Source organism: Euleptes europaea, chromosome 13, assembly GCF_029931775.1.
Source record: "Euleptes europaea isolate rEulEur1 chromosome 13, rEulEur1.hap1, whole genome shotgun sequence".
In the NCBI taxonomy this organism is placed as follows: Eukaryota; Metazoa; Chordata; class Lepidosauria; order Squamata; family Sphaerodactylidae; genus Euleptes; species Euleptes europaea.
The window spans coordinates 37,868,003-38,012,181 of NC_079324.1; positions in this window are offsets into that span (position 1 = coordinate 37,868,003).

Genomic DNA, 144,179 nt, shown 5'->3' on the forward strand with positions numbered 1-144,179 from the left:
GGTATATTAATGAATCCAGAATCAACCATCCCCAGGTTTTATGCTCAAAATCAGGAACACAGAGCCAAATCGCCAACATGTATGTGTGTGTAAAGTGCCTTCAATTTGCAGCCAATTTATGGCAACCGAGTAGGGTTTTCAAGGCAAGAGACTTACAGAGGTGGTTTGCCATTTCTGGTCTTTGCATAACAACTCCAGACTTCCTTGGTGGTCTCCCATCCAAATACTAGCCAGGGCCAGCCCTACTTAGCTTCTGAAATCTGACAAGATCAGGCTAGCACGTCAGGGCAAATCTCCAATATATATATTGATAAAAGAATCCAGAAGTAACAGCGCACCAAGGTGAACACAGAAAAGGAAAAGAGAAGAGGGGAGATGGAAAGAAAAGAGTGGTGAGGAAGATGGATGGTGACTGACACTACAGACCAAGACTGCTTCCACCCAGACGTTTAGCTCTGCCTTCCTCCCAAACTGCAGTGGAAGAGGCTTTTGCACAACATTGCCATATAATCATCCACCTTTTAGGTTTTCCCCTGCCTCATTTGGAGTTTGTGTGTGTGTGTGCCCCCCCCCCAACTTGCTTCAATAAGATCCTCCTAGAAAGATCATACTCAGAGCAGGTTTGGTCACTGGGTGAATGGGACGGTGAAGATTTTCAGACCTCCCCACCCACCTCAGAGTTAGCACCATTTCCCCCTTCCTACCCCCTTTCTCACCATTTCCCCAGCACCACTGCTGAGCTTTTGCTAGCTTTTTTCCTTTCTAAATCAGTAGTTGCTCAATCACTATAGCTGTATAGCTACTGCCAGGATTTTTTTTTGTAAAAAGCTGGCAAAGAGCCTGCAGGTGGCAAATGGCAGGCTCAAAGAGACGGAGGGAAAACGGGAGAATCCCCACTGTGTGGATACTCACATTTGCCACTGCAAATGCCTCTGCAGCAGCAATGAGGGCACAGCAGGAAATAGTTCCCCTGTGGAAGCAGCCAAAGTCACATTTTATACTCCAGATTAAAGTACTGCTAATAAACGCCATTCCCTTTTTCTGTACTCTCAATCGCAAACGAAGATGTTGCTTCCAAAAATCTCATGAGCAAGATGGAGGAGGTCATGGTATTCCAGCAATCAGCACTGACTACTAGAGCACCCACTCTATCCAGTTTTGGTCCCCCATAGCTCAGGGACAGTGATGGAAACATACTGGGTGGAATTTAAAGGAGAGCAGCAAAGTTTATAAAGATGACGTTGGAGGAAAGGATAAAGGGAGTTTAGCTTATATGCTAAGCCTTGTAGGAAAGAGAATTAAGAATGGATATAACGTCAGTTTTTAATATCTGAAAGGCTACATTACAGAAGGAGAACATCTATTTATACTCAGGCTGCTGCTGAAAGATTAGAACTGACAACATTGGAAAGATTTTCAGAGGTTACATTCTCCAAAGCAAAGGAACAGTGTTCTGTCTAACTCTATGAGAGTGTGGTGATGTCCCCCATATGGCTTCTAAAGTCATAGCATATATCCAGTCAATTCAATTCAAGACCTTTATTGGCATACAATACAATAAGTGATCCATACAAATGATGAATAGCTATAGGAAAACAAGAAATATTGGACACCATCAATCATTAACCTTATCCAATCTGTTTTTGATTACTGAACTTAAAAAAAACAGCTACTTTTTCAGTTATGTCGGTTGACAAGTCATTGAGAAGACAATGAACTTTCAGGGCCTCTGAGTGTCCTGACATAGTAGTTAAAATAGGATCGAGTAGATTGTGACGAATAACATCAAACTGAGGACACTAAAGAAGGATATGGGAAACCAACTCAATTGAATTTGAGTTGCAGGGACATAGCCTCGCCGAATGTCTGGTTTGATTATATCGTCCAAAAGTAACAGCTGAAGGGAGAGCATTGCACCTAGCAAGTGCAAATGCTCTACGCATTTGCGGGGCATGTAGGGCAGACAAATAAGGAGCCAGTCGACCGGTAGGGGGATTTCAAAACTCAAAGGGGAGCAAAAATTTTTGGCAAGGCTATCAAGGCTATCTGTACATTCTATCAAGGAAGAATGTACAGATACAACTAAGAAACAGCTAATACCTAAAAGCCCCAGGTATCACCTGATATTGCAACCCAAAGAGGTGTGTCTATCTGTGTGCAGATACAGAGGACATATGCCAATTTGGAATAACAAACGTCAGGTAATCGACCACCTATGTAACCTACTTAAGAGGAGCAGCGCTACAATTGACCTGTTATCGATTGAACCCATGACAAGTCCAAAACAAACACAAAGAGTGATGCTAACCTTTAAGTGCTCAAGAATCCCCTCCTTGATTTTGTCTCAGAAGGCCAACCTGAGAAGTAGAGGGATTTTTCCAGGATGGGTTTTTACAAACACAGTAATTAACAATCTCTTTATAAACCAACTGTCAGCTGTGCGCTATGAGAAATCTGAAGGAGAGACTGCACAAAATCATGCAACTACACGACATGGAATTGAGATGACACATCATGAATTAACTTCTATACCCGGTTCTACGAAAATGCCTCCTAGGGAAAAAGACTTAATACCATTTCACACAAACTCTAGTTGCAATCCAACTGCAAATTCCCGGGAGAAGGAGCCAACTAATATCCTCCCAACTCCCTCAAGCCAGAAGCAAGAGGCAACTATTAACAATAATGATGAAGCGACATCTAGCAGCTACTTAGATGACCTGCATATAGCCAGACCCCCAGCACAGACCTTAATAGAGCATCCCCTAGATACCCAAGATATTCTCAATGCTGTTCCACAGAATTTGCCACCGTCCCCTGGAACTTACACAATGGACACTGATTTAATTGAGCTTGATGCCCCTGTCTTTGAAAAAGTGGCAACTACGGACAGACTGGAAGCAGTGACTACATGCCTCCAAGAGAACATTGTGGTTGTACCCAACCATGTACTTACTCCAATGAACATAATTAAGACCCTTCAACAGATTCCTGGAGGTAAGCCACACCTTACAGTTCAAGCTGAGGTTCACATTCCTACTCTGAAGCCAAGTAATATGTCCTTAAACGTGACACCTGAAACATCCCAGCAAAAATCTAGCCATTCTCCCTCAGGTCTTCATTGGTGTCGTAGTACAGTTAATGGCTGCATACTCCAGGATACCAGTAATAGCCCAGACCTTCTTTCCCTAGCAGATTGACACATCTGCTGCTATAAAAATAATTTCTTGGAACATCGCAGGTTGGAGGAGTAAATCCAGAGCGGAAGACTTCCAACGTTATCTGAAAACCTTTGATATCGTGCTCCTCCAGGAAACGTGGTCCCAAACGGCGATTCACCTGGAAGGTTTTAATTCTTTTCTATCCCAGCCTTTCGAACCAACCCCAAAGGTCTCCCACATGTTGGACTATCTATTTTCGTGTCTTCGCTTTTAAATTGTAATATTAACGTGTTACCAGTTGATAGTCATGCTAAACAGGCTGTCAAACTTGTTTTTGGTAATTATACCATGATAATTATGAATTTGTATTTACCTTCCTCTCTTGACAGACACACTCTTTCTCAGCATTGGGATCACTTACCGTATATACCCGCGTATAAGCCAACCCGCGTATAAGCCGAGGTGCCTAATTTCTACCCCAAAATGGGGGAAAATTAGGCACCCGCGTATAAGCTGAGGGTCGGCTTATAACCCCCCCCCCCCCGCAGGCTTACCTGGGCTCCCGGCAGCAAGCGGCGGTGGCCTGGCGGCTGCGGCGGCACAGCCCGGCAGGGGCCGGGGCAGCCTCCCTGCAGCCGCAGGAGGCCGCCCCAGGCCGCTCTCGGCGGGGAGAAGCGGCGGCGCGGCCAGGCAGGGGCTGGGGCAGCCTCCCTGGAGCTGCAGGAGGCCGCCCCAGGCTGCTCTCGGCGGGGAGAAGCGGCGGCGTGGCCGGGCGGGGGCCGGGGCAGCCTCCCTGCAGCCGCAGGAAGCCGCCCCAGGCCGCTCTCGGCGGGGAGAAGCGGCGGCGCGGCCAGGCGGGGGCTGGGGCAGCCTCCCTGCAGCCGCAGGAGGCCGCCCCAGGCCGCTCTCGGCGGGGAGAAGCGGCGGCGCGGCCGGGCGGGGGCCGGGGCAGCCTCCTTGCAGCTGCAGGAGGCCGCCCCAGGCTGCTCTCGGCGGGGAGAAGCGGCGGCGTGGCCGGGCGGGGGCCGGGGCAGCCTCCCTGCAGCCTCAGGAGGCCGCCCCAGGCCGCTCTCGGCAGCAGGAAGCGGCGCGGGCCCAGCGGCGGCGGCAGTAAGTTCCCCCTCCCTCCTCCCCCTCCCCTCCCCTACCGTATTGACCCGCGTATAAGCCGAGTTCGGCTTTTTCAGCCCTTTTTGGGGGCTGAAAAACTCGGCTTATACGCGAGTATATACGGTAGCTACTCTCATGAAAGATATGGAAAGGAAATACCCCACTGCCGAAATTATTATTGCGGGGGATTTTAATGCATATGTCCAGTATTGTCGTTGGGGCATACCAGGGCCTCAGGCACTTGGGATGGCCTAGTGCAGCCTGGTATAACGACTGCAGATGAAACCTACAGGATAATTTGAAAGGGCTTTCCCAGATTTCTCAGGCGGTTCTGTCGGGCTAGAACTCTAAATCTACCACTGGACTGTGGATGTTCCTGAAATTTGGTAACAATCCTTAGGTCAAAATAAGTAGCTACAGTCTTTAACCACACCGCACCTTTTTTCCACCCTGTGTAACTAGCCAATGGGATAGTGCATTCTTCATAGCCTCCTTTTCTGGAAGTTCTGCCCCTGAACAAATTACTGGCAGTTGCATGCCTTTAAGCAACAACAGTTCTATAACATCCTTATGTTTTTCCTGCAAATGTGCCAGTCTAACGTAATATAGCATATATGCTTTAGACAGCACATGACAGAGGCCTAAATCCATTACACATTACCATGGCATTCTCTCAAGTGTTTTGGCTGAGCTGGCCTGAGAAAGTGACAATGCATTCCTATGGGGGGAAGGGGGTGACCCCTTCCAGACCCCATAACCCCAGACCCTCTGACCCAATATTTACCACAGTTGGGGGTTCTTGGGGGTTCTTGCAAGGAGAGTCCCTTCCTGCTACCCTGAAAATTTGGGATCTCGGCCTGCAAAAATGCCCCCCAGGAGCCACGAAAAGCAGTAAATTGTATTTAATGGGTTTAAATGGCTGAATTATTCGGCAATCCCGAATTTAAAGCCGAATTCCCACCTATACCAGTATAGGGGAATTCGGCATTTGGGTTTTCCAAAATATAAAAGGCCATTTAAACCCGAACCCGAATTTTCCTGAATTTTTTACCCCAACATACCTAAAGCAAAACACAGGTTGCATCGCGCACATTCTCGAATGGTTTTTGTACTTTCTGTCAGGGATGAACTGATAGAGCCATTGTTGATTGTTTTTGATTGTCCTTGATTTTGAAACGCCTCATCACTGATTATGCTTTTGTTTCTTTGATGCCATTTGAGATGCAATTGAGGCAAAAACAACAACAACTTACCATAGAAAAATACTAATTTTAACAGGGAAAATCCGGCATGAAGAAAGAGAAACGATGCAAAAATAAAGACTCCCAGATTAATTACTCACAGGGAGAAACACAACTGAAATGGGGGGGGGGAAGGACTCAAATCGAAGCAGCCAACTTGCAAAATGAGGTCTCGTCCCTACTTCCTGCCTTCTGGAGCTCCTTTCTACACTGCCAGCATGTAGAAACACCGGGGGCATGCTCAGGGGTGCACAGAGGGTTCACCCTGGTGGCCAGGCTTTTGGGGCCCTATTGTTGCTTCACATGAACAAGGGAAGTATCCGGCCCTCTCCTACAGCAGAGCCCAGAAGGCCAAACAGTCTTTCAAGAAAACTGGGCTACTATTAGGGTTGCTAACCTCCAGGTACTAGCTGGAGATCTCCTGCTATTACAACTGAACTCCAGCCAATACAGATCAGTTCCCCTGCAGAAAATGGCTGCTTTGGCAATTGGACTCTATGGCATTGAAATGGCTGCTTTGGCAATTGGACTCTATGGCATTGAAGTCCCTTCCCTCCCCAAACCCCACCCTCCTCAGGCTCCGCCCCAAAAACCAGTAGCGAAGAGGGACCTGGCAACCCTAGCTACTATTAGTTATATTTGTTTTCAGGAACTGAGTCAGGGCCCTCCCCAAAATGCAGCTTGAAGGATGCAAAAATGAGAGATCCCACGACTGAGAAAGGAAAGTGATCTGACCGGGGGCTTTGTGCAAAGTGCTGGATCTAAAAGGAGTCTTGCCCCGAAGGCGTTAAGAAAAAAAAAACCCGCATGGAGTTAGTGCCAGGTGGCTGCTGCCCAAAAGGGCTTCTCATCCAAAGACCTCGTTTCTGCACTAAACCCATCCCCATCTGCTGTTATACACTTTAATGCATCTAATTAATGCAGTTGATTAATTTGCTGGTAGCAACTTGCCGTGAGGAGGGAGGAATACCCCAATTCAATTGAGTTTACTCACCCTTGCCTGGGGGTAGCAATTAGATTAAATTATGTGTTTAATTTCCAGGACTTTTGAAATGAAATGAAATTTAAAGAAAATGCACCATAAAATTAGATTTTTGTAAGCCTCTTATCCCCTGCTCCCAAGACACCAGTTCTCCAGCTGCACAAGTCACAATGCTGGGTGTGTGTTTACGCATGTAGGCTGTCTAATTTGATTGCAACATTATAAGTATTATATCTGTTTCTAGTATTCTTTCATTATCCCTATAACAAGCTTTGTGGGTGCAGAGCCAGAAAACCTACAGGCAAGCACAGGGTATTTTTATCAAAGCAAAAATAATTATTAAAAAAAAAAAACTTCACATGGATGAAAACCAAGTCAATTGAAAATCATAAGAGTTGGGAAAGACAGTGGGGTTAATTAAAAGTTGTAAAGAGTCAAAGGCAATAAAAGCTAATGAAGTCTTTAATCAGGCAAACATTTTAGCAATCACTACTTAGCAGAAATCTATTTCAGGAAATTGGCTCTAATAGATATGAAGAAATGTGGGACAATCACCCTTCCCCAGGCAGGCCAAGAAAGCCACATAGCCAGAGCTGCTCAATTTTGTTGCACGCCACAGGTTTCGAAAGCGCCTGTTGGCTCTTACCTTGGCAATATTCTATTGTTGTTCTTCAAGTGACGCAAGCAGAGATCAATGGCGTTCTGAGAAGTAGGAGAGGCTAGCAATTTTGCTTTGTGAGCCCACTGGGATGTAGTGTTGAAAGCCTCAGAAACAAGGTTCCCGCAGGCGCAAGTTCCCCTGTCTTGTGTGACCCAACTTCAGCCACTTTTCTCCATTGGATTCTGGCATACAGATGATGGGAATCAAAACACCTTCAGAAGACCTCTGGGGCAGAAAACACACAGAAAAAGAGAAGCAAAAAAGCATTGTTTGTAAGGGATATTAATTTGTGTTTTTTCTTCTGCTTTGTAGCCAAAAATTGGCTTCCACTTCTAGAAATTTAAAATACAGATAAAAATAAAATATAATTAATACTGAACACATGAAGCTGCCTTAAACTGAACCAGGCCATTGGTCCATCAAGGTCCGTATTGTCTACTTTCTCCAGGATCAGAGGAGCATGCCTATTATGGTAGGTGCTGTGGAACACAGGCAAGATGCTGCTGCGGTCGTCATGTTTGTGGGCTTCCTAGAAGCACCTGGTTGGCCACTGTGTGAGCAGACTGCTGGACTTGATGGGCCTTGGTCTGATCCAGCATGGCTTTTCTTATGTTCTTATGTTCTTATTCAGATGGGCAGTTGCTTTCCAGGGTCTTTCACATCACTTACTAACTGATCCTTTTAACTGTAGAAGCCAAGGATTGAACCTGGGACCTTCTGCATGTCAAGCAGATGCTCTACAACTGAGCCACTGCCCCTCCCCCTCCCTAACTGGTTGCGCCCAGCTACAGATAGGCTTGCCATTGGCTGCAGATACTCATCCTTTGCTGCATTCTCTCACCCTCACTGATTGAGGAGCAGGAGAAAAAATGGGAGAGGTGGGAAATAAGGCTGATGGTGATGTTCTAGGAATTTCCCCAAATCTTATGGTAAAGACCATAGAGATTGCCAGGATTCCTGGAACATCTCCTGGAAGTGACATCATATTCTCTAAATCTATGCCCAAAAGTGATGCCGCATCCTCTGTGCCACTGTAGGAATTTCTGCAGTCTCAGGTTGCTAAGCCGAGAAAGGCAATGGCAAACCACTTCTGCCCATCTCTTGCCTGGAATGCCCTGTAGAAGGAGGTCACTGTGAGTCACTTGCGACTTGATGCATCCTCTTCTTTTATGGTCTTTGCCACAAAAATTGGAAAAATTCTGAGAGCATGACAGAGGATGTGACATCACATTTCCTGAAACTTCAGCATCCATAGGAAACCCCCCCTCCAAATCTCCCAACACTCTCCAGTGCAGGGGTAACAACCTTAGCCACAGCGGAGGGTTCCTGGCTGCTGTTTCACCTCCCCTCTGGGGCTTCAGTAGTGCCAGCTGAAACCTGGGAGAAGGGAACTCACCACTGAAGCCAAATCCAGGCACAATGGAGGGGTGCCTGGATGTTTCTTCTTTTCCCTCCTGTCTCAGAACATGCTTCTGAGTTTTCTAGCTACCAGGCCTTCAGGTAGACAGCAAAATCTAATTCTAATGCCCCAACTCAATTCTGGAAACTCCAAAATCACATCATACTACAAATCAATCACTTACTTTCTGCAAGACCTATCAAGAGGGGTGACTAGGATAGAGGGGACAAAATTCTAGAGTCCCTGGCCACCCGGGGGCCCATGAAGCTGGGAAAGTGAGGTGATTCATAAAAGCAAATTCCTACTGTGCTCATGTTATTATTATTATTTTAGACCAAAGTTAAAGGTTCTTCTGCCCTGCATGTGAGTGTGCTGATGATAAGGGTTGCCAGGTCCCTCTTTGCCAACGGCGGGAGGTTTTGGGGGTGGAGCCTGAGGAGGGCGGGGTTTGGGGAGGGGAGGGACTTCAATGCCATAGAGTCCAATTGCCAAAATGGCCATTTTCTCCAGGTGAACTGATCTCTATCGGCTGGGGGTTAGTTGTGATAGCAGGAGATCTCCAGCTAGTACCTGGAGGTTGGCATCCCTACTGATGATGCATGTATAACTTTACCACCACTCTACTGACATTCTTGCTTTTCGGCAGTGAGGCCTTGGTTTTGGATCACTGGTTTTTTAATGTTTCCTCACATTACTGCTTAGCATATTTTATTAACTGTCTGGTGCTGAACTGTTATTAATTTATTTCTTGATGGTTGTAAGTTTGTACTCTTGTTTACAAAGGGTTTTAGTTTTGTTGCTGAAGGACAACTTTAGAGGAAGCTTTGCCCTGTGTGGCCTGCCTGTAGTGTCATCAGGTGGCTCTGCGAGAAGCAAGATGGAATAATAAAAAATAATATAAGGCACTCTGTGTGTACCATCTGAATATCCCTTAACAATAATCCAGCAAGGTAGTCAAGTATTATAACACTCATATTGTTGATGGGTTGCAGAGATTGAGAGAATGCCTTGTATAAAGCTACTTGAGTTCACAGCAGAAGCAGGATTTGAACTGAGGGCCACACAGCTGAGCTGCTTCCTTGTCCACACTAGTCTCTTAGCCACGAGGCTGCATTAACTCTGATGTGACTGTGAATGAAGGGCTTTGGGGACAGATAAAGGATGACTTGTTTATGGAAATACACAGCTGATATTATTTCCTCTCCCCAAAACACTGCACACAATTCAAAATGGGCTTCCGAAGTAACCCTTTGACGAATTCCTGACAGGTCTCTTAATTGGACTCCACAGCAGAAGCGATAAGCCAAGTGATACTGGCCTCCTCATCTGAGCTTTAACTCATTTTGAAAAGCTTAAGCAAATGGCATGAATATTTAAATTAAATATAAGCGGCATCTGCTCAGTGATCTTAATTAAGAATTAAGATGATGTTCTAAGGGGAAATGTGTGGACTTTCAAAGCATGCTGTATATGAGGGTAAAGCCAGAGCCTCTACGACGAGGGGCAATTGATTACTACACAAGATTTAATCTACTGTCACTGGCAAAGTTGAGCTTTCTGTTTGATTTTCAGACCCCAAGAGAACTCCAATTCAGAGGTCTATGAACACGCTACCGGAGGTGGAGGGGAGAGACTGTGGGAGGGGTGGGGGAGGAACTTTGTTCACATTGCAAATCAGAGTTAAGAAAAGTCTTAAGCTTTGTCTAACTGCATTGTTCTTATGTTTTGTAATCCACCTCGAGTCTCAGTGAAAAAGGTGGGCAATAAATGAAATTATTATTATTATTATTATTATTATTATTAATAATAATAATAATAATAACAATAATAATAATAATAATAATGGTTGGTTTTTATATGCCGACTTTCTCTACCACTTAAGGAAGAATCAAACCAGCTTACAATCTCCTTCCCGTCCCCTCCTCACAACAGGTAGGTGGGACCGAGAGAGTGTGACTAGCCCAAGGTCACCCAACTGGCTTCATGTGTAGGAGTGGAGAAACAAATCCAGTTCACCAGATTAGCCTCCGCTGCTCATGTAGAGGAGTGGGGAATCAAACCCGGTTCTCCAGGGACTATGGAATCATGAAATCAACACTGCCTAGATTATTTTTTATGTTTTATTCTAAAATATTCTTTTTAATTAGAGGGAAATAGGTATTATTTAAAAAAAAACTGCCAGGGATCATCAAAGATGGCAGTCATGGTATTCAGTAGCCCTGTTCACATGTTACAGTGAATGCATGTTCACCCCGCATGTACCCATACACCAGTTTGTAAGAAAGAGCCACTACGGTTCATTTTACAAATGAAACTAGGATCTAGTACCTCCATCAGTGTGATAGTTAAGTCATACATTCAGCTGTATGTGAGCTGAATGTAACATCAGAATTACTCATATGAATTTAGTCCATGAGTCACAGCTCTAATGTACAAAGAGCTGCCATCACAAAACATCATGCTTGGGGTGATGCAGAAGTTCTGGCTGCGCAGCTTCTTCCAGGGTAGCTCATTCAGACGGCATCACAGGATGCTGCAGCCCCCTGAGGGGTGAAAATACAGGTAAGGCACAGCCATTGTCTTCAGCCTTAACATGAAACTACAGCTAAGGCAGATGGTTTCATTTCATGTACGCATGACAAATGTGTAAAATCATGCTGTAAAAAACAGGAACGCCCTCGAAAGAGACAAATTGGGTAACCCGAGCCTGTGAATGAGCACTGAAACTAGGAGAGAAACTTCAATTAAGGCAGACTGCAGTTATTTAATGCAACACACTATAGCTATTAGTATAGTGACTGTTATTAATTACTGAAAGGATAGTATACAATAGCTATAATTTGTAGAGAAGCAAACTGGATTGGGGGGGCAATCAATCATGAAATCAATCACTAATTAAAAAGTACTGCTTGCTATGCTGGCCCCAAGAGACACAATACTAAGAAATGACCCAGGGGTGAGCAAGAGAGATGCAGATGGTTGCTTTCATGTAAATGAATTCTTGCCCACATCCCCTTTAGATTAGACTACGAAATCTAGTGTATACAACGATACCACGAAACTTCTCAGAAACAACTGCTGCAGAATATGGTGTCTGGTTTTCTAACAGGGAGGGGTAAATGGAAGTATACTAAACTTTTTATAGGGGGAAGGATAAATTATTATTTTTACTGATAGAGAAGGAGAACAGAGAGTTGGCGTAGCACCTAACAGCAGCAATATTAAAAAATGGTGTTTCAAATATGGCAGAGCACTGCTGCAGAGCAAGAATGTCAGTAGAGTGGTGGTAGAGTTATGCATGCATCATCAGTAGGGATGCCAACCTCCAGGTATTAGCTGGAGATCTCCTGCTATCACAACTGATCTTCAGCTGATAGAGATCAGTTCAACTGGAGAAAATGGTCATTTCGGCAATTGGACTCTATGGCATTGAAGTCCCTCCCCTCCCCAAACCCCGCCCTCCTCAGGCTCCACCCCAAAATCCTCCCGCCATTGGCAAAGAGGGACCTGGCAAGCCTTATCATCAGCACACTCACATGCAGGGCAAGAGAAAGCTGAGAAGAATAATCAGAAGAACCTTTAACTTTGGTCTAAAAAAATAATAATAACATGAGCACAGTGGGGTGGGATTTGCACCATACATCACTGCCAAGATCACAGCACTGCCCAGCGAGCGCCTTTAACATTTATGCAATTATGTTCCATGCTGTGTAACTGCGACATTATTGGGGATGGAGGAGACATTTTTTTGTGGATTGTTTGCTAATTATCTCTGTGTCAGAAGTGTGGCCTACAGGAAAGGTATCTGGAACTTGCATAACAACCTGAGCAGCGATGCGTAACTATTGCAATAAAAAGCATTCTCTGGAAAGATCTATAGATCCATGGTAGCTCCATATATAAACGGAGACTCTCTCTGAGATAAACCCAAGGATGTGGCTCTACACTTGCCCTCCTACCCAAAACATATGTTTCGTGCCATTTTTTCACCACTGCCCATGTCGTCCAAGTAGTCTCCATGTAGTCCAAGGGCAAAGGAGGCTGACCATGTGGCCCTGAATACTGTCAAATAAATTCAGCATTATTCGGGATCCGGTTTTCAGCTCCCTTTAATTGCCCCCATATTTTAAACCAGTTATTGGCACATATCTGCTCCCAGAAAGAAAGTAAATGCATTTGATAAGCCCCCACAACAACAACAGTGCGACCCTAAACATGTTTATTAGTCCCAACAGCTCAACCACAAGGGAAAAGGAAGTGGAACTGGGCAGACCTAGGCTTGCCAATTCTGGCTTGGGAAATTCTTTGAGATCTGGGGTTGGCGCCGGAAAAGGGGCTACTGCCTCCTGGATCCAAGGCAGGCTGCAGAGGAAACATTGCCTGAGGTTCCTCTGGACCCTGCCAGGGCAGCATAGGAAGGTGCTAGTTGGGCCAGCACAATATCTTGAGCTGGCCCCACAAGGCAGCTTGCAGCAATAAGAATTCTACAAAGAGGTAAAGCAATAAAAGATGAGCGAAGGGATAAAAACAGCAACAAAACCAGAGGGGGAAATACAAACAAATATTAAATGGCATCATATGAGGAGCTTCTTAAAAGCCAATAGTAAGCCGGGAAAAACCTATTAAAAGAACCAAGGATAAAAGCAGGATACTTGGACAAATTAAGTAAAAAAGTGCTACAGGGGCAGAGGTTTGAAAAAAATAACTTTTCCTGGTACCTAAAACTTTGTTCGCCCATTGAACCTGTGGATTGGGCGGGGGGGTCACCCACAGCAAGGCCTCAGTAGAGTTGCTTTCTAAATTTTAAAAATGGAGGATAGTATTCTGGTACGTAACTCACACCAGTTACTTTGATACATGCAAACTCCTCTGCAGGAATTTTGATGATCTCACTGACGTTTGGCTTTGCTTCCTTCAGTCTCATGTGGTTCTATCTCCAGGCACTACTGGAGCCATGCAGGCAACCAACCACAGCAAAGTGGCTGCTACTTTGCAACATCAACATCTGGGAGAGGAGCTGTTGCTAAGAGCATCTGCTTTGCATTCAGAATGTCCAGCATCTCCTTCTAAAAGGATCAGGTAATAAGTCATGTGAAAAAGTCTACTTGGGTCCATGGAGTCCCGCTGTCTACTAACCTTGATAGATCAATAATCTGACTCATTCCAAGACAGCTTCATGGGTTTGATAACATCTGCAATGCACTGAAAAGGCTACTTTTCTGGAATAAGTATGCATAATTTCTGACTTCTTAAATCAGGAATTGGGACAAGAGAAGAAACGGGAATGCCCAGCATGGAAGGAGTTACTATCATGGTGGGGGGGGGCGGATTTCTGGGTTTTTAGTTTTCACCCATATGGCATTGTTGAAGGACATTAACTCACAAAAGTGGTAGCGCCAGTAACATCCTGCCAAGTTTTTATGTAGAGCTTTTCTTTACATTGTCAGTTAATGCTTATAAAGTGGTTCGGGAATTGGAAAAACTCTCACACAAAAATATAAAACTAGCCTCCCAGCAACTGGGCAAATCTATTTTAATTTTTCATTTAAGAACCCCCTAGATCCAAAACGTCTTTAAATTAAGGATTATTCTAGGAAAGCCAAAAACTATTTTACTAATTTAGAATTAAAAACGGGGAGGGGGGAGGGGGCTCCAGCCCCAAGGCATTTCTTGCCCTGCAGGATATTTACACAGGTCAAAGCCAGGCTGAGGATCTTCCTGTGGGGAAGCTCAACAGAGAAGAAAAGGAAAGGGAACTTGGAAAGTAAGGCCAGAGGTAGGTGCTAAAATGTTAAGGCAGTCATGATAAGGCAGATTGGCATGCTGGGAAATTTCATCTGCCAATTTTCTGCCTGTCATACAGTTGTGAAAGGTCTTTCCATTTAAATGGTGATTTGGGGGAGGGACAAGAAAGGCCAAGAGGAGGAGGAGGAGGAGTTGTTATTGGTTTTTATATGCAGACTTCTCTACCACTTAAGGGAGAATTAAACCAGCTTACAATCACCTCCCCTTCCCTGTAAGATAGGTGGGGCTGAGAGAGTGTTACTAGCCCAAGGTCACCCAGCTGGCTACATGTGGAGGAGTGGAGAAACCAACCCGGTTCACCAGATTAGAGTCCCCTGCTCATGTGGAGGAGTGGGGGATCAAGCCCGGTTCTCCAGATTAATGGCCACCACTCCAAACCACGACTTTTAACCACTACACCATGCTGGCTCCATAATTCTCTCTGTGTGTGTGTTTAATTCTGCCTGTCTTTAAAACTCTTGAGTGCTTTTCGGTTTGTAAATTTGTGCATTTCTTATCTTTGTTTTAATTGGACTGGTACATTTGTATCGTTGCACCCTAGTTGTTGCATTATTAGCCGCCTTGAGTCTCAGGAGAAAAGGCAGGGCAGAAAATGTTTTAAACAGATAAATGACAAACACATGATTGCAATGCAAATACAGGACTAATTTAAGTTCATCCATCAGTCAGGGCTAGCATCAGCATACCCTGAGGTGGAACAGCTGCCAAAATCCAGGGCTTCTGGCAAGACCCACTGCTGCCAACCCCCAACTCACTATCTAGTGCTCCCGTGGTCCCAACTGCATGCACTGCTCAGTGGCACCAGAGAAAGGTGTGATGGTGAGAGGGCTCATGAGCAGTGGGGAAGGACACTAGGGTTGCCAACTTTCAGGTAGTAGCTGAAGATCTCCTTCTATTACCACTGATCTCCAGGCAATAGAGATCAGTTCACCTGGAGAAAATGGCCACTTTGGCAATTGGACTCTATGGCATTGAAGTCCCTCCCTTCCCAAACCCCGCCTTCCTCAGGCTCCACCCAAAAAAACTCCCGCCAGTTGCGAAAAGAGACATGGCAACCCTAAAGGACAAACAGGCAGGTGTGAAGCTTGTGATTTGTGAGAGGAAAGGTGGGCACAAGGAGGGGGCCCAGTGGTGGATAAAGCAGGGGAGGGGCCCTGGGGGCCCCTTCAAAATCTGGAACTGGCCCTGATTCCCAGGCCCAGGATTCACTACAGCTCCCTGATGAAGGGCTGCACACACACATATGTCTCCACTGGTCTTAACAGAGTAAACGGCTAGAAATGTGATCTTGGAAGCCCTCCAGTTGAGATCTTGTCACAGTCACAAACCTGTGGTCTGAAAGAAGCGGCCCAGCCTGCCTTCACCCCCCCAAAAAACAATGCTTGTGACCTTGACAGGGTTGCTGGTCCTTTTCACTCCCCCCCCCCAAAAAAACCCTGCTTTTGTGAATTACTACCAAGGAGATGCCTTCATTGTGAGACACAAAAAAAAAATCAAATCAAATCACACCTTTATTGGCATAAAAGTAAATACATATTGAGGTTAAAAGGAGATTTATAAACTTTGAACAGACATCTCTTCCTTACAACATTAAAAATTAAAAATTTAATATAAGTCCCAGAAAGCTAGTAACCCCTGCAGTAACCTGGGGATAAATATCACTTAAAAGAAATCAAACTAACTCCTTATTGCCACCGGGGCAATCTGTCAGAAGGGGTTCAATAATCTGTTCCCGTAAAGGTGAGCCATGCTTGCAGTGTAGCAGAACATGGGCCATGGTTTCAACCTGTCCAGAGGCACAAGAACACAGCTTTTTCTCATAGGGGACTCTGGCATATCTGCCCGTGGTCCAGGCCATGGGGAGAAAATTTAGACAGGCTTGCATAAAAAGACATCTCAAAAAAGGGGAGGTCAGGGTGCAGAAGTAGCTAGGTAGTGAGCCCAGAGCTGGATAGATACCAAGGGCTAAGGGTGAGCAAGAGTTTGTAGCTCTAGCAAGGAGCATTTGTTTTTCAATGTCAGTAATCCTTAGTTCTAGAGTTCTAAAGCCTTGCACCTCATTTAGGGGGAGTAGCGCCTCGAAGGATACCCCCATGGATTTGATTTTCTCACTGATATTCTTGCTCCAGGGTGAAACAGAGTGATCCGATAGCATATGCCACGTCAGACTCAGAAGGGTGGCTCTTTAGTGAAGCCTCAACCAGAACTTAAAAATAAGTAACCAGGCCCTAGTTTCTAATAGGCCTAGCCCTGTCTCTAGCCAAAGAGCGGGGTACGGGACACAGTTGGGAATTCCCAATATTCGTCGCAGAAAGGAAGACTGGGCTGACTCCGGCTTCTGGTTGTGGGTTACCCCCCAAATGGGAATTCTGTAAAGTAACAAGGGGAGCAGTTTCGCTTTATAGATTCTAAGAGCGGCTGGCACATATTGACCACCCCTGGAATAAAAAAAAATTGCGACAGCACCGGATCGATGTCTCATTACATTAATTGCCTGGTTCACCTGGCTATTCCATTTTAAATTGCTCTGGAAGTTGACACCAAGGTACTTGAACACTTTAACCTGCTCAATATTATTTCCGTTCAGCACCCAAGACCAGGTTTTACGGGACTTAGAGAACACTAGAAGTTTTGATTTGTCAAAATTAATAATTAAGGAGTTTTCATCACAAAAAACTGCAAAAGCCTGCAAAAGGCGATTTAGGCCTACTCTAGTGCGGGATAAAAGTACTGCATCATCTGCGTAGAGAAGCATGGGGATAGCCTGGGCATTTACAATAGGGAAATGACCATCAACTTTCTCCAAATAAGAGGCAAGTTCAGCTAGATACAAATTAAAAAGATGGAGAGCCAAAACGCAGCCCTGCTTGACTCCCTTGTTAGAATTTATATGAGGAGTAAGCTGGTCGGACCTATTATACGGAATTTGGCAGCTGGTAGAGAAGTACAGGTTTCGAATAAGAAGAAGTAGGCGTGGATCAATTCCCATACCAGCCAATTTGCGCCAAAGGCGCTCTCTGGGGACTGAGTCAAACGCACTTCTCAAATGAAGAAAGGCCGCAATTTGGCAGTGTGGTCGGGATGCTTTGGTAGCTGCGTTTTTGCTCGGGAGCAGAAGCCGTTTCTTCGCTCGGACCTCTTGATCACACAAAGCAACGGAAGCGTCCGTAGCTCCACATCTCGCAACGCTTTTAGGGGGTTGAGGGGAAAAAACCCGAGTCTCCCAAAAAAAAGGGGGAGACAACGGCGGCAACCATAACCACGGCCCTGATTAATGCGCATGTGCAAACTGAGACAAGTAGCTTAAACACCCCGTTTCACGCATGCGCAGTATCTCCCGGCGTCCATTTTAGAATTCCTTCAAGGAGGCGGAGAGGCTCCCTTTGTCTGAGGATGGAACTTTTGATGACGTTTTTCTTTTACTGACCAAAATGAGAGACGAATATATTACACACGCACGCACACTGAGAGAGCTTGTACCTCAATATTGTGAGACTCCACAGGTTTTAAGCACTACCCAAAGCAATTCCCTTTGGATGATTTAGTACCTGTGCTCCAAGTGCTAGAACCAAAAACAAAATCAAACCCCAAGCGGTCACTTTTCTAAAATTGCATACAGTTCATGTGTAAGGTTATTCTGCTCCTGATGCTAGCCTGAAGGGCTGTGCATATCGCTGGGGCCCCAAAGGTCAGCACAGAAGAGTTCAGTCTGATCGAGGCCCTCAGCCAATTGGAAGTACCCGCACTGAAGTGGTCCAGGAATTAGCGTGGGCTGGAATATCTATTGGTGGGATTCATGGAGAATCTCTTGGGGGAAGGGTGCACTTCCAAACTCCTCTCCGCTCAGATGATCATATAATGAGACAGAAAACTTTTAAGAAAACTTAAAAGTAAGTTTAATTCAGCAGTTTACATCCTGACAAGATTTCCCCTAAAGCTGCTCTTTGCAAAAAAAAAAAAAAAAATCGCTGATGCGTCTTTTCTGAAAGGCCTAATTTGAGTTTGATTTTTTTTTTGGTAGCTTAAGGTTAGAAAAGTAAGTGCTTGAAAATCAGCATCAAGTTTACAGCATTATCTTTGTCAGAATGGGGAGAGGAAGGGGAAGCCATAGAAATAGAATGCCTTTGAAAAAACAGCAGAAAATTACTTCAGATATTATCTGAAAATGCTTGCAGCGGACGGTCTTACCTCTACAACTGCAGCCACGTGGAAACATAGGAGTGTCTCCAGCAGGACTTTTTAAGCTTCCTTTTTGTCTCTAGATGATGCAAATTTCCCTTTGTACAGGAGTCAGTGGCAAAAAGCGAACCAGTAGGATGTATATGAAGAAAGTGCTGAGTGGGGAGGTTTAGGGTTCAAACCCCTACTCAGCAGTGTGTCTGGCTACCACATTTTTATCTTACCCTTCCCCCAAGTAGCTCAGGCTCTCATCTGTTCCATTTTATGGGTAAACCCATCAGTGACCCGCCTCACGGACTGTCAGAGTTTATGAGTAGAATAATTAACATCATAAGGAAGACATTGCTTTTAACTAGACTAGAATTTCCCAACCTGTGGGTCGGGACCCAAAGGCTTTGAAAGTGGGGTGCAGGCCAGCCCTCCCCAGAGAGGGGCCCCCACTCTCATGTATTTGACCTCAGGGAGAGTCTTGTGAATTCTCCACTCAGGAGTAGAGAAAGCTCTGCTCCTCCCTCATGAGTGACATGTAATATGGATGGACTTGGTTGGCCACCGTAATGGAGACCTCTTCATTTCCGTACTCAGTCAGTAATGTGTGGGTTCAGTCTTTCCTCTTATCACAATGCAGGAACTAATTAAAGTGATTAAAGTAGATATAATGTTCAGTGCTAAGCAGTTTTGAGGAACAGCTGTTGAGTAGTATCTACCCTCCTATGCATGGTGGATTTTACACAGTGGTAATAGAACCAAGTTGAGATGGAAGCTAGGGGTGCTGATTGATTAATAAAGACTTAAATAAAATATGTCCTGATGGTTATTAGAGTTTCTCAGAACCTTAGACAGGGTTAGAGGGAATAATGGAGAAGAAGAGGGATGGAATGTAATTTCCATATAAAAAGGCTGTGTACTTTGGAAAGCCATTTGCTTGGGAGTAGCTATGCCCTTTGTACAGTGTTTGTTGGTTTCTCAAAAACATCTGGTTGGCCATTGTAGAAAATGGAGAGCTGGACTAGATGGTCATCGTTCCTCTAAGGGTGCCAAACAGTTCCTCTAAAGGTGCCAAAAACCTTGGGCTAGACCTGGATGGATCACTATACCAAGTAAATTTGGACTTGCGGGTCACCATACCAAAAAGGTTGGGAACCACTGAACTAGACAAACTGTTGCCTAGATTCTAAGCAAGTGGACAGAAGCAATGCAGACATCACTAAGCCTGTTCTCAGACCTTGAGAAAACGTTCCACCTCAGTAGAACCCCACATTCCAGCATTTTGGGTACTGGAACCCCACCTAGAAAGCTTGGAATAAAACTTTTTGATAAATGCACAGACTCATTTTCACTGCTTTAGGACACAGGGCAACATGAGTGAAGTGGGATAATCCAAACAGCCAATGAATTAATAGCAATATTGGTAAAATGCAAATTAACTCCAAGTCCCAAACCTATCAGCACAGCAGCTCCATGGTTACAAAGATGGTCCATAGGAACAATCTGCCTATAAACAAACAGCAAATACATTTGAAAAGTACACATGAGCACATGAAGCTGCCTTCTACTGAATCAGACCCTTGGTCCATCAAAGTCAGTATTGTCTACTCAGACTGGCAGTGGCTTTCCGGGGTCTCAGGTAGAGGTCTTTCACATCACCTACTTGCCTAGTCTCTTTAACTGGAGATGCCAGGGATTGAACTTGGGACCTTCTGCTTGCAAAGCAGATGCTCTATCACTGAGCCACAGCCCCTTCCAAGTAAGAAAGGAAGAGGGGGCTATGGGTCCAGCCCACTAGGAATGGCAGCAGTGCCGAGTTCCTTCATTTCAATGGAGTTTGCATGGGAATTCACATATTTCTACAATTTACCACCAAGACAAAAAAACAGTCTGACAGATCACACGTACACACGCCCCCTTGACAGGCCCATAAAGTATGACGGATACAAGCTCTCTGCACAATATATAATGTTCCCTAAAGTTTTCAGCACAATGTTGTTTTTGGACCCATCACTTTCGATAATTAATCTTCTTTTCTGTCCAGGGCAATGCATGCCAGGTTGGTGGTCTGCATACTAATTCTTCCCAAGCAATGAGGTCTAAGCCCCTCGGGAAAACCCGCTACGGCTGCTGAAAAATGTAAGGCTTAATCTCTTTAATTCACAAAGGTCTCATCTGGGCTCTGTCTTATGAAAAGCATGGTTGCTGCTCCAGGCTCCATCGTGTGTCTTCCTTAAAGATGTTGTTTTAATTGTTAGGTCTGTTATGCCAAGTGCTTAGTCTTGTGGAGGCTGGTGAGAAGATTTCCTGATGAATGTGGAAAATAGAAGGAAAAGCCTGTTTTTACTGGCAACTTACAGGAGTTGGCAATAGAGGAAGGAGGTAGCTCAGTCAGACCCATGCAAGACTGTGGCTGCTGATTGGCTAGCAGCCCCCAGAATGGGTGTGAAGTGGACCAGTGATTGTCTAAAGAGGCTGTTAGCCAATCAGCAGCCACAGTCTTGCATGGTTTTGAAGGAACTACTCTTGGCCTTCACTGCCATCTTCTGAAGTTACCACTAAAGGGCTGGCTATCGCATCCACTAATGGCAGGTCCCTCCATTAATGAACCACCTCACAAACAACCACTGCTCATGAGTGCAACAATATACACATCCACATTTCCTAAAACATTAGCATAATTAGCAACACAAGGGAAATGTTGAATTTATAACTAGAATCTGCCTTGCCTTACAATTGGGGTGGGGGAGTCTTCTTATTCCACAAGGCTCCTGAGAAAGTCATGCTGGCCTTTTTGTCACTGGCCAAACCAGCTGGTGGGAATTCATTCACAATTCAAGATGCTAATTTAGCCTCAGCCCATTTTAACCATGGAGAGTACTTCCATTGAAGGGCCGTAGCTCAGTGGTAGAGCATCTGCTTGGTATGCAGAAGGTCCCAGGTTCAATCCCCGGCAACTCCAGTTAAAGGGACTAGGCAAGTAGTTGATGTAAAAGACCTCTGCCTGAGACCCTAGAGAGCTGCTGCTGGTCTGAGTAGACAATACTGACTTTGATGGAACAAGGATCTGATTCAGTATAAGGCAGCTTCATGTGTTCAAAGTTCACTTAATACACTAAAGAGGTTCTTCAGCTGTAGTCCCTTATATGATTAGAGTCTAGACTTGCAAAGGTCATTAAGATAACAAAAGCACAAATGTTTGGCCACAGTGGGTCATTTTGCAATTGGCTAGCATCTCAAGTATGTCATTTCCATTCCCAAGGACAAATGGTAATGACTTTGATATACATATCTATCACTGCATGTGTGACTCTCTAAGCTTCTCCTTCAGGCCTCCTGAGATGCTAGTGATGGGATATTAAGTGAAATGTGGTATTTAAACAAACAGACCGAGAAAACATCTTCCCATCACAGGAGTCTCAGGCAGCTGAGCTAACCAGACAGTTGGAAGACAAGAATGTTAATTTTCACACCACGCAAAGAGGCTTCACGTCCCTGTTCCATTCTGCACTTGAAGAGGGTTATAGGATCTATGATCTGTCCTGAAAGAATCTGGGAAGGTTAAGTGGAACACACCTTGAAAGGAACCTAGGATGACTGGCAAGAGAAGCCTGGGAAACCATCTTGACCAACAGCATAAGTGAAGGTCTGATTATATAGGAAGGAAAAAGAGTAGTCAGAGGCAGGTATTTCAGCACTCAAGACAGATCACAGGTTTTCAAGGGTTTTCAAGGCAAGAGACGTTCAGAGGTGGTTTGCCATTGCCTGCCTCTACATCACAACCCTGGTATTCCTTGGAGGTCTCCCATCCAAATACTAGCCAGGGTCAGGGCTGAGAGTGTATGACTGGCCCAAGGTTACCCAAGCAAGCTTCCATGGAGTGAGTGGAGATTTGAACCTGTGTTTCCCAGGTCCTAGTCCGACACCTTAACCACTACATCACAGAGCAAAACACATGTGGAACAGACAGGACCCCCCTGAACAATACCAACATAGAAGAGAAGAAAATGAGAATGTGTAAAAGCCTCAGCTCCCAGGTCCAACTGAATCCTGATATTCTTCCCTGGTCTGCAGAAAAGCCCCCACATTCCAAGGAGTAAGCTCCATGCAGGTAACTGTAATGTAACGTAATGTAATGAAATGGCCTTTTGCAATAGCCTGAAGGGAATCAATACATAGCCTGGAAATTCATTATGATCTTCTTTTCAGATCTCCCCAGTTCCATTTGAATCAAGCCCACCTCATTTAATTTGAGAAATGCTGTTATGAAAACCCAGTCAACTTTTGCTGTGGGAAAGTGAAATAGAAGGTGAAAATTTAGTAACTGATGCTAAATATATAGTGCAGGCATGTGATGTGTTCTCAATCAGCCTTGCTTGCCTGCAAATACAAATATTCTTGTGCAACACCCACTCATTTCAGTGCTGATGTGCACAGGAAAACTTCCTGGTATATCGTGATCAAACTGTCTCATGCAGATGGCTTTTTCTTGGCTCAAAGAAAGCAGCCCCAGGCTAAAAGGAACAGAGCAGGTGAAGCAGCCACATCTGTAAGGTGGCTATGATGCTTTCTTTTATTCTGAGATTCAGACACAACATGCAGGCTGGCTAGAGAATGAAACACTTCTAAGTATTACAGGGTTCTTTTCCCCAGCTCACTGAGCCTTCACAGCCAGGGCCGGCCTCCTGCACAGACAGCCTGCTTTCTAGCTTGGTTCCTTTAACTATCCATGAATTAAATGGCTGCCTGCAGTGTCTCTCTCAGCGGCTGCCATTGTCTTGCCAAAGGGGATGCTTTCCTCCTCCTCTGGATTTTTTCTGCCCAGTCTCCGAGCATTTACAAGCTGCCCTCAGAGAACTCACTGGCTTGCCCCATCTACTCACTTAATATTTCTCCTAAGATCATTCTGCTGCTAAAAATCAATCTCTTGACCCTCAAATGAAAGAGTTTTGGAATGAATCTAGTTCAAGAGTTTTTGTGTATGACTAAAAATTATCTACTCTCAGGAATTAATTAGATATTTAAAGATCCACAGGAACCACTTGGAATAAACAAGGGGCAAAGTTTGTCAGTGTCTTATACAGTTGGGCCACTGGCCCATCTAGCCCAATTATGTCCACCACTGTGCTTGGCCCAAATCTCAAACAGATTGAGATTGCCCCACACCTGTTCCCCAAAGCTGGCCAAGCAGGGTCTGTAACAGAACCTTTGCTTGCAAAACATGTGTTCTACCAGTGAACTATGGCCACATCCTCACATCTGCCTTACAGCTCTGTTCCATTTGGCTTTCCCTTCTCTCCAACCATGAGGTCTAGGGCTGTTGAATTAAAAAAAAATCGGTATAGTTCGGATTCGGCTGAATTCGGCCCATTTAGATTCGGGATATGCCGAAGTCCAAACTCCCCCGCTTCGGGTCCGTGCAATTCGGCGGGAATTCAAAGTTCGGGAAAAGAATTCGGCCGAATAAAGCCATTAAAAACACAACCGCGCCTTTCCGTGGCTCGGGGGGGCATTTTTGGGGGTAGAGGTCCCAAACTTTCAGCGGAGCTTCAAAGGACGTTTCTTGAAAGACCCCCCAAGTTTTGTAAAGATTGGGTCAGGGGGGGCTGAGATATGGGCCCCGAAAGGGGTCCCCCCACCCTTAATGTGCATGTCTGAGCAGAGCTTGCCGCCCACGCACAAAGCTCCCAGACCCAACAAACAGCTGAGAAGTTTGCAAAGCATTGCAACACAACTGCAAAACAACACGACTGCAGAGCAACACAACCTTGTAAGCAACACCTTTGCAACTGTGCAAAGCAACACCTGACACCTGGGAGTTTGCAAACCATGGAAAGGGACAGAGGCAGTTAGCTATGCATAATGAGCAGGAGGGGTGGAATTTCCCCTTTTACATGAGACTCCAAATGCATTCTTTAAGTCACCATTTGAAAACCAGTTTTGAGCAAGCATCCTAATAGACCTAACCGCTCCTATGAATGAGGGAAAACCTGAAGACACACAACTGAAACCCCCCCTCAAACCAGGGAGAGAGAGATTCCAGGGGGAACACACACCCCAGGCAGAACTGGCAAAAGCCCCCTTTGGCTTCCCCCCCCACCCACAGAAACTGCTCCCTCCCCACACACACACAGACTCTGCTTTCCCCCCCCACACACACACACAGGAGAAAAAATATAGATTAAAGCCCCCAAAGGGGTCTTACTGTGGCTGTCTTCTGTTCCATCAGGAGGGACTGGGGAGAACTGGGTAATCCAAGACGGTTCCATTTAGGCACGGAACGTTTTGCTCTGGAGATGCAGCTGATCCATTCATCCCAATAGGGAAAAGGGGAAAGGGGCAAGCCCATATCTCGGGACCCCCTGACCCAATGTTTACAAAACTTGGGTGGTCTCTTAAGAAGGCTTGTCTGAATCTCTGCTGAAAGTTTGGGGTCTGTACCCCAAAAAAATACACCCCCTGCAGCCACAGAAAGGAGCGAATGTGCACAAGCACCCCCCCACACACACGAGGATTTCCCTCTCTCGCTCTCTCCCCGGCTGGGCCGCACATCAGCTGATTCCTCCAGTACTCAATCCTGACTGATTGGCCAGAAGAAGACCCAGCTTGGCCACCGATTGGCCGGGGAAGGAGAATGCTGCTTACTGACGGTTATGCTGCTTACTGCCGCCCCGAATTGGCCAGATTTATTCATGAACTCCCGAACTCGCTGAATTCGGCTCCCCAGTTGCCCGCCATTTTTGAGTTCGGTTCGTCCCGAACTAAAAACCACTGAATCAGGGGAAATTCGGCTGTTTTTCAGTTCGGGCTGAACCGAATCAACAGCCCTAATGAGGTCATTGACATTTGCTTTTCTAGAAATGGGCCAGAAACTAAGAGAACCAGGCCATTTTCTTCCAGGAGTGGTTGGGAACTGAAAATGAGCCCCTCTTGAGGGCAAATATCTAATGAAAAATGAGTTGGGAATGGGGGATTTGATTTCATTCATACCTGATTTATTCCACTAAGTTTTGGCTTACTGCCTACCTCTGTGCCCACCATAACTCCAGCTGCCTTTCTTGTGTGGCCAAATGCAAGTCCCTATGCCTGCTCTGCCACATTATCTTTTATTTGGCCTCTTAAGGGGACTATCTTTGTCTGCCTATGAGAATTCCAATTGCCCTTTCTGATCTCTGTCTGAAATTTGACTGTAATGACCCCTTGGCTGTAGGGTACAATCTCCCAAAATTTCGTCCAAGTTGGGAAGGGGCAGTTCCATCTGGACATGTGCTTTGTCTTTAATTGCTTTCTCCTATCTGCATTAAATCTGGCATTAAATTTGGCACAGGAGATCTATCAGGTAAGGGGATTCAGCCTCTGAAAATGTCCTCCACCCTGGATGGAAATACAAAAGTTATAGCCAGAGAAGTGCTTCCCACCGAAACAAAGAGGAATGTGTGTTACAATAAAGACAATAAAGTTGTCTGAAACAAAAACCAATTTGAAAATGGGGGGAAACATTGGACGATTCCATCTTAGCAAAGCCATTTCCAGGCCTTTCCATTTCAAACAATAAAGAAATAAAGAACTCCGCAGACAAGGCTTGGGCAAATATGAAAAAGCCAGGAGACGCCAACACCTAGGGTTGCCAACCTCTAGGTGGAGATCTCCCAGTATTACGACTGATCTCCAGATGACAAAGATCAGTTCCCCTGGAGAAAATGGTTGCTTTGGAGAGTGGACTCTATGCCACTGTGCTGTGCTGAGGTCCCTCCCAGTCCCCTCCCTCTCCAGGCTTCTCCTCCAAAATCTCCAGGTATTTCTCAACCCAGAACTGGCAACCTTACCAATACCCCACCTCACCCTTGAGTTCCTTATCAAGCTCAGGAGTCACAGTACAATCCAGCCATGGCTGTGGTATGCAGTGGCTTGCCTTAAACGGGTTCTTTGCAGTTGCTTCCTCTACCCCCATGCATCTAGCACCAGCTCCAAGCAAATTTAGACTTCAAACAGCCTGGCTTGACAATTGAGCCATGCCTGGACAATGCAAGACAGCTCACCTGGGTGCAACCACAGTGTCTCAGTTCTGTTGGCAAGTGACTCATCAGGCAGCTTGAAAGATGAGGCAGAACATCCCCAAAGCATAGGTTGAAAAAAGATTCACTTTGCTTTGAGTAACAAGAAGCTGACCTATAATCCAACATTCCCACCCACCCCTTGCATAACGCAAGTTATGCTATATAGGACATCGAGATAAAGTCATTGCTTAAGTAATGTAATACCTTTTTGGTAGGAACAAACAGGGAAGCTATTCACCATACTGTTTTGGTGGGGTCTCCAAACCACCCGCTGGAGCATCAGAAGAAACTCCTGGCATCAGCACACAATTTGGCTGCTCAGGAAGCTGCTCAAAGGGAACTCGCAGCTCAGCTCTTCCTGGACAAAGCGGGAGCAGGAAGCCATGCAATTGCTGATAACGGTGGCCCGAGGCCCCGTGTGACAGGCAGGACTTCTATGTGCAGCTTGGATGTGCACTAAAAGAGCGTTTCACATAGTCACTTGACCTTGTGAATGTCAAGCTATGCGATATTAAGTATAGGCTTAACATCATACATATATACAGCTATCTCTGCTCAAGATATCTTAGGAAGCTGCCTTGTGCAGTACGTCTTGGATAATCTTGGGATCTAGGGAAGGGATAGTAGCAAAAACCTGCCAGTAGCTGCCTCCACCTACACACACAGATAGTTTCAGAGAGAAGCCATGTTGGTCTGCTGTAGAACAGCTAGATGAAGTTATCATTGATTCTTGAAATCTTATAGCCTAAAAACCTTGTTGGTCTCTAAGGGGCTACTGGACTAGAATCTAGCTGTTTTGCCCCGTTCCCCCACCCCCCAACATTTATTTCTTATTACTGTGAGGTACTGGCCCAATGTAACCTATCAAGCTTGCCTGGCATGGGTGGAGATTTGCACCTGGGTCTTCTAGATATTCATCTAACCACTACACCAAGGTGGTTCCAATATGACCATATTCTGTCACATGGGCAGAGCAAGACTCCCAACCACGTCTGCCAGATTTTCAAATGATCCTAAAGACTTTGCAGCCACCGCCATGTGTGTATCGTCTGTGAATCTGATCCGGGAATTCTCCATTATTTCATCCACTGAGATATGTCAGACAATACCAGGAAAGTGTGCTGCTTAGTTTCAGGGATCGGCAGCTGAAAAGACTTGCTACAGCTCCTTAATGTCATTTGTCCTCCAAAAACAGGATATCCAGAAGAGAACCCCCAAACAGATCAGCAAAGATCCTCGATGGAAATCACAATGTTGAGTCGTGTTGCATGCAAGTGCCAACCACAGCCTCTTCGATGGCTCATTTGAGAGCAATTATAATGACTGAATTAGAACTGTGCTAGTTCGCCACATAGTAAAATACAAAGTCATAATGGAGAGGTCATTTGGAAGCTTGGTTTCCTCCTCGAAAAATAACCTGGATGATTTTGGGATTGCCAAAACAATGCCCAACATTGGGAAGGGGAGATATGTATGAAACACTGAACGACTGTGTGCTGGAAAACAACCAGTTATGATCTACAGAATGCTTTGAAGTCACGAGGACTCCTTAATTCCCCATTTTCAACCCAGGCCGGTCCCCCAGAGAAGGCAACAAACCCGGTTGGCCTTGACTGTCCGAACGCTTCCTGCGTATACAGGATGACGGCTGCCATTTGCATCAGAAATGACCAGGAATTCCATCATGCTATTCCAGGCTGGTTTCTACAGCACAATATCGGGACGGACCACATTGTGAGTGCAATCATCAAAAAGGCGGTGATGTGGGTCTTGCCACTGCTTTTGAGCTCCATGTGCTTGAGGACAGGCTTCCAATAGCAAGCAGCCAACATAGTCTCTTGATCAATATCTGCCTCAAAGAAATGCACACATGATGATCAACCTGGCTGAGAAAGACCAGGCTTTTCATTCTAAGGTAGCAACATTCAGCCCTGGGGAGGACAAGGGACAACTTTACACATACCAAGTGGCTAAGGCACTGGAGAGGAATGGTCCCAGTGTTTAGGTAGCCATGAACTTACAGTGCACCCATCCAATAACACACCTCCATTTGGCTTATGTTTTATGATGGCAATAAAACTGTGGGCCAGTAGGAGCTGCATGGGAAAATAAATCACTTCGTACAGGAAAAGGGGATGAGGTGGGAAACCCTCTGCATTAAGGTAAAGCTGGGCACTATTGGCAGGAAGCCAGAGAAATATCTTTTGCTGGTCTTGTGATGCAGTCCCAGGGGAGGCTACTGAGGCCGGGGAGATTTATGCTCAACACATCTCTCCCCCCTGCAATTCTGCCAATTTGTAGCACAGCCTCAAAGAAGCAAAACACAACACAGCTACAGAATCTACAGATTGGGCCCTGCAAAACACCTTTTGCAACACTTGGGTACACGCTCCTCTGTCAGCTCAGAAAGTTCATCCAGGTGTCCTGATGGAGCACATTTTAACTGATCTCAACATCCTCCCTCTGTATTAAGAAAAGCATGCAAACCATCCTGAGCTGGGCACAATATGCTTTAAGGGAAAGGTGGGAAAACCTCTCTCACCTCCCCCAATTTATTCTCAGGAAGAGCTTATTTTCACTCAAAAGCTCCCATGCAACATTTTAAATATGGCCTGTGCCAACTAGATCCAGTCCTGTCAAACAGAGGAAGGGCTGGGAAAGTGGATGAAGTTCTTCTACATCCTAACACAGCTTCTAAAGGCTTGGGGGGTGGTAGAGATGCCAGCCTCCAGGTGGGACCTGGGGATACCCCGGAATTACAGCTCATCTCCAGACTACAGAGATCAGTTCCCCTGGAGAAAATGGATGCTTTGGAAGGTGGACTCTATGGCATTGTACCCCACTGAGGTCCTCCCCAGGCCCAACCCCCAAATCTCCAGGAGTTTCCCAACCTGGAGCTGGCAACCATCCCCACCCCACCGAAATGGCCAGGGAGGGCCTGACAATCCTAGAGGGAGGTGAAAGAAGTTGGAGACTTAATGACACAGTGAAGCCCCCACCCCCAGCAAAAGGGAAAGGAGCACAGTAATGTATGCTATAAACGGCCACTTAATAAATTAAAAAATAAATCAAAAAGAACTAAAGGCTTTTTGCAAGATGCAGCAGAGGCCTGATGAGAGCGGGAGAAGGCAGCAGCCCAGGTCTGCCTCCTTCCCTTGTCTTGCTGCATCCCTCCCCTCAGTTATTCGTTCTCCTTCAGTCTCCAGCCCTTAAAAATCACAATGAATTATTCAGATCCATGAGGCATCACACAGCAGCCTGTGGCTACCAGGCACAAAGCAACCTGGGGCTGGCAGAGACATCACGTGCCACCCTTTGGCAGGTAATGTAATGCCTGTGAGGAATTTATAGTATCATGGTACCTATGGTTTGTGGTTTCCAAACTTGGGGGGGGGGGAGAGAAGAGAGAGGATGGGGGACAAGGCAGCCAATGTCAATGCCCAGATGGCATGGGGGGGGAGGGGATGAGTCAGTGCTGTCATGAGGTTGACAAGCAAGCTGCAGACAACAGCTTCTAGAAAGCAGAGGCTGCATGTGAATGTAGCGTTCATCATGAATCTAACCCAAAGCTAGAGGCCCTTCCCTAGTGCAGGCATGTTATATGCTGCCCAGGAAACCCAGGAAGCCCCATAAGGAGACAGAAGCTAGATACGGCCACACATTGTTTGAGATCAGTTGGAATATGAAGCATGTCAGCTTCCAAGTTATACAATACTCTTGTATCAGGGAGACTTCAGAAAAAAACAAAAGCAAAGTTTGACAAAATTTGCAAGGCTGAGTGTTTCTCCACAGGCAAGTCTTGTGTGATCTGATCCGGCAAAATAATTCTCAAATACTACAAACTCTATCCACCCAGCTTTGTTTCCAGCTCTTGAAATTGCATAAGCAGTGGATTACTCTGGAAGTTCATAAGCAAGGTCACAAGACTTGCCCTTATCATTTGTCTCCAGCACCTGGTTTACTGCTTCTGTGCATGGAGGTTCCATCTTGCCGCTATGGCTAGTACCCATTGCTGGAACTATACTTCATGAATGTGTTTAAAATTCTTCCTAAAACTCAGCGAAGCTAGTGGCCATCTTCATCACCCCTTCCTGCAGCTATATCACACACACACCCCAACATACTTTGCTCCCCAGAACTAACACAGTCATTGGAGAAGCAGAGAGAATTCGTTGTCCCCAAGCCCGCAGGTGAATGGATCTGAATTCGTCCTGGGTTACTGGGAAGATGCTAGAAGTCTGAAAATCAGTTTGCACTGTTAAAAAATGAAGCTTAGCGGATGTTCACTATAATACAATGAAATCTGGGGCACAGAAAGCATCACAATACAGTCATTTATTTCTTTAGACCATTTGTTTGCTGCCTCACAGATGTGATACATAGGGCTGCCAACCTCCAGGTACTAGCTGGAAATCTCCTGCTATCCAGCCGATAGAGATCGGTTCCCCTGGAGAAAATGGCTGCTTTGGAGATTGGAGTCTATGGCATTGAAGTCCCTCCCCTCCCCAAACCCCGCCCTCCTCAGGCTCCACCCCAAAAACCTCTCCGAGAGTGAATTACGGGTGGATACAAGAGGTACACAAACCCTTGTTCAACCATGACACTCACCATTCCTACTCTATAGAAAGCATCCTGGACACACTCAGTTGCACCTCTCTGGGACCTCATTTCTGAACTGTAGCTCTGACATAAGCTTCCTACATCTGTGGACATTCAGCTTATAACCAGGAGACGCAACACCACTGCTTGAAGGCAACGTTTGTCCGATTCATTATAGTCAGCATCCCTCTTAGGTTTCCCAACTCCAGGTTGGGAAATTCCTGGAGATTTGGGGGTGGAACCGAGGGAGGGTGGAGTTTAGGGAGAGGAGTATAATGCCATAGTGGGGTATAATGCCATAGACTCTACCCTCCAAAGCAGCCATTTTCTCCAGGGAAATTGATCTCTGTAGTCTGGTGATCAGTTGTAATTCTGGGACATCTCTCGGGCCCACATAGAGGCTGGAAACCCTTCCCTCTGGTTGCATGTAATCAAAATATGCGAGATATCCCTAATAATCATCTAATGAAATTATACTCACACTGCAGTAAGAAAGTCAATTCGTTTGATGCTGCAACAACAAAAAAATGGATAGCCCTGACAAAAAGGCAGGATTGGAAATTAACTTCTCTCTGCTATCCAAATAAGCATATTACTTTGATGTCAAGCTTCATCAATAATGACTTTTTTTTTTTTTTTTTTGGGCCGGGTGTTTTGCACAGTCCAAGCTGCTTTGGTTTTTTTGCACTTACAGCTGATAGCAAACAATTAATCAACCAGCCCGCTTTCTGTGCTAATTGATCGCAAGCTGCCATTCCGGTTACTCCTTCCTCTCCATTTGCTTAGTTAATCCCTATCAGAAACTCTCCCCGAGTATTTCAATCCTGCTAACAAAAGACTGCCAGCTACACAACGGCTGGGGTTTTTCAACGTTTCTGTTTCATTCTATGTATCTACAGATCTACAAAAGGAATAAGAAGTACTTTGATGGAACGAAGGGCAACAGGAATGAAATATCCTCCCATTCTATGAAATTCTTTGACTGCATTTTATATGGCAGAAATTAAGGGGGTGGATTAAAAAAAACTCATTGATTCAGTAAGATTAAGGGATGGGAGATTATCAAAACCTAAAATTCCTGGAGGATGGAAACCCTTGCTTGATCTTGAGACTCAAAACTTACAAAAATCTGTATCAAATTGCAAGTGTGCAATTTTGTGTGCGTGTGTAATTACATAGGACAGGGACCCCCAACCTTGTCGAGCCTGTGGGCACCTTTGGAATTTTGACACTGTGTGGTGGGTGCAGCCACAAAACAGCTGCCACAGCTTACCTTCAATCACAAAATGAAGATCTTTGTGCAGTGATGGCAGCTGTGGTCAAAGCAACTTTTTAAAAAACCTGCACAACCAAACAAATCTGCAACTGCCAAGCAAAGCTTCTGATTGGTCAAAGCTCCACCTGGCCCCACCCACATTCTTAAAACACTCGGCAGACACCAGGAAGGGTGTTGGCGGGTGCCATGGTACCCAGACACCACATTGGTGGGGTTGCCAACCTCCAGGTACTAGCTGGAGATCTCCTGCTATTACAACTGATTGCCAGCCAATAGAGATCAGTTCACCTGGAGAAAATGGCCGCTTTGTAGGGTTGCCAACTGCCAGGTAGTAGCAGGAAATCTCCTGCTAATTCAACTGATCTCCAGCCGATAGAGATCAGATCACTTGGAGAAAAATGGCCGCTTTGGCAATTGAACTCTATGGCATTGAAGTCCCTCTCCTCCCCAAACCCCGCCCTCTTCAGGCTCAGCCCCCAAAATCTCCCACTGGTTGCAAAGAGGGACCTGGCAACCCTACCGCTTTGGCAGTTGGACTCTCTTTATCACCAGCGGGAGGTTTCTGGGGTGGAGCCTGAGGAGGGTGGGGTTTGGGGAGGGACCTCAATGCCATTGAGTCCAATGGCCAAAGCTGCCATTTTCTCCAGGTGAACTGATCTCTATCAGCTGGAGATCAGTTTTAATAGCAGGAGATCTCCAGCTAGTACCTGGAGGTTGGCAACCCTGTCTATGGCACTGAAGTCCTTCCCCTCCCCAAACTCTGTCCTCATCAGACTCCGCCCCACAAACCTCCCACCGGTGGCAAAGAAGGACCTGGCAATCCTGTACATTGGGGACCCCTGACATAGGATATTTTCCTTGTAAAATTCTGTTCTCGTGAGCCCTTAGGCAGGTAGAACTTGATATAAAGTATTTTTGCTTTTTATACATGTTTATGTGTGTGCATGTACACACACACACACACACACACACACACAAATATATATATATATATATATATATATATATATATATATATATATATATATATATATATATATATTGGGCCAGTCACAGTTGGCTCAGTACTCACTCAGCCCATGCGGAGGCAGGCAAAGGCAAACCACCTCCCAATGTCTTTCGGCTGGCTGCCTTAAAAACCCTATGGGGTAGCCATAAGTCAGCTGTGACTTGATGGCGCGCGCACACACACACACGTGCCTGTGTGCATGTACATATACACAAACATATTTTTTTAATGCTGAAAAGTTGAGTAGTGACTTGATTTACTTCATTACATTTAAAAAAATGAATAAAAAATGCTTGGCATACAAGGGGGTGCAAAAAAGGCAGCTTGGCAAGAGAATGGGGACCAGCGTTGGCCTTAATACAAACTGAGAATATTTCTTTTTGGTGTTTGTGGCAATGGCTAGTTTTACCAGAACTTTGGCTTTCTGTCCCTAAGTGCTGCACCAATATTTTAAATAAATAAACACCCAGGGAGTATTTAAGTACCCTATCGCCCTACCTGTCATCTGATATGGTTCAGTCTAGCAGAAATTCTTCCGTGCAATTCCCTTGGTTCTCTGCTTCCAAGGAGAAAGTGTCACCTCTCCCACTCAACCCCCATTCTCAAGTGTCATGTTCAGTGATGTCCTAAGAAGATATTGGCAGGCATTCACATGTGCGGTTCAAAAAAAGAAAGCAAAAACGGGAGCTGCAAATGAAGCAGTCCAATTAATGAATTCCAAGGCTGAGGCTGCCAATATGGCAGCCTGCAAAATTAAAATGCACACAACAAAAGAAAAGTGCCAGAAAATTAATTTTCATTTCTGCTGCCTGGCTGTTTCTTGGAAATGTTAACTATGGCTTTCAGATGATAGCTAATGTTTCTGCCCTTTGTGCTTGTCCTTTAGCACCTGGATTTGCATTTTAGCTTAAATTAAGGAAATCATTTGAACGTGAATTTCATTTGACTTCAGAAGAAGAAACCCAAATGAGCACCACCTCGTTTACCCAGGCCTTTATTGCAATAAAGTTATCACGGGTGCCCAATGATGGGCAATAAATTCAGGATGGACAAAAGGAAGTACTTCTTCACTGAAGGAGTCATTAAACAGTAGTATTCACTGCCAGTGGATGTAGCAATGCCACAAGCACAAATGGCTTTAAATAGAAATTAGACAGATTCATCAAAGAGAAGTCAACCCATGGCTACAAGCCGAGGCAACTAAAGGAACCTCTCTATTCAGGGGCAGGAAACCTCTGGACACCAGTGCTTAGGAGGGAACATCAGGGGAAATCCTTGGCCCCTATGCCCAGTATACTGGTTCTCCAGAACAACTGGTTGGCCACTGTATGCAACAGAAATCTGGACTAGATGGATCACTGAACTGATCCATCAGGGCTCTCCTTATGTCCTTAATATTCTTCCTGCTCCCCATAACCACACTGCTAAGACTAGGAAGCTCACCACTTTTTATATTTGCGCTGGTTGCCGATAGAGATCAGTTCATCTGGAGAAAATGGCCGCTTTGGCAATTGGACTCTATGGCATTGAAGTCCCTCCCCTTCCCACCCTCCTTAGATTCCACCCCCAAAATCTCCAGGTATTTCCCAACCCAGAGCTGGCAACCCTAACTCCCATGCTACTGGGCAAACATAGGAAATGACCTGGTCTGGATCCCAGCTGTACCTGCTTCACTTATCTGGCCTTGTGGCTTACCTTGCTGTGGATCCGATCCTGCAAAGGCCATCGGCATCCCAGTTACTTATGCACATATGTTTCAGTCAGAAAGGCAAATTCTGGTATCAGTGTCCAGTGCCATGATGGGACAAAGGTTCCACCTGGAGGAAGGAAGAGGATAAGATCTCAGAACATTTGGAAACTTCATTGAGGTGCAGGAAGAGCACAATCAAGTTTCATATATTTTGCTGGAAGGCAGCGGTGTGTGTACATGGGGGAGACTTTCGCCTCCATGCTCCCAATTCATTCTCTGGCTGGATGACTGCTCATGCATTATTTTCCCCATCAGAGCCACTTTTACAAATGGTCTCTTCATCTGCCAGAGACAAAAAGCATATAAAACCCATGATGAAGTAACAGCTCATCCCCGTCAACAGCTGCAGAGGGCCACTGATCATTGTATTTATTTATTTTTAATCCAGAAAAGACATCAGCGCTCAGTTATTGAGAACAGAATCACACACACATTTTCTGGTGGAAACAAGAACAGGCCCAGCCTGTCCCATGAGGCCATGGGGCATGTGGACCCAGATGTGGGTTCTAGGGAGGCCAAGTAGCCAGTTAATGGGTCCAACTGCCATTCCTGTTGCCAGAGGGCCAAGTGCTTAGCCCCCACCTTGCAGGATGGCAATAACATAACAGTAGGTAATGAAAAGAAACAGCAGTTGCTGGAGCAGGAAAGAATGAGTGGAAAGGAAAGTGGGGAGGAAGGATGGTGGTTGGCCTAGGTGGTGCATAAGAGTGGAAAGGGGAAGCCACATCCCATAAGACTTTGGGAAATGCAGACTGGTGTAGAAACGGGCCCAGAAGGCACGGGAAGTTACAGGAATAGAACTTTCCTCCCAAGATCGACTCAACACCTTAAGACTGCAGAGGAAAAAAAGATTTGCATGCCTGTTTCATAATCTCATCTGGAGCTGGAGGCAGCTTTGCTTTGATCATTTCACAAGGGCTCAATATCGACATGTTTTGCATTTTCCTGAAGATTTGCCTTTGAGGAATCCAATTACCACCTTTGATCCAACTGAGCCCTATAGTTCAAAACCACCCGCAACCAGAACCTTCACCCGATTAAAATGTCCGTTACGGGAGATTTGCACAAATGCCACATGAGCGGCCTTTGCATAGAACTTGCAGTGTGTGTGTGTGTGGGGGGGGAGGGTTCCAGTTTCTAGGATGGTCCAGCAAGAAACTTGCTCTGTGAAATGCATGCTTGCCAATTCTGGCCTGGGAAATTCCTGTAGATTTGGGGTAGTGCCTGTGGAGGGGGAATTTGGGGAGGTATGTCACTTAGAAATGATGATATACCATACAGTTTGCCCTCTGAAGCTGACATTTTCTCCAGGGACATTGAACTCTATAGGGTGGAGATCAATTGTCATTCTGGGAGCACTTCAAGCCACACCTGGAGATTGGCAACCCTACCAACTGACCAACTGTCTGCACCATTGGTGGTGGGACCTCATCATAACATGATAGCACCATAACCTCTATGCTGCTGCAAACTGAAAAGGGGGAGCTGTATCAAAAACTGAAAATTGTAATGGATTTCCAAAGCACAATTGAAACAAAACTGCTATCCAACTAGAAAGGAATATTCAGACTGAGGAAAACATAGAGAGCATCACATATGCCCATTGTATTAAGGGCCTTTACAGAATCACATCCAGGGCAAGGGATCTGCCAGAACAGCTCTGGAACAAAAACAAGAAAAATCACAGCAACAAACAGCAGAACCAAGATGAAGAAGAAGAAGAAGAAGAGTTGGTTTTTATATGCCGACTTTCTCTGCCACTGAAGGGAGAATCAAACCGGCTTAAAATCACCTTCCCCTCCCCACAACAGACACCCTAAGAGGTAGGTGGGGCTGAGACAGCTGTGACTGGCCCAAGGTCACCCAGCTGGCTTCATGTGGAGGAGTGGGGACACAAATCCAGTTCACCAGATTAGCCTCCGCAGCTCATGTGGAGGAGTGGGGAATCAAACCAGGTTCTCCAGATCAGACTCCACCGCTCCAAACCACTGCTCTTAACCACTACACCACGCTGGCTCTTGTGTGGCAGCTTGAAGACTAACAAGATTTTGTTGTTGAATAAACTTTTGTGGACTACAGCCCACTTCTCCAGATGCAGTAGGGTGAATCCTCAGTGGGTAGACGTTTTACTTAGGAGGAATGAAACAAACAAACAAACAGCAGCACAATCAACAGGCCATGAAAGTACAGGATGAAATATAACTACCGGTATGTTAAATTAAAATCTGATACAGAAAACTACAGAGACCATTCACTACTTATGCTAAACTAGTCAATGAGGAGTCTGGGAGTTTGTTAAGATGGTTAACTCCTAACACCTGCCCTGAACTAGATGGCCCAGACTAGCCTGAACTTGTCAGATCTCAGAAGCTAAGCAGGGTCAGTCCTGGTTAGTACTCGGATGGGAAACCACCAAGGAACACCAGGGCTGCTACGCAGAGGAAGGCAATGGCAAACCACCTTTGTTAGTCTCTTTCCTTGAAAACCCTACTGCGACTTGACGGCATTTTACACACGTGCAGTTAACACCTGTTCCCCCTCCACCATTCTTTCTACATAAAATGCCTGTGTAGGGAAGACCCATTTAGTGCATCTGATGAAGCGGGCTGGATATGGGAGGGAAAGAGACCAAATCATTTTTACGACAGTTGACTGTGGTTTGCCAAAGCCTTCACCTACACATATTTTTGTCCCACTATCAGACCATAGGTAACAGGTTTGGGAAACAATACACAACTATGAAAAATCTCTTAAATAGCAGGGGGGAAACGAGACGAGGGCATTGCACAGTACAAGCTGGGTTGTCCCTACTGCAAAGCAACTTTACTGGGAGGAGAGGGATCTACTGCTCTGTTTCCAGGCTGGCAAACTGCAAAACCTGATGGGCTCAAGTGAGAGAAGAAGAGAAATGGTTCTAATGGCAGCAGTGTTCTCTCTGGGTGCTTGTTACAGCAATTTTGCTCAGACTTGACCAAACATCCCCTGGAGATGTAAACCGTCACAGGGTAGATGAAGTTTAACGGGATTAAGAACACATGAGTGATTTTTTTTATTTACTAGAATCTGTTAAGAAACTCACTCCAGTTACGCATAAGCTCTGAAATGGCAAGGAGGGGAAGGACTGGACAACTCTTTAGCAATCCCCACTAGGATGTCAGGAGCTCTGGCCCTATATCAGAGGGCTTTCTGCTTTCCTTGGTGGCAAGGATTTTCCCCACTGCTTTCATTACCACTGCAAATGCAGAAGCATATATATTGGCAAAGAAGCTCTTACATATGGGAGTTTTCTGCACATTTTCCTCCTCTCTTTCTGACTTTTCTCTTCCGCATGTCCTCTGCAGCCACTCCACACTGACTCTCAGGGGTTTGATCATAGGGTAGCCAACCTCCAGGTACTAGCTGGAGATCTCTTGCTATTGCAAATGATCTCCCGCCGATAGAGATAAATTCACCTGGAGAAAATGGCTGCTTTGGCAATTGGACTCTATGGCACTGAAGTCCCTCCCTTCCCCAAACCCCACCTTCTTCAGGCTCCATCCCAAAAACCTTCTGCCAGTGGCGAAGAGGGAACTAGCAACCCTATTTGGTCATCAAGGCTACTGTGGCAACTTGATGCCCCCATTTTGTTATTTGCTTCATGCATGTTGCTTCTTATACCTTGCTTTTATCTATAAAGAGTCTCAAAGCATCTTACAATTACCTTCCCTCCCCCTCCCCACCACAGACATCATATGAGGTGAGTGGGGCTGAGAGAGCTCTGATAGAACTGTGACTAGCACAAGGTCATTCAGCTGTCTGCATGTGGAGGAGTGGGGAAACAACTCTGGTTCTCCAGATTGGAGTCTGCCGCTCTAAACCACTACACCATAATTCCTTAATACTATTTTCATCAGACATTCTATCTCTATAGCTCTAGGCTTCCTCTTAGAAAATCTTGTATTCATTTACCTCTCTAACACATATTTACACAATTACAAAACAAATACCTCCATTTGTGGTGTGTGCATAGTGTGCGCGAAAAAGATCTTAGTAGACCAAACACTGATGAGTCAGCAGTGTAATGCGGTAGCTAAAAAGGCAAATGCGATCTTGGGCTGCATCAACAGCTGTATAGTGTCCAGATCATGCAAAGTGATGGTATCGCTTACTCTGCTCTGGTTATACCTCACCTAGAGCAGTGATGGCGAACCTTTTAGAGACCGAGTGCCCAAACTGCAACCCAAAACCCACTTATTTATCGCAAAGTGCCAACACAGCTAGAAGTCCACATGGAGTTGCCAGGTCCCTCTTTGCCACCTGCGGGAGGTTTTTGGGGCGGAGCCTGAGGATGGTGGGGTTTGGCAAGGGACTTCAATGCCATAGAGTCCAATTGCCAAAGCGGCCATTTTCTCCAGGTGAACTGAAATAGCAGATCTCTTGCTACTACCTGGAGGTTGGCAACCCTGAATGGGTGGCCGAGCGGGGGAAGGAAAGCAGCTGGAGCATAGCCCCCACCCCTTCCGTTTGGCTCTTTTTCCAACTGTTCATACGAATTAAAAAAGACTGCTGATGGTGGGGACAGCCCTCTGCATGCGCTCAGAGGCACCTTCGGTTGCATGAACGAGCAGAGTGGAAACCCGAGCTAAGCAAAGGGCTTGGCTCCAGCACAAAAGCGAGGCGGGCCCCTGTTCGGCCCTCACTGCCAACCCCCTGCGCTGCAGTCACCAACCAGCCCACCGCAGAGGGCCGCCCAGGCGTCCCACTCCCGGTCCAGCCCCGTCCCGGCTCCACCTCTTCCAGTTCTTGGCAGAAGGCTCATTGTTGTCTTCACTTCCGGAGCGCGCAGCCGGCGACTGCGGAGAAGGCACTGGGAAGGAGCCCGGCGCTTCCCGGAGGAGCCGGGAAGGCACCGCTGGTCCCCAGCCTCCTCAGCCGGGGGAATGAACTCAGGCAAACTCTGTGCTGGGGCGACGGCTCGCGTGCCCACAGAGAGGGCTCTGAGTGCCACCTCTGGCACCCGTGCCATAGGTTCGCCACCACTGACCTAGAGCATTGTTTTCAGTTTTGGGCACCACAATTTAAGAAGGATGTAGACAAGCTGGAACGTGCCCAGAGGAGGGCAACAAAGATTGGTGAGGGGTCTGGAGACCAAGTCCTATGAGGAAAGGTTGAAGGAGCTGGGTATGTTTAGCCTGAAGAGGAGAAGACTGAGAGGTGATATATGATAACCATCTTCAAGTACTTGAAGGGCTGTCATAGAGAGGATGGTGCTGAGTTGTTTTCTGTTGCCCCAGAAGGTCGGACTAGTGCCAACGGGTTGAAATTAAATAAAAAGAGTTTCCATCTAGACATCAGGAAGACCTTTCTAACAGAGCGGTTCCTCAGTGGAACAGGCTTCCTCAGGAGGTAGTAAGCTCTCCTTCCCTGGAGGTTTTTAAGCAGAGGCTAGATGGCCATCTGTCAGCAATGCTGATTCTATGACCTTAAGCAGATCATGAGAAGGACGGCATCTTGGCCATCTTCTGGGCATGGAGTAGGGGTCACTGGGGGTGAGGGGGGTAGTTGTGAAATTCCTGCATTGTGCAGGGGGTTGGACTAGAAGACCCTGGTGACCCCTTCCCACTCTATGCTTCTCATTTACTCTTAATCTTGCACCTTAATCATTTCAGCCTGTATCCCTCCCCTCAGTCTCAACTATGAAGGCCCTCTGTAAAGGCCTTCAACTTTTACATGGCCCCTTTCACGTGCTGCCCGCAACATACACCACCAGTGCAGCCACTGGCGCACACTGAGATTTTATGGGTGGATTAAGGGCACATGGCTCATCTCAGGCAGTCTGGGTTGCATCCACTGCTCATCACGTTAGTTCCTCTATACTGCAGCAGGGGCTGGTTTGGGTGGCAGGACAAGAATGGCCTCAGATCAGAGAGTCACCAAGCCAGCACAGAAGGTAGCAATTCTTCATTTTGTGCCATTTTCTATTTCCTAACACAACATTTTTTCCCATAGATACAAATTTCCGCCCACTATTTGTGCATGTATAAGCCAGTACGATACACAGAACCAATGTACAAATGACATAGTGTGCATATAAATACCATATAAATTGCATTTGTTTAAAAAAAAAACAACCCATAAAACGTATATAGAAGAATCAAATATCAAATGGTAGCAAATGGAAATAGGCAGACTGAAACCAATCACAATGTCAGTATACAGAAGCAAAAAAGAAATCCAGCCTCTCCCTCCAGGGGTGCTGATCTCTGTAGTCTGGGGATCATTTGTAATTTCGCGGAGAAGTTGGATGTTGGTGACCCTGGATGTTGGTGACCCACGTTTGTTGAGACTTAACTACATGAGCTTCCCTGGTTGCCCCCAGGTAGGCAGTTCATGTGGCAATGTTTGGAACTCTGCTATGTTTGGGGGTGGACTCACTGATTGCATAGTGGCCAAAGCTGGTGGGCTAGGCTGAGGTCACCTTTGATCCTGTGAACCTGAGATAAGGCCTCTATATAACCCTCCTACCATGTATTGTAATCTTCTAGAAACACCCTTGAAGGTGTCCTCACTCAGAAATTCATACAGCAGGAGAGGGTTTCACACACCAATGGTATCTGGGAACAAGTTTTTTTTCCTGGATTAAATTGGAGTCGTACTACTTCTTATATAGATTTTTTTTTTGCCATCAAGTCACAGCTGACCTATAACGACCCCGTGGGGTTTTCAAGGCAAGAGGCATTCAGAGGTGGTTCGTCATTGCCTGCCTCTTTGTCATGACCCTGGTATGCCTTGGACATCTCCCATCCAAATACTAACCAGGGCCGACTCTGTTCAGCTTCTGAGATCTGACGAAATCAGGCTAGCCTGGGGCTATCCAGGTCAGGGTTCTTATATAGATACAACTCTATTTTCTTGATAAGCTCCCAGAATAGTGAGCAAACAGCTCCTGTAGATTCTGAGAGAGCCCAGTTAATATATTCTCCCAGCATCCCACCTCCCATGTTTAGCACAAAGGAAAGGTTCAGTGGTGGAACTGTACTTTGGTAGCAGGAATGGCAGCTTCAGAAGGCAAACTCCATGGCTTCACATCCCTGCTGAGCTTCCTACCTAGGCACCGTCCCCTCATTTCGAGGAATTTCCTAAGCTGGAGTTGGCAATGTTACAGAAGCAATAGATTGGCAGTGCTATATGAAATCTGTAAAAAAAAAAAAAAAAAAAGGTCCCCTGTGCAAGCACTGGGTCATTTCTGACCCATGGGGCGACGTCACATCCCGACGTTTACAAGGCAGACTTTGTTTACGGGGAGGTTTGCCAGTGCCTTCCCCAGTCATCTTTCCCTTTACCCCCAGCAAGCTGGGTCCTCATTTTACAGACCTCGGAAGGATGGAAGGCTGAGTCAACCTTGAGCCGACTACCTGAAACCGACTTCCGTCGGGATTGAACTCAGGTCATGAGCAGAGCTTGGACTGCAGCTTAACACTCTGCGCCACGGTACAAGCTCTGTAATCAACAATACAACATTTAACCAAAGATCCTGAAAAAAAATAAACTTTGTAAATAAAAACACTTTTGTGCCTCCCACTTCATTTGGGGGTCTAGCTCACTTCCAAGTAGGGTTGCCAACTCCGAGTTGGGAAATCCCTGGAGATATAGGGGTGGAGCCCATGGACAGAGTGCCGATTCCTCCAAGGCAACTGATCTCTGTATTCTGGATATCAGCTGTAATTCCGGGAGAACTGCAGCCCCCACCTGGACGTTGGCAACCCTATTTCCAAGGGGTGCACAGGAATTAGCTAAGACTGAAAGCTGTATCTCTGCCGCAAGTGCCAATTCAGTGAGTGACCATAAAGCAGCTGCTGAAAATGCTGAAAAGACAACGACAGGCACTGAAATGGCTGAAAAAGTAAAATAAGGAGATTTGCAAAAATGGCATTTTTTAAAAAGGCGGATCTCTCCCCCAACTCGTTGACCTCACCAAACCCACGAGATGATTTTCAGCTTTTTCAGTGCAGCTGACTTTCAAAAGGCATTCCCCCTCATGTTTGCATGTTCCTTTAAACTGAGGCAGCAGCTAAAAAAGAGCTGGACTCCTAACATACACATGACAAATATAACCATGTCCACTTAAATTAATTTCAAGGGGGCTACAAACTTGCACAGAAATCAACGTCCAAACATAAAGTGCAAAGGGGGAGCCCACCCTTAGCCAGAGGGTATAGACTGGTTTTATTTTGTTGCAAAAAACGAATCTCTGAAACCTTTAATAAAAGGTTTCATTAATTAACGGGAAACCAGGCAGAGATATTTAAGTGGAGATAATTATAAGAGTGGGAGCAATATTGTGGGAGAAAGTATACAAAAGAGAATTTGCTCAGAACTTTTTATTTTTAAAGAAGTATATTAGAAACAAGCATTTAAAGCGCTCCTAGGCAGGCAGTTTAGGAGATTGCATTATCAGTAGCTAAGCCATTTGACAGCGTGGTGTAGTGGTTAAGAGCGGTGGACTCTAATCGGGAGGACCAGGTTCAATTCCCCACTCCACCACATGAGTGGTGGAATCTAATCTGGTGAACCGGGTTGGTTTCCCCACTCCTACATATGAAGCCAGCTGGGTGACCTTGGGCTAGTCACAGTTCTCTTAGAACTCTCTCAGCCCACACAGAAGCAGGCCATGTTAAACCACCTCTGAATGTCTCTTGCCTTGAAAACCCTAGGAGTTGCCATAAGTCAGCTGTGACTTAACAGTGTGCGCGCACACAAACAAGCCATTTGACAAGGCACACAAGCCACCCATAACTCAGGCTCTCAACTTCCAGATGGGGCATGGAGGTCTCCAGACTTCAGAGATCAGTTGCCCTGGAGAAAATGGCTGCTCTGGAGGATGGGCTGTATGGCATTATACCTCATTAAGCTCCCTCTTCTCCCCAAACCCTGCCCTCCGCAGACTCCACCCTAGGGTTGCCAACCTCCAGGTGGTGGCTGGAGATCTCCCGCTATTACAACTGATCTCCAGACGACAGAGATCAGTTCACTTGGAGAAAATGGCCACTTTGGACAGCGGACACTTTGGTTTAATACCCCACTGAAGTCCCTCCCCTCCTCAAATCCTACTTTCCTCAGGCTCCATCCCCAAAATCTCCAGGTATTTCCCAACCCGCAGCTGGCAACCCTACTCCACCCACAAATCTATAGGAATTTCCCAACCCAGAGTTGTTAAGGCAAGTAGTTCTTTCCCTGTTAGGACTAAACATATCCCAGGGGGGGTTCTGCTCTGGAAAATTGTGTGGGGAAGAACAGTTACCCCCCCCTTTCTTCAGTACTGCAGCCTTTCACCATGGCTGCATTTTAAAGGTAAAATGAGTTCCAGCCACAGAAGTCCAGCATCACATGTACCCTAGATTTCTGGATGAAAAGTGGAGTACAAATATTCACACCAAGATTTATATGGGGCATCACAAAGAGGCAGAGATAAAGGGAAATAAAAACTGGAGAAAACTTGATCCTTGGCAAAATGAAAGAGGGTGGAAGAGGAGGGGAGGTTTTTTTATCACAGTAGTTTCAGAAGCCCTTCTGCTGCTAAGGAAAACCCATTGCTCATGTTTGCCCCCCTTAAAAGTAGAGGCATTTAGACAGTAATTGGTGGCAAATATCGGAAACACTGCCTGGATGTTTACGTGAAGACAGTCAACTTGTAGATTAATGCAGACAAACTCCTAAGATTTATGGGAGAGAAACAGCATCAGGAGAAGAATCTCATATAGCAAAAGATTAACTGATAGATTTATTGAGCCTCGTAGCCGATCCTGCAGAATATTTTGGTATCAAAAACTGTCATATTTCATTCTTGCTTCCAATTCAAATACAAAACTTTGATTCCAGAGTAATCCTGCTAAAGGACTACAGAACTGCTTTACACTAAGGAGGCTGAGGATTGTCACCCATGTTTTGTTTTGTTTTGTTTTAAAGTGATTTAGGGCTAGATTGCCAGGCACTATTGCAATGTAACAACAAAGACAGAAGCTGCAAAAGTGAATGACACCCCCCCCCCCGGTCCAGTTTTTCTTGATGCCATTAAAGCCAGATTTAAAAGAGGGCAATGCTTTCCCCCCAAAAGGTTCATCGCCTTAAAAAGCACTTACTTCTTTCAGGTATGGGAGGGGAAAAACTGAAAAGAACAAAAGGAAGCGCAAATCTACTTTGGAAGGGATTTCACGGTATCATGATACAGCTAGATCTGATTATTTCTGCGGCGTTATGATGTCATCCTATTGACTGATTTCCAATGAGCTGGGGTAACTTCCAAGGAAGCTGAGCAGACTTGATTTAAGCAGGGAACTTCTGGCAACAGCAGCACAAAATGCAAACTGAGGACTGGGGTTGAAGAATCCTCAAAAACACTGCTTACATGCCCAAAATGTCTGCATGTGATCATTTGGTTCAACTATATCTACCACAAATTTTCTAAGCAAGTCACTCTATCTCTCAGCAACTCTACCAGATAATACTGACCTATCTTTCAGAGTTGATTTAAGGAAAGCTAATATATATGAACCATGACCTGGATGGCCCAGGCTAGCCCCATCTCCTCCGATCTTGGGAGCTAAGTAGGGTCAGCCCTGGGTAGTACTTGGCTGGGAGACCACCAAGGAAGTCCAGGGTTGCTATGCAGAGGCAGGCAATGGCAAACCACCTCTGTTCATCTCTTGCCTTGAAAACCTCACAGGGTCACCATAAGTCAGCTGCGATGTGGCGGCAGTTTCTACTCACCACTAATATGTATGAAGTGCTTTAAGTACTTCTGTGAATGTACTCGGGGAACTGGTTCTGTGGAACTTCTAACACTCTCCTACAAGGCACTTTTGGGATCCATGGTAATCTTAAGGTCTGCTTGAGAATGATCAAGATCCTTACCATCTAATACTGGACCAAAGGAACCAGCAATGTTGTACAGGCTGGCCCATGATGAGTGTTAAGTTTGCACTTTCATTTAAGTATTTTTTTTCCTTCTTCCTTTGCATGAAGAAAACGTTACTTACAAATATATGGTGATTTCAACAGACACACAAAAAATATTCAGAATTGCCCCTTTCTGACTTCTGATCTGCCAAGTTCTTCCAATTTAGAGGTCTCTCTCTTGAGGCCATTTGTACAATTACCAGTCAGCAAGCAAACTACATTTTGAATGCACTGGATAAATAAATCTGTCTCTAAGCCCAGTCTGTCATGATTACCGAATTCCTCGTGTACATGTTTCCATGTATAAAATCCACTTGGTATAACTCCCACACACACACACACAACACACACGCACACAATTAAGACTGATAAAGTGGATAGCGTCAGACTATTGCCAAAATCAAGAACCCTTTCTTTTCCTGGTTCCTCGTCACAAAGGCTGAGAAGAAAAAAAAGAGTTGGTTTTTATATGCCGACTTTCTCTATCACCTAAGGGAGAATCAAAGTGGCTTACAATCACCTTCCCCTCCCCCCAACAGATACCCTGTGAGGTATGTGGGGCTGAGAGAGCTGTGACTAGCCCAAGGTCACCCAGATGGCTTTATGTGCAGGAGTGGGGAAACCAACCCAGTTCACCAGATTAGCATCTGCTGCTCATGTGGAGGAGTGGGGAATCAAACCCGGTTCTCCAGATTGGAATCCACCGCTCCAACCCACCACTCTTAACCACTATACCAAGCTGGCTCGCCATGCTGAGGTTGAGCGTCTTTTAAATACTGTGCTGAACACATGAAAAAGGCCACGGAGGGGCTACCAGGTGCCAACCCGTACACTCCTTCTAAGTGTATTGGCTCCACTTCTCTATAGCATGCTTATTGCGCTAATATTTCTGTGACCGTACATTCCCATATCTGTATTTGCTGAACACACAAATACGGGCCAGGGATCACACTTACAGAATTGGCGACTGGGAGCAAACCAGACCAGTTTATTATTGTTGCTGGCCTGTTACAGATGGGTGGGGAGATCTAGTATTCACAGACAAAACCATCACAGCCAAGTCCAGCTATTGAGTTTTTGGACCAGCAATCTATGAGTTGGGATCTTCTTGGTTCACAGCTCAGACCCATCAGGCTATTCCATCTTTTGGGATTTGCTGGTGCACAGAAGCTAATTTAGCTCCCTCTGTAGATATTACTATTTCATGTCTGATTTTTTGTCACTAAAGCATATTCCAAGGGACAGCAACTGTGTGTTTGTGGGGGGAATACACAGATGCTCCAGTTTGTGCTGAGCTGAATAGCTGAAGGGATAGATGGGAGATGAGGAGGAGTGACGCTCAGGCATGAAAATCACACACACACACACACCAAGGAAGTCCAATGAGTTGGATTTTGTAGCACTGGCATCAAAGACTTCATCTTATTTTTTTTAATGATAAAATTATGCGCAGCCACCTGGCCTTCACACCAAGCCAGTTTTTGAAAAGAGCATTTGCACCTCTCTAGGGTTATATTTGGAAGTAATAAAAATACAGCCCACAACCCACCAGCCAGCCAACCCTAGTAAAGTTGTAACAGTAAATATGCCAGCTGCCTTAGAGAAAAATAAAGGATGGAGTGGGGTGTGGGGAGCAGCCGAAAAAGAAACACTGCTCAAAATGGATGGTTGTTGTCAACTGGGAAAAGCCCTGCCTGACCCAGCCATCCCCTTCAGTTCTCTTCCTAAATTGGAAATGTGGTTTTGAAATGACTCACGCTCTACTCTTGCTTAACTTACCAGTACCAGAAGACCAACTAGCCATGCACTGTGAACATACCAAGATGGAGAACTTTTCCTTCTTTTATGACTGGTTCAACTCCAATAATCTCTGACTGCCAACCAAGGAGCAACAGCAAAAACAAGAGAAAACTGTTTTGTTCCAAGCTTCCTGAGAGGGGATATGATAACCATCTTCAAGTACTTGAAGGGCTGTCATAGAGAGGATGGTGCTGAGTTGTTTTCTGTTGCCCCAGAAGGTCGGACTAGTGCCAACGGGTTGAAATTAAATAAAAAGAGTTTCCATCTAGACATCAGGAAGACCTTTCTAACAGAGCGGTTCCTCAGTGGAACAGGCTTCCTCAGGAGGTAGTAAGCTCTCCTTCCCTGGAGGTTTTTAAGCAGAGGCTAGATGGCCATCTGTCAGCAATGCTGATTCTATGAACTTGGGCAGAACATGGGAGGAGGGCATCTTGGCCATCTTCTGGGCACTGGGTGTGGGGAGGGGAGGTAGTTGTGAGTTTCCTGCATCGTGCAGGGGGTTGGACTAGATGACCCTGGTGGTCCCTTCCAACTCTATGATTCCTAGGACGCACACCCAGAGCCATACTCATTGTTGTATCTACAGACCCAGCCTGCCCATTACACAGAACAAAGGCAATTGCATAGGGTGCCAGAGGGTGTCAGGGTGCCAAGAGAGGCTTGCAGGGTGACAGAACCTTGCCCCCTTGGGTCTATGCATGCCTAAACCATGGCAGTACACCCAGGCTGCCTTCCCACACCCCACTTTCACAAAGCAGGGTGGGAAGAAAAGCAGGCAACCATCAGCTCTGTAGACACCAGGCTATGCACCCATTTGGCTCACAGGGGAATGGCAGTTCCATGTTTTCCTGGGCTACAGAGCACCTGGTTTGCAGCTGATCTAGGGTGCCAAAAGCCCTTGAACTGGCCTGGAGGAGTTAAGATCTTCCGCACAAGCCTCCATGTCCCACTTTGACTTCCTGATAGTCCTGCGCTACAGACGATAAGGTGCCGTATTCTGAGCGAATGTGTCAGTGTGGTTCTGGTCAAATAGACACCCTTCAACATTCTCTGTTCACATGCGACCTGCTCAATGTGGCAAGAGATAGATGGATAAATCATTTTATCCGGGACCCTAGGTGTGAATTGGATAATTTGAGGTCTCTTTTAGCAGGGGTGGGTTTTAAAATTACATTGGCAGTTGCCAAGTCCCCCGTCCCCAGTTGACTAAGATTAAAAATTATTAATTCTCAATTGTTTATGCAGACATATTAATAAATATAATTTTTACTTTTATTTCAGTCTTACCATGCAATCCTGAAGGGGGGTGGGTGAAGCGCCATAGGAGCCGGCATAAGCTCGCACTGGCGTCCATGTCACTTTGCATCGTGATAAAGTGGCACCAACGCCAGTGTGGGGGCACTTACGCAGGCACCACTGAGTGATGCAGCAGCGCAGGCCTTGGCTGCCGGCACTCCTGGGCTGGCAGCAAAAACCCGGAAGCGGGTGCCTATGCTGGCATTGGGGTGTGAGTGTTCCCAGGGTGTTCCCAGGGGTGGAGCTGACATTAGTCAGCTTCCCCAACCCCTTTTGGCGAGAACACCCCTCTATGCTGCAGCGTTACTATGCCACCAAAATAGCTGGTATTGCCCCATGAAACTCCCTGGAGGAGTTTCACAGGTTGCTTTCAAAAATGCATTTTTCACTTTTATTTTTTGGCTGGGAAACCTCTGTAAAAGCGGCGCAGCCATGCTGTGCCTGGCCGCTGCCTAGCTACCCCCCTCCCTTCAGGAACGGGCTGCCCATCTTAGTGTGACACTGTTTAGAGCCGAATTGGCTGTATGAGGAGTATCATTAAAGTAAAGCAGAGGGGAGGCAGGTGGCAACCAGAGGCAGGGCTTTTTTCAGCAGTCTCACCTGTGCAATGCCCTTTCTTTTAGGGCTCTTCTGTTGCCTACCCTTTACTTTTTAGGTGCCAGGCCAAAACCCTTTTTTTTTCTTTTTTTTTAAGAGGTTGATCTTCCAACATCATTTTTATTATTTACTCTGGCTTGGGGGCTGTCTTCTACATTTAATGTTGAATTTTTATGCTCTGGCTTGTTTTTATAAGTTTGCTTTTAATGGTTCTATGATATTATTATTATCATCATTATCATATAGAGGATGGTGCCAAGTTGTTTTCTGTTGCCCAGAAGGTCGGACCAGAGCCAACGGGTTGAAATTAAATAAAGAGTTTCCGTCTAGACATTAGGAAGAATTTTCTAACAGTTTGAGCGGTTCCTCAGTGGAACAGTCTTCCCCGGGAGGTGGTAAGTTCTCCTTCCCTAGAGGTTTTTAAGAAGAGGCTGGATGGCTATCTGTCAGCAATGCTGATTCTGTGACCTCTTAGGCAGATGATGAGAGGGAGGGTATCTTGGCCATCTTCTGGTCACTGGGTATGTGTTGGGGGGGAGATAGTTGTGAATTTCCTGCATTGTGCAGGGGGTTGGACTTGATGACCCTGGTGGTCCCTTCCAACTCTATGATTCTGTGACTATTATAGCTGATAACTAGCTCAAGCTGGTTTCTGGCACAATTTTTTTTTACATAAATAGCAAGGAGGATGAACAAGCATTCCTGGTGCAAGCTAGTGGTGCAAGAAAAAGCTCTTGATCATTTCTATTTGTTTTGAACATCATCATTATGAGCCTTTTCATTTTGTCCTGTATGTTGCTGGCATTCCCTATTTGTCTTCATTTACAGCAATTAATCCAATTTATACACAAAACCAGGCATCAATTTTATCAGTCATTCTTTAAATAGAATTTCATTAACATGGTCAAGGGGAAAAGATGACTTTGGTCTCATCCCAAGTAGGGAGAACCCAAGCCAAAATCTGGAATGGTGTGTTTACAAAAGCACATGCATATCTCAGAGCTGGGACAGCCACAGTTTAGGGGAGTGCACATGTTTTGTATGGAGGTCCAGTTCCTGCCATCTCTAAGGGGACACAGACCACAGCCTGCTATCTTGGAAAGCAGCTGCCAATTGGGTTAATCAGTGAAACAGATCAATAGTCTCCAAAAATGGGATCCCACTAAAGGTGAGCCATGGACAATTATTTTGTTTGCTTGTTATATTGATGGGGATCTTCAGTTTCGGGCTGCAAAGCATCTCGAACTATTGCTGATCTTAAGACATGAGCTTAATATTACACTCGACAAGAGGTTCCTGTATTTTATGCATATCAGAGTATGGAATGTAAAGCAGCCCTTATTTGCCACATGAATGAATACATGCTTGGTGTCCAAATGAGACAATTCAGAAAACACAAGGAGCAGTCTAGGACACCTAGAAATAGGGTTGCCAGCTCCGGGTTGGGAAATACCTGGAGATTTTGGGGGCGAAGCCTGAGGAAGACGGGGTTTGAAGAGGGGAGGGGCCTCAATGCCATAGAGTCCAATTGCCAAAGCAGCCATTTTCCCCAGGTGAACTGATCTCTATCGGCTGGAGATAGTTCTAATAGCAGGAGATCTCCAGCTAGTACCTGGAGGTTGGCAACCCTACCTAGAAACTCTCTTTCCAAAACGTTCATCTTCAATAGACAGCCTGCAGATCAGACTCTTTAGGATTCATTACAAAGAGGTGTTCATGCTTTCCAAAGTGATTGAGTGAGACCAGTTCAATAAGCCAGCATGGCTTCTGGTCTTTCCCCCTCAATCCTCCTTCTGAAACAGGCACAAAGCTGCCAACACAGCACAAAGGACAGCCTGTCCCATGCCAGCCCCTCAAAACAGGTGCCAGACACTGACAACTCTTTGTAAGGCAAGCAAGAAGCAAAAAGAGTCATGGCAGGAAGCCTCTTTTGTCATTGCCAGATGCCAAACACAAATCTTCACTCCAAATGAGGAAAAAGGAGGAGGAGGAAGAGGAAGAAGAAGGGGTTGGTTTTCATATGCCGACTTTCTCTACCACTTAAGGGAGAATCAAACTGGCTCACAATCATCTTCCCTTCCCCTCCCCACAACAGACACCCTGTGAGGTGGGTGAGGCTGAGAGAACTCTTAATAGAACTGTAATTTGCCCAAGGTCACCCAGCTGGCTTCGTGTGTAGGAGTGGGGAAACAAATCCAGTTCACCAAATTAGCCTCCGCCGCTCATGTGGAGGAGTGGGGAATCAAGCCCAGTTCTCCAGATCAGAGTCCACTGGTCCAAACCACCACTCTTAACTACTACACCATGCTGGCTCTCAAGACAGCCTAATTGTTTAAAACCCTTTTATTGCAGCTTTGGACGGGCAATCACAGTCACAGGAAGAGGTCCCCTTGTCCTGAACCCATGGAAAGCAGGCCACCAGATGCTTACAGTGACGCTTCTGCTAGCCTACAAAGTCGCTTGCACATTCAATCAAACCTGGACGCCACAATCATTGCGGTTTCCTACGCCAGTACTGTCTGAAAGATACGTTTCCGTTTGATCACTCTGGCTAACATGGACAAACCGTTTGGGATTGGGAAGGAAACTTTGATCCTTGTCCATCATAAACTGGTGGACTGGATGGCCACAACCATCAATGCCTTCCTTGAAGAGGGATAAGATCCCTCCAGTGTTAAAGGAGGTGACAGTCCGTCCATTGCTTATTTGTATTTTTTTAAAAACCATCATCAGATACAGACAACTTGGCCACTTTTAGAACCTTTTGATAACCTCACTTTTTGGAAGACGTATCAGACAGGTGGTGGCATAGCAACCACAGGCATTCCTGAATGATACTTCTTTCCTTGGCCCATTTTCAATCTGGCTTCCGACCCAGTTATAGAATAGAGGCTACATCAGGCAGAGGACATGCATCTAAAGATGGACAAGAGGGATATCTGAATGCTGGTCTTTTGAGACTTCTCAAAGGCTTTTGATGCCATCAATCATTCTGTCCCTTTAGATCAGTAACTCGCAAACTGAATGGTAGGTTGTAAGGCTCAAACTCTTGAGCAATGGGGAAAGGAAAAGAACACAGACCTGTCACGGCCTCTGCTTCATCCCTTTTATTCCTAGGGACTCAGTTTGCTCCCAGTCATCAGCAATACAGGAGAAGGTGGGTATACTTTATGCCCACTCCACCCCAGATCTGCACTGCTGCCAGCCTGCAGCACTGGAGCAGTAGGTTCACAAAGGTAAACTTTAGAAGTGGGCCCCACTTCAAAATGTTTGAGAACTACTGAGGGGAGACATGATAGAGGTCTATAAAATTATGCATGGTTTGGAGAGAGTGGACAGGGAGAAGTATTTCTCCCTCTCTCATAATACTAGAACACGGGGTCATCTGCTAAAGCTGGAGGGTGAGCAATTCAAAACAGATAAAAGGAAGTATTTTTTCACACAACGCATAGTTAAATTGTGGAACTCCCTGCCCCAGGATGTGGTGATGGCTGCCAGCTTGGAGGGCTTTAAGAGGGGAGTGGACATATTCATGGAGGAGAGGGGTATTCATGGCTATTAGTTAGAATGGATACTAGTCATGCTGCATACCTATTCTCTCTAGTATCAGAGGAGCATGCCTATTATTTTGGGTGCGGTGGTACACAGGCAGGATGGTGCTGCTGCACTTCCTAGAGGTACCTGGTTGGCCACTGTGTGAACAGACTGCTGGACTCGATGGGCCTTGGTCTGATCCAGCAGGGCCTTTCTTATGTTCTTATGTACTGCATTACATTATTTAAAGCATCTGGGTACAATCAGAGGGGTTCTCGGCTTTTTGTTTGGAAGGGGGTGTCCAAAAGGAGTCATTATTGAAAACAATGAGCCTTCTCTCTGGGACCTGTTATACTGCATGATCCACAAGGACATGTTATCACTGGTGCTATTTAATATCTATAGGAACCTGCTGAGCAAGATCATCTGTATATGTGGAGCTGAATGTCATCACTATGCTGAAGACATTCAATTTTATATTTCATTAACAGGAGCAGCTGTATCTATGCTGAACTGTTGTCTGCAAGCTGTGGTCAAATGGATGAGGGGAAAGAAACTGAAATTGAATTCAAACAGAATTTGGCATATGGCTGTTCTGGAGGGAATAGATTTGCTTGTGCTAGATGGGGATTGCTCTCACCTTGTGTGAACAAGTTATTCCCGCACTCTTGAAAAACTGGTTGGCATGATTGCCAGGAGTGCTTTCCTTGCATAGGATTCCTTTCCTTTCTAGCAGATCTGGCACTACCACACTGATCCATGCTTCAGTAACTTCCAGGCTTGACTACTGAAATATACTGTATAAAGGGCTGCCCTTGGCGACAACTTGGAAGCATCAATTAGCACCGAACACCAGCAGACTACCTGTTGACTGGTATGGGATGGTTCAGTCAACCAGTTCAGAGTCAGCTGCACTAGTAAACAATTTGCTAAAGCCCATCGTAGCCTGAGATCTGAATACCTGAAGGATTACGTATTCCTATACAAGCACAGTTGCAAATTAAGATCCAGCCAGCCAACATGCAAAGCAAGGGTTACAGTCTACCTACGGTTACCAACCTCCAGATAGGCCTAGAGTTCTCCTGGAATTACAATTGATCTCCTGACTACAGAGTTCAGGAGGAGGAAATGGTGGCTTCAGAGGATGGAATCTGTTGCAAGGCATCCTTGCTGAGCTCTCTCCCTACCTCCAACCTCTACTAGGGTTGCCAAGTCCCTCTTCACCACTGGTGGGAGGTTTTTGGGGTGGAGCCTGAGAAGCATGGGGTTTGGGGAGGAGAGGGGAGAGGAGCGACTTCAATGCCATAGAGTCCAATTGCCAAAGTGGCCATTTTCTCCAGGTGAACTGATTTCTATCAGCTGGAAATCAGTTGTAATAGCAGATCTCCAGCTAGTATCTGGAGGTTGGCAACCCTAACCTCTACCCTGCCCAGGTTCTGCCCCAAATCTCCAGGAATTTCCCATGAGCAAGAACATCTTCCATGTCATTCCAACCCTCTAAAATGGTATTTTCAGCAGTAGTTAGGGAAAGCAAACTCTCAGCCACACATGCAAAATAGATAATGTGCTAAGAGGCCTTGAGTTCCTAGTTGGCACCGGAACACACAGAAATCTTGAAATCTATTGTTCTGGTCCTCTTGCTTTCTCTTTGCCAACCCCCAGATATACCGGCCCAGATCCTGGCAGTGCTAAAAGTGAGAATGCTTTTTAAAAATCTGTTAAACCATCCGCTGAACATTTGAACAAACTGTTCCTTCTACTCAGGGGAGGAAAAACCCATTCCTTCACTGTGCACAGGTCCATCCCGTTCCAGAGAGAAAGCCAGTATTAATTAGCCATTGGTTGTTGCATTTCAAATCTCCACAGTCTCAAATGCAAATTCTGCAGCATAAGCTAGGATGAGGCTTAAATGTTCTATTTGCTTCAGGGCACATTCAATGGAGAAAAATCTTCCTTGAAACCACTTTTCTGGAGTCCCTGGTGTGGCATGTGCCTGTCAAAACATGACAAGCTACTCAAAGAATGTCAGAAACACTGAGCAGGCTGTTCAACGTCCTTTCCGGAGCCGTGGCCAGCAACCAGCTTTCTTGGGGGAAGGGAAATGTCTTTAATCTTCGCCCATCCAAGGGCTAAAGTAGACATTGCATTTTTTAAAGAGTTGGTTTCCTACACCGATTCACTCTTCCTGCAGCCACACAGCAACTGTAAGAAATGTCTCTTTAAAAATAAGGGACATCCCAATTCTGCTCAGAACTGCAGCGTGGAGGGAGTAGGGTTGCCAACTGCCAGGTAGTAGCAGGAGATCTCCTGCTAATACAACTGATCTCCAGCTGATAGAGATCAGATCACCTGGAGAAAATGGCCACTTTGGCAATTGAACTCTATGGCATTGCAGTCCCTCCCCTCCCCAAACCCCGCCCTCCTGAGGATCCACCCCAAAAATCTCCCACCGGTGGCGAACAGGGACCTGTCAACCCTAGGAGGGAGGGAGGGCTCCAGGCTCCCCTCCGCATTGTTTTTCCAAGGTTTTGGAAATGGCATGGGGGGAGGCAGGAGCCCCTCCTTTCCCTATACCTCAGTTATGAGCTGAATTGGGCTGCCTTTCATTTTTAAAGAGACATTCCTGCAAATGTTGTGTTGCTGCAGTGAGTGCGAGTCAGGTCTAGCCTAGTTTGGCCCTAAGTGGTAAACCAGCAAGCTTGGGCTGCCAACTCCAGGTAGGGAAATACCTGGAGATTTGGGGGGTGGAGCCTGAGGAGGGTGGGCTTTGGGGGGGAGGAACTTCAATGGGGTATAATACTCCCAAAGCGGCCATTTTCTCCAGGTGAACTGATCTCTGTCACCTGGAGATCAGTTGTAATAGCGGGAGATCTCCAGCCACCACCCGGAGGCTAGCAACTCTACAACAAGCTCTATTGCATGACAGCATTCTCTGAACATAGGGCTGCCAACTCCAGGTAGGGAAATACCTGGAGATTTGGGGGGTGGAGCCTGAGGAGGGTGGGCTTTGGGGGGGAGGAACTTCAATGGGGTATAATACTCCCAAAGCGGCCATTTTCTCCAGGTGAACTGATCTCTGTCACCTGGAGATCAGTTGTAATAGCGGGAGATATCCAGCCACCACCCGGAGGCTAGCAACTCTACAACAAGCTCTATTGCATGACAGCATTCTCTGAACATAGGGCTGCCAGCTCCAGGTTGGGAAATACCTGGAGATTTTGGGGGTGGAGCCTGAGGAGGGCGGGGTTTGGAGAGGGAATGAATTCCAATGCCATAGGATCCAATGGCCAAAGTGGCCATTTTCTCCAGGGGAACTGATCTCTGTCACCTGGAGACCAGTTGTAATAGCAGGAGATCTCCAGCCACCACCTGGAGGTTGGCAACCCTATCTGCACATCCTCCTCTGCCTCTAGATTTCAAACATGGAAGCCAGTGGGTGCGTGTTCGTCTGTGGGGGATTTTGCCCAAGTGCCCAAAGTAAACTTTGCCTTGGATGAAAGAGAGGAAGCCATGTTGGAGGCAGCCAGTGGCAGACATTGTTACCTGTAAACAACTTTGCTGAATGTAGTGGCTTGTGATACACAGCAAATCATTTAGTAACAAACCACAAGTTTCTGAGTTGATAATTCCCTGAAGAACAAGGGCACCTGTCATGGCAGGAAGAAATACGGTATCTTTGAAGACACCTCTGGAGACACTGATTTAAAAACATAATGCTAAAAGAAATTGACAGTGTGCACTATTAAAATTAAGGATGCAGGCAAAATGGTAAACAGAGGCTGTAAATATAGAGGCAGCTAATGGAATTCACAGGAGCAAAGGAAATAAGAATGAGTTATCACACCCATTTCCATTGTTCCTGCTTGCTCCCCTGGAGAGCTGATGCTCCACCGGGACATCAACAAAGACTTTGCTGGGAGGTTTGCTGCCACAGGGGAGGAGCAACAGATATGACGACTACTACAACATTTGTCAGCAACGGCAGTAAACGCTCACCATATCATCGTGGGGGCACACTCATCAGTCTACTATTTGCTTCAAAAATATTCTCTACTTTTTAAGGTAACCCACTTACAGATAAACTGATTTCTGGGTTCCTCTCTACAATGTCCACTAGACAACAATTTCTGTTTATACCCCACCTAAGACTCTTGCAGTGGCTCAAAGTATACATCCCAGTGGTAAACCACTGCTTTAAGTTGGCAGTGCACCAGAAAAATTTGTGCTGCGTTGTGACTCAAAAACAGACGCAAGAAAATAAAATGCATGGTTCCCCTTAGGAGAGGGTTGCCAAATTCCTGGAGATTTTTTTTGGGGGGGGGTTTCTAGGAAGAGTGGGGTTTGGGGAGGGCCACAGAAGAGTATAATGCCATAGAGGGTGGACTGTTCACTCTCCAAAACAGCCATTTTCTCCAGGAGAACCAATCTCAGTTGTAATTCGGGGAGATCTCCAGGCCTCACCTGGAAGTTGGCAACCACACTTTGGAGAAGGTACCCTATGTCCACATCTATTGAACTGGCTACCACCAACTGGCAGCAGTTTGAGCTTGCATCCACAGTCTGGGAACAAGCATAAAGATAGAAATTCTAGAGTAACACCTGCCCTTTGGTTTGCAGTTTGCTTGGGAAATCCATTAATCTCTAGCTGATCTACCTGCTGGATGGGGCTAACCCTGCTCCCAGCAGAAAAAAAATAGCATGGTACAGTGAGTAGGCCAACCGATATTGGTGGGGTATGCTATGAATTTAGCAGAACAAGTGCACTATTATGCAATCAGAGGTAGATTTCATATGGTACATACCTACAGGTATGAGCAAGTACACCTATGAATGCTGCCATTCAGTATGACATCACCTGACCCCACCACATGACAGCCATCACCTTGCCCCACCCAGTAAGTTTCGGGTTTGGGGATGACGGGGACCTGGCAACCTTCCCTGTCATTGTAGTCACGCCCCCCTCACCATAAAATTTCCAGCTAGGCATTTCCCCTGATCCTGGGGAGACCAGCATTGGCAAGAGACCTTCTGCTGGCTCTGCCCACTGCCACCCAGTTGGGCAGCAGGTGGGAAATGCTGAGAGGAATGGGGGGGGGCAATTAGCCCATTGAGTTTTGGGTGAATGCCCAAAACTATAGTTAAAGCATAACTATCACTAAACCATAGAGTTTTGAGAGTGAATGATAGAGTGTCACCCCTATGTAATGACCTCACTTCCAGGTCGGGCCAGAAATAATGTCATGATGTTACCAGTGAGCCCCCATCCTCAGGAAAGTCTTCGGCCAGTTGCTAGCCTTGGGCTGGCAACCCTGCCTGACACTGTGCCTGTGAACCCTTTGCATGCAGAAGATCCCAAGTTCTATCTGTGATGTTTCCATTTAAAAGCAACTTGGGCTCCTAGCTGGGAAAGGCCTCCCCCTGCCCAAGACCCTGGAAACCCGCTGCCAGCCAGCGTACAAAATGCAAGGCTACAATGCAAGGCTTATATCGAGCAAGATGTTGCTCGATATAAGAAAGCTTCCTATGGCCATAAATAATCGAAGGGGGTTCATAGCCATTTAGCTCAACTCCTGCTCCAGAAGTTATTTCCACTGTTTGTTCTCCCAGCAATGTCTGCTGCTGCCCCTCCCATTCCGAACAGACTGGGTTAATTCTTTTTAAAGTGAATTTTGTTCAATAATTTAATCTTATTGCATTATGTAAAGGGCTGTGTAAATAAAGTCATTATCCTCATCATCATCCCCACAACACACACTTAAAAATGCATCTCTTCATGTTTCTCATCTTGGAAGTAGCACAGCTGGAGACAGTCAGATAATCACCCACCTGAAGAAATAGAAATAGAAAACTAGCACAGCAGGGGCAGTGACAGATCGGGAGGAAAAAGCCTGGAAAAAGGGCCACATCCCCAAATAAGGATGGGAGAAAGAGCCTGCCCTGTCAGCCCCGCACAGCTTTGCCAGGTGGTGTCTTTGCTGTGTAGGGCTAGGTGGGGCTATGAGCTTCCTTTTCCACCTGCCCCAAGGCTTGGCAGGGCTGTGCACCCACTTCTTCACCCAGCACAGGGTGAGGGCCACCCCTCACTTGGGTCCAGGGTGGCCCTCCAGGTCACCTTCCCCGATCCTCAGCAGTCTAACTGCGCTCTAGCATCAGCCGACATTCAGGGGATCAGTGAACCAGATGTGATTAGAGCTGTATGTGGGGGGGGGGCTTCCTCATAATTTGCCCAACCACCTACTCCCTAATCACGATTCCTCACAAGCCCCCAACTTGTAACAAAGAGCACTGCAGCAACTCCATCAGAACTGGAGCAGCTACTTCGAGATGATGGCAAAGTAATTTCCAAGGCCAGTCCGTGGGTGTTAAGTGATCATCGCAGTGCCTATCAACAACTAAAAGTTGATCTTAACCCTTCTGATAGCAACATCAAAGACACTCATCTCTACATTTCCTCACTGATGCATCATACAAATTTAAATGATAAAAAGAAGTCTCTGAGCTGGAGCGGTATTCTGTTCCCATTTCCTCTTGAGGCAGAGCCTCCCTATCAGATCATATCCCCTCTCCACCACAATGAGGTTTCAGCCATTCAGCTAAGATCTGGCACAGGGCTTCTGTTAACTAACAAAAGAGAAATACAATGAGACTTGGATAACAGGTTCTCTTGTTCCCGAAGACTGCCGGCCGGGCCCTACAAAAGCGGAGCAGATTTCAGTCCCCAGGTGTCTGGCAAGCAATATTCTCAGCTTCTCTTTCCACACATTCACAGGCACTTACTGTGTCTTGCTTGGAGACAGAACCAATACATCTTGGGAGGCTGATGTACTGATAGCAAACTCCCATAATCGTGTCAGAAATGTTCCCAAGTTATTTTTACAAAAAGGAAATTCTAGTCTTTCTCTCAAACACACACACACACAGCAAACTTTCAGCAGTGCAGCACTAACTAATATTAGTTCAGCCCTCAGGCATCTACAACTACAGCAAAACTATCTTCCATCTCCCAGCTAATACTTGTCAGAAGCTGACATTTGCTCAGTCCTATGGTGGGTTGAAGCAGCCCTAAGAGCGCAGACTGGCTCGATCTTGCCAGAGCTTGGAAGCTAAGCAGTCGGTACTTGGATGGGAGACCACTGGGGCTGCTACGCAGAGGAAGACAATGGTAAACCACTTCTGCTCATCTCTTGCCTTGAAAACCCCATCAGGTGTAACTTCATGTAAAGGTAGTCCCCTGTGCAAGCACCGGGTCATTACTGACCCATGGGGTGATGTCACATCCTGATGTTTCCTAGGCAGACTATGTTTACGGGGTGGTTTGCAATTGCCTTCCCCAGCCGTCTACACTTTACCCCCAGCAAGCTGGGTACTCATTTTACCGACCTTGGAAGGATGGAAGGCTGAGTCAACCTTGAGCCGGCTACCTGAAACTGACTTCTGTCGGGATCGAACTCAGGTCATGAACAGAACTTGGACTGCAGTACTGCAGCTTACCACTCTGCGCTACGGGGACTTCATGGGGTCACCGTAAATCAATTGCTACTTGACAGCACAGTAACTGTGGTGGAAAGTGCCTTCAAGTTGCAGGCAATTTATGGTGACCCCATAGGGTTTTCAAGGCAAGAGATGAACAGAAGTGGCTTGCCATTGCCTGCCTCTGCACAGCAACCCTGGACTTCTTTGGTGATCTCCCATCCATGTACTAAGCGGGGCTGATCCTGATTAGCTTCTAACATCTGAGGAGTCTGGGCTAGCCTTGGCATTCTAGGTCAGGGCCAGCAAGATAACCACAGAAGTTGAAATACCTGATTTTTGACAATCAGTTTGGCTGTTGTTGTTTTTAACAGTTCAAGGCTGTTTGTTGGGTTACTTTTCATATATTCAAACAATACAACACAATAAGCAGTGCTTCATGCATGGGCATCCTCATGCAGTCCAATGGGAGTCCTACTTCCTCCTCACCAGGCCCCCACAGATCTGTTGTTGCTGCACATGGCTTAGCAGCCAATTGTATAAACAAACACTGAACAAATCAGCCAGACAGCAATTATACACAAACATTGTATTTGCTTGGCTTTCCATGACTGCAATATCAATATTACTTCATGCACACACATTTTTTTTGCATAGTCTTATGGGAGACGTGGTTCTCCCTTCATGTCATTTAATTACCTAACCTGACCATCCATGACTCTGAGTAGAATCATCCCTCCTACTGTACGGATGCAAAAATCCCCACAGGTACTATGCAGCTGCAAATCTGTTCAACAGGTGTTCAAGGTAGATGGCAGACAGATGAACAGATCACAGGCTTGGCTCACAGTTGATCATGGCTGTCAAACACAGAATGTTCACCTACCAAATGTGTTTGCTGTGAGGTTTTCAGCATCCTGAATGGTAACCATGAAAACTGGACACCAAGAAATCCAGCTGGCTTGGTCAGCCTACCTCCCTGATCTTACATCTCCTGGGATTTTCAGCTACACTGAACATTTGTCGCCACTTTCACCTTGTGACCACAGAATCTATGTTGCCCCTCAAAGTGGCTCAAGTGATAGAGCCCAGATGTAGGACACAAGCTTTGTATGCACAAGTACTGATTCAATCTCCAGAATTTCCCCTTTTAAAAAATCTCAAGTAACAAGGTTGGGAAAGACCCTTCCAAGAGACCTCAGAGAGCTGTTTCCAGAGGGGCCCATACTGGGCTAGGACCAGTGCCCTAAACAACAGAAGGCATCTGGAGTATTGTGTGCAATTCTGGAGGCCTCATTTCAGAAAGGATGTGGACAGAATGGAGCAGGTGCAAAGGAGAGCAACTAGGATAATCAGGGGCCTGGGGGCTAAGCCCTATGAGGAGAGGCTGAAGAAGTTGGGAATGTTTAGTCTGGAGAAGAGGAGGTTGAGAGGGGGGACATCATTGCTGTCTTTAAGTATTTGAAGGGCTGTCACTTAGAGGAGGGCAGGGAGCTGTTCCTGTTGGCAGCAGAGGAGAGGACCCACTAGAAAGGTACCGGCTGGATATTAGGGGATTTTTTTTTTTACAATAAGAGTTGTTCAACAGTGGAATCAGCTACCTAGGGAGGTGGTAAGCCCCCCCTCACTGGCAGTCTTTAAGCAGTGGACAAACACTTGTTGGGGATGCTACAGGCCGATCCTGCATTGAGATGATCTGTATGACCCCTTCCAACTCTATGATTCTATCTCCATGCAGCAAAAGCTCAGGGGCTGGTGCCAAAATTAAACATGCACATAATATATTCAAATACAAAGCCCACATGAAATCAAACTGCCAGCTACCATTGGACTGAAGAGCGAAGCCTTACAGGCTAAGAATAATCCCACAAGGGTGCCCTGCGCTACTTCAAGAATTCCTTTTCTATTGGACTGCTCTGGTTGTTGTTCAATGTCTCTCTACAGCCAGAGTCCCTGCTTTCTGAATCCATCTGCAGCTGTAAACTTTAAAAGTTCAATTTTGTTTTTCCAGTGTACCACATGAGGGAGACTTAGAAGCCGAAACGCTAAAAAGTCTATTCTGGAGAGATTTGTAAACTATTTACTAATGCAAAATGGCTGACACTCGACCTTTTACACTTTGCCAGTCACAGAAGCTGATCATTTGAAAAAGAGCTCTCCTCATCAGAAAGATAGCCTCTGACCTCGGTGGTCACTCCTGCATTCTAACATTTTGCCTGCCCTTGAAAATCAAAGGGCCTGTCTACTCATAACTGTACTCATACAGGGGACCAATTCCAGCGGCAAGTCTCCATGCCTGTCTTCTCAGTCAGTAGCATCAAACACAGCGTGCCACACAGATCGAATGTGTTCCGGTATCCAGTCTCCCCATGCATTTGAGAGAATCAATCTGGCAAGTTGCATTAGATATTACAGCCTCAGCACCCTGCAGGAATAATCTTGATCAGGTAACCAGTGTGACGAGCCTTACAGTTTTCAGAATTTCACTAGCAAAGTTGTCAGATGCCACTGCCAATACAATACAATATGCCAGCTTGCAATTACGCTCCTGTCAAGTGTAAATGTATCGCACAGCAGCCATTGGAACATACTGTGAGAAAATAGGTGTTTTGGGTGTCATTCAGAGAGCAATTCTTGCCAGCGTGCTCAGGTTGAGCCAACCGCAGACCCTTGAGCCGATACAGTCAACTTGGTGGGCCAAGGATTGCTAGACTGTCTGTGACATCACAGGCTGTGACATCAGAGTCGCTTGTCCAATAATTGTCCCCAGAAGGTATGGCACGTGAGCAACTAACTCACTCGCTAGAGGGCCAAAGTAACTACCCATCAGTGCTGGATGGAATTCAGTGAATGGAATTCCTGTGATGATCTGGTCCTAAAATACAATGGGGGTGGGGGTGGGGGCAGTGATATGGATCAGGCCTGGAGTGCTGGGGAAAGTGTGGTTGCCGTACTGATCCAATGTGCTTTCCTCTTTTCCTCTGTACTATTTTCCTAACTTAAAATGCCTTCTGCCAGGTACTTTAAGCCCAAGTAGCAAAAAAAGGGGGCAGGTACCCATATGGTGCTTGTCTTTGCTTCCCCTACTGAGGTTTAAAGTAGCAGGGGGCATTTGTAATTGGGGGAATGGCAGGTGGGAAAACAGCTAACCCTTAAACTCTGGCAAAGCGGCCCTGATCTGTATGTGGAGGGAGGATGCATGACTGTTAATTAGGGCCAAATAATGCATCTGGAATTCTAATCATGGAAGTGCAACCTTCCATCTCATTTGGCCCCAACCAACACCTATTATCATCTCAGAGGGCTTGTTTTCGGTCCCAGATGAATACAGATAACTGATCTAGTTTCATTGGTTTTAGCAACTCACTTGGCACAAATGCACCTCCGAGAGAAACACTGTTCCTTGGAAGAGCATTTAGACCCAAACTAGCTGAAAATGTGGTGAAATTAATGACTTGGCAGGAATCATAGAATCATAGAGTTGGAAGGGACTACCAGGGTAATATAGTCCAACCCCTGCACAATGCAGGAAATTCACAACTACCTACACACACACACACACACAGTGACCCCTACTCCATGCCCAGAAGATGGCAAAAAAACACCCCTCCAGGATCCCTGGTCAATCTGGCCTGGAGGAAAATTGCTTCCTAATCCCAAAGTGGCAATCAGCACTACCCTGGGCATGCAAGAAAGGGCTAGGAGAGCCAAACACTGTTGGAAGTTCTGTTGCTGCGAATTTGCAAATAAGCGGCAAGTTCAATGAAAAAACAATGCACAATCCTTTGTTTGGAGATGGATCCTTTGCTTCACTCCCATGAATTTCAGCTTCACCAGATCTGTTGAAGACAGCCAGATCTGTTGAAGACACGATCTTTTGTTTGGAGATGGATCCTTTTGCTTCACTCCCATGAATTTCAGCTTCACCAGATCTGTTGAAGGGCAAGCAACTGGAACTCTGGCAGAGGAGATAGCAGTGCATAGTGGGTAGAGAGTAGGTTTTGGGATGGTTTTCGGGATAGAGCTCCATGTATTAGCATCCGCCTTCCTCATCGCCATCTTGGAGACCCAGGTTTCAAATCCCCACTCTTTCATGGACACTCTCTTGGTGATTTGGGGCCTGTTCTCACCTTAATCGACTTCACAGGGCTGTTGTGAGGAGTGGAGAATGATGCTGTAAGGCATTTCCGGTCTCCATTGGGGAGAAAAGTGATGTAGAAAGATCTAAATAAACCAACATGCACAAGGAAGTGAATTAATGTAAACCTGGCTGCCTTAAGTCAGGAAAACTAGAACTCTCCACAGGCACATTTGAGAAGCTCTCCACAGGCACATAACAAGCCCATAGAAAAGTTGCAAACCCAGTTTAGCAGAGAAGCATCTTCAAAATAAACAAGTGGAACTTTCTCCACAGCTCTGCGATTACTTCTGAAGTTAAGATCTTCATAGAAATTAGTTCAAAAATCCTGAAAGTTAACAAATTAGCTGTATGGAACGTCATGTACCAGAAAATGTGTGCAGTGTGTTCGGGTTTGAATATTTAGTATGCAGTGCTTATTAGTCACCTATGAACTGCTGAAATTACGTTTCCAGGGCTCAGAGAGAGGAGAGAGAGAAAAAAACATGAACGTTCAATTGCATTTGGAGAAGTTCCATACGGCAGGCACAAAGAAGATATAAATTAAAAGCAAAGGAAAAAAGGGAAGACAGCCAAATTGGCTCACTTAACAGAATAGAAGGTGGCTCAGATTAGCTAAGACAGACAAAATCCACATTCATATTGGATTCTGAGAAGTGGGAGAAATATATGAATGGGGATATCAGCATTCCGCACTGGCGTGCAGAGGAAGCAATAGCAATACCACACTCCAGGATGAGATTGGAATGAGAGGAAGAAACAGGGACGCTGCCTCTATGCCTCTCTCTCATAATGGATACAATGGTGCATGGCATGATGCCATTGTCTTGCAAATCTCTCCTTGTGTCAGCCTTCTATCATCAGCTGGTAGGGATGAGCAGAGACAGACAGAATGACAGTATCAGGCTATAATCCAGTTTTCCACCCTCCTCATCAACTTCTAGAGCAGTGGTTCCCAACTTTTTTTGGCCATGCCACACCTAAGCATCTCTAAAATCCTGATGCCCCCCCCCCCCGTGACATATAATTCTTAGTGGGCTTTCCCCCTCTCCATTGTCAACAGCTGACCACCATGTACATTCTGATTTTAATTTTTAAAATGTGTATGTCACAATGTATATTTATATACTGTATATGAGCCCCTAGAACCATAAGAAATGCAAAAAATTCACCCCCTTAAAAATAAAATTGCCCCCCTGTGGGGCATGTGCCCCACATTGGGAACCACTGTTCTAGAGGGTCTTGGGAATGTGGCACCAAAGCTTCTTAGACCACACCCTGTCCTGGTAATGCCTCATAATGAAGGAATGTGGTTGGCCAACATCTGCATGCTTTTTCCGACTTTTAAGATTCTGTTGTGCACTTGAATTCTGCCTCTTTGATGAAGGCAAATGTAACATAGAAATGATAAGCATAGGATGAGCCAGGCTGTCTTTGCAATACACACGGCTGATATACACCAATCAACATAAATTCTGGGCCCGCAGTGGATCTCAGCTCTCTACCACATTTCAGCTGGGTTACCTGCCTTTTACATTGTTTAAACACCCACATGTGCATTTATCCTCTTTCTTATTTTAAATAGTGAAACATTTGAAAAATGGTTGCAAACCAGGATGAAAGAGGTACCTTGGTACATCATGAGCACTAGCCAGTTGCTATCACCCATAGCAACTGGTTTGGCTGCAAACTTACAGTACTGTTTTGTTTTTACCCAGAGTTCCCCCCTAGAGAAGAAAAGTTGTTTGGTAGTTGCCACCACCAGAATCAATATTCTTCAGTGGCCTATGAAGCCAAATGTGTAGGCCGAATTCATCTTGGGTCAAACCAAGGGACTGTCATAGGAATTAAGTGCAGTGAAATGCCATCTTGTGATCAACCAGGTTCCTGTGGAATACTGCTACACCCCTTCATCTAGGGCTTGTCTTGTATCTCCATGAGATCATCCCCCCACACCCAAACTAAATGAGTGACTGGTGAACAGGGGCTAATAACCTGACATTTTACCATGTGCAGGGAATGTCCAAATAGTACATGTGTATGTGTGTGTGTGTGTGTTAAGTGCCTATCTACTAGATAAAACAATCAAGTCAGCTAGTTAGGATAAATTCATCTCCTGCCACAGTTAGCATCTACCTTGGAGTAACTCTAGGAAGAGCAACCTTGTTCCTGTCACTGGCAGATAAGGGTGCAAAATTTAGAGATAAAAGAATCTGTGTTACCCTAGCAACTTAGGTTCAGTTTTGGTCCAAGACTGTGACTCTTGATTGCCCTTGCACTTCAGTATCAAGAAATGTATGACTACCTTCCCCCATCTCTCTCTCAGCCCCACTCTGGAACTCTCCCTCCCCAGCCAGCAGCACTCACTTGTATTTCAGCCCATTCCTTGGCTCTGTGTCACTTCTCTCTCCCCCCTTCTTTCCAGGCCAGTCCCTCATATCTCTGCCTGCCCAACCCCCAAAGAAATCCCTTGCCCATCTCACCCCCCAACTCTTGTTCCTCCTCTGTGGGTCAGCCTGTATGTTTCCTCAGTATTTTGCAATGACCCCCCCCCCGCCGCCCGTTTTTCCTTGGGGACAGTATACACACACTCATGTGGAGGAGGGATTCTGTGAGAACTAACAGTGGGTAGATAGATACATCTAGTTAATATAACTGCTTCCACTAGGAATTATTTAACTGCTCTGCTTTGCATTTTTAGAATGGCCTTTTGATTTTTCTGTATTGTATTATGAAATTTGTTCCTCTTTCTTGCTTTTTTGGAGTTGGTTTGCCATTGCCTACCTCTGCATCGTGACCCTGGTATTCCTTGGTGGTCTCCCATCCAAGTACTAGCCAGGACAGACCCTGCTTAGCGTCTGCGATCTGATGAAATCAGGATACTCAACTATGACTTTTACTCCACTGGCTCTGGTTTTTTTTTCATAATGGTTACTTTGATTGCCAGTTCTTGGCTGCCAGAATTGATTCTACAAATGCACAAAACTCTGTAGTAGTAGTAGTAGTAGTAGTAGTAGAAGAAGAGGAGGAGGAAGAGGAAGAGGAAGAAGAGGAGGAAGAAGCGGAGGAAGAAGCGGAGGAAGGAAAAAGGTTATAATGCCATACAGTCCATCTTCCAAAGCAGGCATTTTCTTTAGGAGAAGTGGAATAAATGCTTTAAATAAGTAAGTAAGTAAGTAAAACAAACAAACAAATAAATAAGCAATTTATGTAGTCTGGAGATCAGCTGTAATCTCAGGACATCTCCATCCCCCATCCAGAGGTTGGGAACCCTAGAATGTCTTCTCATGTCTGCTCTCCAAACCTCTGTGGTGGCCGCTGTGTTTGATCTTAATGTATTCACTCTTATAACTACTTCAAACTCATTTGCTTAGCTATTTATGGCATGCTTGACATTTCTGTTGCCTGAAGCAGCCTGAAAAGCAAAGTAAATATACTAAAATTATTCCGTTTTTCTCAGTGTAACTGTTTTGCTTTTCATTTTGTAAAGCTCAATCATGAAACCCATACAATTTAAAGAAATGTCTAAAAATGAGACACAATAGGTAAACCAGAATAATCAACATTCTTGCCTTGATTTACGCTTGCATTTTCCTTATGAGCACTTCCTTATGAATGATTCATGCACTTGCAAAGAAGTTCACAAAAGCTGATTGTGAATTGTGATCCACACCTTCTCCCACCACCAGGCCTTTTCCAAAAATTTTGAGTGGTGTTTTAGCCTCACACAACAACCCTGTGGAGTAGGCTTGTGACTTGCCTGTGGCCCCCCACTGACATTCATTGCTGAATAGAGAATTGAAGCAGAGCCTTTCAACAACCAAACCCAAACACTTCAACCATTATACCACAATAACTCCAGCAGGTATCTCTGTAAGCACAACATATATCAGCAAGATTAAAAGGCTGTAGACAAAATGCATTTGCGGTTTTTGTTTTGTTCATATGGGTATCACAGTACTTTGGAGGGGTCAAATGGGGTTCTTCATCTGTACCTGCAGAAAACTGCTAGGATCCAATAAAATATTAGCATCAAGCAAACACTTGCTGAGAAAACTGCTCATCAGTCTGACATCATGAAAGCAATGCATGATGTGAAATCACAGATACAAGAAGCAAAAAACAGAAGAAGGGAGGTGCCTGGTAGATAAAAGATTTTGTTTGTTCTTAAGTGCTCACTTTGCTTCCAAACCAAACTCTCAAGCCTGCATGCAGCTGTTCTTTGAAGATAACAAACATACTCAGCAAAGACCCCAAGTTGGCACAGCTAGAAAATGAGCTCCCTCCGTCTAACCCATGCCAGTTGCAACAGACTCGTCTTTGAGCTACTCAAAGGCACCTTCCAACAGCTTATTTCTGATCCAGGAATTATTTAAATGTGAAGTTATTTTTTAGGCATTCAGAATTGTTATTTAAACCCACTTGGTTTTGCTTAGAGTGGCAAGACACTAAATTAGAATTTGCCTTGGGACAGGTTCTGTGACAACCAGCCTTTTAAAAAAGTAAGAGAATGTGGGAGAAATAAAGAGCTGCAAAATGAATTACCTCGTATCGCTAGCCTATCTTCACCTTCAAGATCTTGTAATAATAATAGTACATTTGCGGATATAAGTGGTTATGTCATTTTATGCAGTAAAACTGCGCTAGGACTTTTTAGTGAATTTATGATCTTCCGTTACCTTATCTAGAAGCCACTACCATCATTACGGATTTCTCATGGACAAAAATAGTAACTCCTTTTGAAAAGGAGACTTCAAGCACACACCAATTTGAGTTTTCTTTTCTACCTGTGGTATTACAGATTTAGCCGCTTGATGGCCAAAATTGAATAGCCAAAATCTACCTTTGGAGATAATTAAAGAAATTCAACTGTGAAATGAAACTACCAGCAGGGAATCTTCTTTTGACTAAAGCTGATAGCACTTTCATTTGCTCAACATCCTTGCTGAATTTCAGCCACCAACAGAAAGCATGGCAAAGCAGAAATGTTTGCATTTTTTGGAAATTCAGGGCAAATTTGGATTTTCCATTATTTCTAAACTAGGTAAAAACTTACCTTTCTAACAGCGTAATCTGCATAAAATTGCACTGAAAAAGTCATCGAAGTGCCTCACAGCACTTCTGACCTCTACAACAACACTTCTGCAAGACAGATTTCTACAGCTATCCCATTTTACAGTAAGGGAGTCGAGGATCTTCACAATGAGTCCATGCAAGTGGAAAGAGAGAATAGAAACCAAAGCTCACTGGAAACAGCTATTCTCTGTGTGCGGCAAGGTGGAAAGGGCAAATTCTGAGGCAGGAAGTTTTAGGAAAGCAAATAAAAAGACTGACAACCTGGACACATTTAGAATACAACATAGTGTGGAATTGACATAATTCAGTGGTAGAGCATGTTCATCACATGGGGAAAAGTCCCAGGTACCTCCCTTTAAAGCAGGGGTCAGCAACCTTTTATAATAAAAGAATCAATTATGTCAAAATTCAGAGCAAGAGGTCAACACAGAGACAGAATAAGAAACCCTATTTGCATAAATGAAAAATGTACCTGTTACTGCAGCAAAGACCCTCCTCTGTCAGCTCCCTCCTTCTTTCTATTGAGCCTTTCTTCCTCTGCCTTGTCTGACTTCTACCCCTACTTTTTCCTCCCTTTCCTAGCTCGTACTCACTGGCCCTCCAGGTGTCTGGCAGGCAGCCACCATCTTAGGAGCAGCCAATCTGGGTGAGTGGACAATGTGGGGACTTTTAACCCTATAAATGGCTTCTGAACATTGCCACTCACTGTCCAGACCTTCCACAGAAGACTGAGCTTTGCAGCTGTTATGTGCTGGCCACAACAGCGGGAAGAGCATATTCAGCAGAGAGGTGAGTATCCCCACCTGCTCAAAAAGCCATAGTTGGCTCCATACAGAGCCATGTTTGCATGAGCTGTAGGTTGCCGACTCCTGATTTAAAGGATCCTTAAAGACCTTTCTTAACCCGGAGAACCACTGACAGTTAGGGTCAGACAAGATTGGCATGGACCAATATTCTCACTTGGTATAATGCAGTTTGGTATGTTCATAGTTTTGATCATCTCATCTCAAAAATGATATCCCAAAGCTGGGAAACTTGCAGAAAAGGACAACCACACTGATCAAGAGGTTGGCGCATATTCTCTATTAGGACAGGATAAAGATTCGAGGCTTGTTAGTTGCTGCTTTTAATGACTAAGGACAACACACAATTAACCTGCCTTATACTGAATTGGACCATGAGTCCATCAAGGTCAGCATTGTCTGTTCGCACTGTCAGTGGCTCTCCAAGATCGCAGGCAGAGTTCTGTCACATCACCTACTGCCTGGTCTTTTTAAAATGGGAGATGCTAGGATTGAACCTGGGCCCTTTTGCATTCAAAGAAGAGGCTCTTCCACTGAGCCACGGTCCATCTCCCAACTTGACACAGACAGACAGACAGACAGACAGACAGAGAGAGAGAGAGAAAGAGAGAGAGAGAGAGAGAGAGAGAGAGAGAGATTTCTTCCTCTCCCAAAATACTAGAACTTGGAAACACCAAATGAAGTTAATTGACTGTAGATTCAAGACAGACAAAAAGAAAGTACCTTCGCACAATGCACAACTGATTTATGGAATTCACTGTCATGGGATGTGGTAATAACTACTGGCTTAGATTGCTGTCAAATGGGATTAAGACATGGAGGAAGGATGGGTCTATCAATGGCTATCAGCCATGATAGCTAAACGGAACCTCATGTTGAAAGATGGCATGCCATTAATACCAACCACTGAGAAAGGTAGGGGGGAGGGAGCAACAATACAGGAGGAGGAGTGCCCGGTTGAGGGAGTTTCTGGCACCAATGGCTGGCTATTGTGGGATTAGATGGACCTTTGCTGGATTAGATGGACCTTTGGTCTGGTTCAGCAAGGCCCTTAGGTCTCCCAGATCCAATTACCTATCTCAGCATCACTCACATTCAGGAGATAGTTCAGCCCACTTATCTACTGCAATTTTTTTCCATTTCATGTCACCTTCTAAGAGTTCTTCAGGGCTGGGACTACAGGCTTGCTGAGCTTGAAGAATTTAACTGCGATAAACAATGAGAAAGCAGGTAAGTGGAGACGGGCTTTGTCAGAACCTCGGACAGCTCCTAAGCTGCTCAGCCTCAGCCATTGATCCAGTAAAAGCTAAAGGTCATTCTTTAAGTAGCAATTCAGGGCTACACAGCTGCAAGATTTAAAATTCTTAAAAAGGACAAATTGAGAAATGGCTAGCATGTTAAGACCACAAAGCGTGACAGTGTGCAAATACAAGTGAAGATATGTATATTACATCCACAAGCAACTGATAGTATTGAAAGAATGGCAGAGCAAATGAGACCATCTCAAATCTAAAATGGCAGAGGCATTTCCCACAGACATTTGCTGCTTTCAGGTTGGTTTTCCACCTCATGTCTCCAGGATTTTTGTTCTCACATCTCCCACACATTGCTACAGCTTGGTCATTCTTGCATGGTTGCACAGGCACACACTGTATGAAGAATGTATACCCTAACAAAATTGAGAGCATCACAGTCACAAGAGCAACTTATGCAAGTTCCCCCAAGTCTGAAAGCCTTAAGTAAAGCAGGTTAGCTTCTCTAACTACTGTGCCAAGCTTGTTAGTTAACACACACACACTTTAAGCCAGCACAGTTCCAGCTGCCTTAGACACTCCAAGAAATTCACATTTTATCCTAACACTTAAACCTACAGAAAAGATTGCAATACACTATTTCTGCAAATACAGGCAGGGAACTCTCAAAGTGTGGGAAACAATTAAAAGCCCTCTTTATTGCTTACTATAAAATGACGGGAGTGCTTTGTCTCCTTGGTTACTTGGGCACACACAAAAAGAGATAGAGACTTGGATATTAGCACGACTGAACCTAAGCTGTTCCATAGACAAAGGCACAGAAGCTATCAGGAGAAAAAAACTGAATATTTCACTTACTACACAAGCTCAAAACCAGGTTACAGATCATTGACAAAATATGGAACTATCTGAATGGGCATAATACCCTGAGAATGTGACACAGAAATATGCTCTTTCATGCTTCTACCAGAAGCTATGGAAGTCTTCTCCTTCTTCTCCTCCTCCTTCTTCTCCTTCTCCTCCTCCTCTTTCTTCTCCTCTTTCTTCTTCTTCTTCTTCTCCTCCTCCTCCTCCTCCTCCTTCGGTCTTCCTTTAATTGAGACCCAGTCCACTGAAGGAAAACTTTTTATCTCCTTATCTACAGATATATCCTTTCCATTCAAGAAGAGTCTCTCTCCTGGTGTCTCTTTAAACAGATTAAAAACAGGCCAGCTAATTAAGTGGAAGCACTTAGATAGCTCCTCAGATAATGAATCTCAGTTCTTGCATTAGAGCTTTCAACTTTGCCATGTTGAAAGCTGGGCTTGTTTAACTGCATTCATCAAAAGGTGCACTCAACCAAGACTCTCTCCACATGGAAAACAGTGGGAGCAACTCAGTCACAGTGGGATGTTTGCGATGGAAAGGAGTCCACCAAGCTGCTGATGACATGTGCAACCCCTTGCTACAAATGGAACAGGGTGCACTCAAAGCAACCCCACACGAAGCTGCCCCACCAAGGTTTGCTTTACTTTGTATGAACAATCCACTTGCATATTTGTCTTGTCTGCCCCCAAATTAATGCTTGGCACTTGAACTGAGTTCCAGTCCTAGCCCAAGAAAATGTAGACAAGTAACAAATGAGCACTGATAAGCCACAAAGCTATCAAGCCCCTAATTTCTTAAGCTCTTCCTTTAAAAAAACTTTTTAAAAGGCTCATTGTATACACTGGATATTGGGAGGGGCAGTCTCCACCAAACCTGACCTTGCTTGAATACTTCAATGGCATCCGATGTCTGTCTCTACTGATTTGTCCTACAGAGCTCCAGACTTATTTATACAATCACAGAGGTTGCTTCAGTGACTTCAGTCAAGATTCTCACTCATAACCTTTGCTCTTCCTGGGAGCCCCTGCATTTCTGCTCCAGCATGGAAGGGAGAATGCATAAGACAGGCTTCTGCCCAAGTCCCTCGTGATGTTGACCCAGCAAGACTTTGGTCTGTAGAGCCCTTCATCTGCCTCTAAGCATGGGAGAAAGTGGCCAAGATATACAGTAGGGGCAGTTGAGATAAAATGTGACCCTTGGGCTTCCATTCATCTATCATTTAGCCACTCCCCACTGATGATGTATTCACCAGATAATTCTGAAGACTGCCATCTTCTGCTTAGCTATAACCAGATTGTAGTCTATAGAATAGAATCTCTAAAGTAGAATCAAGAGCCTCCCCCCAATCAGAGCACAGAAGGGGTCTCTTGCCCCAAATCATTACTAAATCAAAACTGCTATTCTGGAATGAGGGAGGGGTGAACTGTAGTACTTAGAATGAATGAGGAAAAATTTTCTAAGGCAGACATTTCAGATCCAGGTCAAGACTTCCTGTGACGTAAGAGCCAGAAAGAGAAATCCAGGAGGTCTTAGCAGTGCGGCTCCAGGGCCAATAGTAGTAGCTTTCCTCCTCCCCACCTTCCAAAGAGGTCTCCGTGCAACGTTTCCGTGTACCTAAATGACTCACAGTCTTGGCTCATGTCCATCCTTTTTTACTTCAGTGCTCCTCAGAAGAAGCATTTTTATCTCCCTCGTCAAGTCTCTCTCCCCACCTCCCTCCCTAAATCTTTCATGCTTCCTTAGTAAACAGTCCTTTATAAATATCATCTCATCAAAACACACAGAGCTCCTGCAAAGGAAACTCCAGGGGCTTTCAGGGACAAGAACAGATACCGACCAAGAGCTGCTCTCCAATTGGGATATGATGATGTGTGTCAGACACCCCCTCCCCACTGCCTATATTGGCAGGTTGTCTGGGATTCAGCCCTCAACCAGAAAACCCAAACAGAGAAAACTGATTGATTTGTACAAGGTTTTGAAAAATTGATTTCATTGAATGGTAATCCTTTTACTTCCTAAGCCATGACTGAAAGCTCTTGCTAGATGAATGGCCTCATGGACAGGATGCTCTGAGATGCCTCTTGGTTAAGACTGCATTGCCCTCCCATCGTCAGAGGGCACCCCCATTGCTACGACAGGCTAAGGCAAATGTTTGCAATCTCTGCAACACACAAGTAGGGCACACAGCCCTATCTATAAAGAATATTAAAGGACACTACAGATTCTATATGCAGGAATACTCACTGGGTGGCCTGCAGCTCTCATGCAATTAGAAAGTAATTGGCAGTAGGTTCAGGACAAGACAAAGAAAGTACTTCTTCACACAATTAACTCGTGGAACTCACCACCACAAGATGAAACAATGGTCAGTAGCCTAGAGGGTTTTAAAAAACCATTAGGTAAATCCATGGGATAGCTCTATCAACAGGAATCAGCCCTGATAGATAAATGGAACCTCCATGTACAGAGGCAGTCCATTTCTGAATACCAATTGGGAGATATAAACAACAACTGAGGAGGTCTGTGGTCTTCATGCCACACAAACATGAACACATGAAGCTACTTTATACTGAGTCAAACCTTTGGTCTATCAGGGTTAACACTGTCTAACTAGCAGCAATTCTCTGGGGTCTCATAGGGAAGTCTTTCACATCACCTACAACCTGATCCTTTTTACTGAATTTGGGACCTTCTGCATGCAAAGAAAATGCTCTGCCACTGAGCCTCCCTGGTTTGTGGGCTTCACAGAAACATGAGGTTGACTATTGTTGGAAACAGACTCTAAACAGGGATCTGATCCGGCAAAGTTCATTTTATTTCCCTTCCCTAAGCACACATACATTTCCCACTGAATAACCCTATGGAGATATTCTCTGACTCTCACCCACTGAGCAAGTTTCTAACACACTGGCTGTGCCTTTGCAAGTGGCATTAAAGCTCCATCTGCTCAGAAACCCATGCAAACCATGCTGGATAGAAGGCTTACAGCATTCACACACCCCCTTCCAGCCACACACGACTTCTCACAGAGTCAACAAGGCCTGAAGAAGACAACACGCACTCCAGACAGCAAGACAGCAGGAAGTGCAGCCACGCTGGAAGACGGCAGCCAACCATGCCCATCAACTGTTGCTCACAGCCAGCAGCTGCCAGTCGCAGCATGAACTCCTGCCAGCCCCTGAGTGCATGGACAGACTTACCAGCCACAGCAGTGCCAACATGGGCAAAGTACGCGGTGTCAGCCAGACTAACGGAAGCTGCTGCCTTCTGGGCTAAGCCTCTCCTTCTGCAATGAGGATAAGCAGTTTATAGCGTGGACTCCAGCACCCTAGGGGAAGCAGCACTTTGACTGCTGTGTAAACCTACTGGGTTAAAAAAATGCACATCACAAAGTTCTGGGCAGATAACTTGTTCACTATAGGGACTATAATGCTCACACATTCATCCAGTGTCAAATGATGGACAGGGGTGTGTAAATTTAAAGAGGAGTCTTCCCACCCTTTTCAAGAGTGACTACAAATCTGTTTTGCAGAACCATCAAATGAATTTTCTGGGCACTGGGGGTGTGTGGGGGAGGTAGCTGTGAGTTTCCTGCATTGTGCAGGGTTGGACTAGATGACCCTGGTTGTCCCTTCCAACTCTATGATTCTATGAACTGGCCTAGAAAAATCTGGTTCTGCAGCACTGGGTCTTCCCTGGCATAAGAATTTGGTCACCTTTGTTATAATAATAACTGTGTGCTATCAAGTCACCACTGGCTCATGGCAATCCCCACACCATGGAGTTTTCAAGGCAAGAGATAAGCACAGGTGGCTTGCCACTGCCTAACAACCCCATTATTAACTGTAGCTGACCCAGCTTAGCTTCCAAGCTCTGATGAAAACATAAAAGTCCTCTTATTTTGGCTTGTATAAGAAAGCATCTGGCTAATACAGCACAGTAATTAGAAGAAAGAGTCTGACCTCTGCCATGAACTTACTAAGTAGCTTTATGCCGGCACACACAGTCATGCACACACACACACACACCATCACACAGCTTAATTATAAGGATTCTGGTGACAGTATATCCAAAGCACTCTGAAATCTCGCAAAGTACTGTAGAAACACTAATAATTCTGTTTTTGGATGCTGAGCTGGTCCTTGGACATTTGGCTCACTGGCAGAGCACCTGCTCTGATTGGGGGAAGTCCCAGGTTCTGTTGCTGGCATTTCCAGTTCAAGCAAGCAGGTGCTGGATAAGGCCTTCCTCTTCCAAAGGCCCTGGAGAGCCAGTCAGAGCAGGCAATACCAAGCCAGACAGACCAATGCCCACACTTAGTATAAGCCAGCTTTAGTATGCTCGGACCTAAAGAGAAGGGGCTGTGATTCAGTGGGAGAGCACCGGCTTTGCATGCAGAAAGACCCATCCTTGGTATTCAGGTAAAGGATCTCAGGTGTGGGAATGGGGAAGAAGAAGACGGAGGAGGAGGAGGAGGAAAAGAAGAGTTGTTTTTTATATGCTGACTTTCTCTACCACTTAAGGAAGAATCAAACCGGCTTACAATCACCTTCCCTTCCACTCCCCACAACAGACACCCTGTGAGATAGGTGGGGCTGAGAGAGCTCTAACAGAGCTACGACTAGCCCAAGGTCACCCAGGTGGCTTCATGTGTAGGAGCAGGGAAACCAATCTGGTTCACCAGATTAGCGTCTGCTGCTCATGTGGCGGAGCGGGGAATCAAACCCGGTTCTCCAAATCAAGACTCCACCGCTCCAAACCATCGCTCTTAACCACTACACCACACTGGCTCTCTGCTACTGCCAGGCAAAGCAGACAAGGATGAGCTAGACAGACCAGTGGTGTAACTTCGTATTCATATAACTGCTGAAGCCAAATAAACTCAAGCATTTCCAGACTGGCATTTGCTGATCCCCTTTACGAAAGCTAAAGACATCACACACTTCCACTCGAAGCAGGAGTTCTCCATCAATGCCATCATGACCACTCTGGCTGTACCTCGGAACAGGCACCCCACTACACACCGAAGCGGGCAACAGCTACACCCTCTGCAGCGGATGCACGGCAACCTCCCTGTGCTGGAACGTGGTCTCTGCCCTCTGCCTGTGTTTTGCTAACCCGCTCAGAGAGACACCACAAATATTCTTTGCCAGGAGAGAAATATTTGTTGCTTGCATTCCAGCACTTTTGAACACACGGCTCCTGCTGTCGTTAACAATTTGCGCATGTAGCAAAATCCCCCTAGGCATGGGGGCAAGGGGGTGGGGGCAGGGGGATGGGATCCTTTCATTTGTTTTCTGTCCAGCTCCCTTGCACATATGGGTAATAACTGTAGGGTAGTTGCAGAAAAACAGAACAGCAATTACCCACACACAGAGAAAACAGTACAGCATGCACACACGTGTTTAGTCTGTCACACAATCATTTTTTCACCAAGAAGCTTTCTTTTTTTTAATGAAGAACTGAGACCCAAACCACCATACAATACCCCCAGGAATGATTCAAGATCATTTTCTGCCCTGCACAAAAATTAATTTTGCATCCTTTTGTGCCCTGTCTATTTATAGTACATTTTTATCCTCTTTTTTTCCCCAGGAGCTCTAGACAGCATAAATTGCAATGCTCACCCTCTTCCATTTTATCCTCACAACAACCCTGTGAGGTAGGTTAAGCTGAGAGAGATTGATTGGCCCAAGGTCACCTGGTAAGTTTCATGGCAGAGTAGGGACTTGAATCCGGGTTTGCTAGGTACTCGTCGAACACTCTGGCCAGTACACTGCCCAGGGGTGTTGCATGCATGTTGCATGCGCTGTGTGTGTGTCAGGGGGAGGGATGAAAATGTATTTCCTTCTCCCATCCTCACTCCCCTATTCTACAAGTGAATGGAGCAAACAGAAGGGGCTGCAACTGGGGAATCCTTGACATTGAGTCAGACATGCCATACTCTCACAGGGGAAAACAGAGACTTGCTTGTAACACCTCTATTCTTAGACAAGGGATCACTTTGTAAGTCCCTCCTTCCATGATTGGTCAAAGACTTTGAATTGCCTGCCATATGCTATATTTATTTGCTTGGAAATGGCTTTTCTGGCACGGACTGAAAAGTCAAGAGGGTGTTTTGTCCTTCAGTTAAAAAAACACACAAACTTAATAATTGTCCTACAAGATGTTCAAAATATTTATCTGCAAGTACAGCACACATGAGAAGACAAGAGTCATTGGAAAAGACAATAATACTAGGAAAAGTTGAAGGCAGCAGGGAAAGAGGAAGACCCAACATGAGATGGATTGACTCCAAAAAGGAAGCCTCAGTCTGCAAGACCCTCAGTTTGCAAGACCTGAGCAAGGTTATTCACAACAGGCCATTTTAGGGTCATTAATTCATAGGGTCGCCATAAGTCAGAAGTGACTTGATAGCACTAAACCCATGCACTGCACACAAATGGCAGACCATGTATTGGATGGGGCTTTAGCATTCCTACACACACTGCACCCTAGATAGAAGTTCCACCCATTCTTTTGCACTTACAGATTGAGCAGAAAGCCAAAGCAGGAGGCCTGAACCCTGACTGAGAACAATTCAAGCAACATGTTCTAACTCCAGTTTAACAAGGAATCCCTCCAAAGGCAAAAAAATATATAGAGTGGTTTCAAGGACAGAGACCCAAAAACAGGGACTGTCTCTGGTAAACAGAGATGCAGCTAGAGTTTGTGATCTATACTATCCCAGATCCAAGACTTTGGACAGAGTGAGGCAACTGAGTTTTCCCCTTTGGGATCAAACCAACACCTTTTGAATTCAGTCACCCCAGGCAAGAGCCACCCTACACTGCCTTTTGTGTCAGGCTGGACCTGTATCAAGAGGACCATTTGAAATTGGAATTGGTGCAGAACGGGCCCAAGCCTAGTGGTGTCCTGCAAACTGAACTGTTTGGTTCAGTTGACAAAAAAATAATCCTGGGCCTCATCTCAGTGCCAGGTAAGGGCATGGCAAGTGGCCACTGGGGAGGACTGTCCAGGCTTCTAGGCCTGCTGAATATGAAATGCACAACTTTGAATTGAAGCCATCCAGTAGCACAACGAAATGTGACACAGTTCCCTCTCACAGTCACTCTCACCATTGGCAAAACTGCCTTCCCCCTAAGCATGGGAGCCCTGCCAAAAAACACACAGCAGGAGAGCTACGCTTTTATCTTTCCTCTTTTGAAATAATCTGCCCTGAACTGAGCTGCCCAACTGGGACCATTTTTATTCTGCGTCCTGCTAATTAATAACCAAAGATTCCATAATTAGATTAGAACACTGAGCATGACCCTGAATGCATGAACAATAATTTTAAACGCAAAAAGAAATAATCAACAATGTTCACATCAATAGCAGTATTAATAAGAACAATAATATTAATAATAGGTCAGCACATACCGCTGCGCCTGTGAAAGCAAGACCCTTCATAAAAATGTAGTATCTTCTGAGGCATGATCACTTTTTGAGCACCTAGGGCACATGGCTTAATTTTAAGAAGCTAATTTCATGTTCAGAAGATCCCATCAAGAGAACACATGAAGCTGCCTTCTATAGAGACATACTATTGATCAAACGGTCTCCTCTGAATGACAGCTGTTCAAAAGCCTTTCCCTTCACTGATAGCTAGGGTTGCCAGGTCCCTCTTCACCACCAGCAGGAGGTTTTTGAGGCAGAGCCTGAGGAGGGCGGGGTTTGGAGAGGGGAGGGGCTTCAGCGCCATAAGAGTCCAATTGCCAAGGTGGCCATTTTCTCCAGGTGAACTGATCTCTATTGGCTGGAGATCAAATGTAATAGTAGGAGATCTCCAGCTAGTACCTGGAGGTTGGCAACCCTACTGATAGAATACACTGTGTGTTGTAGAAAGAAGGATCCAGATTCCATTGCTGACACACCCACTTAAAAGGGTCCCCACTAACCTGGATTTTTCTATCTGCAAAACACGTGCTCTGTCAATATGCTAGGGGACTTCCTTTTGTTGTGCCAACCCAATCTTTCACAGCTTATTGTACTTTTACAGCAAAGAGCTCATTAGCTTTCAAAACTCAAAGGATAAAAAAAAAAGTTGGATTCATATCTTTTAGTAAATTGGTGAGAGAGTCAGCATGCCAGGCCTGATTAACATTGCTGCATCATCCTGTTCACACCATGTTCCATTCTCGCCTCATGTGGAGCATGGATTTGCACAGGGTGCAGCCCTTCTAAGTTTTTGCATCATTACAACCATCTAACACCACCTGCAAGGCTATGCACTGCGTTAATTATGTTTCAAGTACTAAACACCTTATGATAGGCACCTGGAGCAACTAAAACGTTTGATTTAGTAAGTGAGCTGCCTATGTATAGCCAAGCATTTGTTAACTTTGTATTATTACCATTAATAACTATATCTAGAGCACCTTTCGAGTACATAATAAGTTTGCTATCTCTTAGCATGCGCTACCCTGCAAAGCCCTAAAGACCACCTAGCATGTATTGTGAAAAGTGGGACTCAGACACTGATTCCAGTATGACCACTCTTTTGAACTACACTGGTTTCCACTCTTGAATGAGGAAGTACTCTGTGCTTTTACCTATGTTGCTTATTATCCAGGCATTTACCAGAGTAGGGCCAGGAGATACATCAGCGTATCTAAAGCATGGATTCTCTACAATCACTATCCCCCACCCCAAGAAAGCAGGTATTTAAATGTGTGCTACAACAGCTTTGATTTAAAGAATGAGAGTTTGTTTTTCGAATAGGAAGTTTCCTGGTTTAGAAAGAAAATGAGAGGCAGATAATGCTGGTTCCAAGGGGTCATGCTGCACATTCTGCCCCTCTGACCCATTTAGCTCAGCCTTCTGATTCCCATGAGCTCAGTGGATTTTTCAAGAGAACCATCGCTTAGGAGACCCTGGGGGGGTGGGATCTCTTCCCTTTAGCTGCATTTAGTCAAGGTGATTTAGGAAGCAACCCTAAGGTCTACTCAGAAGCAATTCTCACATTACTCCCAGGGAAGCACCCTTAGAATTGAAGCCTTCAGGAAGCTATCTTTTATTTTGAGAAAGGTTTCAGCTAAAATTCAAAGCTATTCTTCTTAGTTGTCTTGTACATTTCTGATAATTCAAGGAATGTACCGTCGAGCCTAGCAAGAGGTTTCTGGGCATTTCTGTCGTTTATGGGAAATCACCAATTTACAGTTATTGCTTGCTCCACTGTGGCAGCCCCTTCTAGTGCAACAAGCTGCTGGGCAACCAGCACCGCACCTCTGGACCAATGTTCAGGATTAGTCTAGCTATACAAACGAGCCAAGGGTAACTTCTGGTCACTACAAGGCAACCCCTGAACAGGGCTCGCCTCCAAATCCAAAGAGAAAAAGTGTATCAATTATAAAAACAAAAGCATTTCATACACTTCAACGCACTGGGAAAATTGCCGCTGAGCAGATCAAAACCCTGCGCAGAATGAAAATCGAAGACTAACATAGTGGAAATAGCTGAGCTGCTAATGGGCTGGTCACCTCCACGCTGAAAGCCTCCCTTCTCCAATGCAACAGAGACTCCAAAACTGTCACTCAGCGTAAGCAGGGCACTAAAAGCATGCATAGCTCCTTCCACATTTGTGGTAAGCTAGTGGCAACAAACGCAGGGCTGCTGAATAAGATGGCATTAGTAATGGAGAATCCACTGCATTACACTCTCACTATCCCTATTTTCTAGCTCCTGTTCCAGCTTTTGCTTTTGGGGGATACCGGGATATCATTTTGCACATGGGTGCTACTAGGAGTGGGGAGGAGTGGGGAATCAAACCTGGTTCTCCAGATTAGAGTCCACCACTCCAAACCACTGCTCTTAACCACTATACCACGCTGGCTCTGGGAAGAAGTTACCTGCCATTATTTTGTCCTGCACTGCTTGCTTTCTGCCTCTGTGACGGAAAAGATTTCTGTAAGAAGTTCAAGTCCTGAATTACCAGGACAAAATGCTTAGTTTCTGCCTGGCCATTAATACAAATAGGAAGGGCTCCACAAAAAGCACTCCCTGCGGGAGGATCCTGGCCCTGAGCCCCTTTTCCCCAAGTAGCAGCTGAGGAATTGCAGGGCTCACCTGATTTCCCTGGGCTGTCTGCCAGCCACCATTTCCACACTCCGCTTGATCCACTGGATTAGGTGCACTGATCTCCCTATGCCAAAAATCTTTTAGTCTCATATTTTATCACGAGTACAGCTAAAATCAAATAGGCAGGGATTTGAAAGGGAGGCAATAAGAAATCTTAAGAACATTGTTGATCAAGAAGTAGCCTTTAAGAGGATTTCTAGTGTTTATATAAATAACACCCACGCTGGCCAGAGTAATGGGATCGAGTCCTACCACGCAGATTTTCCAGAGACAAATTTCATTTATTTCCAGAATTGCTTTTATCACATATAAGGAGAGGCAGCCCAATGCCAGAGAGCACTGAGGAACAGCCTTTACTATTTAAGAAGGGCAGAGGAGAGCAACCAGGATTAATTATCTTATAGATCACACTCTGCACCAGCAGTTATAAAGCTGCCCGTCAGTGTGCAGAATGAAAATGAAAGAGGCTGAATTTCTTGGATTAAGAACGTGTTTCCTTTCTGCAACTTCGGTACCACCTCGATGACCTAGGATTGTCTAATAACATACAAAACAAGGAAGCATCAGTCCTCTGGGATGACAGGCATCCCATTAGCTGAAAAGCATTGGTGGGATTAAAGGCTATCGCATGAGTCCTTACCATCAAAACCAGAGCTTGGCATTCTCTTTAGGACCCCATTGATTCCAAATTAGGACCAACTCCAGGTTGGGAAATTGCCGGAGATTTGGGGGTGGAGACTCAGTGGGGTTTAATGTCATAGAGTCTATCCTCCTAGGCAGCCATTTTCTCCAGGGAAGCTGCTCTGTCAACTGGAGATCAGTTGTGATTCCAGGAGATCTCCAGGCCTCACCTGGAGGTTGGCAGCCCCACTTAGTGGGGGGGAACCAAAACAATCGCCAATCAGTTTTCCTGTTTCCACAATGCAACTTTGTAACACTGCCCTTGGACAACGCTCTAAACCACTGGTTCCCAACCAGGGGTCCATGGACCCCCAGGGGTCCGCAAGAACTAAATTAAGGTCCATGAAACAAAGTTATAAACCCATAATAAATTAATATTTTTCAATTAAAAGTTCTCTATTATAAAAAATATATTCAAATATTATTCTAAGTTTAATGTTTAACTAACAGTTATGGTTAAAGTTTATTTTCTAATTCTAGGAATTTTTATTTTGAACCTTGGGGTCCCTGTACCGAACAAAAAAGTCTTAGTGGTCCCTGGTTAAAAAAAGGTTGGGAACCACACAGGCTAAATGCCTTCTCAACCACCCCCACAGTTTACTCCGGCCGTAACTTTGGCAGTCAATTATTTCCCTCCTGTACTTTCCTCAACGCTGCCAGCCCAGTGGGGGAGTAAACCCTGCCTGCTCGCTTCAGTGCATCACCACCTGCCAAGACAGACGAGTCTCCATACCCTTTGGCAAAAGCTGCAACAGGGAATTTTTTTCCTGAAATGCAGCACCCTAGCACCAGGTTTAAGCAGAAGCAGGGTCTGGTGCCCACACAATTAGAGACGCGGCTCACACTTCGTCCAGTTATTTTTATAGAAACGTCTTGTTGTATTGTTGGATTCAACATGTTCCAGCTTGTTAAGGAATCAAACTTTCCTCTAAATATAAAGAGGGAAGAAAAATCAATCATCTCCACAGGAGACTCGCGCACTCTTTTAGCATTATGACCCAAAGACTGGAGAAATAGTAAGTAAGAGGAGAATAGACTTGAGACCTTGGATATGTGGTCTTTGGCACCCTGTGGGGAACAGGGCTGTCCTCATTTTATAGCCCCTCTCAAGGGGTCTGGGAGCCAAGGCACACAGTTGGACATGTGAAGTCTCCCAGGGTCCATTTTTTTTGGGGGGGGGAGCTGAGTGTTTCAGCTATTTCTTCAATGTTGCTTTAAATCTTATCTAAAAATAGCTCTTGTTATCTGCAAAGCATATTTATAACTTTGTTCCCTTGCCTGTCAACACAATAACCCTGAGAGGTAGGTAATTATAACTCTCACTTTACAAAAAAAAGGCTGAAGTGGAGGTGATGGCAAAAGGCCCTGGTGGCAAGATCAGGAAGCTGCTGAAGCAGGACTGTGGTGGGGAACAGACTGGGCCCAGTGACAGGAAAGGCTGCTCTTTGCTGCATCTTTTAGCCATTCTTCCTCTCAGCGTGACCAAAAGGAAAAATGGCTAAATAAATAAACCTTGATAGAAGAAAAACAACTTTAAAATTACACCATTTTCATGGACGATATCCGGGCTTCCACATACTTGCTCATGTGGCACTTTAATTTCTCACCACCACCACCCCCAGCCCTGCTTCGTAAGAATTCAGCATGATCAAACTTAGGTAGGGTTGCCAGGTCTCCCTTGACCACTGGCGGGAGATAGGGGGATAGGGTTGCCAGATCCCAGTTTGGAAACTCCTGGAGATCTGGGGCCTGAGCCTGGGGAGGACTGGGATCTAAGTGATGTACCATACCATAGAGTCCACCCTCCAAAGTATCCATTTTATCCAGGGGAACTGATCCCTGTAGTCTGGAGATGAGCTGTAATTCCAGGGGTCCCCAGGCACTATCTGGAGGCTAGCAACCCTAAAGTTGGGTTGTGCCAAAATTATAGCTGGCTACATCCTGAAGATGCCAGGTTGCCCAAGCCAAAATGACATTCCACGAACTTTACCCTCTGCTCTGAAACAAAGGATCCTCCATTTGTTGCCTTACATAAGCCAAGGACCAAGTAAATCACAAATAGACAACAAGAGAAAACAAGCTGTGCCATTTCAAGAAGCTTATAGAGCAGACAGTATATTGGTTGTATCTTCTGGGGCTACAGCAGAAGGTGTAAACAAAGTAAAACATTTCAAAGAGTAGCTCTCTGAAGTTCACATCCTGAACTCAGGGCTCAGACTATCATAACTATACTCATTTCAGTATCTCATACAAAGACTTCTGTAGCTACTCTGTAATTACAACTATCACCTTCCTTTGTGAAATTCCTAGGCGCTCTTCTCATCCTGGAAATGACAGATCTGCTAAATTGTAACACCAGTCTAGTTGTGTTGCATGCCCTCAGGGGCATTCCTGCCCTCTCCCTCGACTCAGGCGCATCTTGATCTCCATCCTGTCCACATTGCATGCGCTGTGTACCCAACAGAAATACACACAGCATGTACAATGAGGGCAACCTGGAGTCAGGCCGAAGCAGCAGCGGCAAATGAGGTTGGTGGTGGGTTCCTTTGATCACCTATAACTGAAAGCGAAGCAAAAGATTATGCAACAAATAGCATGATGGAGATTTACAGCTGAAGTTTTTACCAGGGGAAGATAATACGAGAACGCCATGGCATTTCAGATTTCCAGAAGTTCAGAGTCTACAAAAGGCTGTTTTCTAAAAACTCCAGAGGGTTAGCCGTGTTAGTATTCCATAGTAAAAATAAACAGGACTCTCGTGGCACCTTCAAGACAAACAGATTTTATTCCAGCAGAAACACTCATGGGCTAGAGCCCGTTTTGTCAATGCCTGGAGCAGGTCCTCCCTCGGCAGACGTTTATATACGAGATTATGAAAAACCCTGCTGTTTATGAAAAAACAAAACAGCAGGAATGTTTATAATCTCATATATAAATGCCTGCCTAGTAAGGTGCAGGAACCAGAGGAAGTGGGGCTATAGTCCATGAAAGTTTATGCTGCGATAAAAATCTATTAGTCGTTAGAGTACCAACTCACATTTCTGAATTTCTCACCCCTGCTGTTTTGAACCAAAAATCTCCAGTTCTATTTTTTTCCTACCATTCCAAATCAAGGGAGTGAGCTTTTCTTGTCATTTTCTGCTTCCTTGTGCTGACTTTGCCATATAACTCACATATTTTTCCATGTTAATTGTGCATCAATACACCTCCAATACACATGATACATTTATTATACCTATACATTTGTGTATGCTGTAGATATAAATACAGCATAAGGTAGATTCAGAATGTATACCCAATAGAAACAAACGTGCAAAAGTGACAGCACAAAGCAGAATGCTAAAAAAGCCACCCTAACAAAAATATAAACCAATATTTTAAAAAAGGAAATAGTGGACATTTTGCTAATCCCTACTCCTGAACAGTGAATGCAAGAAAAAAATACAGTTTTAACCGTGCATTCCTGAGGGAGGGGGTGAAAGTGCGTCTTATCACGGGAGAAGACACACTTATGCTGGGGGTGAGGACAGTTCCGTCGGCGCCCAAACGTGGGGAGGGGGGGCCTTCCCAGGGCAAGGGGTGGAGCTGCAGTTAGGCAGCTCCCTATGCCCTTTCGGCCCCAGCCGCCGGAGGCCAGGGCGGTGTTGCTTTTAGCCCCGTTGAAAACGTCCTGGCGGCGTGCAGGGAAACAGCTTAGGAGGAGGCATGGCTGCACCTCTTCCCCGCCTTCCCTCTCGCTGGCATCTTAGGAATGCATGGTTAGACAACATCTGGCCAAATCTGTGGGCACAAAACACAGCCTTGCAATTGCAACCCATTGCTGGTAACCCAACGTGCTTGTTGTGGGGAAAATCCTGCATGAAAGGCAGGATGCACTTAATTACCAAAGGACTCTGCAGTCCTTAACCCTTTTATTTATTGCCCAAGCCAGAAAAAAAAGCTTCTGCCTAACTTAACATAATCAAGAGGCCCAGCATAGAAATGAAAACGCACCCTGAATGACTGAGTACATAATTACCCCATATATTTTCTGCATTAATATGATAATAACCCCCATTCAGTATCTACCAGTGCACTTGAATGAACAACTAACAATTAAGAATGTCAGCACTAAAACACCAAAAGCATATTCAGAATATTTATAACTCTCAAACATTTCTCAAATTTAAGCTGCTGCCAATTTTTGCAGTGCTGAATTGGGGGGGGGGTTCTTCCTGAAATCACTAGCACAGTTCAATTCTCAGCAAGGTTTATCAGCACCAGAAGAGCATTACTGGATCAGATCAAAAGGCCCATCTAGTGCAGCATGTACAACAGCAGGTTAGCTAGGGTTCCCATCCAATTATGGCAGGAGGCCTCCTGCTGGCAACCCTTGCTGCCTGCTACCTCTCAGAGTGGCAGCAAGAGAATTTAAAAACAAACAGCACAGGCATTGATGTGGTTGCGGTTTTACCACAGAGTTTTCGGTGATTCCTAGAGTAACATGAGATCACTTCCAGGTTTTGTGGAAGTGGCATCATCACAGACATGCTGCTGCGTTTGTAGGGTTGCCAACCACCAGGTACTAACCAGAGATTTCCTGCTATTACAACTGATCTCCAGCTGATAGGGATCAGTTCACCTGGAGAAAATGGCTATTTTGGCAATTGGACTCTATGGCATTGAAGTTCCTCCCCTCCACAAACCCTGCCCTCCTCAGGCTCCACCCCAAAAACCACCCCCCAGTGAAGAGGGGGGGACATGACAACCCTATGCATGTGCCCCATGTCCATGCCCCACAAGCTTTCGCCAGTTGCAAGGAATAGCATGGCAACCCAAGGTACAGCTTGTACAGATGCAGGGACCATGCACAGGGTCTATATAGCAAATGGATCTAGACTAGGACATGCCGCTGTGATGTGTTTGGGTCATGTGCCTTACTAACTTATACCTTGTCAATTAGCTCCACAATGTCACCCTTTGGTGCGTGTTCCTCCTCTTCATGTTTAAACCTTGGGTCTACTTTTTACACTGAAGAAGGGTGTCAGTGAGGGGAGCCCCTGCCTCCCTCTCCCCACACACTGTCGCTTCAGCTTCTTTTCCTCCAACCAGATTACAATGTCTAACATGATTCAGGCAGGGGAAGAAAAATGCAATGCAAGACAGCAAGGTAAGGTGTGGGAGGCGTGGTTCATCTCCCCTCATCCATGCATGTTTTTTGCTTGGCTCAGGAAGATATTACAGACCACCATTTTAGATACAAGTGAAACAGACACATGAAGGACCAAAATGGCTACTGTTATGCCTGGTTTAGGTTCCAGTGAGGTCAGTGGCGTGTAACACTTCACCAACCATGTAATACCTTTTACTAGGACAAACCAAAAAATGACACAGAGCAGCGTGCAAACTTTCAAGTTCTACAGAACTTGGGGGGAAGGGCATGACTTCGGGCATGACTATAAGGCCTTTTCTTACCAGAATCCCTGTGCTCAGTGATGGCAAGTAGACAAATATCGGTGGTGCCTTTAGTATCCAGTTCTACTTGCCACCAGCACTGAGCGCAGGGAAGCTGGCTAAAAATCATTTGAAGAGGCAGCCCATATTTGACCATTAGATGATGGATGAAGCAACAGGGCTGATCTGTTGTCCTCTTTCTCTGTTTATAAGCTGTTGAAAGCAAAGAGCAGATCATAAGTGACTCTAACTTATGAATTCTATCATTCTTGGGGGACACTAGTCTCCCATGGTTCTGCAAGTTAGAGGAGGAGGAGGAGAAAAAGAAAAAGAGTTGGTTTTTATATGCTGACTTTCTCTACCACTTAAGGAAAAATCAAACTGGCTCACAATCACCTTTCCTTCCCCTCCCCACAACAGACACCCTGTGAGGTAGGTGGGGCTGAGAGAGCTGTGACCCAGCAGGCTTCATGTGTATGAGTAGGGAAACCAACCCATCAGATTAGAATCCACCACTCATGTGGAGGAGTGGGGAATCAAACCCGGTTCTCCAGATCAGAGTCCACCGCTCCAAACCACCACTCTTAACCACTACACCACACCGGCTCTCATTGGAAAACCTACCCCATTAGAAAACATACCCCAGATGTTTTTAATTTAAACAAACAGCACTCCAGCTGTGAGTGGCTTTGGGTCCACCTCAGAATTCCCTAGTAAGAAAAACTAAATGCAGAACAATTCAAAGAGATTCAGGGCTATGGCTTATTCTCTGTTTCTGTGGAAGGAGAAGACAGTGAAGGCTTTCCCTCTGGGCTTTGCCTGTACGCTTTCAAGCTTCTGTCCATGGTCACAAGGGCTAAAAGCCTGCTTGGCTTTTATGTATAAATTCTCTTGATGCTAAACCGCATGCCATAAATTTTGCCTTTGCAAGCTGTAATTGTGGATGTTTGGGAAACACATTGCTTAGTCAAGGAGCAGGTAGCTGGAAACCAGTACTGCCCCTTGCCTCCAACTCAAAGCTTGGGTCAGGGAGGGATTTGCTATTCCCCCTCCTTATTAACAATCTGTAAAATGGAGTTTGGACAAGATTTGCAAATGGAGCCCTTTGCATGAGAGTGTCACAGTGCATCAGACTAATAGCTCTTTATCTCCAAGATCAGCAAACATAAAAGGTCTTTCTCTTACCCTTTCTGCTTTAAGTCATGAAGTCTGCTGTCCATATTAATTTGGGTCAAGGCTTAGGGTCAATACTGCCATTCTGTCAGATGCTCACAGTGTTTTAATTAGCAATGATTAAGAAACAGGACTCTGCAGCATCTTTGTCTATGGCACTCGCTGGATGCTAACAACTACTAATTAATGGTAATTAAGTAAAACAATAGGCAAGATCAAGCCTTGTAATCATGGCAGCAACCCGGGGAGAGGGAGAAGCAGAAGGAACGAAGTGTACATTTCCTGCCCTGCTTCAAAACTGTATCCATGAATCTTAGCACATGGCAACTGACCAATCAATCAATATCAACATCAAAACCTTTATTGGCATAAACAACATCTGCAAAGAACGTAATCATACATTTCACTCAACAGAGTTCACCTGCTCCTGTTTTCAATAACGTTCACGAATCCACATTGCTTGCTGCAGAAACATGGCTACATGGTCAATTGTGGCCACATCCTGGGTAGACATAAGAAAAGCGACCTTGCGCTCAACCGGATGTCACTCCCTACAAGGCAATAATAGGTTGATAAACTTAAGGCAGATTATCTGATAAAGGAGGTAGTGCAAAAGGACATGTGCAACCGATTCTATATGATTCATTCCACAGGGGCATAACCTTGCGGCGAGCGGTATTAAGTGAAATCTCCCCTTTAATACTGATGAAGGTAGCACGTTGAATCTTGCTAACATATATGCCCTCCTCGGTGGGCTCTGATCTGGAGAACCGGGTTTGATTCCCCACTCCTCCACATGAGCGGCGGAGGCTAATCTGGTGAACTGGTTTGTTTCCCCACTCCTACACACAAAGCCAGCTGGGTGGCCTTGGGCAAGTCACACTCTCTCAGCCTCACCTACCTCACAGGGTGTCTGTTGTGGGGAGGGGAAGGTGATTGTAAGCCGGTTGTATTCTCCCTTAAGTGGCAGAGAAAGTTGGCATATAAAAACTAACTCCTCTTCTTCTTCTTTGCTTTGGATCTGTCAGGTGAGAAAAATAGGTTGCCACTGAATGTTTGTATTTTATCATTCCCAAACTCACACAAGCCCTATTCCTGACTTGGCTGTTAAGTTCTTGCAATTCGTTGTCTAGCTATCTGCGTTGGATAATATTGAATGCCGATTTTTCTGACAGGCAATAAAGGGAACAACTTACCACAATGTGTTGACTACTATTTGGTAAGGAATTCAGCTGTACTATTCTTCACAGGGGTCCTTCCATCCTTCTGCACATAATCAGAAGTCCAGGAGGAGCCACAGAACAGTAGAACGTCTGGCTTTAAACATGATGCCGGGGAGGTCAAAAGTACTCTTTGTGGGCATTGCGCATGTACAGCCTCTTGTTTAAACCAGGCTGCTACCTATGCTAAGCAGCTATGCAGTGTAGATGCCACGTGTGGGTACGGCTCAGTTTAAAACAAGGTGCTCTGTGAGCACAAGATCCCACAAAAGAAATTTTGCCCTTCTCCAGCATCACATTTCAATCCAGCCAAAGACCCTCCTCGCCTCTTGGCAAGTCAATAGAGGTTACTGGCTTAACAGGGACACTGTGGTAAATTACCACTTGATAGACTGCCCACTGCATCCACCCACTGTCCCTCCCGCAGGGAGTTTTTCAAAGATGTATTATGTGAAGCACATGTATATGAATTCCTAAAAATAAACAATCAGTGAAACTCAAATATATATAATATACATTAGCATCCAGACATGTCCCATGTAAGTAGGGTTGCCAACTCTGACTTGGGAAATCCTGAAGGTTTGGGGATGGAACCTGGGGAGGGCGGAATTTGTGCAGGAGAGAGAGCTCAGCAGGGCATAATGCCATAGCATCCACCCTCTAAAGCAGCCATTTTCTCCAGGGGAACTGATCATTGTAGCCTGGAGATCAGTTGTAATTCTAGGAGATCGCCTGACCCCACCTGAAGACTGGCAACCTTATATACAGTAAATTAATTTACACAAATACAGTATAAGGCTTGCAGAAGTGACCCCCCTCCCATATCCTCAACTTAGCCCTTTCATTGAGGTTCTGCAATTATCCCATTTAAAGATCATTGATTAATTGGTTAATTGTGCCAGTCCCAGGCAATTTTTTTAAGGGAGATTCCTTCAATGCTCCTTCATGCCTCCACAGCACCACTACCACTGATCTCCCTCTGTAATGGAGAACTGCACCTGAAAACACCCCTAGCAGCAAAAGAAGAAGCCTTTGCAATTCATAAAATAAACTTGAATATTTTAGCAATTAATCACAGGGAAGCAGTATTTAAATGAAAGCCTGACTCCAGGGCCAAGAGTGACAGATGAACATGAGGCAGGTTGGTGAAGAATGAGGGTACATTAATAATTGACGGCCATTCTCAAAGTAATTTGCTGAGGGTTTTGCGTATCTATCTATCTATCAAAATGTCCCTTTTGAACCCAAACTTATTTCAGCTGCAAAACAGATGGCTGTGGACTAAGTACATTTTAGCAACACAAATGGCTCCCTCTGAGAGCTCTCTCTTGGAATACTAAGAAGGCGAGACTTAATTCCAAAGGTGGGGTGAGTGGTGCTTAATGCACGGCTTATTCTAGCCATGCAACTTCTTCGTGTTTCTCAATTGCCCTCTAGGGGAATTTGCAGCACAACCCCACTGGGGGTTTCAATTGTGAGCAAACACAGACATTTCCTCAAGCAGCTCACAAAGCCCTGCAGTTCAATGCCAATTCAGTACACCCCAATAGAAAAAAAAACTCTGCCCAACCAATGCTCTCTTGGTGCCTTTGAGGGCTGGTGGGGGGGGGGGGGGGAAACATGCCTTCCATGCCAGAAGAGGCAGGTTGCATCCAAGTCTTGCATGTAGGGCTGCCAGGCCCCTCTTTGCCACCGGCGGGAGGTTTTTGGGGTGGAGCCTGAGGAGGACAGGGTTTGGGGAGGGGAGGGACTTCAATGCCATGGAGTCCAATTGTCATTTTCTCTAGGTGAACGGATCTCTATCGGCTGGAGATCACTTGTAATAGCAGGAGCTCTCCAGCTAGTACCTGGAGGTTGGCAACCCTACTTGCATGCACAGTATGCTATAAAAGAGGCCTGCCTAACGTTTGACGCATACCCTTCCAATCAAACACAGCTACCGTGATAAACCATCTGCCCTTCCAAGCGCCTGGCAATCCCTACCCCACAGCTTCGCAGATGTAGATGGGATGCAAACAAATCCAACCAACTTCCAGCTTCTTGGCAGGCTGCCTTGCAGGCTTGGTCAAAAGCTATTTTCAGATTGGTGGGTCACCACTTTTACAGGCCTGTGCACAAAAGGCTAAAGCCCTTTTGGTTTGGGACTACGTTTACAGAGGGGGCTGTGCTTTTTAATCACACAGGAGGAGGTAATTTTAATTCACAATATATGCACTCTGCCCTGCCCTATCTGTTCGTTGCTCGCTTACCTCAGCTGTAGACATGGGACGAGACAAAAATGGAAACAAACATGGGTAAAGGTACAGAGAACTCAACCTCAGAAGCATCCCCAAACCACCCTTTTCATCCCCAAGGATCTTTCGGTTGTTTCCATTCACTGGAGGAACAGCTTCCTGCATCCAATGCAGATCTCACAAGCCGAAGCGCTTTTTTCCACCTTTCTTTGAAAAATTGCCTCTTCAAACGGCTTCTTATCTGCTTCATCTCAGCAAGTGGCTATTATGCATCATTTGGAAGATATTTGCCTACAGCGAAACTGCATTTTAATACAGCTGTAGTGTTGTGTCCAACATAATTGAAATGAACCCCATCAGGACACCGACGCTCGCAGACCTGTAAAAACTCTCTACACTGGAGATTGAGAAGAGACTTTGATACTCTTTTGTAAAGAGAGCTGAATTATGCAGCTGTCATTACAGTCCTCAGAGGCCAATGATATTCTGTGCATCTTCCCCACAAGAGTATCTGCACCCTGGCACCATCAGTGCCTTGACTTTTAAGGTGAGCTAAAGAGGAGGATTGCCCTGACCTGGATGGCCCAGGCTATCCTGGGCCAAAAACGCATGGTCCCTTAACCCACTTTATTCCCCGTTTCAGCCAGGATCAAATTGATCCTGGCTGGGGAGAAACTGTACACATTACCTTGAAAAGCCAGGGACGAAACTGTGTGCAAATCCATCCATGTAAACAGAAAGTGCAGGAGATGGGCACAGTTCCTGTTTAGCTTGCAACAACCCCACCCCCGGTGATTGGTCGTTTCCCAGAGCAGGGAAGGCCCTCGTTGGTCAATTTGAAATGACCAATCACTGTGGGCGTGTGCCAAACTAAACAGGAACTTCATGTCTCCCGCACTTTCTGTTTACATGGATCGACTGGCACAGTTTCGTCCCTGCTTTTCAGGGTAATGCGTACAGTTCCCCCCACCCCCAGCCTGGGTAAATTTGATCCTGGCTGAAATGGGGAATAAAGTGGGTTAAGGGAACCATGCGTTTTTTGGCCCTGATCTCATCAGATCTGGAAGCTAAGTAGGGTCAGCCCTGGTTAGTACTTAAATGGGGGACCACCAAGGAAGTTAGGATTGCTAAGTAGAGGCAGGCAAGTGCAAAAACACTCCGGACCACTGCAGCCAGTTGCTTTTCTATGGTGAATGTTGTCTAGAGTAGCATTCCCAAGCTGCGAACCTGGCTTTTCTCACCTTTTTCCAGCCAAGCTGTTCTTGCCAAAAATGCCATCCTCTTCTATTTATTAAAGATTCCCAAAACTCCCCTGTTCTCTTTGTATCAGCCCCTGTGGAGTCCCTATATCAACTACTCAGTTTGCACAGCCTGTGCCTCTTACGATATCTGTTTAGCCATATGTCTGATTTTTTAATTTCATGTTCACACATACACACACACATATACAAGTCTACCAATATAGGAGACACTTCTTCCATCTGATGAAGTGGGCTCCAGTTGAAGCTTAATGCCTTCAGTAGCATAGTTGCATTTACTAAAAGGCCAAGTATCAGACGTCTCAGCAGTACAATAATAAAAACCATTGCTTGAACAGTATTTAATACATTATTAAAATCACATCTGATTATTTGGTAGTGGGAGTAGTTCTAACTTAAGCTCAAGTTTCACCCCTCGTGATTCTTGGTGCAAATCCTGCAGTCACTAATAGAAGCCAAAGGAAATACTCCAAAGAGAGGTTTTTTCCCCCAGCCCCTCTCCACTGCTCTAGAGCATCCTTAAACATCTGCAGAGAAGTACATAAGAGCTAAGATGGGGGAGGGGAGAATAAACTTCTTTCAAGCCTTTCTGGTCCTTTTTTTTTTTTTTTTAAATCAGGAGACATTTCTTATCTATCCTGCCGAGTCCTTGAAGTCTTCTTTCTCCAGCCTCTTCTACATTCTCAGATCTCACCTGGATGGAATGCTGCTTTGAAATGTTCAAGTTAATCTACTCTGCAAGAGCATTTCCTCTAATTTATGGCTGAAAAGAGTTTAGGTGGAGCTGAGCGGTTGGTGGGAAAGAGGATACTGGGACTACACTAAAACATAGATACTTATCTTCAAGATACAGACTGCCCAGGTCTCAGCTGGGGACACGAAAGGATGTATTTTTCTGTTTATATCACAGCACAGCTTGAATATTGAATAGCACAGAATCCACTGCAGTACAACTCAGCCTGAGTGATTTATAACACATGCTGCTGCACTGGCTGCAGAAATCCGCTCTATTCCAAGGCATTAGTCCTTATTAGCTGAGTGGCCTTGGCACCAGCCAAACAGCATGCAGTTCAGTTCCCTGTGCTGCAGAAATTAATCTGATGCAACCACAGTAAAATAGGGGAGCAAAACAGGTATGGGGGACTCCTGGGATTATGGAACTGGGAGCTTCCGCTTAGGATAACATGCCAGAGGTGTTGAAGCAGATCAAAGACAAAGCAAGATATGGAAACAATGTGCCATACAAAGTCATCTCTGGGTTGTTTGCCACATGGCGACCCAATCATGGAAACCATGATGGGCGTCCAGCTTCAGAGGCCAATGGATCACCAATGGTCCTCAAGGAGTTTCCTGCTGGCACTACAATTGATGCCCTGGTTGGCTGCTAGAACTCGGAGGTGGCTCATGGAGTTGACAATCCCTCCTAAGCTACCTCTTCTTTCTTGTAGAGTTCAATTGGCTCTCTGGTTTACTCTACAGTGGCAAAGAAGCCAATGAGTACCATTCATCACAGCCACTGCACCTGCACAAAGCAGTCCAGCAGAGTTTTTCTGAATGGCGAGGGGGATTTTTCCATCTGTTGCCATGGTACCAACTCAGATCATTCTAAAACACACTAGGATTTCTTTGCTAGGTGTTTAACAGATAAAAACCTGCTCATGTTTAGCAAAACTATGACCCCACTTTTGGAATAGATAAGGATGTAATTGAAGAGCAGGCTGGGCAAAGTTGCTTTGTATTGGTGCAGATCGAGAATGTGGACAAGGTGCTTGGGCAAGCATGTTCTACCAGGCCTATACTCAACCCTTGTCCACCTTGGTGAAATTATATCTAGCTGAAGAGGGTTGCTGGGCTGGGTCCAAGAGATGAGCAGTGCTTCCTTAAGGAAATGATTCATACCACTTTGAAGGAGGTAATGGTAAGGCCCTCCTGAAGATGCCCTCTTTGGGTCCAAGTGAATTTAACAATTATCACCCAAAGCTAATATTCCTTCTCTTGGTCCCTGCAATTCCCAGCATTCTTGGATGGAACTCTTTACCTGGATCTATTTGAAACCCAGATTCTGACCTGGTTTGGGAGGAGGGGCTGCTTTGGTCACCCTGATGGACAATCTTCAATGGAAGAGAGACTAATGGATATAGCCTTGTTGACATCCCTGGACCTCAGTGGCATTTGATACCATTGATCATGGTATCCTTCTGACCCATGTAGCCAATATGGGCTTTAAGGCACTATGCTCTCATGGGCCTTCTGCCATCATGTGTAGTTTGGATTAGACTACAAATGAAAGAAAACAATCTTGTAGAAGAATAATTCATTGAAGCAAGAGGGATCTATGGATCAGTGGTAGAGTGTCAATTTTGCACGCTGAAAGTCCAAAGGTTAAATCCCTGATATCTTCTAGTAAAAGGATCAGATACTAGATAATGTGAAAGATATCTACTGGAGTCCAGTCAGAGCAGACATACTGACCTTGACAATATAGGGATAAGAAGAAGTAATCTATGATCTATTGTAGAAGCTTCCAGTTTTGACCATAGTCTGTTACGCGATATACTGTCAAATGCCATCTTATAATCAACAAAGGCTGCATTGAGAGCTCCCTGTGGCCTAGAGGTATATTTCTCTATCAGATGGTGTAGAATCAGGCATTGGTCCAGAGTGAAGCAACCACTTCTAAAGCCTGCGTGTTCCTTGGCTAGGATGTTTTCCTTATTGAGCCAATCCCATAACTTCCAACATAGATGTCTTGTGTATAACTTCCCTACCACACTTAGGAAGCTGATTGGGCTACAGTTAAATGGGTCTGTTTTCTCCCGTTTTTTGTACATCGGTATTATAATGGTCGTATTCCAGTCTCTAGGGTCTTGGTATAATGCAGCTCATGAGATGTGATTCTGAAGGGGAATTTCATGGCAAAGGTGAAGATTTCTGCATAGCTCAAACACTCAAGGAATTTTTTAAACAAAAAGCACCAGTGCCCACATTACTGCAAAGGTACCTTTGCAGTATTGTTTTTAAAAACTGGGCCAAGTGAGATTTCGTTGCAGCAGTTTGGCTCATAATAACAATTCAGAAAAGGGAGCAAGACATCAAACACTGGAAGGAGGCCATCCACAAATGCCATCTTCAGCTTCTTCATTTCTCTGGGTTTTTCTTTGGCCTCTGTGCTGGTTGTTGAGTGACTATGTGTATACAGCACTGGTGATTTTTGTTGTTGCTCATCTTTATCTTCTTAGCATTCTGCATGCAGCACAAGCAACAGGCCCTTTCAGAAACATCAAGAGCATTTCTAAAAAACACTGGAACGTCCCTGATATTTGAATTCATTCCCTACAAAATTTCAGACGATTCACAGATCCACTGCTTTTTAACCTCAGCCATGCTGGCAGACTGCCCAAGCTGAAACAAACCCAAGGAGGGCAAAATAAACACAGCTCCACCTCATGCATGCTGATGACCAAAAGGATGCATTCCAAAACTGTCCTAAAACAGGGCTTCAGATGACAATGATACAGCCAATAAAAATGCATTAAAACTTAACTTTAAAAGTCCACATTCCTGTCTTTTCAAGTAATTGCCTCTTGTAGGGTTGCCAGGTCCCTCTTTGCAACTGGTGGGAAGTTTTTGGGGAGGAGCCTGAGGAAGACAGGGTTTGGGGAGGGGAGGGACTTCAATGCCATAGAGTCCAATTGTCAAAGTGGCCATTTTCTCCAGGTGAACTGATCTCTATCGGCTGGAGATCAATTGTAATAGCAAGGGATCTCCTGCCACCACCTGGAGGTTGGCAACCCTAGCCTCTTGTCTGGTAATAGCTTGAACAATTTTCCTACTGCTTTTATTTTTAAAAAACCCTGAAGGCTCAACAATGGTCTAAGGTTGTTGTTTTTCTCCAAGGCAAAGTGCACACGGTTGCTTTGACCATTCCTCATTACAGTTGGCCTAATGTAGACCTTATGTCATTGCCAGAATCAATCTGGGTTGCTGGCAGCCATCTTGAAAACTCTCAGTAGAGTCCTCTGGGGCGATCGCTGTCAGCGTCTACTAGCAGAGCACGCTCTTGCTTCTTGAATCTGGGCTAGCACTTTTCTAACACAGGATTGACCTTTTATGCCTCAGCGTCTGACTGACTTATATGCAGTGAACCACAAATCCCATGATTGCCTTCTAACCAGTTTCTCCTTTCCTTAGCAAGGAATCAAGTGAGGTAGGAGTTCATATTATTGCATGAGAAAAGCACCCTCTGAGCCCTATCAAAACTGTGAACTGGTCTCACCTCTTGCTCCCCTTCCAGATAAGAGTCTGTGAGGGCTTTTAGGTATTCTTGCTACAAGAAACGAACATAAGCAGTAGCTTGCTCCACACACTGCTAATTGCTTGCTCACCCAAACCTATCAGTAGTACTGCCCCTTCATGCCTTTTGGTCATACATATTTGGGCAGTTTGCTTTACAGATGCATTCAACCTCTGAACAATTCTGCTAGCAACAAGCAGGAAGCTGCCAAGGCTTCTCTTCTGATCAGCTCTGCCAACTTGGCCATGCTTCCCATCATGGTACCCAGAGTATATCTCCTTTGCCTTGCCCCTCACCCTGTCCTTACAAAATGCTCTCCTGAAATACATACTCAAGGCCACAGAATGCCAGTTAAGGGCTCCCTCGGAGCCACAAACAGTTCACAGACCTCAGTGAGGGACTGGCTACAGCAAAGGTCTATGGGCAATTTCAGAAGGCAGAGGACGGGCGGTACAGAGGTCATCTAGTAGACAGGAGTGCCTGGGCTGGAACAAAGCTGTGTGGCTACTCGAGATGAATTACATTCTGTCCGCCTGGTGTGTCATCATATTGGGGCAACATAACAGAAGTACTTTAAATGGTCAACAGTTGACCAGGGTACCATAATATTGTTAAAAAACACTCTTAACTATTCCTTTCTGTGCTCTCTCCTCCCCCACCCAGTTCTCAGGCAACACTGCTAGCATTTTAGAATCCCATTTTTACCCACAAGCACTGAAAATGTGGGTACATCCAAAAGTGCAATTCCCTCCCTTCTTCCTTCCCCTCCCCCCAAGGCATATCCATGGCAGAGGCTGGCACCACTTGGCTTTTGATGCCCATAGGTAGGCCAGCACTGCAGTGGGCAGGGCTTGCATGCCCTGCCTAGCTCGCTTTTCCTTCCCACCTCCCTGACTATACCATCATGCACACTCAGCAACTGATGAATTTTATTTAAAATATTTATATGCCTGCCTATCTCTCAAGCATCTCAGGAAACTAAATCCGTATAAGGCATCCAGGTCACAGCATCCTGCTTCCTTGGGTGCAGAATTCTGGTTTATTTAATTTTGAAAGGGGTGGGGGATACAGAGTCATTCCTGCCTCTGGCCTGCAGTCAAGGTGATCCAAGTTCAGGACTGAATCCTCAGGGGTTCTGTTTCAAGATCCACCGTGCCAGATGCTGAGCACTTGACAGCTATTTCAAGATGTGGAATAAGCTGAGGCCAAGCTAAGGTTACTCTGATGTTCCTTGGTGTCTTATTTATTGCCTTTCTGTCCTGACTTTCACCCATCATAGAACATCAGGCTGCCTAGATGGTATGCCTAGTCTCCAGAATTACATCGGATCTCAAGACTACAGAGATCAGTTCCCCTGGAGAAAATGTTTGCAGTGGAGGGTCTAAATGGCATTATACCCTACTAAGGCCCCTCCTCCCCCAAATTCTGCTGAGCTCCCTCCCCAGACTCTTTCCTTCCAACATTCCACACCCCCAAACCTCCAGGAATTTCCCAATTGGGAGTTGGCAACCACAGTAGAGGACAGGCAGGTTCCCAGGCAATTTCCTATCCAGACACTGGCCAGACTCAGACATACTTAACTGGTTAAAATAAGAAGAACCCTGCTGGGTCAGAAACCATTGGTCCACGCGGGCCACTCTGGAGGGCCACCAAAGAGGGTCTAGAGGCCTCTCTATTGCCCAGCATGAAACACAAGGATTGGCTAGAGCCTGTGGGAGCCCACTCTGCATCCTAAAGCACTCCTCAGAATCTTCTGCATGTGCAGGGATTATACAGCAGATATGCAGAGGTTCCTCAGAGGCCAAAACTGACCTGTAAAGATCAGAGACTGAAAGCCACTGGGGTAAAAGGAATCCTGGACAAGGGTAGAGTCCAGTATCTGGGTAGTTTTTCCAGTTACAGCATAGTAAGTAGTTTGTGGCAACTCAAAAAAAAAAAGTCTTCTTTGCAAACATGCTTGAGGAGAAAGCAACATCAACTCTGTAATTACTTGAAGAATAATGCCTGAACTTTCCAAAAACTGGGAGGAGATGTGTACACACACTCTTCTTCAAATCAAGCCTGCCTGGTTTTCCGAAGATCCCACTGGAGTATTTAGGCAGCTCTGAGGTGCTGGTAGCTTTGCCCTGCATTTGGCTGAAATGCCCATCCCATGAAGGTGCCGGGACAGGCACTAGCAGAAGGCTGTCAGATGAGCATCTTTGAAGTGCAAAGAGCAGATTTCATTTTCTAGTACAGCATCGCTGGCAGCTTCATGCCCTGGCATTGGAATTAATGTTATTGTTTTCACTTCAAAACTCGGAAGCTCCTAGACATCTGAAAATACTGTACAGGTTCCTCCCTCTCTCCCCTCTCATGCATACAAAGGCAGAAACTGACTACAAAGGAGACTGAAGATCTGTCAGATGCACAAAGTGGTCCAGAAGAGGGGCAGGAGCAGGAGAGAACATCTCTTGGTTTTGCTAAGTCTTTTCAGTTATGAAAACTTGCAGAACTGAAAGGGATTTTTCAGGATATATTTTAAAGTCCACAGTCTAATCCATTCATCTTTACTGGATTGGAACGAGGTCTCAAAAATCTGTCAACCTGATCCTCAAGTTCCCTGATCACCACAGGCAGATCCACCTCCTGCAAGATTTCAACAACTCTTTACCAAGAATCACCACGTGATAGGATTGCCAGCTCAGGGTGGGTAAATACCTGGAGATTTTGGGGGTGGAGCCTAATGAGGACAGGATTTGGGAGATACTTCAATATGGGGATAATGTCATAGAGTCCACCTTCCAAAGTGGCCATTTTCTCCAGGAGAACTAATCTCTGTCACCTGGAGATCAGATGTAATAGGGGGCTATCTCCAGCCACCACATGGAGGTTGACAACCCTACTGCTTGAGCCTCACCTCCCACCATTTCCCACTCTTCACGGGCATTGACTCTAACCTGGGACCTCCTGCATGCAAAACACATGCTGTACCACTGAGCCACAGCACCTCCCCAAGGTCACCGTTGCTCTATGGTGTACTTAGCCTAACAATCAATCCAGTCCTCCCCACGAGACAAGAAAGGTGGTTTTACAGATCGCATAATGCTCTCCAGTCCTTAAAAAAATGAGCTGTGGACATTGTTTGCTATGTCAATTTACTGGAGCATGCTAAACGGCATATATCGGAGCCATAGAATTCCATAAAAAGCTTTAGCTAATCCAGCCATTCATTCGGAGGCTGAAAATCACAAAGCCAGTTATCCAGGCAGCTTGCCTAAACTGGGCTGTCACAAGGGTTCCTCCGCAAGGAGAATGCGCTGCAGAAAAGACCTCAAGACCGAAAAATCCTATCCCATTAATGCTATGGCATTTGCAATCTATTTAAGAATCCTCTTCCCCGGGCAAATCAAATGCTCCTGTGAGCACTGCATCCCATCAAGAGACTGGTGAGAAGCACGAGGAAGAGGAGGAGAAGGAGAAGAAGAAGAGTTGGTTTTGATATGCTCTGCTCGGACCTGGATTACAGTTTACATATAATGAGGGGGGGGGGGAAAGATAATATAACACAGAACACAACAGTGACAGGTCTGCTGGCAAGTATCCCATTTCAATATCCTTCTTCAGACTGTAACCTTGAAATTCAACAACAAACAGAAATATAACTAATACAAATATCACACAATAATTACATAGAACTTGTTTACACCCAGGTTACATGGGACTTACTGTAGCTAACCCTCCAGATGGGACTGAGTGTGCCCCGTCTTTTAAAATGACCCTTCCAGACTAGTGGGGTCTGACCAAGCTGGCTCCAATTACACGACCCCTACCTCAAAGGAGCCCCAACTATAGGGCCCTAACAAAACCAGTCAAAGATATAAAAATGGGAGAAAGCACAGAGCTGTGCATCTGAGCAAAGGCGAACAGCCAAAACACAAAAAAGCCGATTATCTATTCAGCTTTTTCAGGATTCGCCTATTAGGCTTTGGGCAGATTCCCAGGTTTTGGTATTCGGTCCACCTGAAACCTGAATATTGCTGAAACGGCTAATTTTGGGTTTATTTTTGGTTTGGGTAGATCGATATGCACAACCCTAGCTGGGACAGAACCTGCCGTTGGCCCATCCCCCGGTAGCACACTTCAAGCCAACTCTGTTCCATAGTATTGTCCTTGCATTGCAATACAGGGCTTGAAAATCAGCCTCATGGAGACGTACACCCTCTGCCAATGACAGGAAACGGTGATGGATCTCCCATTGTCTTCTCCCTTCCCTACTGGAGCTGCAAAGAAGGAAAGCAGCTGTACAGTCTGGGAAGCCATCCAGAATCATTCCTTAAGCAAACGTGGCAATTTGGAGCTGCGGACTCGGAACAGGGCTCACAGACCTCTCATGGCTTGCTCTCAGTATGTTCCTTATATACTTGCTGGGTGGGAAGCAAGAGGTTCTGGATTGCAAAGGAGAGGGGCAAATGGTCTTCATGGGGCTGCTTCACAAATGTAGTTTTCTCTTCTATGAAAGCTGTCTCCTGGTTAGAAAAAAGGTCATGGATGAAGCAGCCCTACATGGGTGGAGCAACAACAGAGGGGTCAGTGCACTACCCAGAAATTATCTCTTCCTTCCCAATCTGAGCCATTTGAAGCGACAAAAGAGATACATTCTGCTCAACACGCACAATTTTGTACAGGAAGAATCCTTCTGGGAAGGGTGCAGTTGTGCCCACTTTTGCAAAGCCCCCATCAAAGTCACTTCAGGGGCCCTGCTGAGAATTAAAAAAAAAAAGAATTATCAACTCAGAATCCCCCCCCAGAAGATGCTGTCATAGATTCTACTGTCTAAAAACAGTAGGCAGGTAAGAGTGGCCCTGTTGGATTGAACCAGATGTCCATCTAGTCCAGCATCCTGTTTCCAACATACCTTCTCAAAAGCCCACAAGCAGGAAATAAGATGAGCATACAAAGCTATATTAATTGAGATCACTGGCCCATCTAGGGAGATCTTAACTGGCAGAAGCTCTCCAAGGTGTCAAGGAGCTGTTTCCTAGCTCTGCTGTCAGAGAAGTTTTCAGAGGGGGAAAGGGAAGATGCCAGTGATTAAACCAGGGAGCTTCTGCAAGCACGAGCATGCATTCTGAGCCATCTGAAAGTAGTATGTCAACATTTCTAGAGATGCGGAAGACACATCTTCTTCTGGGAGACAGAGGAGAGAAGTGGAAAGCATGGAGCTGCCCTATGCTGAGTCAGACCATTGGGGAAGCTGGCCCAACTGTCCTTGGCTCTGCAAAGGTCTCAAGCAGGGGGGAAAAGTCTTTCCCTACACCTGTTAACTGAGAGCCTTTAACTGGCAATTCTGGGGACTAAACCTATGACCTTTTGCAATACAAGGCATGGACTCTACCATCACAGTCCCTAAATTAAAGGCTGTAGGACTAAATTAAATCCTGTAGCTCCATGGCCTGCTCCTGGCCAGAGTTTAGCAGATGGAGTCATACCCTCCTGGACTTTTAGCAGACATAAGCATCACAAATGACCTACAGACTGCATCACGTTTTTGTTTAACTGTTCAAATTTGTTCATAAATCATCATTTGCCAAAATCAAGCAACTTGCCAATAGTGTATTATGATAAGATCTATGATTTTCTTCCTTCCTTCAGAACAGAGTTTTTGGTTTTTTACCTGAAGCAGGACTATATTCACCAAAAATCTTCTTTCCATAGAGGACTGAAGCAGTTTTCCTAGTGCTAGTTTGGGGGCCTCTTGATCTGCCTTCAAGATTTGTATGCAAACAGCTTCCTTCTAATGCAATTTCAGAAAGGCATACTATCAGAGCCGCATTGTGCTGGGCCTGGAATACTTATGTGCTCTGTGAATCACTCAGTATCTAATCCACTGCTGCTTACGGAGTTAAGCAGGAGAGGAAATCTGATCTAAGACTTCCCCTCCTGGAGTGGCAACACTTGAGAGGCAGGACATTCTGATAAACATGGCTAGCAGGGAGTCTAAATGAGCAGAGCAGCAGCAGCAGCACATTGGCCATAAATCTACATTATCAAGATCTAGTCCCTAGAAGCCCTGATTTGGATGGCCCAGGCTAGCCTGATCTTGTCAGGTCTCAGAAGCTAAGCAGGGTTGGCCCTGGTTAGTAACTGGATGGGAGACCACCAAGGAATACCAGGGTCACTATGCAGAGGAAGGCAATGCCACCCACCTCTGTAAATCTCTTGCCTTGAAAATGCTATGGGGTCACCCTAAGTTGGCTGTGACTTGACAGCACTTTATACACACATTCCCTACAAGCTAAAATGACTAAACTGAGGCTATCATGCTTTGGTCACATTATGAGAAGACAAGACTCACTGGAAAAGATAATAATGCTAGGAAAAGGTGAAGGCAGCTGGAAAAGAGGAAGAGCCAACATGAGATGGATTGACTCTATAAAGGAAGCCACGGCCCTCCATTTGCAAGATGTGACCAAGGCTGTTAACAATGGGATGTTTTGGAGGGCATTGATTCATTGGGTTGCCATAGGTTGGTAGTGACTTGACGGCACTTTTACACATACACACCAATGTTTAGGGATCTAAACTATAAAAGGGCATCTGTGTTAGCCTATATTAGCAAACAAAACAGAGTCTTGTCACCTTGAGGTAAACTCTTCCCTAAGTAGGTCACAGCATACTAAACTTGTTAGCTTTACAACATATCTATGGACAAATGAAGTTGTCTTATACCAAGTAAGGTCTCTGGAAGCTCTAGCCCAGTATTGTCTGCTCTGACCAGCAATATGTCTACAAGTTCTCAAACATAACCACACACACAAACACTCTCCAGCCCCACTGCCCACACTCCCTTTCATCAGAGATGGCAAAGGGGATCTTTTGCACAGAAAACTGTCACTGCTATTCATGATGGCACAGAAGTCTTTGACTTGGAGAATATGGTGGTGGTAGAAAGCATCAAGGAGCAGCTAACTTGATAACGCTATAGGGTTTTCAAGGCAAGAGAGGAACAGAGTTGGTTTGCCATTTCCCACTTCTGAGTAGCAATCCTGGACTTGGTGGCCTCTCATCCAAGTATTAACCAGGGTTGACCCTGCTTAGCAGCCAAGATCTGCTGAGATTGGACTAGCCTGGGCCATGCAGGAAATGGAGAATATAGCATCCAACATTTTCCAGACATAGAGAGACTGACTAAAGTAGAGGGACTGCCCTTGATTTTGTGTGCGTGTGTGTGATACTAGAGAAGCCATCTTTTGAATCCTCCAACATGCTAAAGAGTTCATTGTCGGACCAAGAGGAGCAGACAGTATCTTTGGTACATTCTGTGTCTAAAATACACTTCATGTACATTAGGGTGCACACCTCATGCTCTTTGACTTTAAAAAAATCCAAGGATTAAGTTATGACAGAAAATTACACAGACGCAAATCACTTCTTTAATCCACTATGGTCATCTTTGGAGGCCCTGCTTCAAGTGCCCCCTCCCTCTGAAATTAGGTAGGTGCCAACCCTGGAGAGGGCCTCCTCAGTTGTGGAACCAAAACTCTGGAACTCTCTCTCCTGGTGGAGATAAACTTTAAGCAAGAGGTGAAAAAATGCCATGGAAATCCTGCTCTGTTGAGCCTTCTCTTGTTGGACAGAAAAAGAAAAACCACTACACTAACATTAATTAATGCTGTTCCGTTGACAGACTGGTTTTTTTTTTTTAACCTCTGACAAGGCTAGATTATACTTTATAAGCATTCTCATCCATGGCAAAACACAAACTAGTTGGACAACTTAATCCACAGTTCTGCAAATCCGCACATCAGCAGGAGCGTGAATAAGGGATGAGGCTAAATCCTAGATCAAGTTAAAAGAAGATCCTCCGGCTACGTTTCCCAATGTGATGGGGGACTCCAGAAGTTTGACCTGAATCACATCCACAATTTTGTTTCAATATGAAACAGGCTTTGCTTTCTGGGGGGAAAATTCCTTGAGGAAGACACAGTAGATGAACCTCTTCAAAATCCATTTAAGTTTTCTGGTGCTGCTGTAGCAGAAACGGGGAACTTTGGCCTGTAGCAGCAGCTGAGCACTGGAGGAAAAAAAGGAATTGGTCTCCCTTTCTCTTTTGTGACTTCTGTTTTATTTCTCTCCCACACCACCTGCTTCTCCTGCTGGCCTCTTAATAGTTGAAATAAATACAGTGGCTTTGAACAGAAAGGACACTGGAGCTTATAAGAACAGCAGACAGCACCCTCGCTGACCCAATGTTTGCTTGCCATCTGAACAAGTCACAAGCCTCATCACATAAAGGAAGGGAGGAAAATCCTTCTTTCCAAATCCAGAGATCAGCCACATTACTCTAATAAGGCAGTGCTTTTCAAAAAGCACAGGCAGAGAAGTTGCTCTGTTTTCTGTAGTTTTAATTCTTTGGCTGTGCAACATGACTTTCATGGAAGCCTTTACCAAGTGTCTTTTCTGACAGCAATTAATTAGTAAAATTCCAAGAGCTGGGGATTAAACATACTTGGAAAAACCCTACCTCTGTGGCAGAAGCAGTGTCCGTCTTCTGGTATGCAGCATCTGCCTCTTCATCTTTGAAGCAGGAAAGGAGCTAACATTCTGCACATGCTCCGAGGAAAGCTTTTCTTCGGGCATTCTACAAGCACAGAAAAGAACTTGCAGCTGAGGAGAAGCCATGGTGACATGAAGCTGCCTTATATTTAGGCAGATCATGAGAGGGAGGGCATCTTGGCCATCTTCTGGGCATGGAGTAGGGGTCACTGGGGGTATGGGGAGGAGGTGGTAGTGAATTTCCTGCATTGTGCAGGGGGTTGGACTAGAGGACCCTGGTGTTCCCTTCCAACTCTATGATTCTATGAGCCAGCCCATTGGTCTATGAAGATCAGTATTGTCTATTCTGACTGGCAACAGCTCTCCAGGGGTCTCAGGCAGAGGCCTTCCACACCACCTACTGCCTACCTGATTTATTTAACTAGAGATTGAACCTGGGACCTTCTGAATGCAAAGCAGATACTCTGCAACTGAGCTAAGTCCCCTCCGCTGTAAGCTTCTGAAACAGATTGTGGCGCCCAAAGACAGTCTGCCGTAAATGCTAATACAACCATCTGGAATTCCCCAGGCTGGGGAAAGATGACCTGCAGAATAGTTTGCTCTATTCCAACACAGCAGCATTTGGATAGAGAAAGAGTAGCAGCATCTGGGAAAAGGAGTCATGAGAAGTACGGAAGGTTGATCTCTCTCTCTCTCTCTCTCTCTCTCTCTCTCTCTCTCTCTCTCTCTCTCTCTCTCTTTCTAATAGTTTATTCATAAAAATGGATAGTCAACAATAAATATATACATAAACTAAAAACAAAGTCACATAACAACATCAAGTCACATAAAATGCTTTACAATCCTGCAACAGTAGCCCTTTCTTGCTTAACCAAAACTATACCTTATTGTAACATAGACATTTCCATTCTTTGAATCATTCTTGTCCATAACAGTTCTACACTATTAATATCATCCTTTTTCCGGTAAGTGGTTAACTTCACTAAAATATCTCTCTTTTATTTTTGAAATCCAATCCTGTATCTTAGGGGAGGTTTTTTTGTTGTTGTTCCACTGCCTAGCAAAGACCATTCTACCTGCAGTTAACATATGTAAAGCTGCTATCCACTGGTCTTTTGGAATATCAGGAATATACCACTACCTTAAGCCCACAAGAACACTGCAGTTTTATCACATGAAGAAAGATTAGACATCAAGAAGTGGATTTCAAGTGGCTCACCCACAGAGCTTTGGCAAGCAACAAAGCTGAGCTACAGGCAAAGCCTTTCTATAATTCAATAACCTGGTTGTTTGTCTCACACTTTCTCCCACCATGTTGGATTCCTAATCTGGATGCCAAAACCACTGGGTTTCAGAGAAAGGAAAATCAACAATCATCTTTGCCAGGCTGGAGAGAATGTTTGTTTGTTTTAATCTGGCACTCAGAAATTGAGACTGGGGTCACAAAAACTGTACATTGCTTTTGAACTTTACATAATTTACATATCACCCTGCCTTTCCTGGATGTTCATGGCCCTTTGACCTTCTTTACAACTTTTATTCTTCATAACCTTGTCTATAAATGCCTGTCTAGTGAAGACCCACCACATATATCTGATAAACTAGAATAAAAACATGCTAGTCTTTATGGTGCCAAGACACTTTGTTATTTTTGCAGGTAGAGAGGCATTTAAACAGCTGCCTTTTTCTGATATTATTTTTGATTGTATTTATGTGACAAACGCACCCTGGGTTCTCTATTAAACACTTAATTCGACGTTTTCAAAACATGCTGATTCTTTTAATTGAGTGTTTTGAATTCATTGTCTTGGAGATACTTAAAATTTCTCCGTGATAAATTAAAAAGTAAGTTCAAATGGGAGGATCTGACAGCCATGATTATCAAACTCATCAGGATATACAGGTAGGCAAAGGCACACAGAGAACAACTAGGGCAAGAAGGAGAAATCAAATTAGGAGGCCCAGAACATCTCTGACTGGCACTGCAGCAAGCTACAGCTCAAATCAGCCACAATGTCATTCAAACACACTGCACAGCCAGCCTAGGGTTGCCAACCTCCAGGTACTAGCCGGAGACCTCCTGCTATTACAACTGATCTCCAGCAGATAGAGATCAGTTCACCTGGAGAAAATGGCCGCTTTGCCAATTGGACTCTATGGCATTGAAATCCCTCCCTTCCCCAAACCCTGCCCTCCTCAGGCTCTGCCCCAAAAACCTCCCACCTGTGGTGAAGAGGGGCCTGTCAACTCTAAGCCAGCCCCTTGGATCTTCACTGGCTTCCATCCATAGAAGCTAGTATGGCCAAGACTTTGCCAAGAGACAATGGCATTGGGGAAAGGAAGGAAAAATTTGTACAACTTCATAAGTGGTTGTTGTTGTTGTTTTTGCTAAATGCACATTTTATTAAAATATATAAGCAGAGAGCTGCTGGTGCAGACCAGTAATTAGGGTGGCCAGCCAGTCACTGGCAATCAGCGAGATAGTCACTGCAATGTTATTTTTAGCCGAAACCTGGAAGTGACACTCTAGGAATCTCATTTTTGTCATAAAGATCTGGGGAAATCCTTGAGCAATGCAGTGACATCACTTCCAGGTTTTTAGCCAGAAATTACATTGTAAAATGCCATTTTTGCCTCCCCATTTCCCCCCACTGCTCATGCAAAGCAGCAGTAGGCCGCTGGGAGGGTTGGCGGGAACACTATGGCTGGATGAAGCTAGTGGCATCCCTACTGGTGGTCCATCTAATCTGACTTCCTGTTTCACACAGTGGGTAACCAGTTGCCCCGAAGAACCAACAAACAGGGCATAGAGGCCAAGGCCATCCTCCATGCTGCCTCCTAGCACTGGGTTTCAGAGCCTCTGAATATAGAGGTTCTGTTTAATCAAAATATTTAACCCTTTCAAAAGAAGCCACTCCCCCCCACACTATGGTGCATATCTAGGGCTGCCTACTCCTGCTTGGGAAATACCTGGAGATTTTTGGGGTGGAGCCTGGGGAGGGCAGGGTTTGCTCCCTACCACTTCTGCCACCAATGGCAGGTGCCATGTTCAAAAACTCTACCCTGTGTTTCTGCCTCCTTAATAATGGCCTCCAGTGCAACAACATTAGTTTGCAGAGTTTTCAAAGAGAAGAAAGTAAAGAGGGAAAAAGAGAGGCAAGTTCAGCAAAGGAAAAGATAGCACAGCAATGGCCGCTGTGTCCCCCTTCCTCAGGCACTCTCTCACACATATACGTATATATACACACATCGAATCCCCTAAAGAGGGGAATTATCCATTCATGTTCATTATCATGCAGTTCCTCCCTCCATTTGACCAGTCGCCACCCAGTTATAAGAATTTGGTTTGCTGAAAAAGCTATGTGCCCAGTCGCACTGCAGCACAAATGCCTAGGCTTCAAACAGAGGAGCCTGGGAAACTGACAAAGGTCAGGCAAGATGAAATTGATAAGCATGCTTCAAGCCCCTGTAAAGTGCTTGAGGAGTTTGGTGCGCTCACATTGTATTATGAGGAAATGTGTGTGTGTGTCAAAAACCATTCTCTTTCAACTTTCGATCATTCCTTTCAATCTAAGCAAGTGCCATTCCCCACCACCATCTTGGTTTCATGGATATTAAAGACCCCTCATCCTGGAGGAGGGGCTAAGACATTCACCCAGCAACAGGGACTGATATTGGGTATGGGGGTGGGAAGTGGACAGCAGTATAAGTAGGGTTGCCAGCCTCCAGGTACTAGCTGGAGACCTGCTATTACAACTGATCTCCAGCAAATAGAGATCAGTTCACCTGGAGAAAATGGCCATTTTGGCAATTGGACTCTATGGCATTGAAGTCCCTCCCCCAAAACCCCACCCTCCTCAGGCTCTGCCCCAAAAACCTCCCGCCGGTGGTGAAGAGGGACCTGGCAACCCTCTGTTGTTTAGGCAGGCTTTCCCCCAAAGTGGTATCAATGGCGTTTCCAGCATGGTGTGGTGGTTAGACTAGAATCAGGGAGATCCAAGTTGGAATCCCTACTCTCCCATGGAAGCTTCCTGGGTAGCCTTGGGCAAGTCACACATTACCTCACAGCATTGTTGTAAGGATAAAATGGAGAAGGGGAGAACGTTGTGAGCTACTTTGGGGAGAAAAGTGAGGTACAAATGAACTAAACGAAGATGTCAGGTCCCTGGCCACTGTCTTATGTTTGTCCATGAGCTGATCAGCCACAGAAGGAAACACCCCAGCTCAAACTTTAAGAGGAACAGAAAAACCTTATTGCAGATAGAGGTGACCCTCACTTTTACTGCTGTTCATTTTGCAACCGCAAAGACTTACAGCACAGTCTTCGGACCAGAAACTTCCCAGTTCTTCCAGGGCCGCAGCACGAGAGGCCAATAAAGTTCTCTCAGAAATATATTCTTCTTATTCTTTAAACTTTAACATGAAGGGCCCTTTTGTAAGTCTTCTTACCTTTAAGCAACCATAAGGATCTGGGATTTTGTTCCTCTCAATATCCTTTGAAGTTCAGTAAACTGGCCTAAGGGAGAAATAACTCGCGTCTTTTAAACAACTGTGCTTCCAAGATCTAAATCTGTGCGTTTTTGAAGAACTTAAGATACGGCAGGGACTGTGTCTATAAAAACTGGGTTGCTTTATTTTTGGGGCAGTGAAAATAATTAACTGAATGCAGCAAAGTGCTAGATCCCCAGCGTTTTGGTAACCGGGAGCCATAGCATCCCCATTTTAGAAACCAGATCTGCTTTTATGTCCCTGCATTTGAAGCCTGACAATGGAGTTGTGCCACCTTTATAATACACACCTTTGATTAAGAAACTGTTTATTGATTATTCAGCAATTGAGAACTGAATACCATTCCTAAACTGGTCTACTCAGAAGTAAGTCACATTTTATTCAGTGGGGCTTACTCTCAGTACAATGTTCTTAGGATTACAAGCCTACATGTTGTTGATCTTTCTGGCCAAAAGGAAGCAAAACTATACAGAATCACAAATAGTTGGGCATATATAGTTGGGCTTCCCTAAATCTAACTGGTAGATTTACAGCTATTAAAAAAAGAAGTTGAACTGACACAGTTCACCCCAAAGCACTCATTAAACACCTACATAATTGGAATCCTGTACCATTAATTACATTTATTATGGGTGTGAAAAAGTAAACATTTAATCTTAACTACGTAAAGGGGGAAAGACAGGTAAGGTAGAAAGCATTTTGAGAATTTTTATACATGGGGACAAGGTTTGGGGTGGTCCTGAGCTAGTGTGGGGAAGAAATCAGAAGGCAGCTATTTGGGAAGCTGAAACATTACAAAGGGTGTGAGTGGGAACGGCAGGCCTTTGTGGTTGAACTCGTGGCCTTGGCTACCCCTACAGCTGCAGCTGACCCAAGCGATCTCGGACCCACCAGAAGCAAAACAATCACAAGCATCAGATTTGTAGAGATGATTTATCTGGTCTGATTTATCTGTTTCGATGCTAGCTGTAATGGGGTGGGACGGGGCTAAGATATCGTTGTTAGCTGCCTTGAGTCTGCTGTTGGAGCAAAGCAGGTTAGAAATGTCTTCAATAAACAAATAATAAAAACCAAAGCCCAGGAACCAACCCGTATACTTCCAGTGTTATCCTTCACCAACCTGGGTCACCTTAACTTGGCCTACCCAAGATCGGTAGGTACATCCTTAAGCTTAGCTCTCAAAAACAGCAGAGGAGGTAATAAACCTGGGTCCCAGATGTACCACTTTGGCCGGTGGAATGAGGAGGAATTTGTATGACTTAATGCTCTTCCATGCAAAAAGCTTTATCTTTGGGCAGAAAGCTGGCAGCTTTCCTCAGTCAACACAGGCTTTAATTTGTTGCAAGCTTATCAGGGCTCAGCCTGGGTATCCATATAGAATCAGAGAAACATAGAGTTGGAAGGGACTTCCAGGTTCATCTAGTGCAGGGGTCCTCAAACTACGGCCCGAGGGCCGGATCCGGCCCCTGGAGGGCTTTTGTCCAGCCCGGAGACCGAGAAAGCCAGTCCCCCCTTGCCCCCCTCCCCAGAGCTTTTCTGGGCTTCCTGGCCACATGCGGACAGGCGGAAACCTCCCTCCCGCCCCAGTCTCCCCCTTCCCTGCTCCCTCTCCAGCCCAAAACCCCTTTCCTGGGCGCACGAGGCGTCTTGCTGCCTAGCGCACCACTCGGTCGTCCCTTTCCCCTCTCACCCTCCCCGGCCAAAAAAAACCTTTCCTGGGCCCAGTCGCCCCCTTCTCTTCCGCAGCATGCCCCACCGGGAGACTTCTCTTATTGCCTAGCTTTGTGGCCTGGCTGGGCCTGGCCTCCTTGAGCTCCATGCAGTTGCCTGGTCCTTCGGGCCCTTCACGATGCAGCCCAACGTGGCCCTGGCGTTCCTGTTTTGGCCGCAGTCGGCAGCGTTCTCACGGCTTGGGGCTCTCTCTCCTCCCGGGGGTATCCTTGTGACCTGGGGGTGGGCTGGGCATATCTCCAGGGAGAAGAAGAAAAAGACTTGTGGCCATTTATGCACGGGAGGTTTTGCCTTGGATTTGCCACTCTCCAGATGCACATTTTCCCCATCCGAATTCTCAGAACTCAAAAGTAAGCTCCCCCCCACCCCCAGGCAGTTTGGAGAATTCGGATTTGGAAAATGTGCATCTGGAGAGTGGCAAATCCAAGGCAAACCCTTCCATGAATAAATGGCCTTGGTTTTTACATGCAGACTTTCTCTACCACTAAAGGGAGACTCAAATTGCCTTACAATCCCCTTCCCATACCCTCCCACAACAGAAGCCCTGTGAGGCAGGTGGGGCTGAGAGAGCGCTAACAGAGCTGTAACTTGCCCAAGGTCACCCAGCTGGCTTCGTGTGTAGGGGTGGGGAAACAAATCCGGTTCACCAGATTAGCCTCTGCTTCTCACGTGGAGGAGTGGGGAATCAAACCCGGTTCTCTAGATCAGAGTCCTCGCTCCAAACCGCCACTCTTAACCACTACAGGGGGAAGGTCCGGGCTCGGGAGGAGGATGCTTTTCCGGAGAGCCCCCTCGCGCCGCCGCCTCCTCCCCCGCACACACGAGGAATTTGTTCATATTTTTTTCAAACTATAGTCCGGCCTCCAACAGTGTTTGAGGGACAGTGAACTGGCCCCCTGTTTACAAAGTTCCTGATCTAGTCCAACCCCCTGCACAATACAGGAAAATCACAACTACCCCCCACAACAGCAGTGACCCCCACTCCATGCCCAGAAGATGGAAAAAAACCTTCCAGGATACCTGGCCAATCTGGCCTGGAGGAAAATTGCTTCCTGACCTCAAAGTGGGGGCATTACGCTGGGCATGTAAGAAAGGGCCATGAGACCCAAACACTGACTTAACCCCTCCTGCCCTCTCTCTCATGATCTGCCTAAGTTCACAGAATCAGCATTGCTGTTAGATGGCCATCTAGCTTCTGCTTAAAAATCTCCAAAGAAGGAGAGCCCACCACCTCCTGAGGAAGCCTGTTCCATTGATGAACTGCTCTCACTGTCAGGAAGTTCTTCCTAATATTTAGCCGAAAACTCTTTTTTTTTTTTTTAATTTCAGCCCATTGGTTCTGGTACGACCTTCTGGGGCAACAGAAAACAACTCTGCACCACCCTCTATATGACAGCCCTTCAAGTACTTGAAGATGGTTATCATATCACCACTCAATTGTCTCCTCTCTAGGCTAAACATAATGAGCTCCTTCAACCTTTCCTCATAGGGCTTGGTCTCCAGACCCCTCACCATCTTTGCTGCACTTTCAAATGCCTAGCCTAGGATGTGCAAAGTAAGGCAAAACAAGACCCCTCATTACATGCAGAGTACATTTCTTCCCCGCCACTGGGTAATTACCAAATCTTAGCATATCAGTGACTGGCATTTAGAAGATGGTATTCCCACAGGGTCTTGAGCACCAGAATCTCTGGCACCTCACTTTAGTCAAGCATGGGTCAATTTCTCGCAAGGGCAGATGCCTGCTCAAAAGGAGGGTAAATCTGCCAATTGGAAAGGGCAAAAAAAATTGTCCCTGTCATAAAGGCTCAATGAAGTGTTTCCTGGCATGGAGCTAAATAACATCACCTGAGCATTGCTGCAGATCAAACTAATATCAAAGGGACCAGTTGAAAAGCTGACAGCTCTACAGGAGGAAGCAGTGGCGTTGGAGAGGGTTTTGCTGCCCCAGACAACATGAGAACTCTGCCCCTACCACAGCAAGCAATATTTCACATCCAAATTAAACATTTCCATTTTTTAAAAGCACACTTACATTAGGAAGCATCGGGATCGTGGCTGGCAGCGAGATGCATTCGCAGAAAGCACCATTACAGTTTCCGCCTCTCCCCTAAACACAAACATATTTTGGCCATTAAGAATCACTACATTGCCACAAACCCTGGAAAGTGCAGTGCGGCTAAGACAGCTTGTTATAGGAGCCATAAAATTTCTTGACGTGACTGGAGGCAAAGCACAGACCATGGACCTTTCAGCTGCTCTAAATTTCACAGCTGGAAGCAAAGCCTGATTAGAGACTGATAACCGGGACTAAAACAAGCATCTCCATGTCAGTCTTGTTTCCCAGAAGCAACTGTTTGCCAAGGGACTTCTCTCCCTTCTCATGGCAGTGCAGCAGGTTCCAGGGACCATCGTCTTCAGAGGCCCTCCTGATTAGGACTTCAGCTTCAATGCGCAAAAAGACACAAGATGCAGGGGGAATTCCCTAGGGCAACTGGATGAGCCAGGCAGCAAATCCCAAACGTTTTAGCCTAATTTCTGTTTTATGTTTCTGTGACCATCCAGCCATGATAAGGTTAATTCGCCACGCCAGCCAGTCCTTGCTATTTGACTGCTGCAATTTATTTACGGCTCTGTTTGCCAATGTCTCTAGCGGAGCTTCCTATTCCAACAAATTGTCATCGGTGCTGGCCTCCCTACTCCTCCCCCCCTTTCTGTTTATCTTGTGGGGGTATTGACTGCTTTGCCGAGCCTTCAGTGGCTATTATCCCTGTCAGATCAGGAACAGCAATGGGTCATGGATAGATTGGAGACTATGAGGAACAGACTTATAGCAAGTACAACAACCGCAACGACCTCAACAGCACCACCATTGCACCTGCCTGAACAGGGGCCAAGGGTGGGTGATATCGTAACTGACTTCACAGCTGATGCTAAGAGTCCATTGGTTGAATTAACAAATGAGCTGGGCCCGCAGCCGATTCTAACTTTATGTGAATCAATATCCTTCACAGGAGAGAATAAGGAAAGGCCTGAAGAACCCTAATTTTTGTTGTTTACACAGGAATTCCTTGAGTGAGTGACTTAAGGGAAAAGTGGGGACAGAGATATGCACTTCACTACAGCTGCGATCACGATCAAGATAATTCATACCATAGTATTTCCCAATACTCTATTTGGGTGTGGAAGTTGGACAATGATGAAAGTGACAAGAAGAAAGTAGATTCCTTTGAAATGTGGTGTTGGAGGAGAGTTTTAAGGATACCATGGACCACCAAAAAATAAAAATAAGTGGGTTCTAGATCAAATCAAGCCTGAACTCTCCCTAGAAGAGTCCCTGGAAAAGACAATAATGCTAAGAAAAGTTGAAGGCAGGAAAAGAGGAAGACCCAGTATGAGATGGATTGACTCAACAAATGAAGTCATGGCCCTCCATTTACAAGACCTGTTATTAATGACAGGACGTTTTGGAGGTCATTAATTCATAAGGTTGCCATATGTCCAAAGCAACTTGACAGCACAACACACTCATTGTTTTCCCAATCTGGAATGGCATCCGGAGGGGTGCTGTTTGCTTCATTGACATCTCTGCATGTACTGATCGGGAACACTGAGGTTTCCCCAATGGGTCAGACATCACTCCCCAGGGGCCATTTCAGTTCAAGAAAATTATGCAGAGTGGGAAGGCATAAGCCCCTCTTCCCATTGCACAGCGGTCCCAATGCAAACCATACAGGGCTTTGATCTAGTTATCTGGATATTTATACCCTGCTTTCCTCCCCAATGGGGACCCAAAGTGGCTTACAATATCATTCTTACCTTCTCATTTCATCCTCACAACAACAACCCTGTGAGGTAGGCTAGGCTGAAAGAGCGTCAGCATGGTGTCGTGGTTAAGATTGGCAGACTCTAATCTGGAGAACTGGGTTCAATTCCCCACTCCTCCACGTGAAGCCTGCTGGGTGACCTTGGGCCAGTCACAGTTCTCTCAGAACTCTCTCAGCCTACACAGAGGCAGGCAATGGCAAACCATCTCTGAATGTGTCTTGCCTTGAAACCCCTACAGGCTTGCCATAAGTCAGCTGTGACTTGATGGCACTTTACACACACACACACACACACACACACACACACAGAAAGTGACTGGCCTAAGGTCATCCAGCAAGTTTCCATGACACAGTGGGGGATTCAAACCTGGGTCTCCCAGGTCCTAGTCCAACACTCTAACTACTACACCACACTGCCTCTCTTATCATGTAAAGTCCCTAGATGAGCATGGTCAAGTGCAAAAAAGAGAATGACTGGCACTGGGCACCCATCCCACAAATATTGCTTGTGTAGTGCCTCATTGTTTGGATTTAATTCACTCCCCAAGCATATGCAAGATGTACTGATAGGGTTGCCAGGTCCCTCTTCGCCACCGGCGGGAGATTTTGGGGGCGGAGCCTGAAGAGGGCGGGGTTTGGAGAGGGGAGGGACTTCAATGCCCTAGAGTCCAATTGCCAAAGCGGCCATTTTTCTCCAGGCGATCTGATCTCTATCAGCTGGAGATCAGTTGAATTAGAAGGAGATCTCCTGCTACTGCCTGGCAGTTGGCAACCCTATGTACTGAGGAAACATAGAAAGGAAAAAATAATGACACTATTCATACCTGTCTGGTTCTTAGTAAATAGAGAAGGGTAGAAGCTGAGCTGTCTGATAAGCATATAAAATGAAGTGATACCTTTTCCCCTTAAGGTTCAGCCGTTCTTCTGTTGCTGACCCCGCTTGTAAAGAAAGCAGAATTTCTAAAAATAAACAAACCCTGAACACTGTGAATTTGCAAGTAGAACTTGTCTGAGGCTTGCTTCCCCCTCACCAATCACAACAGCACACATTGCTTCAGGGCTGTTCTCCAGGAACCGATTCACACATGAGCATTTTGTGCACGGTTACTTACTATGGTTACTTACTATACATGTGATGGTTTGCAGCTGAACATGCAGACTGGCTGTACTGGGGGGGGAGGGAGACTCCTGTGTTGACATTAGTTGATACGAACAAACTATCTGTGACGCTGGAACTAGGGTTGCCAGGTCCCTCTTTGCAACCGGCGGGAGGTTTCTGGGGCGGAGCCTAAGGAGGGGAGGGTTTGGGGAGGGGAGGGACTTCAGTGCCATACAGTCCAAATACCAAAGTGGCCATTTTCTCCAGGTGAACTGATCTCTATTGGCTGGAGATCCATGGTAAAACCAAGAGATCTCCAACTATTACCTGGAGGTTGGCAAACCCTACCCTGTCCTCCAAGATGCTCTGGGAGCTGCACATGGTCTCAGTGAGAAAGGTGGACTATAAACAAACAGTTTTCCTTCCCTTCCATTTTATCCTCAGAACTACCCCATTAGGCGAAGAACGAGGGAGTAACTGGCCCACGATCACCCAACATGATTCACAGGGGAGCAGGACTTGAACTCAACTGTCCATGATCAAAGTCTGACACTCTGACCACTGCGTAGGGTTGCCAACTGGGGAATGGGATTTTTTTGGGAGATTTGGAGGTGGACCCTGGGGAGGGCAGGGTTTGGGGAGGGGGTGATCTCAATGGGGTATAATGCCATAGAATCCACTGACAGGTGATCATTTCACAATTGGAAGTTCTAAGTTATTCCATTTTATCCTGGGCCATGTCCACACTTCGCGTTTGCAGCTCCGATTTCTACGGGGTTTCCTTGCATGTTCGCACTTCATCTCTTCCGAAGGATTCCGGAGACGTCTCCAGAGCACAATTTCTCCGTGTTAAGAGCATTCGCTTATACGGCGAATTAATAGAAATTAAACGTTTTCCTCATCCGGAGCCTGAAGTGCGAACATAAAATCTGTCTTCAATCCACTTCTTGCTGCCAGCCCACCATCCACTCCCCCCGCCTCACTGCCCACGCTGGACCAATCGCCGTCCTTGTTTCAAGCACCGAGTGGGCATGCGCGGCAGGCTACCATAGCCAATCACAATGCTCCTTCGAGCTGGCGCGTGAATGCTGCCGTGAGGGGAAAACATACAGATTTTATCTAATACAGTGGAGGAAGGCGTCGCGGTGGGAACAGAAATTTTAAGTCGTGTTGGATGCTTGAGTACTGGACATGTTTAAATTGCAAGGTAAGTTGCTAGTGCATTCATGGGCCTGGTTAAACATTTGAGTACCATCCCTATAGCAGGGAACACACAATATAGATCTGAAATACACTAAACGAAAAGGAAACAATCAACCAATTTTGGAAGCAAGTCTAGGAGGGGCTGCAGCTTGCTGGTAGAGCGTCTGCTTTGCATGCAGAAAGTGCCAGATTCAGTCTCTATTTACAAGGACCAGGCAGCAGGTGATGGAAGGGCTTTGATCTGAGACCCTGGAGAGCTGCTGCCAGTCAGATTAGACAATACTGACTTTCCTAGATCAGTGGTCTGACTCTGTATAAAGCAGCTTCCTGTATTAATGTTCACATTTGCCAAGTGATATGTTAGCAAACATGGAGTGCCCTTTCCAACACATCTTTCTTGGGCCAGACATACAACAGAAAGAAAACTAAGACATGCCACTCTCCACAACCAACAGAATAACCCCAGGTTAAAAGCAACATGGCCCTGACCGGGATGTCCTAGGCTAGCCAGATCTCATCAGATTTCAGAAGCTAAGCAGGGTCAGCCCTGGCTAGGAATTGGATGGGAGGCCACCAAGGAATGCCAGGGTTGTGCAGAGGAAGGCAATGGTAAACCACCTCTGTTAGTCTCTTGCCTTGAAAGCCCTATGGGGTTGCCATAAGTTGGCTGTGACTTGATGGCACTTTACAGACACAAAAGCAACAGGAGGTCAAAAGCAGCTTGTTTTAAGTGCAAAACTGTCTGATTTTCTGACTTCTCCTGAGTTGTGCAGTATTAATGAACCGTGGAAAGCTGTGCCCAAGGGCCCTGCCTCCACGCTATACATTTATGGATGACACTAATTTCTAGTGCTGTTTCCCATCAATAATGTGCAACATCCCTGCATAGACAAAAAAAAACCCTCCCCAAGCAAAAGGCAGCTAAAGACTATACCTCAGTCTCTTCTACACCACACAGTCTTGGCTCAGAGAGTGAATAGCTGACAACACCTCTTGGTGGATCAAAGAGATCATTAAAGGGACTTCAGATGTGCAGCGATGCATCTTTATTTCTGCCCCAATGGCTTATGGCAGATTAAACACACAAGTCCATGTTATGCAAGGAAACAGCTTCAAACAATATGTTGAAAAGCCTGGAGATACCCATCCATCCACTTTTGTCCCCCCAAAATTGAGGCAAAAATGATTAGCCAGCTGGACAGAATTTTTTGCAGAAACTCTGGGGGGACAAAGACAGACTGTGGTATCTATGTTCCCCCAGCACCCATTTTTCCGATACCTGTGCCCTGCCTAAGAGTCTGCATTTGGGGAGGGGGATCCTGAAGCACTTCCTCCTTACTGGATTGCAACTCCCCAGGGCTCAGTTCAACAGGCAAGAATGACACCCTTTCTCCTCCCTTCCTAAGCTGTACTGTCAAAGGGGAAGCCTCCGCTAACATGGTCAAGGCCCCCAAGACCCCTTCATTTCCTCTCATTCTTAAAGTTAGTTGATTTCCTCACCTCACCTGGCCAGTCAGGAGACACTGAAGAAGGAAGACACTTTGTTTTCCTTACTAGAATGTTTCTCCTTGTCTCGGAAGTATTTTGATGCAGACATGAGTCATGCAGCCTTGGGTTGCAATTGTCAGTGACTGCAGTGTTTTTCACCGTGGAGCTGACCACTCCTACCTGTAGATCATTTTAAAAACGGCAACTGCATCAATTGTGACAGCGCACACTTAGGATGCACACAGAGAGAGTGTGCCTCACTGCAGAGAGGCAGAAGCAGTTGCTCAGGTGCTGAATCCAGCAGCTCAGCTTCTTTGCCTCAGCCCTCTGTGGTGGACTGGTAGGCATGCGGCTGCCAGGCTCCTCATGCCACCATGCCAAACTGGGCTGCTCTTATTCCAGAAGTCCCAGCTGTTGCACAAGACAAAAGGAGGGAAAGTGTTTTGCAGAAGCCCAGCAATGACGTATTCCTCCCTCTCCTAGATCAGTGCATTGAAGTCCTATAGCTGACCTGTGACTGTCCTATGAGGCATCAATTAGGACCTCCCCCATTGGAAATAGATAATATGGTCCTATTTCTAAAGCTGCTGACAAAGTACCAAAAAATTCACTTAAAATCTGCTAAAATGCCATAAAAGTTCACTACGAAGCTCCTGCCACGATGCCATCTTGCTAGTGTATCCCCATCTTACCCCTAGATCAGTACAAAGCCACCTCACTAATAAGTCAGGTATTGTTCACTTTCAAACAAAACAAAAGGGTCTTTGAAGCAATCCTTTTCGTATGGTGTGCTCAGTGTCCATTTCCTTAAGGCGGAGTTCACAGGGTGGAGGCTCCAAACTCACCCTCCGAACTCCATCACAGTCCTAGGCAATCTATGTGTTCTCCTCTCTTCCCCCTGCATACTCTTCCTACTCTGGATTGAGCCATGGCATGCATGCCGAAGGGGCTACAGCCTTACCCCAGTGCTATTACCAAAACAGAAACTGCCTGGAGAAGGAATTATTTGGCCTGTTGCAGATGAGCATGTGGCTTTTTTCAGTGGGCCAAATAACTTTCTATCCCAGACCACAGTAACAAGTGATGAGGAAGACTAAAGTTTCTTCTGTATGCATGCCACCATCTAATCTAGAGTGGGAACCGGGTACACGGGAAGAGAAGAACATGCAATTATGTATGCCTGTGACACCACGTTCTCAGGTTGGATCTGGGGTCCCCACCTTCTTATACCACGTGAAGTTCGGCTTGTGGGAATCAACCCTCAGTTTAAAAAAAGTTACTTTTACAAACTGTAAGTCATGCAACACTTGTTAGATGGTGTTTGATCAAGATGCAGTCTTACTGCATCTTGACATATAATTATTTGACAGAATTTCCAGCAGAGTTGTTTACTTATCTTGCTGTATCTGTCAAGGTAAGGCACTTGTTAACCAACAGTGCAGACAGCATTGCATGCTACACTGCAGTCATACCAAGATCTGCTAGAGGTTAGACCAGCAGTCCCCAGTCTTTTTGGAATTCTGACACGGCATGATGGGTGCAGCAACAAAACGGCTGCCACAAAATGGCTGCCACAGGAGGCGGAGCCAGCCACAAAATGATTGCCACCACTTAACTTCAGTAACACAGTGCAGATCCTTGTGTTGTGGTGGCAGCTACTGCCAAAGCAACATTTTAAAAAATCTGCACAGCCAATCATGTCTCCAATAGTCAATCAAAAGCCCTATCTGGCCCCAACCACTTTCTAAAAATAATTGCCAGGTTCCAGAAAAGGTATTGGTGGGCGCCATGGCACCCATGGGCACCATCTTAGGGACACCTGGGTTAGACCAATTCAGTGCATCATACAAAACCTAAATCTATTGTCTTGGTGTGTGAGCCAAAGAGGCTTGGATATCACTGAAAATTACTGAAGACAGAAGGACTTCCTTCAGCAGAGCAGGGCTTGTGGTTGTGGGAATCTACCCTTTTTGGGGGAAGCTCAGATCTGAAATCATTCTGTTATTTCATGAGATATTGGAATGCCTCAAGACAGAAGGAGGACCCTACAAAGACTGAAACACATCACCAGGATTCCTTCCTCACTTATTTATCCCACCCTTCCTCCAAGGAGCTTAGGGTGGGTCATATGGATGGGGTTCCCTCATACATCTGTCTCATAACACCCCTCTGAGGTAGGTTGGGCTGGGAAAGAACAACAACTAGCTCAAAGTGAGCAGCACCATAATCTGAGAAGGGGCCCAATCCCAGGTCTCCTCAGTCAAAATCTGACACTTGTACCACTGCATCACAATGGCTTGACAACAAATTTTCTCTAAATTAGAAAACTGAGATGAAGTCTAGAGTTTTACTCAGTTGGGAAAGTGTTCCAAAATTGGAGGTAGCCTGACTGAAACATGTATTACAGCAATCCAGTCCAGTCTATCCCACTAATTCCTGTTAATCCCTAGATGTTCTCGTTATTTGTTTGAGCAATTTGTCAAGAGATGGCCTAAATTTTTAAAAAATAATTTGAACCCGGGTCTCCCAGATCCTAGTCCAACATTCTAACCATGCTACCACACTGGCACTCTGTATGCATTATACTGTTTTTACTGCATTGACTTGTAATTTTGTAATCCACCTTGAGTCTCAACGAGAAAGGCAGACTATGGTCGTTTATGAATGGGAGTTTTACCCGAGGTTCGTTGCTTGCTGGGCCCACACTTTCCTGTTGGAAATCTACGCACCAGCAGTCTCCAAGCTCAAATCAAGTCCCCACCCCTTTAAATGCTGCTTTGTAATTGGCTTATTTGTAGAGTTTACTGTGACAGAACCCCCCCCCCCACACACACACACACAAATCCAATTGCCAAGTAAAAAAGCACTTTAAGATCAACAACAACAAAAATGGAGCAATCTAAAAGGAGGGGGGGATCCAAGCCTCGGTTTCAAAAAGCTTTTCTTCTGCTGAGAAAGAGCTCCCAGGAAGCAGGAACTATTTGAATCCCTGCCTCCTTACATGCTGCCTTGTAATTGGCTGTGAGAGAAACCAAGCTTCCATGTCCCACACTTTGCCTTATGCATGGGGATTTCACCCGGGCTTTGCTCAGGGAAGATGGAACAATCGGATTAACAGAGGAATGGGAAGACCCAGACATTGTGAGGGCTGGGCACAAGGTCCTCTCTAATGGACAGAAAACTTATGCATAACTCCAAGGAACAACCAATTCAGACCAGGGGCGAATGTGAGTGAGCATAATGTGAGCATAATGTGAGCATAAACGATCTATGAATGTAGTAAGTAAGTAACTGAAGTTAAGTAAATATTCTATGCCTTCTGGAGTATGCTTGCTTTTCATCAGTGTGTTTCTGGGTTAGCCAGCGTGGTGTAGTGGTTAAGAGCGGTGGTGGACTCTGATCTGGAGAACCAGGTTTAATTCCCCACTCCTCCACATGAGCGGAGGACTCTAATCTGGTGAACTGATTGGTTTCCCCACTCCTACACATGAAGCCAGCTGGGTGACCTTGGGCTAGACACAGCTCTCTTAGAGCTCTCTCAGCCCCACCTACCTCACAGGGTGTCTGTTGTAGGGAGTGGAAGGGAAGCTGATTTTAAGATAGTTTGATTCTTCCTTAAGTGGTAGAGAAAACTGGAACATAAAAGCCAATTCTTCTTCTTCTCTTTCAGCTAAATCAGCACAGTCATATTTTTCTGCCTACCTTTGGAGCTCATAAGTATTAGAAACTTTGCCTGTGGGTCATGCAGTATTGCTGCTTTCATGAGTGGCCTGTTCCACCCACTTTTTATTATAGCAATAAAGCAATAAAATAAAATAAAATAATAATTAGTGTATAGCCCCATGGGCCAGAGCAAGAGTGCAACACAGAGAAACCTTCAGGGGCTTCACAATTGTGAATTTAATTAATACAGCAAACAGGAGCACTTGAAATCTGACAGGGCAAATTAATTTTCAGCAGTAATTCATGACTCAGACCTAAAGAATTGGACTTGAATGAGGACCTCCTCCATACCTTGAATGTAGTGGTAGAGCTCTGGACTGTTTTACCTCTTGGTTTTTCAGTCACAACACACTATTTTCCAACAAAGGATCATTAGTATGCAAGATGTTGCTGTTATTATGTGTTACACATTTTTACGCAAGTCCGTCATGGTCATAATTCTCAGATCTCCCCCAAAAGAAACAAGAAAAAAATTGTCTTGACATATACCCTTAATTCTCAGATCTTTTTGCAGCATTCAGTTCTGCTGCAATCTTCCTGCCTTTTTCATTCAAAAGCATTTAAATCATGTCTGCCTCTGATGCCAAATGTCTACTTGCTGCAATGTTAGGACAGATATTTCCTGACAAACCAAGGCCAGATTTTACCACATTCTATAAACGTCCTTCCATGCAGGGAGAAAATAAAACACTCACAGATGTAGGAACAGTCTAGGCGGCCTTTTAGATGCACCAACATGAACGGAGAGAAACCTGGAATGAAGACCAGCATCCTGAAACACGTGTTTCTTTGTGCAAATAGAAACTTGTTTGCCTACGTTTAGTGTATTCTTTTTCATTGGCAGGAAACGGAGCATCTGAACTATTTGATGGCACAAAAAAGTAATTCACAAAATGCTATGGAACAGATTATGGAAGCAGATGCCTGAAATTTGGCACTCGGTTTCCTACTCCATTTCTCGTGGAAATTAAGCTTTAAAAATTTACATGCAGAGAGTATGCAGGGGGGGAATTATATCATATGCTGCTTTGGGTTCTCATTGGGGAGAAAAGTGGGGTATAAATATCTAAAGAAATATGCAAATACCATATCAACTCTGGGCAGGAGTACATGCCTTTGCCTTTGTGTGGCACTGAATAGACTTTCCTTCCTTTGTGTTCTTCTCTAATCTGCTCCTATCGCTACACTTTCTCTGCTTCCTGTTAAGTGTCACTATCTTGTTCTCAAGATCGCTCTCATCATTTTTCACATAGTCCTGGGGAGATTTTACATCTGCTAGTAGCAGGTTTCTGGTCTTCAAATCCCTGATCTTTCCTTTTGCCCTTTAAGCAACCTCTTTACACCTTTTGAACTGCAGCTCTGTCTGAATCTGACTCCCCCACCTCCTCATCATCTTTTTCTTTTTTTGCCCTTCTGTTCCCATGTTGAAAAACAGACATCCTCTTGTTCCCTCCCCCCCCCCCCGCCCACATTACTTGGTTCAAAACTGTCAGTCAGCTTTGGCTTTATCTGATTTTATGTCCATTGTGCGGCAAGGGTGACGCTTACATTAAACGACAAATATTATTGCATTTCAAACATTCCTTTCCAGTGACAGAGCTGCCCACCGATCATTATTTGCACTGGAAGCTCTCTCCAGACCAGGAAACATGGAATATAACAACCAAAGTAAACTTATGACACACACACACATCCTTCCTTGCTACCATTTTCAGTTTAAGATTAGCCTTTATTGTTCAGATTAATGGTCTTCTGCCTTAACAGAGCCCACTGTTAACACTGGGGCAGTAACATGGGATCCAATAGGCTGCAAGTGCATGACAGGAAGTTGCATGACATCAGAATCAGATCACAGGAAAAGGAGCAGTCAGGGTTAAGATCACACTTAATGGAGCTCTCCTCTGCATGTGTTCAAAGTTAGGTGAGACGTGTGGGACCTTTGCTCTACACACATGCACGTTAGGAGCTTGTCCTTCCAAAGAGAAAAACAAATCCTGCAGAGACCAGCAGCATGATTACAGCCAGATTGTTCTACCTTGACTTCCCAAAACAGGACATTTAAAGTTTCCTTTAAAGTCTACAAAAACAAACACTTGGAGATTGCTGCAGTTCCGTCCCCCACAGGAGAATTCCAGAACAAATTGTCTGTGGATTCTGTTCTGTAGAAGAGCTTTGCAAAAAGATATTCAAAAGCAATGTGCACTAACTTTCCATAACAAAGTCAATTTACGAGGCTGCTACAGTTCAAAAAAAATTCTCAAGGGGCACAGTTGTACTGATTTTTTTCAGTCTGTACCCATCAACTGAACACACCTGAGATACAATTAAATGAGCGCTTGCCAGCTTGTTACTTGTGAAGTAATATTAAGGAGATCTGAGTATAGTGAACCATGGGGGTATACAGTGAGAAACAAAGGAGATGGGAATGTATCTGGAAATAGGATGCTTTTTAATCAGTCTCCAAGACCCCCAGGCCACTGTAAACATTAGGCGTATACCGTGGATCACAAGAGGGGAGAGAGGACCATGAATGACAACAAAGGCACACGTGTTCAAATCATGTAGCAGTCCAAGGACAGAGCAAGTCAACAGATGTCAGACACCTGAGGCATGGGTTCCTGTCTGCAATCAGCTTGACTGAAATGCTAGGGTTCAGGGGGTTCCAAATTACCAGTTTTGTAGCAAAACTATCAGGATCATTTCAATTTGGAACACTCTCTGGAACGACAAGGTTCTCTGGGCACCTACTGAATAGGGCCAATGGCATGAACAACGATGAGCAACACAACTGCTCCCCCCCCCCCCCAGGCAAATGCCAGGTTGTGAAGTTCAGGGAAGGATTCAGGGTGTAGAGAGGTCTACCAGGGGCCTGAAATTGACAAGGCAGGTTGGAGCAGATGTGTGTCAATTTCACACACTGCTTTTTGAAAAAAGTAGCAGGAACCCCTGCAGAGGCGAGAGTGTCAGAGGGTGAGAGTCAGTGTCCTCCTTACTACAACTGGGAAACCTGGGCTCAAACGCCCACTCTGCCAAGAAGCTCGCAGGATAAACTGTGGGGTGGTTATTCTCTCCCCCCCTCTCTCAGTCTAATTTAGCTCACAGGGTGCTAGCAAAGATAAAATAGGAGACGGGACCCCCAGCTCCTTGAAGGAAAGGAAGGGTTTTTTACATAAATAAACAAAAGTATGGTGGTAAGATGTAGAAGTAGGCATACAGGAGGACAGGTATTTCTAGCCAATTTAACTCAGCCATTTTAATTTATCACTCCTGGTGGCAGAAATAGGGCAGGCTCAGCAGGGTCCACAGATCCATAATTCCCATGTCCAGCACATGCATAAGACGTGCCTCCTCCCAGCCCTGAGCTCACCCAAACAGATCTGTTCCATTCAATTTCAATACCTTTATTGTCATACTATCAAGCAGTCAATCAAATAAAACCAACCCTCTAAACATCATTTAACCTCAGCCTCTTAACTGTTCCATTCATAGAAGTAGGAAATTGGTTGTTATGATCAACTACAGCATTGACTCTTGGCCTGGATCCAGTATCTTCTCAGACCAATAGAAAAGTTTTGTTAGTCATAAAATACCCTTTTTTTTTGAGCTTCATCTGGGAAGTAGCAAGCCCTGATCAAGGATACCATCTTGGCTCAGGGCCAAAGGCTGCCAATGGCTTGGTCCCTCCTCTACCAATACTCCTTTATATTAGGTGCTGTGCAACACAGGCAGAAAAATGCTGCTGCAATCGTCTTGTTTGTGGGCTTCCTAGAGGCACCTGGTTGGCCACTGTGTGAACAGACTGCTGAACTTGATGGGCCTTGGTCTGATCCAGCAGGGCTTTTCTTATGGCTTTTCTTATGGCTTTTCTTATGCCAGTGTGGTGTAGTGGTTAAGAGCAGTGGTTTGGAGTGGTGGACTCTGATCTGGAGAATCGGGTTTGATTCCCCACTCCTCCAAATGAGCGGTGGAGGCTAATCTGGTAAACTAGATTTGTTTTTCCACTCCTACACATGAAGCCACACATGAAGCCAGCTGGGTGACCTTGGGTTAATCACACTCTCTCAGCCCCACCTACCTCACAGGGTGTCTGTTGTGGGGAGGAAAAGGGAAGGTGATTGTAAGCCAGTTTGATTATCCCTTAGGTGGCAGAGAAAGTTGGCATATAAAAACCAACTCTTCTTCTTCTGTTCTAATTTCACTCTGTTTTGAAGCACCCTGTAAAGAAAAGCAACCTTGCTCTTCTTCTGATCACCAAACTTTGGTTCAGGCTGCGGCCTTCTATGTCTTCAATGTCTTGATATCAGACTAGGAGCTGATGACCAGCTCTCTCTCACAAACCATTCCCGTGGGAAACCATTTCCATTTCCCATGGGAAGCCACTTCACTTTGGGGGGAAAGGTGTGGAGACCGGAGGCATTGCCACCTCCACTTCAAAGCACCTCCATTTCAAAGCCTTCCTATTGTAAATCAGCTATCTGTTCTCTTGGTGACAATCCTGTTAGAAGCCTGACATCTCAAAAGCTTGAAGGAGCCCAGATGTTTTGTATTGCTGCAGAGATGCAAATACATCTGTAACTTCAAAAGGCCTAGAGGTGTCATGCCAAATATCTTAGAAGTTTATTGCATCCCCAACATCTCATTGGGCGGAATGGCCATCACCCAATGAGATGGGAGAGATAAATATGAACTCTGTTCTAATCAAAAATCATGAAGCTTGGGAGGGAGACATGCTGGTCATGTCTCCAAGCGATCATCATCTGGGAACCATGAAGGGCTGACACTCTGCGTGTTAGGACCAAAACTGGGTCTTGGTAACTATAAATCAACTAAAACCTTGCATTTGTTACTCTCTTGGAAACTTTGCCTATTTTGCCTGAAACTTAAAGAACTACTGTGAAGTTAGAGATTGCTAAGATTTCTTGTTTTTATGCTATTTGCCTCACAAATAATTTCCTTTCTGTAACGAGCACATTTTATTAAATAAACTTATAGACTTTATATTGAAGTCTGAGAAACCTTTTTTTGGGTCTCAGGGCTAAATCCAAGTGCCTGAGTGTGTGTGTGTGTGTGTGAGAAACCACCTACCCTAGGGTTTTGTGGCAATAAGCCTCCCCTGGCAGAAGCTCTACTCTGCAGGGACGGTTTTTGCTTGTTTTGACTTTTGGGAAACTGGCTGGGGAAGAGTAGCTCTCAGCTCATCCCTGGGAAAGCCAGCCTTTTGGAATTGAGAGCTGGTGGCGATATACCTGTACTACGCTCAAAGGGGGAATCCTGGGGCACAGTAAGGAATTTGGGTTTCCTTAGGGAAACATTTGGTGACTTTGAACTACAGAGGAATCGGCCTGCTGGAGAGCAGACAGAGTCTCCTTGACAAGGTAGCAGAGTCTATCCGCATTGTGCTTTAGGGAGAGTCCTGAAGCCCAGTGGGGAGTTTGGCAACTTTTGACCCAAGGAGGTACCGGTTTTGCTGGAGGGCAGGCCGGACCTCCTTGACACACCCTATCCTAGAGGACAAGAGTTCTCTTCCAGTCTTTCCCCCAAACTCTATGGAAGGAAATACTGACATTCCACATGCAATGCTGCTGTAAGTAGTCAAGACCAAGAAGAACTGCACTGCAAGGCTCTCCCTCCATCAAGAAACAGCAGCTGAATGAGAAAGCCCCCCCCCACACACACACACACACATTGGTACAGAATCTCTCTGTGGTGCTAGCTCTCCACCAGCTATTTCATCCACACAGCCAGACACCAACCAAATTCCAAATGGATGAAGTGTCTGGCAAGTCTGTTAGCATGAGTTCAAAGGCAAAAAGGAGGACCAGTGAAATCTCCGTAAATGAATCCTGTGCCGCTTCCTCATTTTGCATATCCGAGAAAAGGGAAAATCAGTTCCCTCCAATGTCTCCACAATGAGCTCTCTCCAGCCAGACAGCTGAGCTGACTCAACAGACCACTCACTGCTGCTGCCAGATTTTATTGGCCATCTCGTTATTATTTAAACAGGACCCTCTTTTTCTCCCCATCCAAATGCTATGAGAAGAGAGAGCCAAAGAATCCAGTCAAAGGCAGCTGCCCTGGAGAGGACCATGGAAGCACAGAACCCTTGGCTCTGCCTGAACACTGGCCCAAGATACCACTTCCAAGCCAGCTTGAAGACACCCTCACTCTCTCAGCACCTGGCATCTTATCACTGATCTACAGCCAAGACTGCCTTCTCTGGCTAGGGAAGCAAGACCATGGGTTCAGCTGGTTTGATTTTATTCTAAGCCACTTGGTGGACTCAAAAATCCTAGTCAAGGACCAAATCTGTTGCTTTTACTCACCTTAGCCAAACATTCTGAGGAAGAGTTCTAGGGTCTTTCCTATAAATAGCAATAACAAGCTGCAGGAAAGTGGGGTCAGAATGAATATCAAGTATCAAGATCAATAGCATGGTACAGAAGAGAATATTGCCTTTTGACGAGGGAGATCTAGCTGTCCAGATGCCCAGAACATTTGAAGATGCAGCTCCTTTCTCATGTTCTTGGAAGTGGAAGACCCATGGAAGGCTTTTTAATTGGTTTTCAATTATCATATTCCCAAGATTACCCCTTCCCCATCCAGTTCCATATTCAATCAATCACTGGGTACATTTGAACTGCTTCCACTCAAGATGACTGAACTTTCTGAGTCTCAATGAGGAAGGCAGACTATAAATAATGTAAATAAATAAATAGTAGAGGAAAGTCTAACATTTACCCTGGACTGGTTGTAAATGCATCAAGTAACTAGCCCTCATGAAATGATCCTGAGTATATGCACATCTTTGAAGTTCAACATTACAGTTTCCCCTGGAGAATAAACATGGGAGTCAAACACATTTTGAGTCTGCAAACGTATAAAGTGACCAATGCCAGAGTGACATTTACTTTCATTTAGATTCTAAGTGATTCATTCTTTATAGGCCACATGCAGCCTACGCATTGCCACCCCAATTCAGAATATGACTGAAAGCAGACATATTGAAATTTACTATTTCAATAATTAAGAGACAGCCAAATATTGTCATTTTGCATCCACTCTCTTCATTTTTGTGTCAGAGATTATTAGTCTGTTTCTTACTAAATACTTTATCAAGTTGCTAATATTAGGTTGCTGATTAAAGGCTGCATTCTCCCCCTCCTGCTTTTACCCCCCCACAAAGACACCACTAAACCCCAAACTGATTTCATCAGGACTGCAGAGCAACTGAACTGAGCTCCAGATGTTCCTTTCTCTGTGCAGCTCCACAGAATGGAGACAGGGTTATTTTTAAGTAACATCTAGGAAAGCTTTAATCTGATTGCAGTTAATGTCTGCAGCTCACAGGTTACAAATCCACCCGATACTACTCCAGACTAGCACAGATGAACAAGGCATTCCAAATGCTTTTCAAAGCCCTGGGCAATTATCCGAGTCCCCTTTCTCCTCTGGAATTCGTCGACAGAATGGGCTGACGCCTGGAGAGCTGCTCAGAGAGCTGCTGCTTTAAATGCTGCTCAGGTATTCATACCTCTCATCAGCTTATTTTCAAATGTGGAGGAACTGCTCAGGAACAAAACCCTCTGATGATCACATGTTTTTACAAAGAAGCTCCTCCATGCAATGGCTTTCCGTTGCCCTGCCACTATGTCAAGTCAAAGCTATTCTGCAACAGTTTTGTTTCAGAAGCTCTTTAAAAAGAAATTTACAAGCATCACAACGGAGTCAGAAAATGGCTCGGTCCCAATTCCAAATTATTTCCACAGGGAGGACATTTTGCAGCATCTTAAAGAGTAGTAGATTTACTACGGCGTGAGCTTGTGCCGGCAAAATCCTGTTTCATCAGATGTATGAAGTGTACACACACACACATTCAGCGGAAGGAAGGCTATTTCACAAAATGAGGCTAAAGAATGAATGAACACAAACTAAAGTCAGAGATCATATACATAAGCAACTCAACTGAAAAAGCGACTGAACAACTGTGCACTTAGACCCGAATCTATTTCATGTAGGATCCAATTTCAGCATGTGTTCACCCATTTTCTTAAACCTAGGATTGCCAACCCCCAGGTGGTGGCTAGACATTTCCCACTATTACAACTGATCTCCAGGTGGCAGAGATCAGTTCAGCTGGAATAGTGGCATTGGAAGGTGGACTCTATGGCATTATACCTCACTGAAGTCCCTCCCTTCTTCAAACCCCACCCTGCTCGGGCTCCACCCCTAAAATCTCCATGTATTTCCCAACCCAGAGTTGGCAACCCTACTTACATCTTGTTTTGGTAAGTGGGTTCTACCTCCCCACCCCCTGAACTGGTGCATGTTTCCATTTCATGAAATGGATGAAGAAGGTAGGCTGTTTGCTGACAGAGTTTTGAGTCTGTAAGGTGGAGATGCCTCCAAAATTCTCCCCAATAGGATCTCTCTCCAGTCTGGGAACACAACAAGGCAATTCAGAACTCTAGCATGGAACTGATTATAGGAATTCTCCATTGCTCCCTGTCTGAATTTTCTTCCCTGAATTCCTGTGCACATGCAGTTTGCTGCAACCTTTCAGCCTGCAAGAACGGAAAATCCATGGCTCAACTAGTTGAATTTCTCACATGCACACCAAGCCATAGTTTCCCCTTGGTGCCACATTTGGCTTTATTGACCTAAAACCTGGATGAGAGCAGAACTATGCCAAATACAAGCCCTATCAAGGCCTTCATGGGGAGCCAGAACTCACATCGCTCTGAGAAGCCAAGCAAGCACCCACAGGGAGACTGATCACCCGCTTTCAGACTCCAGGCCCTCAAAGGCTATGCCGCATAAGAGTCACATAAAGCGTTCCAAGTGCTTAAAGTACTTCATAGGCACTAGGATAGGCCCCACTGTGCAACTGGAGAACTGAGGCAGAGGGGAGAATACCTTACCTAAGTCCACTTCGTGGGCAGCAGCCGTGGCTCTGTAGTAGAGCATCTGCTTCGCATGCAAAATGTCCCAGGTTCATTCCCTGACATCTGCAATTTTAAAAGTTTTTTACAAAAAAAAGATTAGGCAATTGGTGATATGATAGGCCTCAACCTAGGGTTGCCAGGTCCCTCTTTGCCACCGGTGGGAGGTTTTGGGGGTGAAGCCTGAGAAGGGCAGGGTTTAGGGAGGGGAGGGGCTTCAATGCCATAGAGTTCAATTGCCACAGCAGCCATTTTTCTCCAGGTGATCTGATTTCTATCGGCTGGAGATCAGTTGAATTAGCAGGAGATCTCCTGCTACTACCTGGCAGTTAAAATAGAAAAGAAGGCAGCACGAGGCTCAAAAAAAAATTTTTTTTTAAACCGAACAAATATACATAGATAACAAAATGAGCTTGTAAAAGAATATATTAGTTCATTCAACAACAAACCTGAAATACTGGAGAGCTGCTGCCAGTCTGAGTGGACAGCACTGATTTGACAAACCAAAGGTGTGACGCCATGATGAGCCACAAACTGGAACTTCTCACTTTTAGCCACCACACCGGTACCATCCTCTCTACCCCCATTATCTTATCTAAGGAGGCTCAGCACCTCAGCCAGTTAGCCCACAGATAGGGTTGCCAGCTCCGGGTTGGGAAATACCTGGAGATTTTGGGGATGGAGCCTGAGGAGGTTTGGAGAGGGGAGGGACTTCAATGCCACAGAGTCCAATTGCCAAAGCAGCCATTTTCTCCAGGTGAACTGATCTCTGTCGCCTGGAGATCAGTTGTAATAGCAGGAGTTCTCCAGCCACCACCTGGAGGTTGGTGACCCTACCCACAGACCTACTTGCTTTTGGTACAGCTACTGGCTTCCAGCCAGTGTGGTGTAGTGGTTAAGAGCGGTGGTTTGGAGCGGTGGAGTCTGATCTGGAGAACTGGGTTCGATTCCCCACTCCTCCACATAGCAGCGGAGGCTAATCTGGTGAACTGGATTTGTTTCCCCACTCATACACACGAAGCCAGCTGGGTGACCTTGGGCAAGTCACAGCTCTGTTAGAGCTCTCTCAGCCCCACCTATCCCACAGGGTGTCTCCTGTGGGGTGGGGAGGGGAGGGGAGGGGAGGGAGGGGAAGGTGATCGTAAGTAGGCTTGAGTCTCCCTTAAGTGGTAGAGAAAGTCAGCATATAAAAACCAACTCTTCTTCTTCATCATCTTTACTCTCTTATCTACCTTGTCCAAGCCTATCATTCCACTCTTGCTTTATCCTCAGTGGCTGCAGAAAGGGGCTGGTCCCTGACTTCTCCAGAGCCAAAATGTTTATTTTCCACATCCCAGATATTATAGTAGACTCTGCACATTATAGACACAAGCTCCTAGTTGTAAAGATCTTCCTATGCAAGTGAGATGCAAGCCCAGAAAGGTTAGCCAAAGCCATTTAACCTAGTTCAAACAAATAACCCGCCCAGGGAGGCAGGAGAGGACATTGAGGTCCTTCAACTCCCAGCCTTGTACATAATATGCCCTCCCCTACCAAAAGCCATTCGGTTTCATTTCAAAAGCCATGCTCCCCGTCTCAACCTCCTCTTCACCCTTCCTGGCCTCTCTAAATAGATTCTCTTACACTCTGGAATATATATAAAAACCACACATATGTCATAGAGCACTTGGGGCTCTGGCAAATTTCTTGCAATCAAAGGATTTAGCTTTCCAGGGTTGTTCAGCTCCACCACTAATTTGGAATTACCAGAATCCAGGGCATTATCAGAATTGTCTGTTCATGGGGACATCTGGCACCCATTAGCAAAGGCACATTTAATTTACTCCTCCTCCTCATCTGACTCAATTGCTTTAGTAGTGCTATGATATAGCCTAAAGGGTTTATCTGTTAGCTTTATATCAAAATAGTCCTCTAGACAAGACTGCTATACACTGTGATGGCAGCTACAAGTCTTCCTTGGCAGTGCTGAGACCAAGTAAGAGGGCAGTATTCAAGTGAGGCATTGTGTTCTTATGCCCTGAAAAATGTCTGTACAACAGGAGAAGGCAGCAAGACATCTCAGATAATCACACACATGGAAGCAACCAGAAACAAGTCAATATGTGAATTGTGTGTGTATGTTTGTTTTTACTTGCCACTACTGTAGCATTCAGACATCATGATAAACTGTGGTTTGATTTGAACAAACCCAGCTTAGTTGTGATGCCTGAATGGAGAGAGTCCAACTGATCAAGATTTCAAATGTGGGTTGGTAGCTAGTTTATTAACCATAGGTTGTAAGAAATGTGGAGCTTTGTGGCTTCTGAATTAATGGACTTCGGTTTGTTGAGCAGCACCATCCCTGCCCACAGTGACATAGAATTGGGAGGATGTAAGAAGCAGACCAATGTCATTTGTACAAAAATCAGGATTTGTTATTTACAGCTGGTAGAATAAGCAAGTTTGTTTTACAGTTTATCCAGTCATCTGAACGCATACTGTATTTCTACTCCATCTGTGTATTTCAAATGCCTCTTCAATCCATCATGGGACCTAGACACTTAAACTGCAAACGGCTGATTGAAAACCTTTCCCCACAGAAGATCTTTCCTCCTCTTCTTCAAATCACCCTTCCCAGAATCATCAACTTTTATTATTTTATTTTATGATTTTAACCTAACTTTGATTTTTATTCAGAACTGATATTGTATCGGAATAAAATTTGACTAGAACTGCAAAAAGCTGAGTTTCTTTAGCATTGTAAAACAACTCCACAGCATCTACATAAGGGTCAAATCCTTCAGGAAGCCATAAACACTTTCTCAATGCCAGGCTAAGTTTCCTGCCTTTGGCTTGGAGCAAAGAATGCACAATCTCCCCACCTGGTTCCTTGGATGAATTTGTTTGGCCTGCATTACCCCGTAGAGCAGATTTAAGGGCTACACTGGTTCCTCTGGGGCTTAAATTCTATTATCCAAGGTGATTATTGTCAGTCTGTTCTATCTAGGAAGAAAGCAAAATACATGAAGTGGAAGCAGAATTGGCAAATTATTGGCACAAGGAACAAAGATTATGTCAGGGCTGGGATCTCAGCTGAGAAGTCCAGCGCATCTTCTGCAGATGGCAAAGCGATCGGAATATTAATGACAGCTGGAAAAAGTAGAAAAGGGCAAGAGTCCAGTAGCACCTTAAAGACTAACAAAAATATTTTCTGGTAGTGTATGAGCTTTCATGAGCCACAGCTCACTTCTTCAGGTATCTGAAGAAGTGAGATGTGGCTCACGAAAGCTCATACCCTACCAGAAAATATTTTTGTTAGTCTTTAAGGTGCTACTGGACTCTTGCCCTTTTCTACTACTGCAGACAGACTAACACAGCTACCCACTGTGAATTATCTAGCTGGAAAAAGAAACCTGACCCAGACTTTCTTAACAGCTATGCTCCTTTCTTAGCTCACCCCCCTCCACCTGCTCCAGTCAGCTGTCCATTAAAAAAACACACCAACGTAAGGAATGCTGAGAGCTGCCTCTGAAGATATTGACAGTCGGCTCTAGCAAGAAGCAGCCAGTCAATACCTTATGAAAGAGATCCTTTGAGATGTCCTTTTATATTAAACGACCAGGCTAGTAAAGAGCTTTTGCCAGAGTCGACAGCTTCCATTGATCACCAAGACGGCTACATTTTTTGTATTCCCAGGAGCATCTACCTCTCTCTAACTTCTATCCTGGAAAATGTAACTGATGGCATCTCTAGGACTGCAACTCCAGCAACAACTTAATCTCATGCTTCTCTCCACTAGTAACGTGGCCTGCCCTGCCCCCAAAGAAATCCGATGCCCCTTTTCAGGAATAATTGCCATTGGTTCCAGATGTCTGTTTTCTGCAGTGCTATGCTAACCCACAGAATCTGGCATGGGATTTACCAACCAATCCACCTGCATTATAAGGAAAAGCAAGTTTCTAACCCTCATGCTTCGAAAGCAATTGTGGACAGTATATCAAGTGGAATATAGACAGAAGCTGAAACAGCCTCTCCGAAAGTCAGAAGTTGAACTTCTGTGCTCCATATCACTCATTGCTCCTTTCCAGGGCTAAGAAAAAGGATGTATTGTGCAAGGTAGGCAACTAATTTACATAAGATGTAGTGTTCTGGGTTTTTAGGCACTGAATTCCCATTGATTAAAGTATTTAGATGCCAAAGATGTAAATGGCTCAAGAGCTACCGATGGGAAAAATCCAAGGAGAATCGTAAAAGCGGCCGTACCAGTCACATGAATCCTGACCGCCTTTCCTGGAGCCACATATGTCATTTTTAGACCAAAGCCCTTTTTAAGGGGTATTCATGGCTACTAGTTAAAATGGATACTGGTCATGATGCATATCTATTCTCTCCAGGATCAGAGGAGCATGCCTATAATCTTGGGTGCTGTGGAACACAGGCAGGATGGTGGTGCTGCAGTCGTCTTGTTTGTGGGCTTCCTATAGGCACCTGGTTGGTCACTGTGTGAGCAGACTGCTGGACTTGATGGGCCTTGGTCTGATCCAGCAGGGCTTTTCTTATGTTCTTAATCAAAAACTTCTCTTTTATTTGGAAATCTGGTACAAACTGTCAGAGCTACTGAAATGTTACTTTTAATTAAAAAAAGAAGTGATGAATCACATACCAGTTGCTGAAGGACACCATCTTGTAAGATCAGGGGCTGTTGAAGAGTCACCGCATGTATGAGAGGCCCTGTTCCTAGTACATGTACATTTGTTGCTTGAGAATACTTATAGATGTATTTCCCTGCTGAGGGCCACCTGCTTCCCCCGTTCCCACCCAGACATCTCCCTCAGAGAAAGGAGCATGTACCTAACTGTTCTTCAGTGCACATCTTAGGGACAAGAGAGGTGTAATTTCGGTGTGGTAGCACTCTCTCACACACAAACAGTTTTTTAAAATGTTATTTTCCTTATGTGTGTAAGGAAAATAACATCTCATACAGCTACAAAATAACATCTCATACAGCTACAAAAGGGAAGAATGTGTGTGGCCACAGTGAAAAAGGCAAACTCCATGCTAGGAATTATTAGGAAAGGGATTCAAAAATAAAATGGCCAGTATTGTAATATCTTTGTAGAAAATAGGATTGCCAACCTCCAGGTGGTCTGGAGAAAGTAGCACTAATACTAAAAAGTTAAGCGGTATCAAAAATTAGTACAAGGCTCACTGTAATGCAACAAAAATCTTATTTACTACTAGCAAGTGCAAGGTGCTAAACAGACATCAATCACCAAGGACTAGTGAAGATACAATGTAACATGAAACTGACAAGACAAAAACTACATAGATGTAGCTGAAACAATCGCTACTACAGTATCACAACGAGTTGATATTACAACAATGTTTTCCTCTCTTATAATAGATATAGTTTTAATCTTCAAATTATACAAGGAGCCAAAAATGAAGCAGGGGATGAGTTAGAAACACCTTCCGGATGTATTTTTGCGTTTTCACTGCTGCAGAGCAGCTTCTTCAGCCATCAGCTTCTCAAATAACCACGTTCCCAGACAAGTGCGTCTTTCTGTTCTGCGTGCATAACAGTTAGAACAGATAGACGCACTTGTATGAGAACGTGGTTATTTGAGAAGCTGATGGCTGAAGAAACTGCTCTGCAGCAGTGAAAACGCAAAAATACATCCGGAAGGCGTTTCTAACTCGTCCCCTGCTTCATTTTTGGTTTCTTGTATAATTTGAAGATTGAAACTATATCTATTATAAGAGAGGAAAACATTGTTGTAATATCAGCTCGTTGTGATACTGTAGTAGCGACTGTTTCAGCTACAACTATGTAGTTTTAGTCTTGTCAGTTTCATGTTACATTGTATCTTCACTAGTCCTTGGTGATTGATGTCTGTTTAGCACACTGGTTCCCAACCAGGGGTCCGTGATAACTAAATTAACGTCCGTGAAACAAAGTTATACACCCATAATAAATTAATATTTTCAATTAAAAGTTCTCTATTATAAAAATATATATTCAAATATTATGCTAAGTTTAATGTTTAACTAACAGTTATGATTAAAGTTTATTTTCAAATTCTCTGCATTTCTATTTTGAACCTTGGGGTCCCTGCACCGAACAAAAAAGTCCTAGTGGTCCCTGGTCAAAAAAAGGTTGGGAACCACTGGTTTAGCACCTTGCACATGCTAGTAGTAAATAAGATATTTGTTGCATTACAGTGAGCCTTGTACTAATTTTTGATACAACCTCCAGGTGGTGGCAGGAGATCTCCTGCTATTACAACTGATCTCCAGCCAATAGAGATCAGTTCACCTGGAGAAAATGGCTGCTTTGGCAAGTGGACTCTATGGCATTGAAGTCCCTCCCCTCCCCAAACCCCGCCCTCCTCAGGCTCCGCCCAAAAACCTCCCACCGGTGGTGAAGAGGGGCCTGGCAACCCTAAGCCGACCCCTTGGATCTTCACTGGCTTCCATCTATAGAAGCTAGTATGGCCAAGACTCTGGGAAGAGACAAGAGGCAAAGAGGGACCTGGCAACCCTAGTAGGAAACTATGGTGCAGCTTTGTTCCCTCCCGTCTCCTAAACTTCACCTTCCCCTGGATCTAACCCCAAACCCCCAAGAATTTCCCAACCTAGTCCTGGCAACTGTAATTCCCCCCCCCCCACACACACATACACACACACAACTAGCTTGGGCCCCACAATTGATCACCAAATCCTGAAGCTTCCACTCCTTGGCAGCAAACAAGCAAGCTGAGGCAGGTGGAGAACTGACACCATCTAGAGCCGTGATTTTCCCACACCCCATGTGCTGGGCTGCAAAAAGCCCGACCACACTGGCATTTTCTGCTGCCTTTTGGAAGGAACCATTGCTAATAGGCACAAGTGGAGAGCAAGAACTCCACACCACTTGTCTCTCTTTGCAAAAGGCACACATGCTGAGAAGAGTGACAGGACAAGGAGGCCAGCCAGGGCTAGGGTGGCCAGCTCTGGGTTGGGAAATACCTGGAGATTTCAGGGGTGGAGCCTGAGGAGGGCAGGGTTTAAAAAGCGACTTCGATGAGGTATAATGCCATTAGGGTTGCCAATCTCCAGGTACTAGCTGGAGCTTTCCTGCTATTACAACTGATCTCCAGCCGATAAAGATCCGTTCCCCTGGATAAAATGGCTGCTTTGGAGGGCAGACTCCATGGCATTATATCCTGCTGAGGCCCCTCCTCTCCCCAAACCCTGCTCTCCCCAGGCTCTACTCCCAGATGTCCTGGAATTCCCTAACCTGTTAGGAATTCCCTAACATGAGGAGAGTTGGGCTTGGGGAGAGGAGGAACTTCATCAGAGTATGATGCCACAAAGTCCACCCTCCAAAGCAGCCACTTTCTCCAGGGGAACGGATTCCTGTTGTCTGGAGATCAGTAGTAATTCTGGGGTATCTCCAGGCCTCACCTGGAAGTTGGCAACACTAGGGAAGTCATATCTTTGCTTTCTCCCCCCCTTTTGTCACATGACATCAGTTTCACATAACTTCCTGTCATCCATTGGAGGTCAGTTGATCCTAGATTAATAGGGTTGCCAACCTCTAGGTACTAGCTGGAGATCTCCTGCTATTACAACTGATCTCCAGCCAATAGAGATCAGATCACCTGGAGAAAATGGCCTCTTTGGCAATTGGACTCTATGGCATTGAAGTCCCTCCCCTCCCCAAACCCTCCCCTCCTCAGGCTCCACCCCAAAAACCTCCCACCGTTGGTGAAGAGGGACCTGACAACCCTAAGGATTAAGGTTGCCAACTCTGGCTTGGGAAATACCTGTAAACTTGGTAGTAGTGTCCGGAAAAGACAGAGTTTGGAGAGGGGAGGGAGCTCAGTGGGGAAGTGATGCCAAAGAGAACCCCACTCATGATGCCATTTCCTCCAGGGGAACTGATCTCTGCTGCCTGGAGATCAACTAGGGTTGCCATCCTCCAGGTACTAGCTGGTGATCTCCTGCTATTACAACTTTTCTCCAGCCGATAGAGATCAGTTCACCTGGAAAAAATAGCCACTTTGGCAATTGGACTCCACTCCCCAAACCCTGCCCTCCTCAGGCTCCGCCCCAAAAACCTCCCGCCAGTGGCGAAGAGGGACCTGGCAACCCTGCCATAACTACAGGAGAACTCAAGGCCCCACCTGCAGATCAGCAGCCTGGAAGGCTGAATAGCAATAAAATATAATTACACTGAAAAATGCCTGTCTACAATAGGTTTTTAAGATAACAAGTGTTCCAGTTTTGATTTGTCCCATAGCAGAGAGGTTGATATCATCCCGCAACAAGTCACAAGCCCCCATTAGAGGCTGATTAGGGACATGCAAAAGGGAAGCCTAAAGTATACCTCCACTGCCTTGATCCCATGCTGTGCAAATCCCTTATTGTCATGTTAATGCAGTAGCTAGACATCCCAGCAAAGCCAGATCCTATCTCCAGCTATTGTTCCTACATCACGACCCATTTTCAAGCCCAACTAATTTGGCTGTTTCTCAGGGTACAATCAGAAGAACTTGCAGGAATTAAAATTCGAGAAAAGCTATTTCAAGGTCGAAAGAGCTGTGGCGTGCTGGCTGCTCCCCACGCTTAGCAAACTCTCCCAGCTTGAAGGCAGGCTCCGATTGTTTCCCCTGCATCTTTTTTTTTGTGTGTGCAAAATTTAAATAAGGGCAACTGCTTCCTTGGCTGGATTTTTTATGGCAGGTCTGAACTCCATTTGAATTTTTATAGCCAAGTAAATAACTTCTGGAATGAAGGATTCGGAATATAAAGACTGCTTAATAAAAATGGATAGCGAAGTTGTAATAATTTTCCAAACGGGCGTAATAAATTCAATGGAAGCCCACTGGTCTTTTTCATTTTTAACGGGCAGAGGGAAATCCTGCCTTGTGAAAATGCTCTGAGCGCCTACAGGGTTTACACAATAATTTTAACTTGGCCATCTCCATGAGGCTGGACTTTTATGCTGGTTTGGTTCTTTTGAGGCTTTTAAACAACATCTGCGGACAAGAGAGCCACACTAATTGATTGGGGAAACAAAACATATTCGTCACACTCGCTGCAGCATTCCTCTGTTTGGTTTCCAGGGTCTCATTATTCTTTGTCCTGAACATGAAGCATCTTAATGCAAGGAGCTCCTTTCCCCTGAGCTATAACCACTTGCGGGCCTTGCAGATGGGAACCACAGTGCATTTTTCAGCAATGACTGATTCCATTCAGCTTGCTCACCAGTGGGGATGGGGCTTCTCTTTGGTTCAAGCTTCCTTGGATCAATGCTGGACAGCCACGTTCACCTACAGGGAAAAGAGGTGGTCTGCACAGGATGGATGGCCATCATCTTTCCCCTCATCCCCCTGTTTGTTCCCAGAATTTATTAAGTGGGGACTGAAAGCGACAGTGACTTCAGGTTCTTGGATCCATTCTCAGCGGCTGTTATGCCAGCTAGCTGGCTTGAGCAATGAACACTAAATAGAGAGAACAAAGGGGAAGAGGGTCAGAGCTGGAAGTGATGGCTGATGAAGACCAGTGAGGGAGGCCAACATGGACTGGGGTTGCTGGTAGGGCTTATGGATTTCATTAAGAGCCCTTCTCCCTTCCATACCCCTCTCCCTTCCATAATTCAAGCCCTGTTTACAAGTATCTTGGTACCAAAAGACACTCTGACAGGGGGAGAGAAAGAGCAAGGTGGACTATTTCTCCAGAGCCCCACTGCAAGTAACT